Here is a 144179-nt window from a genome sequence, read left to right on the forward strand (position 1 = left end):
GTACTTTTGATGTGAGATGAAAATGCACAATTGTTATATCAGTCCATATTGTTAGATGTCAAGATATAGAGCAGATTACAATACCTTTTGGAGTTGATTAAAGAGAGCTGCATATGAAAAGCAAATAATCCCTTTGAAAACGACATCAATATGAGTTAAAAACATTTATTCTGGTGACAAAATTGACTACAAAGTGTAGATAGGATCGTTTTGGTGATAAAATCAGCGTTGTCTAAAGCAGAGTTTGGAAGGTAATTGACGGTTGTGTTTCGATTACAATTATGTCAACAAATCATGCCCCCTTTTGCCAAGCTCCACATGCAAATGACCATACTTCTACAGCCAGAGGTTCTATAGTTTGCATGCCGTGCCAAAGGACTCTAGTTAGTATGCGGAATAGGTGCTTGGAGTTCATCTGACCCCAAGTCTGCACCAGTAACGATAGCTTGGAGTGCAACGACCGGTGGGGGCGAGTGTAACCAGGGATACTGGAATATAATGACCTCTCTGGTATAACGTGGCTAACAACGTTAGATCATGTAATTGCTGGATCTAGGTAGCTATCTTTTGATAAAGCGAGGCAGGCTAGCTAACATTAGCTATCGAGGCAGGCTAGCTAATGCTTTAGCTAACGCTAGCGTACCTAGCTAAACAGCTTTCTCATTACAACTTAGATAGGTCATAGGTCATACACATGTATTGTGTATTGTCTAGATACTGCTGGTTTTGTAATATGTAACAGTATCATTTTATAATGCTAGCAAGGCAGGTTAGCTAGCTACAGGCTATCTAACGTTAGATCGCTAGATACGTTAACATACAAGTTGGATTTGCAAGTTAGTTCCTAGCTCATACAAGTGTATTCTGTATTGTCTATGGCAAAACTAAATAATGGATGCAGCTATGGTGGTAGCTAATTAATACGGTAATCTGATTACTGATTACAGATTAATACATTAAACTGATTACTGATTACAGATTAATACATTAAACTGATTACTGATTACAGATTAATACATTAAACTGATTACTGATTACAGATTAATACAATAAACTAGAAGCAACAAACTGAAACAACGTCATCGTCCTGAATCTAATCCAATCAGGAGCTTCCTTTTTTTCTTCTCTGAGGTTTATTGGCAGACTATACTCACAAGGTGTATTGCGACCAACTACTGTACAGGGTAGTAAAAAATGGCCCAAATAAAAAAAAACACTATCCAAATTCACACTACTACCCTGAATTTCAAACAATAACAAAAACTGTACTATTCAGATCCCTACACAAGCTCAGGAACCTGGGAGGGGGGAACGTCATTCACTACCATTTAGCACTTTCAGGTATTTTCACTGCCTCCACATAGAAGACCTGCTGGATGGCCCTGATCCTAGCTACTGCAACCTCCTTCATCTGTACAGGGCACTCTGGGAACTCGGGAACGTGATTCCCATCACAATTACAAAATTATTAATCTGACTCTTCAATTACTATTTATTCCTTCGACAAACACTTGCCACGTGTCCCAACTTTTTACAATTGTAACACTGCAGTGGCTTCTGCACATACAGTCTCACCGCATATCTCGCATATCCAAGTTTTACATAAGTTGGGAGAATCACTTCATCAAACGACCGTCAAATTGATAGGCTTTGCTCCTTCCTTCTGTCTATCATTCGATTCAATTGACGTGCGTCTACTACTCATTCAATGTTTTCCCTAAACCACACAGCCTCTATGTCCAACGAAACACCAGCGATGATACCTTTCAATCTGAAGCTACAGTCAGTATACATCTGTAAAGCATAGAATTAGATTTTCCACCAGTTACCGCAGGTACAAAGTAAAAATGACTATTTCGTAAATATTCATGATAATTTTTACTTGTTGCGTTTTGGTCTTAAATTAAGGCTAGGTTTGGGAATAAGACTATTAGTGTAGTTACGGTTAAAGTTAGGTTTAAAATCAAATTTTAAGAAGAGAAATTGTAGAAATAGGCGGGCTTTATGACTTTGTGGCTGTAGGAACTAGTGATGACCTAGAATTGGCTTGACCCGTGTTACTGCCCTGGTGACACAGATGGCTTCATCAACAAAGACATGGGTTAATAAACTAGTAGGTTAATTACCTAGACAAGCAGATAAACGTAGTAGAGTCATTTTTTGTCAATAATCAAAAAACGTTGTCCTTTCTTTCGCTGTCTATTGTATTATCCTGTCACAGGCCCTCCCAGTTAACACCACCTCATAAGATGAAGAAGTCACAGGAGGTTGGTGGCACCTTAATTAGGGAGAACGGGCTTGTGGTAATGACTGGAGTGGAATCGGTGGAATGGTATCAAATACATCGAACACATGGTTTCCAGGTGTTTGATGCCATTCCATGTGATCCGTTCTGGCCATTGTTATGCGCCGTATGAGGATTGCCTGCTGCAGCTGTTCAAGAGGTTTTTTTTGACATATGACCTGGTCAAAGGTATAAACAGTCTAGAGTTTTGTCCCAATTTACCTTCATAACCTAGCCTGGTGGAACCAGCCTGATCGCTGTGTTTACATTTCTATTTCACTTTATGATATCTGAAGTGAAATGCAAAGGTGAATGCAGCAATCAGGTTGCTTCCACCAATGCTAATCATAACCACCACTGATAATGTAATCAGTGTTCTGTGTTTGTATGAGACCGACCAATATCTTTGATGAGGGGTCAGGAGCTGATCTACACTGTTATGCTCATCAATGGGGTGATGGCAATACCTTACCTCCAGCCTAATTTCTTTCCAGCTCACCCACGGTCGTCCATGAGGAAACCAGAATTAGGTAGGTTTCATCTGACCTGCTCAAACTACAACATAGTATATGTTTGTTTGTCAGATATCCCGTATCCTAACTGCCATTAGTAATAGAACAGTGACTGGGTGTATGTGTTCACAGATGCATCTATGGAGTCAGCACTTGGAGACTTGCAAGATGTTGATTTGGAGTCCAGACTGACCGATGGACTTGATACCGATGTCTCTAAATGGAGAGAGACCTGGCACTCTGCATAAAACATTTAGTAGACGCAACATTTACTTGTATTGTCTTTATCTTTCTTTATTATTGAATTGAATGGTATCAGTCAATAGGGGGATGGAGAAACCCTGTGTATTCTGCACCAGGATCAGGGTACTCCTGTTGCATACGGGACTCCATACAAGAAGATATGACCACTCTGACATGCTTGCCAAGGTAGCCCCATTACTACCAGACAAAATGCCAACAACCACAGTATCTGTATTGGCTGGGAATGACAATGAAAGGTGAAACGTGCACATTGTTATATCAGAACACTGATCCTATGGTATTATGTAAAGACTTTACCTGTTACTACATTTGAAAGTTGTCAAAACACTTACATAAATTCAGCAATTATATTCCTCTCATATTACTTTGTAGGCTACTGACTTATTCAAAGCTTCCTCCGGCATCTCACCATACAGTACATCTGCCTGTAGTTATTGAACTCAACATGCAGGGGGTTTGTTTGTTGTGATTGAGTGGCGGGAAACACATCAGACCACACCTCCAAGTCAACTCACATTTGACTTCTGTCTGCATTTCTTGAGGAGCAGGACAAATCAGAGGGTGCTGTTACCCTTAAGAAAAGCAAGACCATTTGATCTTTAGAGGGAACTTCAAGTATAGGGAGATTAACACTGGATTACTAGAAAACGACACTTTGCATCATGATCAAGTAATTTCCCCAGAATAGCTTCCCGATTCCTTTTAAGTGACAAAAGCACCAATATTTCAGTGAAGGTGAAAGTGCTTTAAGTAGCTTTTTCTTGAAGGATTTTTAAAAGTGATTTTAAATTATGTCTGAAATATTTCAACGTATGAAGAGGGAAAAAGATTGATGTTGGCAGTTAAAAAGGTACATTTCAATGCCATGCTGTATTGATGTCCATGACAGTATATATAAATGTTAAGCCTTAGCTAAGTGCCAAAGACTTCAGCCACCCAAGCCAAAGACTGTTCACCTCCAAGTCATAAGACTGCTAAATAGTTAATTAAATGGTTGCCTGGACTATCTGCACTGACCCTATCTTGCACTGACTCAATGCACACTCACAAGACTATACACACACACACACACACTCACTCACTCACACACACTACTTTGACACGCTCACACAAACCCACACACATAAACACATATGTTCGCACTCATCATATACTCATCCTATGCTGCTGTTACTCTGTTCTTTATTATATTATTCTTATTATATATCCTGATGCCTAGTCACTTTACCCTGCCTTTATTTACATACTCATATCTAATTTGTACCCCTGCACACAGCGATATGGTTCTGGTATTCCCTGTATATACTTTCATTTTATTCTTCTTGTGTATTTTTGTATTTTTCTTATTTTTAACTCTGCATCATCGGGAAGGGCTCGTAAAAGCAAGCATTTCACAGTAAAGTCTACACCCGTTGTATTTGGCTCTTGTAACAAATACAATTTAATTTGTGAGAGTCTGAAACTGAAATAAACATCCTTTCAGCCACTAGCTCTCAGCCTGAGCACACAGCCTCACACTATTTCCCCTTCTCACATCCCCTCCATTAACTTCCTTGTTTCTTACCCCTGTGGGATGATTGGTTATCAAGGAGAAAAAAATTATAAAAGAAAAGCAGCAGCTTTTCAAGGTCTTTAGACAGTCCACTCATACACCACAAGGGAAGAACCAGCACACCGCACAAGCTGCTGTTGGAGCCCATTCCAGTTCTGTCTGCATATCCGTTACTGCAATGTAAAAGTGGTTTCCTTTTTACATTAACTATCTATAGCTAAAATAATTACAAAAATAGGTGGCTGAGATTTGAGCAGTGGGAAAACAAATATCCTTCCCAAGACATGGTGTGAGAATGTATGTTTGGATTAATTATGTTAATAAAACTCAACTTCATAAAGTCAACATAAACAAATAGCCCATGAGCTACAGTGTATTTTCCTCTTGACTTAACCTGGAGACCTAGCATCTGGGTTTGACTCAAGAGGTCCATAAGCGCTATACTCTTTAAACACATTTAAAACAAATTCATCATGTAAGGGGTCAAACACACCAGCCAGATTGTCGGCATGCACAGTAGGGGGCTGCTCTCCTTACATGGCACAACAATAGGTACCACCAAGGATGTGATCATTACGTCTTGCAATGGAAACCGTTTACTGTTTAAGAACCAAATGTAAGGAATACACCCCTGCTGTGTGCCCGATGAACTGTGGCTTCTGGCGTTTCAACATGCATAATCAGCCTGGCTGTCAATGCCCAACAACTTGACTTTGAGCCAATCAGACAGTATGAACTTCCGCAAGAGGCAAGCAGAGAGGAGAAACAACAAGGAGAAAAGCGGGCACTTTTCCTGGACATATTAGGTAGCGAGCTTGCTAGCTGAGCCAGTCACACTTCATATGAAACAAATGGGAAAGCTTTCTCCTTAAGCTAGCTATCTAGTCAGGTAGTAATATTATGAAATCAAAATGAATTTGTTTTCACGAAGTAACTGCCTATTCGTCTGCCGAAAGTCAGTTCAGTACCGAGTCACAGATGAAAAGCTATCATCTTTGACCAAGTCTTTAGCTTGCTAGATAGCGAATGACAATGCTAGACGTTTAGCTAGCTACATTTTCGCTATCTAGTACTGGCAGTGTGAATGTCAATATTTTTTTAATCGTCTTGCTAGCTAGTTATCTAATTGTGACCATCTAGCTATCAGCAAGAGCTTTCTACAAATTCTAGCTAGGGATCAACATTAGCACAGTTAGCTAGCCTTGGCAGAACATGTACACATTTGCCAATGGAAACAAAGAAAGCAACACTACTGCCAGGAGTGTTTTTACCAGGCTGACGGCCGATGTCCTGTGCTGTTTGAAAACAAAAAAATATTGACTGCCGACACGCTTGGCAGAGGTGCTATGTACCGCAACCAACAGCCTTTCTGGTCTGTTCGAGCCCTAAAATACACATGGGCAGTCCTTGCAATAACACAATAGCTGTCATGCCCATAGATGTCTGAGTAAGCTTACAAATCTCTAGTCTCTACTGCATATCAAGCTAGTCAGTACTATAATTGGATAGGCAGTACAACTGATCCAAGCATTTCAGACTAAAGTCTGGAGAGACATGAGAGTGCTTTATGTTATTAAGACAGAATCAGCTCTATATTGCTGCAGGGAGTCAGGTGTAGTATGAGGCATCTGAGGATACATGTCTTATTAATGAACACAGACCGGCATGTCTTGAGAGTCAATCGAAGTGGACCACACTGAGCTGGAGCTGGTAGGACTTTCTTAAAATGTTATTCATATTTTAGTGAGGGAGAGTGCTATTACCACAAGGTTATAGATCTTGATTGATGCCAGCCTATATAGCCCATGGCTTGGCAAGTGGTGCGAGTGAACAGTTTTCCACCTTCATTTTCCACTAGAGGTGCTTCTAAGATGCTCCTTTTTTCAGATTTGCAGCATGGCTGTCATGAAGCTGACAGTTAGAGGCTATTTGACATGCACTCTCCCTCTGGGTTGCATGCCTCTGCTCTTACTCTGCCCTCAAAGGTTAAGTGTTTACATGACTGTCACACGAACATATTCATACCACACAGGCACAACACAGGAAGCTCAGCCAACACACCATCGCAGAGGAAAGAGAGAGGCGTAGGAAAATGATTGCTTTTTGGATGGATGTCCATGTTATCTGTGGTAGTATAAGAACAACAAAAAAGGAGATTGACATTTTGATGAAGCAAACCCATTCAGAAAAAGAGTAGCCAGAATATTGTCTAAGGGCGGGGAAAACATTTTAACAATTGAGGGTGTGCCAATCTGCTTGCCAATCAGTACATCACTTTAGATCTACTCTCCCCACAATGACTCTTCTAATGTCCTCTGCCTGGAAACCACATCACCGTAGTTTTTAGAACTAAAAGGTTGTTTAGAAACCAATTGATCTGTGCAATTTTAAAACACATAATCATTTACTATACTTTATGGCTTCCGATGTACTGTATCTGTGTACTGTAACTTAATCTGTTCATTCCAAATTGGACCAGTTCATTTCTTAGGAATGTGTTGAAAAAGTAGGGATCTGGCTATCATCAATGTATTTATGTTACACCCATCTGTGGTTTCATATGTGCTTGTTTCCTTCCCTTTGTATAGCCAGTAATTTCTAAGCACAGAATACTTCTGTTCCACTTCCAAGAGAACCCGGCGTCCCACTCCCAACCAATTTCACCACACACACATACAAAATGGAGGAAGCTTGGGTATCACATACTGTATACCTTCAGAGAAAATATATGAAAGCAGAGAACCACAAGGGACAAGGACAAATGGAGTCACAGAGTTTGGACTCTAAGTAGTGGTGACTAAGAACTGGCCACAAAAGCAAAATAGGTAAAAAAATATATATATATCTACCTTCAAAGTGATAATAGACATTTCTTGGTTTATAACGATTCAATTTGTTTTTATAGATATTCCACAATGATTGCTACGTCTGAAAGTCCAGTGTTCGTTCTGGTAGGGTACAGCCATATCTCAGAGGAGTGTGTTGTTTACGTGGACAAAGTCTCTCTATTCCTTTAGTGATGTTGTTCTGGATATTGTTCAAAGAGATCTATTGCCATCAGGGTTTGCATGTCTGATCACATGAGGACATCAAAGGGAGATGACTGGTTACTTTACATTTACATTTGCTTGTTTATTTGTGTATACTCTAGTAAACCAGCAGGCTCTCTGGAGTTTGAATGACTCCAAGCCCATATGAGACTATTTTTGTGTTGCCTGTGGGATTGGGTTCTTTGATGTCTTCCAAGCCATGTCAAAATCTGTAGAAGGGAATGCAAGTCAAAGTAACAAGCTGCAAGGTGGCCATGCCTATACGGAAAACGCTTGTATTATAATACATGCGGGGAATGCAAAATATACTAACATACAGTACCAGGCAAAAGTTTGGACACCTATTCATTCCAGGATTTTTCTTTATTTTTATTGTACTATTTTCTACATTTTAGAATAATAGTGAAAACATCAAAACTATGACATAACACAAATGTAATCATATTTATATTTGAGATTTTTCAAAGTAGCCACCCTTTGCCTTGATGACAGCTTTGCACACTCTTGGCATTTGCTCAACCAGATTAATGAGGTAGTCACCTGGAATGCATTTCAATTAACAGGTGTGCCTTGTTAAAAGTTAATTTGTGTAATTTCTTTAATGGTTAATGCATTTGAGCGAATCAGTTGTGTTGTGACAAGGTAGGGGTGGTAAATGAAGATAGCCCTATTTTGTAAAAGACTAAGTCCATATTACAGGCAAGAACAGCTCAAATAAGCAAAGAGAAATGATAGTCCATCATTTCAAGAACTTTGAAAGTTTCTTTAAGTGCAGTCGAAAAAATCATGAAGCGCTATGATGAAACTGGCTCTCATGAGGACCACCACAGGAAAGGAAGAGTTACCTCTGCTGTAGAGGGTAAGTTCATTAGAGTTAACTGTCATGACGTTGGCCTGGGGATAGGTTTATGACAGTCATAAATACCTCTCCCCCTCTTTTTCCTCTCTCTACCCTACTGATGTGACATTTGAAAATCCTTTGGTTAACATAGAGATTCTGGGAACATCAGAAGGTGGGGGAAATGAACTATATTCTGGTAATCCGACCAATTGAACATATGTGGTGGTACTTAATGAATATGATGGCAGTTCGGTTGTCATCTGATACATTCTCATCAATGATAGGATGACAAACTCTACAGTGGAAAGTCTGCATATTGTAGTTATCAGATTCACATGGAATTGTTGTTGAATTTAAATGTTTGAATATAAAATTATTGGTGAATTGATCTGAGACTCAAAGGGCTATGGTGAAGCTCATATAATTAAAGATGAAGTTTAAGTATAACTCTGACTGGTGTGTGGTTTGTAAACTCTCCTCATTTAGTAATACAGGAAATTACCACTACACCTTTAATCAGCATTCCACACCATGGAGAAAAGAAAAGGCTCACAGTGAACACAAAATTGTATGGCATTCCATGTTTCCCAGTGTGAAACCCCCCACATATTTAGCCTGGGATATTAAGCACAGTCTAGGACAGGTGTTGGTTTTGCCAAAGGGTGTCATGCTTAATGCATGGTACCAGACCTGTGAAAATGGGGGTTGTTTCTGCCTCAGGTTATTACATATGTCAGGGTCAGCTAGTCTCAGACCATGGACTGTGTTGTAGCACTCACCTTCACACTTCTGGGCTGGAGACAATGGCCACTTTACCTGTGTGACCTTGCATTTAATGTAGAATAGGAAAGGGGTATGATGTTGTACCTCAGAGAATATGTCACATAAAATAGATTGTTTTCTGTAGCAGAGGCAATGTTAGAGTATGTTAGAGGTATCAAAGTGTTATATGTTTAGGGGGTACACTTATTTAAAGTGAATTAATGTACATGAATAATGTTGCTTTATTTTCAGTTCAATGTTGTTAATCTCTGATCATACAGCAACTATTTTGAACAAACCTACGGTGTGGATTATGTGAAAATACTAGCCACCTCTCTCTCCCACACAATTAAAATTGTATTTCATTTTTATTTAATTAGGCAAGTCAGTTAAGAACAAATTCTTATTTAATATACCAGGTGGCACACTGTATCCTCAGGGTATACTGCTTTTGTGTATATTGTTCCCTGAATTCATATATGGAAAACAAGACTGGCCTGTTAGCAGTTAGCACTAAACTCAATGCCACTCATAGAGGGCACGAATATCACGTAAAGAATAATATTCACAAACAAATCAGCTGGCATTCCGAATAAAACCAAAATCAACTCAAACGTTTTTAAGCTCAGTCTCTGAATCATAAGTGGAAATGCAAAAGCAAGTCTCTGTTTTAGTTAAACAACGGTCTCTATTTAAACAAACCTAACGCAATGGTAAATATTAGCGCTGGCAAGTATAGGTTTGGGGATTTGTCAGAAATATTTTCACAACCGGAATTATGCGCACAGCAGTTGATCAATAAATAAGTTGTGGTTGTGTTGAGTCTTGACCTTTCGACACAGGGTACCATTTTTTCTAAGAGTGCAGTTCGTAAAATAGCCTGCCCCATTCAGTATTTTCTAAATATGTTGAACATGTTTGCAGTCCATATTGTTCTAATTGCATTCCTTCAATATGGAAATACTATGTTATACATAGGCTTTAGCAATCGCGGTAATATAGGGGCTAGACCTACCTAAAATTGCAGTGTGGACATGCCAAACGAAGTCATTAAGCAAGATTGCACCCTCTACAACCACTGTGATTATTATTATTTGACCCTGCTGGTCATATATGAACATCTTGGCCATGTTCTGTTATAAACTCCACCCGGCACAGCCAGAAGAGGACTGGCCACCCATCATAGCCTGGTTCCTCTCTAGGTTTCTTCCTAGGTTCTGGCCTTTCTAGGGAGTTTTTCTAGCCACCGTGCTTATACACCAGCATTGCTTGCTGTTTGGGGTTTTAGGCTGGGTTTCTATACAGCACTTTGTGACATAAACTGATGTAAGAAGGGCTTTATAAATACATTTGATTGTTTGATTACATTCATTAGGCTATTGACAGTGTATAATTATAATTAAATTCAAATAAAAGTAACAACAACTTATTTTAAATAGGCTATGTCTAAATTCAGTTACAGGCAACATAATTGCTCCCCATAGGCATATACAAACAAGGCAACTGAGACTATGGAGGGATTTACTCACATCCAAAATATTTCCAAACACTCTGATTAGACCATTTAAGACCTTTATTTATCGGCTACTTTTGGCCAATGGCCAGGACAAGAAGACAAATCTATGTGATGCTGCTTAACCAACGTTGATTAATAAATGGAAGCTAGGCATTAGTTGTTTATTGTTTTTAAATACGAGATTTACCGGCACAAAAGGCACATCTCTCCATCCATGGGCACTGTACAGTGCATTCGGAAAGTATTCAGACCCATTGACTTTTTCCACATTTTGTTACGTTACAGCCTTCTTCTAAAATGGATTAAATCCATGTTTTTCCTCATAAATCTACATTCAATACCCCATAATTACAAAGCGAAAACAGGTTTTTAGACATTTTAGCAAATGTATTAATCACCTTGAAAATACCTTATTTACGTAAGTATTCAGACCCTTCGCTATGAGACTCGAAATTGAGCTCCAGTGCATCCTTTTTCCAATGATCATCCTTGAGATGTTTCTATAACTTCATTGGAGTCCACCTGTGGTAAATTACATTTATTGGACATGATTTGGAAAGGCACACACCTTTCTATATAAGTTCCCACAGTTGACAGTGCATGTCAGTGCAAAAACCAAGCCATGAGGTCGAAGGAATTGTCCGTAGGACACAGGATTGTGTCGAGTCAGAGATCTGGGGAAGGGTACCAAAGAATTTCTGCACCATTGAAGGTCCCAAAGAACACATTCATTCTTAAATGAGGAAACCGTCTGGAGGAACCTGGCACCATCCCTACGGTGAAGGATGGTGGTGGCAGCATCATGCTGTGGGGATGTTTTTCAGCGGCAGGGACTGGGAGACTAGTCAGGATCGAGGGAAAGATTATTGGAGAAAAGTACAGAGAGATCCTCAATGAAAACCTGCTCCAGAGCTCTCAGGCCGTCAGACTGGTGAGAAAGTTCACCTTCCAACAGGACAAAGACACTAAGGACACAGCTATTCCAACAGAGGAGTGGTTTCGGAACAAGTCTCTGAATGTCCTTGAGTGGCCCAGCCAGAGCCGGACTTGAACCTGATCGGACATCTATGGAAAGACCTGAAAATAGCTGTACAGCAATGCTCCCCATACAACCTAATGGAGCTTGAGATGAACTGCAGAGAAGAATGGGAGAAACTCCCCAAATACAGGTGTGACAAGCTTGTAGTGTCATACCTGTCATGACTGTACTGTGAGGATGCGAATGGGTCAGATCAGAAATTAGTGAAAATTCGAATAATCCAGACAAAATAAATTAAGTATTTATTTTACCAGTTTAGTTGTTAGTCGGTGTCATAATCCAATAATTATCCAGTTTAAGAATAAGTTCAGGTTTCCCACAACCGGCAATAATGTCAATAAGCACAGGCACAATAATTATGTCTAGTTGGTATTTAATAACTGATTTTAACATCTGTTACTGCTTCTTCTATTTTGTTTCTTGATGTTGAATATTGTTTGTAGGGTCAGGCTTCACTGTTGTGACCTTTCCATTGACCTGTACAAGGTTATCTGTCTATGTCCACCATTGCTGGGAAATGACTAAATGGGGAATAATAATGTCGGAAGGAACAAATTCATTAATACATTTCTCAGTAGAAGTACCAGGAATGTGTAGTTACAGAAGCAAAAGGCCACACACTACTTCAACAATTTATTTTTTGTCACACTTAATTACAGTTCGATTGAGTCTAATTATAAGACATTAATCTTGATAATTTGTTCCATTATTGTGGTTCATTAGGCTTTGTTAAATAAATGTAACCAGTCTTGTTAGGCAGTTATTTTGTTCATTTCATAAATTATGCTGCTTGACAGTGTCTTACAGCACCAATTATTAGCCCACACAATTAACCCAATAAAATGTTTTTTCAAGGAAATAGAAATTGTGATTATCTTGTCTTTCACAAATTGCATTTTTACAGATACAGGTTATAGTTAATGTTCACATGTCTCAGAAAAGACTGGAATATGACCATAGCTAGCATTAGGGAACTGACTATCCATGTCCAAAAGGGGCTCGACCAGGGTTCACAGAACAGCTTGCCAGAAAAGAGAGCCTCAGTCCTCATTAAAACACTTCTCAACCACCTGGTCTGTTGGACAGGAAGTGAAATTGATAATAATAGCATTACTTAATGTGCACAGGTGGGAAGGGTCCACTTATATTTGACATTTCGCCCCAGTATCATACTGTTGCTTCTGAGTTGATGTATAGGGCCAGTTGGCCTTGATCCTACAACTAGAAGAGTCACATTCTATCATCTGCTTTGGTTTTTTTAGTAGTGTAATATTGTTTTCACACCATAGCTAATCTTTTAACCCAGATTGATTCAAACAGTATAACATTATTGTTTCATTTAGTTTAGTTTCTCTTCTCAAACTTTCTGTTTGAGAAGAGAATAAAGAGTAGGTTGTGAGTGCACTCTGCCGATGCCTTGGCTATAAAAAGTCCCAATGCAGAAAGAGGGTAACTCACAATGAGGTCCAGGGCCATCAAAGTGTTCTGTTGTGAGTACAATTGAGAGGTAGCTAAGCTCCCCCCTGGGATTTTTAAACGGAAACCAGCTGACACTGCCAATTTAGATGTTCCCTCTTCATAATTGAAACTCACTTTTTGCTGAGACAAAATGAAAGGAGTTTACAGTATGCTTAAATTATGGCCCCTTATGACAACTGACAGTAATTTGTTGTGTGATGTCTCGGTAAAGTGATATACCGTGGGTGTCCAAGGTGCGCTATGCACATTAGTGGAAATGTTTTCAACAGAAGTTACAACATATTTCTTGGTCTGAGAGGAAGGCTTAAAGGACATGGATGGACAATTTTTTTATGGACTGTACAAAGACTACATTAGCTCATTGCTGGCAGTATTGCATCTCCTGAGTGAAATTAAGAAGCATTACTTCCTAGGCTATGACACCAAATCATAGTTCTGTGCTGGTTCATAGTCATCAAGATCCTTCTCAGAACCAAGTTATTTTCCAATATGTTATGTGAAAGAACTGCATATATTCTTAGAAATTGTAAGACACGTTGGCAAAATGAACAATGATCATAATTACCTGAAATGTATCAGATGCAGTGTTCATCACAAGATATACTGCAACCATGGCCACCATCCTCAATCTAAGATGGCGTAGCAGTCGGGCGTGTGTTTGTCTTGTCCCGTGTTAATTAGTCTGTAAATAGTCTGAACCTAACAACCTAACAACCCGCCTCACCCAACGTTGTACGGATCTGCTATTTTTTATACCTATAACTGGAACCTCCAACAGGAGCTAGCCAGCAAACTAGCTAGTAGCTACTCCTATTCCCCAGACTCTCTCATTTGTTGTTTTATTCACTGCTTTAGCACACTCTGCCAGTCCTGATGTCCTAGCCTTGTCTGAATTCTGGCTTAGGAAGGCCACCAAAAATTTTGAAATCTCCATCCCCAACTACAACATTTTCCGTCAAGATAGAACTGCCAAAGGGGGCAGAGTTGCAATCTACTGCAGAGATAGCCTGCAGAGTTCTGTCTTACTATCCTGGCCTGTTCCCATACAGTTCGAGCTTCCACTTTTAAAAATCCACCTTTCCAGAAATAAGTCTCTCACTGTTGCCGCTTTTTATAGACCCCCCTCAGCCCCCAGCTGTGCCCTGGACACCATATTTGAATTAATTGCCCCCATCTATCTTCAGAGTTCGTACTGTTAGGTGACCTAAACTGGGATATGCATCCCGGCCGTCCAACAATCTAGGCTAGATGCCCTCATTCTCACACAAATTATCAAGGAACCTACCAGGTACAACCCTAAATCCGTAAACATGGGCACCCTCATAGATATCATCCTGACCAACTTACCCTCGAAATACACCTCTGCTATCTTCAACCAGGATCTCAGCGATCACTGCCTCATTGCCTGCATCCGTAATGGGTACGCAGTCAAACGACCACCCCTCATCACTGTCAAACGCTCCCTAAAACACATCAGCGAGCAGGCCTTTCAAATCGTCCTGGCCCAGGTTTCCTGGAAGGATATTGATCTCACCCCAACGGCCGGCCATGCTTTCCACCTGGCTACCCTTACCCCGGGCCAACAGCTCTGCACCCCCCGCAGCAACCTGCCCAAGCCCCCTGCAATTGTTGCAACCCCTATTACTAGGCTGTTCAACCACTATTTCCTATCATCTGAGATCCCTGAAGATTAGAAAGCTGCCGCGGTCATCCCTCTCTTCAAAGGGGGAGACAGTCTAGATCCAAACTGTTACAGACCTAAATCCATCCTGCCCTGCCATTCTAAAGTCTTCGAAAGCCAAGTTAACAAACAGATCACCTACCATTTTGAATCCCACAGTACCTTCTCCGCTGTGCAATCCGGTTTCCCGAGCTGGTCATTGGTGCACCTCAGCCACACTCAAGGTCCTAAATGATATCATAACCGCCATCGATAAAAGACCGTACTGTGTAGCCGTTTTCATAAACCTGGCCAAGGCTTTCGACTCTGTCAATCACTGCATTATTATCGGCAGATTCTATAGCCTTGGTTTCTCAAATGACTGCCTCGCCTGATTCATCAACTACTTCTCAGATAGAGTTCAGTGTGTCAAATTGGAGGGCCTGTTGTCCGGACCTCTGGCAGTCTCTATGGGGGTGCCTCAGCCAGGCAGAGACAGCAAGGGCAGTTCGTTGCTCCAGTGCCTTTCCGTTCACCTTCACATTCCTGGGCCAGACTACACTCAATCATAGGACCTACTGAAGAGATGAGTCTTCAATAAAGACTTAAACGTTGAGACCGAGTCTGCGTCTCTCACATGGGTAGGCAGACCATTCTATAAAAATGCAGTTCAATCGGAGAAAGTCCTGCCTCCAGCTGTTTGCTTAGAAATTCTAGGGACAATTAGGAGGCCTGCGTCTGTGACCGTAGCGTACATATGTACGGCAGGACCAAATCGGAAAGATTGGTAGGAGCAAGCCCATGTAATGCTTTGTAGGTTAGCAGTAAAACCTTGAAATCAGCCCTTGCCTTGACAGGAAGCCAGTGTAGGGAGGGTAGCACTAATATGATCAAATTATTTGGTTCTAGTCAGGATTCTAGCAGCTGTATTTAGCACTAACTGAAGTTTATTTAGTGCTTCATCTGGGTAGCCGGAAAGTAGAGCATTGCAGTAGTCTAACCTAGAAGTAACAAAAGCATGGATACATTTTTCTGCATAATTTCTGGACAGAAAATCACAGATTTTTGAAATGTTACGTAAATGGAAAAAAGCTGTCCTTGAAACATTCTTGATATGTTCGTCAAAAGAGAGATCAGGATCCAGAGTAACGCCGAGGTCCTTCACAGTTTTATTTGAGACGACTGTACAACCATCAAGATTAATTGTCGGATTCAACAGAAGATCTATTTGTTTCTTGGGACCTAGAACAAGCATCTATGTTTTGTCTGAGTTTAACAATAGAAAGTTTGCAGCCATCCACTTCCTTATGTCAGAAACACAGGCTTCCAGCGAGGTCAATTTTGGGGCTTCACCATGTTTCATTGAAATGTACAGCTGTGTATCATCCGCATAGCAGTGAAAGTTAACATTATGTTTTCGCATGACATACCCAAGAGGTAAAATATATAGTGAAAACAATAGTGGTCCAGAACTTGTCCGTGTAGACCAATTTGGGTTTCCAATTTCAAACAAAGCCTCATTTACTCATGCTGCTAAACATAGACTCGTAAAACTGACTATCCTACTGATTCTTGACTTCGACGATGCCATTTACAAAATAGCCTCCAACACTCTACTCAGCAAATTGGATGTAGTCTATCACAGTGCCATCCGTTTTGTCACTAAAGCCCCATATACTACCCACTACTGCGACCTGTATGCTCTCGTTGGCTGGCCCTTGCTACATATCCGTCGCCAAACCCACTGGCTACCAGGTCATCTATAAGTCTCTGCTAGGTAAAGCCCCGCCTTATCTCAGCTCTCTGGTCACCATAGCAACACCCACCTGTAGCACTTGCTAGACAACACCTGCTTTGGCCACCTTTCCTTCCAGTTCTCTGCTTCCAATGACTGGAACGAATTGCAAAAGTCACTGAAGCTGGAGACTCATATGTCCCTCTCTAACTTTTAGCATCAGCTGTCAAAGAGCTTACAGATCATGTGCCTATACACAGCCCTGTAAATAACCCACCCAACTACCTCATCCCCATATTGTTATTTTTTTTATCTTTTGCACACCAGTATCTCTACTTGCACATCATCATCTGCACATCTATCACTCCAGTGTTAATGCTAAATTGTAATAATTTCACAACTATGGCCTATTTATTGCCTTACCTCCCTAATCTTACTACATTTGCACACACTGTATATAGATGTTTCTATTGTGTTATATACTGTACGTTTGTCTATCCCATATGTAACTCTGTATTGTTGTTTTTGTCGCACCATGTCACAGTTGTAAATGAGAACTTGTTCCCAACTGGCCTATCTGGTTAAATAAAGGTGAAATTTTAAAAAAATAAAAAAGGAAGGAGCTTGTTCAGACCGTGGATTTTAGCCAAGGACTGTTCTATCCATTTGGCTAGCTGTGACAAAGAGTACATTTCTTTATATTTGACAGGTGAAGCCATTGAGCAGGTAAGTCTTTGACAATAGTGGAATGCATTTGGTTGATTCACGTATTATTAAAAATCTCCTTCAAAATGAGAGCGGGTTCTGCAATATATCAGAATGCCGGATAGGAGGAGTACCATGTCCCTGAGTGATTCCAGCCACCAGCAATGCAACTCTTCACTCTTTTTCTCATTTCTGTGGTAAAGATGTGGTAAAGATCTGTGGTAAAGACAAAAATCCCATTTCACCTAAACAGAGTGACTCCCACATAAATTATCTATTCACGAGAGAGAAAATAATTCTGATATAAAAATAATTTACCCATGTTTATGCGACAGTATATTCAGAAACATACTGTAAATGATAGAAGAGCATAATGAATTTAGCATCATATTCAATAAATATTCAAATAAAAAATACAATTTTAGGGTGTGTAGACTTGACTGTAAAATGCTTGTTACGAGCCCTTCCCAACAATGCATAGTTAAAAAGTAATAATACAAAAATAATATTTAACACAAGAGGAATAAAATGCACAATAATTAAGTTTCATACAGGGAGTACCAGTACCAGATCAATGTGCAGGGGTGCAAGGTATTTGAGGTAGATACAGTGCCTTCATAAAGTTCACACCCCTTGACTTTTTCCACATTTTGTTGAGTTACAAAGTGGGATTAAAATGGATTTAATTGTCATTTTTTGTCAACCATCTACACAAAATACTAAAAGTGTCAAAGTGAACAAAAAAAATCAAAAATGTGTAAAAGTTAATTAAAAATATCTTGACTAGATAAATTTTCAACCCACTGAGTCAATACATGTTAGAATCAGCTTTGGCAGCAATTACAGCTGTGAGTGTTTCTGGGAACGTCTCTAAGAGCTTTGCACACCTAGATTGTACAATATTTGCAGATTATTATTTTTTAAATTCTTCAAGCTCTTTCAAGTTGGATGTTGATCATTTTCGTTCCAATTCAAGTCAAAACTGTAACTAGGCCCACACAGGAACATTCATTGTTGTCTTGGTAAACAACTCCAGTGTATATTTGACCTTGTATTTGAAGGTTATTGTCCTGCTGAGAGGTGAATTTGTCTCCCAGTGTCTATTGGAAAGCAGACTGAACCAGGTTTTCCTCTAGGATTTTGCCTGTGCTTAGCTCTTTTCTGTTTCTTTTCATTCTAAAAAAAACGATCTAGTCCTTGCCGATGACAAGCATACCCATAACATGATGCAGCCACCACCATGTTTGAAAATATGAAGAATGGTACTCAGTGATGGGTTGTGTTGGACTGGCCCCAAACATAATTGTATTCAGGACATAATGCTCTGTTCTAATTTAGTGCCATATTGCAAACAGGATGTATGTTTTGGAATATTTGTATTCTATACAGGCTTCCTTCTTTCCATTCTGTCATTTAGGTTAGTATTGTGGAGTAACTACAATGTTGTTGATCCATCCTCAGTTTTCTCCTATCACAGCCATTAAACTCTGTTTTAATGTCACCATTGGCCTCATGGTGAATCCCTAAGCTGTTTTCTACCTCTCTGGCAACTATCTTTGTAGTGACTGGGTGTATTGATACACCATTCAAAGTATAATTAATAACTTTACCATGCTCAAAGGGATATTCAATGTCTGGTTTTTATTTTTTAACAATCTACTGAACCAATATGTGCCCTTCTTTATGAGGTATTGGTAAACTTCCTTTGTCTTTGTGGTTGAATCTGTGTTTGAAATTCACTGCCCGACTGAGGGACCTTACAGGTATGTGTGGGGTGCAGAGATTAGATAGTCATTCAAAAATCATGTTAAATAGTATTATTGCACATAGAGTGAGTCCATGTCACTTATGTGTCTTTTTAAAGACATTTTTACTCCTCAACTTATTTAGGCTTGCCATAACAAAGGGATTGAATACTTATTGACTCAAGACATTTCAGCTTTTAATTAATTATTGATTTATAAGAATGTCTAAAAACATGATTCCACTTTGACATTATGGGGTATTGCGTGTAGCAGAGTGATATACCGGCTCTCGTGGGTTGAAGAAGGAGACCAAGGTGCTACGTTGTAGGCGTTCATTATTTATAATAAACTGAACACCGCAACAAAATAACAAAGTAGAAAAAACGAAAGCACACAGTTCTGTCAGGCAACACAACAGCTAAACAGAAAATAACTCCCCAACAAAACCCAAATGGAAAATCACAACTTATATATGATCAGAGACAATGCTAGACAGCTGCCTCTGATTGGGAACCACACGAGGCAAAAACAACAAAGAAATAGAAAACAGAGATTCTCCCATCCGAGTCACACCCTGACCAAACCAAACATAGAGAATAAATAAGGATATCTAAGGTCAGGGCGTGACAAGTGAACAGTCTTTGGCCCTGTTCCTGGAGTGCCGCAGGTACCGCAAGATTTTGTTCCAACTAGGCATCATACCTGACCAACTAACTTAATTGATCAGTTCAGTGATTGCCTAAATTCAACAAACCTACGGCACTCCAGGACCAGGGTTGCCTTCCCTTGGTCTATGGCTTGTGTGACTGGAGTCTTTTGCACTTTTACGGGCTTTCCTCTGACACTGCCTGATATAGAGGTCCTGGATGGCAGGGAACTCTGCCCTAGTGATGTACTGGGCTGTCCGCACCACCCTCTGTCGCGATTTGTGTACGAGGGCGGTACATTTTTGATACCAAACCGTGATGCATCCCATCAAGATGCTCTCAATGGTGCAGCTGTAGAAATTTGAGGATCCGAGGGCAAGTGCCCTCTTCATGACTGTGCGGATGTGTGTGGACCATGTTAAGTCCTTAGTGATGTGGACGCCAAGGAACTTGAAACTCTCTACCCACTGTGCTACAACCCAGTCGATGTGGATGGGGGCGTGCTCTCACCTCTTTCTCCTGTTATCCACGATCAGCTCCATGGTTTTACTGATGTGAGGGAGAGGGTGTTGTCCTGGAGCCACACTGCTAAGTCTCTGACCTCCTTCATGTTCTGTATGCTGCCTAATTGCCATTGGTGATCAGGCCTACCACTGTTGTGTTGCCAGCAAACTTTATGATGGTGTTGGAGTTGTATGTGGCCTCACAGTTGTGGGTGAACAGGGAGTACAGGAGGGGACTAAGCACACACCCTGAGGGGCCTCCGTGTTGAGGGTAAGTGTGGCAGCGGTGTTGTTGCCTACCCTCACCACCTGAGGCAGGCCCGTCAGAAGTCCAGGTTCAAGGTAGGTGTTCCCTCCCAGGTTTCCTAGCTTGGTGATGAACTTAGATGGGACTATGGTGTTGAACACTGAGCTGTAGTTTATGAACAGCATTCTCACATAATTATTTCCCCTCTTGTCCAAGTGGGAGAGGGCAGTTTGAAGAGCAATTGAGATTGTGTCATATGTAGATCTGTTGGGGTGGTATGTGAATTGGAGTGGGTCCAGGGTGCCTGGGATGATGGTGTTGATGTGTGTCACTTCATAATTACAGATGTGAGTACTACAGGGCGATGGTCATTTAGGCAGGTTACCTTGGAGTTCTTGTGAACATGGACAATGGTGGTCAGTTTGAAACACGTTTGAATTACAGACTGGGCCAAGGAGAGATTGAAAATGTCTGTGGAGTCACTTGCCAGCTGGTCTGCACATGCTTTGAGAACACGCCCTGGTATTCCGTCTGGCCTTGCGAGTGTTAACCTGTTTAAAAGTTTTACTCACATCGGCCACTGAGAGTGAGACCGGGCTTTCACACAAGACTGGGCTTTCACACAACAGGGCTTTCACACAAGACTGTGTTGTATTCTTCGAAGCGGGCATAAAATGTATTTTGTGGTTTGGGAGTTCTGCATCACTGAGCATCTCACAGCTAGGTTTTCCTTTGTAACCTGCTGTTGTCTGCAAGCCCTTCCACATACAATGAGCATTGGAGTCGGTGTAATGGGATTCCACCTACCACCTTCCTCCTTCAGTATATTGCACATTTGATGTCTCATCAGAAGTAGGCTTTCTTGTATGCATCTGTGTCCGTGTCCCGTTTCTTGTAAGCGGTAGCTCTAGCCTTCAGCCCAGCGTGAATATTGCCTGTACTCCATGGTTTTTGTATCATCTATGCACTTGTTGATGAAGCCCTTGATTGATGTGGTAAACTCTTCAAAGCTATCGGATGAATTCCAGAACATATCCCAGGCTGTACTAGCAAGACAGTCTTGTAGCCTCGAGTCTGCTTCATCGGACCACTTCCGCGTTGTTTGCGTCACTGGTACTTCCTGTTTGAGCTTTTGTTTCTGAACAGGAAGCAGGAGAATAGAGTCGTGGTCAGCTTTGCCAAAAGAAGGACAAAGGAGGACCTTGTATGTGTTTCTGTGGGTAGAATAAAAGTGGTCTAGAGTTTTAACACCCATACTAGTGTATGAGACGTGTTGGTAGAAGTGTCATAGAATGGTTTTAAGTCTCTGTGGGTTAAGTCTCCGCCCACCAGAAACGATGCATCTTGTTTGTTTATGGCTCCATACAGTTCATTGAGTGCCAAAGTGGTGTTGGCTTGCGGAGGGATCTAGACAGCCATGGAGGGGAGTGCCAGTGGATATTCTCTTCGTCTCAGTCTCACCAAGATACCTGCTCGTCTGCCATGTATATGACTGCAGTGTTTTGGTAGCCCATGAAACAAAGGAATGGGGTCCTGTATGAACAAGGGAACAGCTGAACTTTCGATCTGATGTCCAAAAGTGCTTGCCAGTCATATATAATAATAATATGAACTTTCTGTATAGAAAGAAAAAGAGAAACATGCAATCTTCCCAAATATTAAGATCTACAATAATGTTTTTTTTATTTTTTATTACTAGGCAAGTCAGTTTAGAACAAATTATTATTTACAATGTCGGCCTAGGAACAGTGGGTTAACTGCCTTGTTCAGGAGCAGAACGATAGATTTTTACCTTGTCAGCTTGTGGATTCGATCTAGACACGTTTTGGTTACTGGCCCAACGCTCTAACCAGTAGGCTACCTGCCGCCCCACCATTTATAAATAAGAGTTCACCAAAAAAGAATCAGCTCCAGCAATTCAGCCCCGGAACAATCTCCTGTTTAAAAATGATAAATTGCTCTTGACAGGATAATTCACTAATTTATATTTTTAATCAAATCTTAAGTCCCCCTTGAGTTCATTTCAGGAAGTTTTTTACTCCATTATTCTGCCTCTAACCATTTTCAATAACAAGCCAATCAGCCTCTGGTTATCTGTTCTGGATTCCCTTCATTCCTAACACGCTCCAGCTCAGACTTAGCTGTTCTGCCTGAAATGAACACAGTTTGAGTGAGTGTGTGTCTGTGTGTGCATGTGTGTGTGCGTGCGTGTGTGTGTGTGTGTATGTGTGTGGTTTTGTCAGATAAACTGCAAATATATCACATCTGAGACATATTCATAATGTCTAATTGTCCGTTTTATCACTCTAAATGCTGCCAGCTATTTAGATTTTTTAATTCACTTTTCAGCAAACACTTGCAAATTGCAAATGAGCTGTCAGGTTGTGTTAATTCCATTTTCATAGAGATAGGCCTGTGGTCCAGCCATCTATACAGGGGTAGTCTCTCAGACAAAAGGACTTTACTTCCTATTGATTTTATACCTTCTCATATAGCCTTATGTTTGGGACTATATACAGTGTATCTATGTAAATAATGGCCAATAGTCAGACTAGTAGTGTGTGGACTACTTACCTCAAGGGATATGCATATAAGAGCATACACATTTTGAATTTCTTATGCCTTTAACTTTGGAAACACTTTGATTTGACTTTGGTTGGATGAACTTATACTTACATTTTTTACATATGAGGTTTAAAATTCTTAATGTCAAAATGCTGCCATTTCCCCATCAAATACATTTAGACTGAAAGACTCGGTCAAATGCAATATTAAAATGCCACAATCCCCATCTGTTCAAAGGCACTTTGAGGTAGACATTTGCCTTTCAGAAAATCACCATCTCCACGTCATTCATCTTCTTTCATTGGAGGCGCTGAGGTTTTCTCCTGTTTGCTGGATCATTGGACTGGTTTTCCGGGCGATTTAACTAAGGCGACACATCAGCAGCGTGATGCACATAAAGCAGGCATTCATTCCTTGGTGATCACATTTAATTCAGTTTTTAAATAGCAAAAATTACTGATCTTATCACAGACAGATGAGGGAGTCGCTCTCTGCTACCTCTCAGCTGTGTTACATTATATGGTGGTACAACATCAATATGTAAATTCTCCCTGGCAACCTGTTTGAAGAAGGGGGACTGAATAACTGGGATAGGAAGATCATTTTTATTAGACTGTGCTGGATAGAGGACACATTCAAATGTCAGGAACTAACATTGATACCATACATTTCAGTTGGAACAGTTTGTGGGGGCTACATTATCCTCAGTACTGCCAATCATTTGATCATTGATTACATTAGAATTGGCTGTCAATGCAAGCTTGGTAAACTTTTCAAACTTTAAAATCAAACATTGGCTTGTTATCTTGAAGGGATGGTAGTTATGAAATCATAGTATCATGGTAGACATTATAATCTATTTTCATAAAAATAGTGTACCGTTCACCACTCTAAATTGTAATTAGCAAGCTTTCATAATCTGAGAACATTGTGTAGAGATTGTCTGAGAAAGCTTCCTGGTATATCTACAACCTACTCTGAGTACCCAGACTGAAAGAAAAATCATATTTTTGGACAAATAATTCAATTCTACAAAGATATAATTGGTTTCACAACTATAAATGGTCTTCACCCAGGCTTCCCTAAACCAAGAACATTGTGTAGATATTGTTTTGGAGTCTGTGAAAGCTTGTGTGGTATATACAGTGCCTTTAGAAAGTATTCACACACCTTGACTTTTTAAACATTTTGTTAATGTTACAGCCTGAATTTGAAATGGACGAGATTGAGATTTTGTGCCACTGATCTACACACAATACCACTCAATCTCAATGGTACACTTGTTTTTTGTTTTTTTTACATTTTTACTAATCAATTTAAAAAATGGAAGCTGATATGTCTTGAGTCAATAAGTATTCAATCCCTTTTTTAATGCAAGCCTAAATACATTCAGGAATAAAAATGTTCTTAAAATGTCACATAGTAAGTGGCATGGACTCACTCTGTGTGCAGTAATAGTGGTTAACATTATTAGCTCATCTCTGTACCCCACATGTACAATTATCTGTAAGGTCCCTCAGTCGAGTAGTGAATTTCAAGCACAGATTCAACCACAAAGACCAACTAGGTTTTCAATACCTCACAAACAAGGGCACCTAAAAAAAGAAGACACTGAATATCCCTTTGAGCATGGTGAAGGATGGTTAATCATTTTGGGTGCCACTACTGTTCATATTTAGGGGCAGGAGCTACACAATACTTTTGCGCTAACATTCTATAAGGGAAACAGGAGCTCAAGCAGTTGAACATTTGAGGTGATGTGCTAAGCTCCGGTGAGCTTCTGCCCAAGTCAAGCACTGGTGAAGTTATTAATTGTGCTTTGCATTGTGTATCAATACACTCAGTCACTACAAAGATATAGTTGCCAGAGAGAAAGGAAACCGCTCAGGAATTTCACCATGAGGCCAATGGTGATTTTAAAACAGTTACAGAGTTGAATGGCTTTGATAGGAGAACACAGAGGATGGATCCACAACATTGTAGTCACTCTACAATACTATCCCAAATGACAGAGTGAAAAGAAGGAAGTCTGTACATTACAAAAAAGTATTCCCTGTTTGCAATAAGGCACTAAAGTAATACTGCAAAAAAGTGGCTAAGAAATTTGCTATTTGTCCTGAATACAAAGAATTATGCTTAGTGCAAATGCAGTACAACACATCACTGAATACCACTCTTCATATTTTCAAGCATTGTGGTGGCTGCATCATGTTACGGATATGCTTGTCATTGGCTGGGACTTGAGAGTTATTTTTTTTGGGGGGGGGGGTTAAAATAAATGGAATAGAGCTAAGTTACAGTTTTTATTTAAATTGGCTTGGAAATCTATGGCAAAACCTGAACATGGCTGTCCAGAAATGACTGGAAGTCTATGGGTATCTACTAGCATGCTTGCAGATACCCTTAGACTTCCATTGGCTAGCGAAACTACCTCTAACTTCATACTGGACACAGAGCCATAAGAATGTTATGCACAAGTTCATCTAACTCTAGGGAAGTAGAAGAGGGCACGACAAAACCTATTCCCCCTCAGGAGACTGAAAAGATTTGGCATGGGTCCTCAGATCCTCAGAAGGTTCTACAGCTACACCATCCAGAGCATCCTGCCTGACTGGTTGAATCATGCCTGGTATGGGAACTGCTCGGCCTCCGACTGCCAGGCACTACAGAGGGTAGTGCGTATGGCCCAGTACATCACTGGGACCAAGCTTCCTGCCATCCAGGACCTTTTTACCAGGCGGTGTAAGAGGAAGGCCCTAAAAAATGTCAAAGACTCCAGCCATCCAGTGCCAAGTCTAGGTCCAAGAGGCTTCTAAACAGCTTCTACCCCCAAGTCATAACACTCCAGAACATCTAATCAAATGGCTATCCAGACTATTTGCATTGCCCCCCCATCTTTTACGCCGTTGCTACTCTCTGTTGTTATCATCTAGGCATAGTCACTTTAATAACTCTACATGTACATATTACCATATTACTAACCGGTGCCGCACACTGACTCTGTACCGGTACCCCCTGTGTATAGTCTTGCTATTTTTGTTTTACTGCTGCTCTTCAATTACTTGTTACTTTTATTTCTTATTCTTACTCATATTTTTATTTAAATGTAACTGCATTGTTGGTTAGGGGCTCGTAAGAAAGCATTTTGCTGGTGCATTCGGCGCATGTGACTAATAAAATTTGATTTTGATTAGATAAAGAACTCCATTTCAAACATCTCGAAGTATCCATTTAAGGGAGTATTTAATGTTTTAAGATGGTGTAAAGAAAGATCAGCAAATTATTATCTATATTTTTTTTTACCTTTCTGTGTCTCACCTTTCCATAGAGGGTCACATTAGTGTGTATCCCAAACTGTTCACATGCTACAGACAGAATTTGGCAGATCGGAAGGACTCAACTTCAGAACAAAATGTAGAGGACCAGGGTGTTCATGAGAGTCTCATCCTTCCATCGAGTGGTCATATTAGTTTGTAGGTCAAACCGTTCAGACGTTACAGACGTTTTTGTGAGAATACCGATTTTAGGGATGTCTCCGAGTCTGACAAACACAGCTGTAGCTCGGCCACCTTCCACTGCACTCAAGTCTCTTTGGTGCCTTCTAGGACACCTGAGAGGAGCTGCTTCCTCCCAGGCAGATGGTTAAGCAACTCCGCCCATTCATCCCCATCAGCCAATCAAATTAAAAAAGCAAGCGTGCCATCGTGCGTTTGAGCAAGATTAACTATTTTCCACAGTAGTGACCTTCACAACTAGCTAACGTTAGCACATTGCAAAAAAATACAAATAAATAAATGACAAGATCATTTTCATATTATACTGGCTAACCTTCTGAAACGGCAAGACTGTTTACAAACGTTACAGGCAGACATGTAGACTAGCTTAACTGCTTTGCAGGTTAGTTGTCTTTTCAAAGGAGCTAACTAGCTAGTTACATATTGGCTAGCTATATAGCTAGCTAATATTTTTCATCTAGCTAACTACATAATACTGCAAGTAGAGCTACTAATTTTACTAACTGCTTAGCTAGCTATTTTATCTGGAGCAATGGCCTAATATAGCAAGCTACATCTTAGATGGCTGATAGATACAGTACCAGTCAAAAGTTTGGACACACCTACTCATTCAAAGGTTTTTCCTTGTTTTACTATCTTCTACATTGTAGAATAATAGTGAAGACGTGAAGACATATGGAATCATGTAGCAATCAAAAAACTGTTAAACATATCAAAATACATTTTATATTTGAGATTCTTCAAAGTACCCCTTTGCCTTGATGACTTTGCACACTCTTGGCATTCTTTCAACCAGTTTCACCTGGAATGCTTTTCCAACAGTCTTGAAGGAGTTCCCACATATGCTGAGCACTTGTTTCCACCAGTCTAATGTCCATTGCTCATGTTTCTTGGCCCAAGCAAGTCTCTTCATATTATTGGTATCCTTTAATAGTGGTTTCTTTGCAGCAATTCGACCACGAAGGCCTGATTCTTCTGAACAGGCAGTTAACCCACTGTTTCTAGGCTATCATTGAGAATTTGTTCTTAACTGACATTTTTTTATTAATGCAGTCTCCTCTGAACAGTTGATGTTGAAATGTGTCTGTTACTTGAACTCTGTGAAGCATTTATTTGGGCTGCAATATCTGAGGCTGGTAACTCTAATGAACTTATCCTCTGCAGCAGAGATGCTGTAACTCTGGGTCTTCCTTCCCTGTGGCGGTCCTCATGAGAGCCAATTTCATCATAGCACTTGATGGTTATTGCGACAGCACTTGAAGAAATGTTCAAAGTTCTTGACATTTTCCGGATTGACTGACCTTCATGTCTTAATCCTTTGACGCATATGATCATGTATTTGTGATCATTGTTGAGTGGTCCCTGCAGCGTACCGTCTCAAATATGTGATTGGAACAGTAGCAACAGAACGTATGAAGCAACAAACACGTCTAAACAGCATTGTTGTCTGAACAGTATCTAAATATTTTTTTTGTACTGACAGAAAATAAAGGTCTTAAACTTTATTCCTCAATTTGACCTTTTATTGTAAAAGATAAATGCAATCTTCATCATCCACGGAACACATTCAAAGCCAAACTCAATCCATAAACCAGTCTAAATAACAGGTTGCGCTGACAAAAAAATAAATAAGTTAGTGACCTAACAGCTAGACTAGTTTACAATGTACCACATCTCTGGTGGGCACAAGAGACTAATATAATTTTGTGTATAAAATAAATGTGTGTCAGCTAAGCTAACAGCAGCTAAATTCTTTATGATGGCAGCCATGTTTGTTTATGTTTGACTTTGCGAAAAGTCCCTAATCCCAGAATGCCATTCACTTTAAGATGCAAATAAACAAAGTAAAAATTGGCTGTGCTCATTGCCTGAAAAATTTGAACTTAGTTTAGCCACTTTCAGCATATTACAATTCATCCATGTACTTGTTACATTGTATACAAGAACCGGAGCACATGACTTGACAAGTCGTTTGCCATTTTTTACAAATCACAAAGTAAATAACAAAGAAAATAACACACCCAATACAAGTCTACTGTCTAGCCTTTTTTTCACCTTTATTTAACCAGGTAGGCAAGTTGAGAACAAGTTCTCATTTACAATTGCGACCTGGCCAAGATAAAACAAAGCAGTTCGACACGTACAACAACACAGAGTTACACATGGAGTAAAACAAACATACAGTAGAAAAATAAGTCTATATACAATGTGAGCAAATGAGGTGAGATAAGGCAGGTAAAGGCAAAAAAAGGCCATGGTGGTGGAGTAAATACAATATAGCAAGTAAAACACTGGAATGGTAGATTTGCAGTGGAAGAATGTGCAAAGTAGAAATATAAATAATAGGGTGCAAAGGAGCAAAATAAATAAAAAAATACAGTATGAGAAGAGGTAGTTGTTTGGGCTAAATTATAGATGGGCTATGTACAGATGCAGTAATCTGTGATTTGCTCTGACAGCTGGTGCTTAAAGCTAGTGAGGGAGATATGTGTTTCCAGTTTCAGAGATTTTTGTAGTTCGTTCCAGTCATTGGCAACAGAGAACTGGAAGGAGAGGCGGCCAAATGAGGAATTGTTTTTGGGGGTGACCAGAGAGATATACCTGCTGGAGCACGTGCTGCAGGTGGGTGCTGCTATGGTGACCAGCAAGCTGAAATAAGGGGGGACTTTACCTAGCAGGGTCTTGTAAATTACCTGGAGCCAGTGAGTTTGGCGACGAGTATGAAGCGAGGGCCAGCCAACGAGAGCATACAGGTCGCAGTGGTGGGTAGTATATGGGGCTTTGGTGACAAAACGGATGGCACTGTAACAGACTGCATCCAATTTATTGAGTAGGGTATTGGAGGCTATTTTGTAGATGACATCACTGAAGTCGAGGATCGGTAGGATGGTCAGTTTTACAAGGAGATGTTTGGCAGCATGAGTGAAGGATGCTTTGTTGCGAAATAGGAAGCCATATTCTAGATTTAACTTTGGATTGGAGATGTTTGATGTGAGTCTGGAAGGAGAGTTTACAGTCTAACTCTCTAAGGAGAGTTTACAGACACCTAGGTATTTGTAGTTGTCCACATTCTAAGTCAGAACCGTCCAGAGTAGTTTTACTTGCATGTAAGAGCAGTTGGAGGCCACAGAAGCAGAGTTGTATGGCATTGAAGCTCTTTTGGAGGGTTGTTTAACACAGTGTCCAAAGAAGGGCCAGAAGTATCCAGAATGGTGTCATCTGCGTAGAGGTGGATCAGAGACTCACCAGCAACAAGAGCGACATCATTGATGTATACAGAGAAGAGAGTCGGCCCAAGAATTGAACCATGTGGCACCCCCATAGAGACTGCCAGAGGCCCGGACAAACAGGCCTAACCATAGCGTGAAAGCTAAACAGGGATGAAACTATTTTAGGGGGGTTTGTGGGGGGTTTTCAAGTGCATGGGGGGTATAAATGGGGGAAGGTATGGGGTGATATGATGCAGGAAATATTACTATGATGCGGGATTTATCAATAAATGGGGGGCAAACACAAGTGAAGTTTATACGCTAAATAAAAATACAAATCCCTGGAAAGGGGGGTTGCCAACTCTGAGTTTCAATCTGATGCCACGTTCAAAACAATTAGGAACAGGGAAATTGCTGACTTCCAACTTTAGTGTGTTCAATACAACTGGGAACTCGGGAAAAACAAGCTCCGACTGGGAAAAATTGTTTTGAACAGTCATCCAACTCCGAATTCCAACTCGAGAACTCGGGCCTCTTTACAGAGCTCCGACCTTCCGACCTGAAGATCATTGATATCATAATTTTACCTATTATTTTTTCAGAGTTCACAGTTGTCTTGAAAGCACCAGCTTTGGTGTGAAAGCAACATCTTTGGTGTGACAGACACTTACGTGACAAGCAGAATGCATTGTATGATGTCAACAAACATGGTGCCACACAAAGCCACAAATAGCATAACATTAGCTCATCATAATCAGTACAACATTCCAAAAAGTATTTTACACACATCACATGTGCTATTACAATCTATGCAAGAATTGGAATGCATGATTTGTCACCAGAACTTGAAAACATGTGAATAAAACGGTAGATACATTATGATCCATACAAACATATGGTGTGCTACAGCAGAAATGACACCAAGATATACAGAAAATAAGCATCTTACTTTGATAGGAACGCACACATGTCCAAAGTCCAATTTGTAATGAAAACAACCATGAAGGCATGAAGGGAGCCAACCAGAAAATGTGCTGGGGGGAAATGTTTGAGCAAGGCCTGTTCTGACTAGAGATGCACAATGTCTTCATACTTGATCTGGGGAAACACTGGGGAAGTGCTTGGGCTCTAGTTGAAGAGAGAAGTTGTCCGCTCATAAAAGCCTCAAACATAAGTTGTCTGCAACAGTGAAATGGGCTACTTCTTATGTGAATTAACGAGGAGGCGGAACACACCTCAATTCAAACTGTTGTTTATAAAACCTGTTAGAAAATTATTTGAAATTGACAAGTTGAAACATAACCTATAGATAATGAGCAGGCGGCGTGTCATGATTTGAGGGCAGTGCAGGTAACTGTCCTGTTGCATAACAATTGGGCTCCCGAGTGGTGCAGCGGTCAAAGGCACTGCATCTCAGTGCTAGAGGTGTTACTACAGACCCTGGTTCGATCCCGGGCTGTATCACCGCTGTCCGTGTTCCCATAGGGTGGCACACAATTGGCCCAGCGTCGTCTGGATTTGGGAAGGGTTTGGCCGGGTAGGCCGTCATTGTAAAATAAGAAATGACTTGCCTAGTTAAATAAAGGTTACATTTAAAAAAATACAAATCACATTTTGGAACAGTGAAAGCATTCTGACCTCATGCGCATAAAAAAACTAATGCAGGGGTGACGGTTAGAGATATTTGGAACTCACACGTGAAAAGGGTAAAGTAATGATGGACTGTATTTTCTCTTTGCTTATTTGAGCTGTTCTTGCCATAGAATCAAAACTTTTGACTGGTACTGAATACAAATATATTTTCTTCTTACTAACACTCACAGGCTGGTAAGGATAACTAACTAGTTGCCTTGCATGCTGGTGTATAATAATAGGTTCCTCACATTCTGTTTTATAAAGGCTCCTCGCAAGCTAGTAAGGATAAATAGCTTCCCCGCAGGCTGGTGTATATTAAAAGGCTCCTCGAAGACTTTTAGGCCTAAGGATAAATAGCTGCCTCACAGGCTGGTGTATAATAAAAGTCTCCTCGCAGGCTGGTGTATAATAAAAGGCTCCTCGCAGGCTGGTGTATAATAAAAGGCTCTTCGCAGGCTGGTGTATAATAAAAGGCTCCTTGCAGGCTGGTAAGGAGAAATAGCAGTCTCGCAGGCTGGTGTATAATAAAAGGCTCCTCGCAAGCTGGTAAGGATAAGTAGCTGCCTCATAGATGGGGAAGACCGACATTGGCGGATCCGTGAATTGAGACACAGCCCTTGCAAAAAATATATAGATTTTTTTATTTATTATGCTAATACATTTTTCTGCAGGGGTGCGGACATTGACTCTATGGGGGTTAACAAGGTCCCCAGGACCAGCGGAAGCAAAATAGGCATGAAGGTGGGGTCTAATTGTAGATTTGGAGACTTGGTGACCTGAAGATGCGACAAAGTTCTGTAACTTGGGCACTTGGATTTGTCTTTGCCTCTCAAACCATCTTCCTCGCTGTGTCCCTGTTGTAGTGGTTTTAAACTTCTTAATTGTTGCCATGATGTTGGTAAGTGGTATGTTAAATTTAGTTTAATTTTATTTATTTACACCCATTGACTGATTTAAGGTACAAGTTTAACTGAATGAACAACAAAGACGGAATGCAATTTGACATTTTACTAAATACACTGCTCAAAAAAATAAAGGGAACACTAAAATAACACATCCTAGATCTGAATGAATGAAACATTCTTATTAAATACTTTTTTCTTTACATAATTGAATGTGCTGACAACAAAATCACACAAAAATTATCAATGGAAATCAAATTTATCAACCCATGGAGGTCTGGATTTGGAGTCACACTCAAAATTAATGTGGAAAACCACACTACAGGCTGATCCAACTTTGATGTAATGTCCTTAAAACAAGTCAAAATGAGGCTCAGTAGTGTGTGTGGCCTCCACATGCCTGTATGACCTCCCAACAACGCCTGGGCATGCTCCTGATGAGGTGGCGGATGGTCTCCTGAGGGATCTCCTCCCAGACCTGGACTAAAGCATCCGCCAACTCCTGGACAGTCTGTGGTGCAACGTGGCATTGGTGGATGGAGCGAGACATGATGTCCCAGATATGCTCAATTGGATTCAGGTCTGGGGAACGGGCGGGCCAGTCCATAGCATCAATGCCTTCCTCTTGCAGGAACTGCTGACACACTCCAGCCACATGAGGTCTAGCATTGTCTTGCATTAGGAGGAACCCAGGGCCAACTGCACCAGCATATGGTCTCACAAGGGGTCTGAGGATCTCATCTCGGTACCTAATGGCAGTCAGGCTACCTCTGGCGAGCACATGGAGGGCTGTGCGGCCCCCCAAAGAAATGCCACCCCACACCATGACTGACCCACCGCCAAACCGGTCAATGCTGGAGGATGTTGCAGGCAGCAGAACGTTCTCCACGGCGTCTCCAGACTTTCACGTCTGTCACATGTGCTCAGTGTGAACCTGCTTTCATCTGTGAAGAGCACAGGGCGCCAGTGGCGAATTTGCCAATCTTGGTGTTCTCTGGCAAATGCCAAACGTCCTGCACGATGTTGGGCTGTAAGCACAACACCCACCTGTGGACGTCGGGCCCTCATACCACCCTCATGGAGTCTGTTTCTGACCCTTTGAGCAGACAAATGCACGTTTGTGGCCTCTTGGAGGTCATTTTGCAGGGCTCTGGCAATTCTCCTCCTGCTCCTCCTTGTACAAAGGAGGTGGTAGCGGTCCTGCTGCTGGGTTGTTGCCCTCCTACGGCCTCCTCCACGTCTCCTGGTGTAGTGGCCTGTCTCCTGGTAGCGCCTCCATGCTCTGGACACTACGCTGACAAACACAGCAAACCTTCTTGCCACAGCTCGCCATCCTGGATGAGCTGCACTACCTGAGCCACTTGTGTGGGTTATAGACTCCGCCTCATGCTACCACTAGAGTGAAAGCACCGCCAGCATTCAAAAGTGACCAAAACATCAGCCAGGAAGCATAGGAACTGAGAAGTGGTCTGTGGTCACCACCTGCAGAACCACTCCTTTATTGGGGGTGTCTTGCTAATTACCTATAATTTCCACCTGTTGTCTATTCCATTTGCACAACAGCATGTGAAATGTATTGTCAATCAGTGTTGCTTCCTAAGTGGACAGTTTGATTTCACAGAAGTGTGATTGACTTGGAGTTACAGTGTGTTGTTTAAGTGTTCACTTTATTTTTTTGAGCAGTGTAGTTTGGGGAATGGGCTCATCTCAGAGGGAAGATCCTCAGAGCCAGATGATGTCATGGCAGGTAGCCCTATGCGGGACTGCTGGCATCAAAACCACCCGCTGGGTGAAAGGAGTTCCAATGACAGGCCTTAAGGTTATTATAGTTGCTGGTGGTGTGGAGGTGGATGGTTGTCGGAAACTGTTGCTGAAAAACAGAAAGTAAGAGAACGAAGGTAAATTGACATAAATACTTCCCAAGATGTACGTCCGTTGGTTGAGAGAGAGGAACGTGATCATTGCAAAAGTGACCCCAAAGGTTAAACAGCAAGTTTGAGGAATGTGCAATAGTGTTCCGGGCTTATAGGCTATAAGGTGAATATGTGAATGACATTCCACACATGGCTAATAGGAAAGAGGAGAAAAAACAAGATGCTATGCTGATGATGATACGTTTGTCATTCCCACTATGCCAGTAGATTAGGAAACAAAAGTGAATTATGTTACGCTTACTGCATGAAGTTAAATGAGCATTCAGACCAGCCTTCCTGATTGAACCTTTGTAAACTACATTTTTCTCTTTTTTCTCTTTGCCTTTTCCCATGGTGACAGATGACAAAGTGATTTTACATGTGTGTTACGTCATTTTCATACCCCAGTGAAAGAGGAAGCCATGGAAGGACACAATACAGTTCCTTAAAATGAGAGGTTTCATTTTTCATTTTGTTTGATTTTGCTTGTAAGAATCGTTAGGGGTGGCAAACAATTTGAACCTTATCTTTTTGAGAAAAAAAGTACATCTTGTTCAACAAAATCTCTTTCTCTTAGCAATTTTATTAGTATTAGCATAATATAATTTCCCAATTTTTGGGAGCAAACAATATAGCTCAATATTTGTATTATTTATTTTATGCAGTCTTTTTTGCTCATCTTTCTCAAGGGTGCCAATAATATTGGACTTGACTGTATGTACGGGCCGCCCCCAGGTGGTGAAGGTAGGAAACAACATCTCCACTTCACTGACCCTCAACACTGGGGCCCCACAAGGGTGTGTGCTCAGCCCTCTCCTGTACTCCCTGTTCACCCACGACTATGTGGCCATGCATTCCTCCAACTCAATCATCAAGTTTTCAGACAACACAACCGTAGTGGGCTTGTTCACCAACAATGATGAGACAGCCTACAGGAAGGGGGTGAGGGCACTCGGAGTGTGGTGTCGTCGACTTCAGGAAACAGCAGAGGGAGCATCCCCCTATCCACATCGTAGGGACAGCAGTGGAGAAGGTGGAAAGTTTTAAGTTCCTCTGCGTACACATCACTGACAAACTGAAATGGTCCACCCACACAGACAGTGTGGTGAAGAAGGCACAACAGCATCTCTTCAACCTCAGGAGGCTGAAGAAATGTGGCTTGTCACCCAAAACCCTGACAACTTTTACAGATGCACAATCGAGAGCATCCTGTCGGGCTGTATCACAGCCGGGTACGGCAATTGCACCGCCCTCAACTGCAAGGCTACACAATGCATCACCGGGTGCAAACTACCTGCCCTCCATGACACCTACACCACCCAATGTCACAGGAAGGCCAAAAAGATCATCAAGGACAACAACCACCCGAGCCACTGCCTGTTCACACCGCTATCATCCACAAGGCGAGGTCAGTACAGGTGCATCAAAGCTGGGACCGGAAGATTGAGAAACAGCTTCTATCTCAAGGCCATCAGACTGCTAAACAGCAATCCCTAACTCAGAGAGGCTGCTGCCTACATTGAGACCCAATCACTGGACACTTGAATAAATCGATCACTATTCACTTTAAACAATGCCACTTTAAATAATGCCACTTTAATAATGTTTACATATCTTACATTACTAATATCACATGTATATACTGTATTTTATTGTATTTTATACCGTCTACTGCACCTTGCCTATTCCGCTCGGCCATCGCTCATCCATATACTTATATGCACATATTCTTATTCACCCCTTTAGATTTGTGTGTATTAGTTAGTTGTTGGGAATTGTTAGATTACCTGTTAGATGTTACTGCACTGTTGGAACTAGAAGCACAAGCATTTCACTACACTCGCATTAACATCTGCTAACCATGTGTATGTGACAAATAAAATGTGTGTCTTTCAGAGGGGTTGGAATAAAACACAAGTAAAATTACAGTTAGACATTTTGTCAAATTGACAAATAAAGTGATCTTAATCGTAATCTTAATACCACCCTCAATATCATATTAAATGATATGTTGATTTTAAATGATATGTCCATGTTGATTCAAAGTCTGGTAAGACCTCAACACACAGCCACACAAGGATGTTTGGAGCTTATAAACATGTCATGCTGTCTTTTCAATGAAGACTTTTATGCAGTGTCTCAATGGCTCTTGGAATTACACCCCTACAGGAAAGGCCTATCGTCTGTGTAACCTGTAATTAGAATTTTCTCCTCGATCACCAAGAGTGAGCTTGAGATTTTACATAAAACATACTGTAGAAATATATTTGACCTCCTCTCAATTATGCTGTATGGCTAACTCTAATTATAAAGCAAGCAGATATACAATCCTGAAGATAACAATCCAGTCATTGATATCCTTAATGCTCAATATATATACCTGCCCACTGCAGCCAAAAACTTGATTTTTCTTGTGTTTTATATATATATTTCCAAACTATGATGTTGGAATAATACTGTGAAATTGTGAAAATTATGGTAATGCCCTTTTAATGTAAGAGCTGTTTGAAAGGATGGAGTTTGACCTGCCTGGTAACATCACCAGTTGGTAAATTACTCACTGGGCAAACACTGTTTCAATCAATGTTGTTTCCACGTCATTTTAACCCAAAACTGAAATGTGATCACAATGACTCAACATGGAAAACTGATTGGATTTGAAAAAAGTTATCAATATGAGGGAATTTAGTATTTTTGTTCCCCCAACTTTGATCACAACTCAGGATATGACCCAGATGCAGACACAGGAGGCGGATAGTACAGTTCTCAGATCATTTATTATAAACACGGTGCAGGGAAAGGGTAGGTTGAGGACAGGCAGAGGTTTGTGATCAGGTCAGAGTCAGGCAGGTACAGGACGGCAGGCAGGCCTGGGGTCAGGGCAGGCAGAATGGTCAGAACCGGGAAAAACAAGGAAACAGAACTTGAGAAACAGGAAGGCATGAAAGCACGCTGGTAAGACCTGACAAGACAAGAAGAACTAGAAACAGAGAAACAGAGAACAGAGGTATAAATAGACAGGGTCATAATTGGGGCAGGTGGGCGACACCTGTAGGGGTGTGGAGACAAGCACAAAGACAGGTGAAACAGATCAGGGTGTGATAACTTTTAACATAAATCCAATGGCATGGTGAAATATTTAGTTGATTTCCCATTGAATTCATGTTAGTTGACAATTTAACCAAATGTTAATCTAAACTAGATGGTGAACTGATGTCTGTGTCCAGTAGGTAGTTAATATACCAATTAAAAAGAGAGTTCACAACCTCTCTGAAAATAACAGCTCATTCTTAGATTTTCCTTCCCCAATCAGACCACTCTGAGACAAAATTCTTGCTTGAGAAATCACACTAACCAGTTTTCCATCCAACCTTTTCATGTGAGTAAAGTATACAATTATTTACCGGCCTGATGGAAACAGCTCATTTCTCTGTAAACTTTCAAATTTTGACAAAATAAATATGCTAGACAAGGTGGTATCTTTTTGTGTTGGTAAAATAAATTATGCGAGATATGCTAATGGGAATGCCTTTTACCCACAAATATTTATATAATAACCATTATATTGAAGTAAACTTGGAGTCACGTCATATGTTGTGTGGTCCTCCCACTACGACTTGGGAAAGAATGTGGTTTATTAGACTGTAATGATGAATTTCACAAGTTGGTGAAAGTGCGGTGATTGATGCTCCTTTCCAATAAATATCGAGAGTCTTATTCTGGAGACATGATGATCGATGCTTGGCTGCCATTTGACAAATGAAAATAATCTTGCACATTTGTCCATAATAATCTCATCATGTAGGTCAGCGGTCCCCAACCACCAGGCCTTGGACCGGTACAGACACATTCGCTACCGGGCCACACGGAAAGGATAAAATATATATATATATATATTTTCATCTGTAAAATAAAATAATAATTATATAATTTTCTCACCACTCTAATTTCTCTGTCACACCCACAACAGTTTCAGATTTTGAACTTCAGTCAAGCTCGTGCCGCGAGTTCATCACGTTCTGCGTGAGCTGTGTTGCCTGGCAACTTTGTACTTGCTAGCTACGTTAGCTGACATGAATAAAAACAAACAAACGTCGCTGGAGAGCTTCTTCGGGAAGGGTAAGGGAGATAAAAGGCCCAACGACGATGTCGATAATGCAAAGACAGCAGAGCCCGAGACTGCAAAAAAACAAAACATCCTCATTCAATGGAAAATACGATGTCCTTCCTAAAATATGGCTTTATTGAGACAGGTTACTCTCATGCTCCAAGCCCCTGGTGCATTGTATGTGGAGATAGGCTATCTAACAAGGCTGTCCAGGGGGAGATCACTTGCCAGAGTGTTTGAGTGACGAGAGCTGCTACAGAGATTTCTTTCAGAAAAAAAGTCACCACTGGCAGCACATTTCAATGATGGGAATGGGTCGCATAACCCGATTACTTGTGCGACACATTCAACCTACTCAACAAACTCAATCTGTCACTTCAGGGGAGAATGACAACTGTCTTTAATTAAGTTGGCAGATAAAGTGGCTGCATTCGAAGCCAAACAGGAAGTGTGGGGACGGCAAGTGGACAGCGGCGTATTTGACATGTTCCAAACATTAGCGGGGATGTTGGGAGAGACTGAGACTGGGCCGTCTTTCTCCCAGCTGCAGCGCAATCACCTAGCTCCGCTGTCAATGGAGTTCTAGATTTACTTTCCATCCGCCAAAGACCCTTGAAGTGCGAAGGAATGGATCCGCGACCCATTTGTGAATGTCCCAGGTGAAGCGTCCATGTCCGTGCAGGAAGAAGATCAACTCCTTGAGGATACAAATGACGGTGGCCTTAAAAGTATGTTTGAGATAACTTCATCTCTGCCGACCTTCTGGATTAAAATCAAGGCTGAATATCCTGAGATAGCCACAAATGCACTGAAAACATTGCTTCCATTTCCAACATCCTATCTCTGCGAAGTAGGGTTTTCCGCAATGACGGCCACAAAAACGAAATTACGGAGTAGACTGGACATAAGGAACATGGCACTGTCTTCCATCACCCCTAGATGGGACCGTCTTGTTGCTGGGAAACATGCTCAGGGCTCCTCTGTTGTCTAGAACGCATGTGCCAAGACCAGCTTGGGCATGTTAATTACTATTTTTTTTTTTTACAAAACCGTCAGTAGAGTTGAAAATGCGATGGAAACCCATTTAACTTGTGTTCTTTATTCAGTACATGGGAATTGAACCGCTAAATATATTTTGCTGCACTCCATTATCATGCACAGCCTTTTATCCGCAACAGGTCAATTGGATGGAAACACATCTCTGGTGGTAAAATGCACAAATTGTTTTTATGCAGATTTTTTAATATTCACATGAAAATCTGTCGCCAATTGGATGGAAATCCTAGCTAGTAGAGTACTTAATTGTTACCCATAAATAAAAATGACTGTATTGGACCTTTAATGAAAATACACTTGTCATTGACTTCTCCCAGTTTTCCCATAACATATTCTACTCAGTGATGATAAGCACTTCCGGATTTCCCATTTGGGCATTTGCCTGGGATTAAATGATTCAGATGAAAGTGAGGATGAAATGAATAGGCTTTTCACTGGGAAGAAAAGCTGTGAGAGAGCAATAAAGCAGGGTGGGACTTATAAAGTCAATGAAACAAGAAACATTATCTTTAGAAACGAGCTCCATAATCCGTGCAATTAAAATGAAATGGCTGACAATGACAGTTAGCTTTTTCCGTTGTGCTACTGCAGCACTTCTCTTGGAAGAATCCTCCAGCAACTGTTTCCTTTGATATCGGAGTGGCTGCTGTGTTGCATGGTCCAGAAAAACACTGCAATGTAATCTAGTATGGTAAGTGGGATAGAGTGTAGACAATTACAATCACATTGGAGATAGTGCTCTGCTTGCACTGTGGCACAAAAACCTAGTGCTAGATGGAAAATATGCATGAAATCATGCCCAACATATGGATCTTGGGATTGTGTGAGGTTTGTGTGAGGTTGTCACGTGTGAAATATTTTCGCTACCTGAGAAGAACAGTAGGCAAGATGGCCTCTGGGTACAGGTCTCACAGATCACCTAGATCTCAGACACCTCACTGATTGCTGCATTCTCAGGTTCTCCTCTCCATCACATTAGTCTTCTGTGAACATCCTCATATGCAGCTACTGTGGAGAATTTAATTTGGGAAACAGAAAGGATGCCCATAGTTTCACTCATATGGATGATAGATGAGGCTGAGATCTCAGATTCAAAAAACTCTCATATTTAAGTTATTCTGATGACGAATCCCTTGAAAGATTGTTCTCTCACACAATCACAAGACCCAAGCAAGCAGAAAACATAATTTTAGGTCTCTGGATGTGGGTACCATTTTAGAAGTTTACATAGTCGAAATAAGTATTTCTATGATTTTCTGGCATATGTGCTATATTTTTTAGGATTATAATTTGTTAGTGTGAAAGGGTAATTATACAAACAGCTCACATTATTGTATTCTTTCTTGATTACACAATTTTTGTCATGTAATTAACCTAAACCTCAGCTTAATCCATCAAGCAGATACACTGCTGTCTGTCTTTTACATCCTGCTAAACTGATTAGACTCTCTTTGTTTTTTTTCAGTGAGCTAATAAATGTATTTTGATCATAAAGTTATATTGTTTACTTGGTAGCAATTTGAAAATAAAGCCTTGTTTTCTTTTTGTCTGGTGTATTGCGGGGATCTTGAAGCAATATTGGCATTTCCATATAAAAAGCCAAATAAGTGCTAACATGTGAAGTTCATAAGAGCATCTTTGGTGTCAGAAGAGTCTACATGTTTTGAATTAAGGCATTCAGTATATACACTTTTTCAAGCATTTTCACTCCTGAAAAGTAGGAATTAGCGAAGGCTTTGATATCTGGTCAAACAGATGAAAAAGGGGTGTTAGAAAACATCTAGCAGACAAAGTCTTAAAAGGTATTAGAAATAAATCAAACTGATGTTTAAGTTAAGACCCCTGCTGACTAATATCAACATTTATATTTAGTTTTGCAGAAACAATTTGCCTTCTGTAAGTTGAAGAAATATTTCCTAGTGTCTTGTCATTCTGTTACCAAAAACCTGAATATCTTTAAGATATTTTATAATTTCCCTCCCTCATGAGGAGGGGAGATAATGAAAGTTTACAGAAGTAACAAGTAAAGGTAGACTTACTGATAACAATTTCATATATGATTCATTAAGTGATTAAAATGTGTCATTCTGTTACCAAATCGGTAACATAATTATCCAAACATCTCTAACAGAATGAATGAAATGGAATTGTCTTGTATGGGAATTCATGGTTGCCACAAACCACAGTTGGGTCACCTGCTACTCTTTCTCCCTTCCACTGGCATACTGTGATGTTCAGCTATAACTGTTTTCTTTCTCCTTCTGTCATGTGATAGTCATAGCAAGATTGTGAAAACAGTCAACCCAGGACAACCCCTCCCTCTCTTTCTCCCTGTCTCTCTTCTCACTCTCTCCAGTTAATGTCACCTATCCCAGCTCTTACTGACCGATGAGGCCCCTCTCTTTCCATCTTCTGTAACCAGCCCTCTCAACCACTGAGCACCGACTGACACTAGACATCCTTGGACATTGAAAAGTACCAGTCATAGACATCTGTTTTAACATTTTTGACAGCACAGTACAGTACAGTGGAGTACAGTACAACAAAGAAAAGAGTAGAGTAAGTACAATACAGTACAGTTGCACACAGTAGAGTACCGTATAATTTACTATACTGTACTATACTCTACTATGCTGTACTGTACCGTGCTGTACTGTAGTGTACTGAACTCTACTATACTGTACTCTGCTGTGCTGTGCTGACTGTGCTGTGCTCAGTGCTTAGTTTGTCAATAGGGAGGTGCCATGTGAGCATGAGAGGGGGAGCATGAGAGGGGGTGACCTACCGTAGGGAGCTCTGAGGTACCTGAAAAAAAATCACCTTTATAATAAAGCATTGCATGCTTATCATCGCATTTACGTATTAGCATAGAGCAGTAGAGTAAAGGGCACTTACAAAAATTGCTTACATAGGGAAACATTCTAGTAGCCTAGTGTTCGGAAAAAATTGGGTCTTCAATAAACGCATTTCATGCATTTCTGTGTAATTTTACGACTGGAGACTTCGCAGAATCTTTTTAATACAGCACAAATGATCGAAATGACAGGCTACTTTGACACTGACAAACTGAGAATCTGAGATCAATGAAAAATACTTTGTCTTGAAACCATCAATAGCCTAGGCCTAGGTGTGTGGAGAGACACATGTAGGCTACAATATAAGGTGGAAATTATAGTTCTAAAAATGCTTTCCAGTTTCACTGACTCACTTAATGATGCGCAGCTCAATCGCCGGTGACGGCTGATGCGTTCCTGCCAAAAAGCCTATCTCTCTCTTGTTGTACTTTGTAAAACAATATTTGGAAGTTGATCAAATATTTTGGTAGCCTTCAGCAGACAGATTAGAGTCTTCTCTTTTCAGCAGGAGCCATTTGCTTTCCAACTAGTGTTTTCCCGGGATTGTATTTGAAATATTGTGAAATGCCTGTTTTTCCTGCATGCTGTTCACTGACAGATTTGCAGAGTGTTCTCGACTATAGGCTTTGCTACATACGACCTGGCTACATACAATCCACAGCTAGGCAATTAAAAAAAAAAGCTATTCATCCTCTGTGGCAAAATGATCGACCTTCTCATGGTGTAGTAGGCTTTTCTGAATTATTTCATTTCTTTCTGAACAGACAGAAGAAATTCTATAGCTTTGGCAAATTGATTTAAATTCATCAGGGGTATTGCAGCTCCTCCAGAACCCTTCGCGTGTCTATGATTCTATAAGGAAATAAAAGATTAAGTGCAACGCTGGAGAGCTCAGAGTTACAGGATCATGTCTATCAGAGCAGAGAGAGGGAGAGATATCAGTATGAGTCACAATGCACATAAAACCTAGAGGCCAAACAGGGAAATAGTTCCAACTGTTTTTCCACCATTGATTTTCCCCATAGGGGACTTTAGAAACCCTTAAAATAAGGTCTGTGTTTCAAGTAGCATGTCATTTTGGTAACCGTGTACATCAATATATTTGCCTGTATTTACCACCCCCCCCCCCCCCCCTCACACACACACAAAAAAAATGAAATGCTAATTAGCTGCTAATGTGGCTATCATGAAGAACTACAAATGTCATGATGATCTGGACGAGACTGCAAAACCGAGGCAAAGGTAAGAATATCTGGATTAACTATCTAATGTTAGCTAAATGTAATAATTAATAAATTGGCTACATTTATTTAAATGTACAATTTTGTGAACTGTTTTGTGCAAGTTTTAAATTGACAAAATACTGTACCTGTTAGCAAAGGTCTCAGCTAGAGATGACATGCACGAGCTTGCAGGGATTTGTCATTTTGCATGATTTCTACTTTGATGCTTAGCATTTTTGAACCTGAGAGTAAATGGAGCTGAATATATTGATAAAAGTAACCTTGTCTGAGAGAGATTTACATGGTTATCAAAACTTCACGCCAGGGTAAACCTACACGAAACACAGCCCTTGTTTTAAGTTTTTCTAAAATCCCCTATTGAAAAAATGTATGATGGATAAACGATTGGAACCATTTCCCTGTTTGACCACTAGGTTTTATGGGTATTATGATACCTCCACAGTGGGGCTGTATTCTAGTTCTGTGAGAGATACAGGCGTGCTTCTCACACAGCCAAGGCTACACGTTGGTCTCAAGTCAGTGATCAAACTAAGCACTAACTGACTCTACTGTGCTGTTTTTTGATATCCAAAGTTGTGAAAAATAGACGTCTATGATTGGTACAGATTTGGTCCGGTCCGGATCAACAAAATTCAGTCTTGTTTGGGGGCAGAACTCATTATACTTTTAGAAAAAAGGGTTCCAAAAGGGTTCTTTGGCTGTTCCCATAGGATAACCCTTTTTGGTTCCAGGTAAAATCCTTTTTGGTTCAAAAGTATAATCCTTTTGGGTTCCATGTAGAACCCTCTTTGGAAAGTGTTGTACGTGGAACCCAAAATAGTTTTACCTGGAACCAAAAAGGGCTATACAGAAGGTTCTCCTATGGGGACACCCGAAGAACCCTTTAAGGTTGTAGATAGCACCTTTTTTGCAAAACAACCTCTCATTCAGCATCAACAAAACAAAGGAGATGATCGTGGACTTCAGGAAACAGCAGAAGGAGCACCCCCTTATCCACATCGGGACAGCAGTGGAGAAGGTGGAAAGTTTTAAGTTTCTCGGCGTACACATCACGGACAAACTGAAATGGTCCACTCGCACAGACTGTGTGGTGAAGAAGGCACAACAGCACCTCTTCAACTTCAGGAGGCTGAAAAAATTTGGCTTGTCACCTAAAACCCTCACAAACCTTTACAGATGCACAATTGAGAGCATCCTGTTGGGGTGTATCACCGCCTGGGATGGCAACTGCACTGCCCACAACCCCAAGGCTCTCGAGAGTGTGGTGTGGTCTGCACAATGCATCACCGACAGCACTCAATGTCACAGGAAGGTCAAAAAGATCATTAAGGACAACAACCACCCGAGCCAGTGCTGTTCACCCCGTTACCATCCAGAAAGCGAGGTCAATACAGGTGCATCAAACCTGGGACCGAGAGACTGAAAAACAACTTATATCTCAAGGCCATCAGACTGTTAAACAGCCAACACTAACACAGAGAGGCTGCTGCCTACATACATACTTGAAATCATTGGCCACTTTAATAAGTGGATCACAAGTCACTTTAATAATGCCACTTTAATAATGTTTACATGTCTTGCATTACTCATCTCACATGGTATTTTACACAATCTATTGCATCTTGCCTATGCCGATCTTTCATTGCTCATACATATATTTATATATATTCTTATTCCATTCCTTTACTTAGATTTGTGTGTATCAGGTAGTTATTGTGGAATTGTTAGATTACATGTTAGATATTGCTGCATTGTCGGAACTACAAGCACAAGCATTCCGCTACACTCGCAATAACATCTGCTAACCATGTGTATATGACCAATACAATTTTATTTCATTTGATTTGAATTGAATAACAGCCAGTGTGTAAAATAATACCCATTACCAAACATGCAAAGGAGGATATTACATGTTCTACCTTAACGTACCTATTCAGAATTATGTATTTTGGTATAGTACATAATGATACAAAAAAATATACAGTATGGCACATGGAAATCAAAAGAGGGTGGTCTACGGAGATAAAGTATGTGGGATGGGCTGAGAGTAGCTAAGGGGTGGGATTAAAAGCTCATGATCTGTAGTGGCTGTGGCCAAGAGAACATTGTATCATGTATGCCACATATGTCTGAAGGCCATTTTGTGTGGTGTGTATATAGAATTGTGCTATGTACAGTATGTGAAATGTACGTAGCAAAATATCTGTAAAAACAAGAGGTTGTAGGAAAAGAAATAATACATGTTTTATTGTTTTATATGTGTTGAAATTATATATATACTCTGTATACTATATATATATATATATATATATATATATATATATATATATATATATATATATATATATAGCATACACAGTATATATATAATTTACATCTGCACTGTGTTTGTGTAACATTTTCTGTGGAAATTGTTTAAAGAATTTTTACTTTGCAATCAATGGTTTTTGTTTGGCATACTTTTAAAGAGAAAAATCTGACTCTCACTGTCATTCTGTTACAGTGGAATTGCCTATATCCGTGCTCCTCTTTTGTATTACCTAGAGAAGGAGGGCATCCAATCATGGCTGCATTAGCCTTTTCAAATTAGCTCTAGTCTTCTTCCTCTGTTGAAGTACAGCATGAATGTTACAATGGGAGGGAGCTTCAATAACATTTACATTAGCCAAACTTTTGTAAAGCACGTTCAATCTCAAGAACGAATGGAGTACAATATATATTTCACAAGAGATAGGGTACAACCATTTTACACACTAAGACTCAACACAGTGAAACACAATCACAGATGCAATTGTCAGAGCCATGTTTGCCTACTTATAAGTGGTTGTTGCATTGAGTAGTGTATAGTTTGTCTGTCTAAGTATATTCATTCCATTTGGGTCATGGGTCACTGGTCACATGTACACTATATAGGCACACTACCATTCAGAAGCATCTTCAAACTTTATTACATTGTAATCTGTTGGAGGAAAACGATTCCATCCGATGTCCATGAACTAATCCAATCTCCTCGAGAGGTAAATTCTTACTTTAGTAGTGGCTAACCTGGTCATTAGTTACTGAGAGCCAGCACAGGGGGATTGCAAATGTCCATAAACGCATGCCAAACATAAGTTTCTGCTTTTCAGACATTGATCATTGTTTGGGTGTTTTGCCCATTTATCAGAAGAATAAATGGGAAACTGACAATCTCGTACAACACTGTGTACAACTCCCTTTACAGAACAGCGCAAACTGGCTCTAACCAGAATAGAAAGAGAAGTGGGAGGCCCCGATGCACAAATGAGCAAGAGAAAAAGTACATTAGAGAGTCTAGTTTGAGAAATAGACACCTCCCATGTCCTCAACTGACATCTTCATTTAATACCGTAATTGCTGGACTATAAGCCGCTACTTTATTCCCACACTTTGAACCTCGCGGTTTATACAATGACGCGGCTAATTTATGGATTTTTCCCGCTTTCGCAAGATTCATGCCGCCGCCAAAAAACTGAGCACCGTCACATAATGTGACGTAAATCGAGCGCGCTCAAACTTCCCATCATTCTGATTACGGTAGTAACTTTGTCACCCTCATCATGGCAAAGACACGGAGAAATGCATATGATGCAGCTTTCAAGTTGAAGGCGATCGATCTGGCTGTTGGAAAAATAAATAGAGCTGCTGCATGGTAGCTTGGCCTTAATGAGTCGATTATAAGACTTTGTAAACAGCAGCGTGAGGAACTGACTCAGTGCAAAAAGACAACAAACCTTTCAGAGGGAAGAAAAGCAGATGGCCCAAAGTATTTGCAGCCACTCGACATCAGCGTAAATCGTGCATTTAAGGTGGCGCTCCGTGTTCAGTGGGAGGCTTGGATGACAAGTGGGGAGAAATCCTTCACTAAAACTGGCAGACTTAACCATAAGTTGCTCTTTGCATGCGAAGAGCAACTTATGGTCAAGTCTGCCAGTGGGTCCTGACAGCGTGGAGCATTGTCAAAAAATCCACTATCATCAACGGGTTTCGAAAGGCTGGACTGCTGCGTGTTGAAGTGGCAACATGAGCTCAGCGGGGTATTTGTCTCCGGATGAAAGTGACGAGAGCGACAATGAAAACGATCCAACATCGGATGAAGCAATTCTGAGGCTATTCAACTGCGACACCGAAGGAGATGACTTCAGTGGTTTCAGTGCACAGGAGGAGGCTTGGTAGGCTACTGTTTTAATTTTTGTTACAAGCCGTGTTTCGTTAAAGCCTATTTATTTTTGTTACAAGCCGTGTTTCGTTTAAAGGCTGTGTAAAGTTAATTTGTTTCAATGTACCGGTAGGCAACTGCGGCTTATAGACATGTGCGGCGTATTTATGTACAAAATACATATTTTTTAATAATTCAGTGGGTGCGGTTTATATTCAGGTGCACTTAATAGTCCAGCAATTACGGTAGTACCCGCAAAACACAAGTCTCAACGTCAACAGTGAAGAGGCAACTCCGGGATGCTGGCCTTCTAGGCAGAGTTCCTCTATCCAGTGTCTGTGTTCTTTTGCCCATCTTAATCTATTATTTTTATTGACCAGTCTGAGATATGGATTTTTCTTTGCAACTCTGCCTACAAGGCCAGCATCCCGGAGTCCTGATGAAGATCATCAAAGGTTAATGATTAATTGAATCGCTATTTCCGACTTTTGTGAGCTCTCTCCTTGCTGGAAAATGACTGTATGGTTTTTTGTGGCTAGGCGCTGTCCTAACATAATCGCATTCCGTGCTGTCGCCGTAAAGCCTTTTTGAAATCGGACACTGTGGTTGGATTGACAAGAAGGTTTTCTTTAAAATTGTGTGTAATACTTGTATGTTTGAGGAATTTAAATTTTGAGATTTCTGTTGTTTGAATTTGGCGCCCTGCAATTTCACTGGCTGTTGTCGAGAAGGGAGACATACGTCGCACTGATGACAGTCCCCTCCCTGACAGAGCTAAGCTCTTGCTTCTGGACTGGGTCGAGGTCCTCATTGCTCAGGACCACCACTGGTACCATTGCCGTCCTGGGTCTCTACCATAACATGGCCAAGGCTGTCCTCTCGTGCCACTTCTTCAACAGGTGCACGTGGTAGAGTTTCCGTCTCCCTGGCTGCCATACTCGGTAATTGACAAGTCACAGCTTCTTGATCACCTTGTATGGCCGTGCCTTGTTGCCAGGAACTTACTTTCGGCCATGGGGATTAAGACCAACGCCCTGTCCCCCACCTGGAATTCTCTGGGCTGGGCTCCTCGATTGCAGACCTGGGCTTGGGCACGTCAGGCATTCTCCATATGTTCCCTCATGACTGGCCATATGGCTGTCATCCGCTCCCTCATCGTCTCCACGTGCTCTACCACATTGCGTAAGGGGATCAGTTGGGCTTCCCACACCTCCTTGGCGAGGTCCAGTAGGCCTTGTGACCTCCTCTCGCAGAGGAGTTTGAAAGGGGACAACCCAGTGGAGGACTGGGGTACTTCTCGGATTGAAAACGTTAGATGGGGAAATAGCTGGTCCCAGTTATTCCCGTCCTGCTCGATGACGTTCCGCAGCATTTGTTTGAGTGTTTTATTGAACCGCTCGATGAGCCCATCCGTCTGTGGGTGGAAGACAGAAGTCCAGATCTGCTTGATCTGCAGGAGAGCACACAAATCTTTCATTAGACGGGACATAAACTCAGTACCTTGGTCTGTCAGGATCTCGTTTGGGATGTCCATCCGGCTAAAGAGGTGGAACAGCTCCCGAGCGATTCCCTTGGATATCGCCGCCCGTAGGGGAACGGCCTCGGGATACCGGGTGGCATAGTCTACTTTACCAGGATGTACCAGTGTCCTCGTGCTGTTTTTACCAGTGGGTTTTGTAAGTGTGCCTTTGGGGCAGTCATTTGACACTCCGGGCAGCTGCGACAGTAATCTTCAACGGCCTTCCCCATCCCGGGCCAGTGGAACCGGGCGGCAATCCGTTCCCGAGTCTTCTCCATTCCCAGGTGCACCCCCAACAGGTGGGTGTGGGCCAGCTGAAGAACGGTTCCCACGTACCGTCGGGGCAACAGCAATACCTCTCGAAGTTCCCCCTTTTGGCGGGAAACCTGATACAAAAGTTTATTCTTGATTTGGAAATGGGGGTATCGCCAGTCACTAACCCCCGGAAGTAGCTGTCCATCCACCGCTATCACTTGGGCTGCGGCGGCTTTCAAGTTAGGATCCCCCCACTGGGCCGTCCCGAATTGTCCCTTCAGTTGGCCCCCAGGGTCTGTCTCGACTGGCCCCTCGAAATCGAGGAGGGGGAGGCTGGGCTCTTCCTCTCGTGGTTCCCCAGGGTGGTCGGGTTCCGACACCCCCTCTGACTCCGACTCCGGACCCGTAGATACAGGTTGTTCAACCGTTTGCTTCCGGGCCGCACAGGCGATGGGTCGTCCTTGTTTTCGTCTTCTGCCGGCTCTTACCTTCTTCCCCCACAAGGCCGCGAACAGCGGACAATCTTGTCCCATTAGGAGAGGTACCGGCAACTCTGGTACTGCACCCACCATCATCTGGCAGTTCCCTTGTGGTGTCACAATGTTGACCCATACGGTTGGATACCAATTTGTGTCCCCGTGAACACAGGAAATGGACACATCTCGCTACCATGTTTGGTATCCTGGTTCAGCAGGCTCATGGTTAAGAGGGTAACCATACTTCCAGAGTCTAATAGAGCTTCCGTGTCGTGTCCATCAACCTTCACCGGAACCATTGGTGCAGTTGATTCGTGGTGTGCCCAACAGGAGGGGACGTAGTTCACTGCATGATCCACCTCGCCTCCCGGCTTGCTGATGGCATCGACTCCTCTCGAGCCAGGCAATTCCAGGCAATGTGCCCCCGGGCGCCACACTCAAAACACCTCCTTTGGTCTCCATCTACCTGGGGTCGTCGGTAACGGGTCGGCCCTACCCCAGCCATCTCTCACAGTTTTGTGGTCCTTTGGCCCTGCCGACGGTCGGTTCGGGGTACACAGCAGTGGGACTATCCTTCCAACTCCTCGAACGGGTCGCCGACTCGGCCCGGCTCCTACTCAGCAGGGCCTGAGTGTTCTGATTTGTCTCCACTGCTTCCAGGAGGCCCTCCAAGGTCTGGGGCATGCAATGACTCGCTGCCCTGTTCATGTCGTGGAGTAGTGCCTGTAGAAAGCGATCCAGGACCACTTTGTCTAAGATGGATAGGGTGGATACATCGGTTAGGAGCCATCCCCTGGTGACGTGCAGTAGGTCGCTCATCTGGGCTCGTGGGGATGCGTCAGCTATGAACCTCCAGTTGTGGAATAATTGAGCCCGATGGGGCAGGCTGTACCTGTAGCGGCTGAGTATCTCCCATTTGAGTCCGTTGTAGTTAGCTGCCTGTTCATCATTCAAGTCCCAATATGCCTTTTGGGCATTCCCAGAGAGGAACGGGGCCAGCAGACTGCCCCACTTCTGCCTTGGCCATCATTCCCGTAGTGCTGTCCAGTCAAACGTACAGAGGTAGGTTTCGGTGTCGTCATTTTCTGTTAGTTTGATTAAAAACTTGTTTGGATGTGCTTCAGTAGACGCTCCTCCTTGTAGCTTCCTGATTTCCTCAATGAAGAGGACATTTTGTAGCCGCTGTTGCTCCAGCGTTCGTTCCTGAACCACCTGTTGGGCTTGTTGGCCCGGATGAACTGAGCTATCAACTCGTCCATGTTGATGCTGCGTAAACGTCAACCCTGATCTGACCATGTTATCAGAATGCCCGCATTCTCCACCACTTGTGGCAGACCAGGAGGTTGGGTCAAAACGTTTACACAGATCAGACACGGACAGAGTAGGATTAGCTCAGTTTCAAAGGTGTTTATTAAAATAATAGTCCAAAAGAAAATAATCTCTGGGATACCGTCTTCTGGGCTCTGGGTCTTGCTGTATCCTGTGGGGATCAAAAACTGAACTCCCGCCTGTTACCTCTGGTACCGTCCCCAACTATACGGGAGTCCTTTCCTCCCCCAGTCTCTCTGCTGTGCGCTGCCTTTCTGGCAGCTTTATGGGACTTGTACAGCTGGTGAGCAATCAGCCCTTGATTACTCACCAATCCCCAATCAGCCCCAATTAGTCCTGGCCGGAGAGCCCGTTGAGACCTTGCACGTCCAGCAGATGGAGCCATCGCCTCGTGATGTATACTCCGTCTGTCACCAGGCCTCGACGAGTCTCCCCCTGGTGGCTAACCTGCTGTACGCCACTATATGTAAATTAATATATATATATATATATATATATATATATATTGGATTTTATGCATGTTTTTTTCTTCACATTTTCAAACAGTCCATTTTCCGACAGGGCTATACATTTGATTTTTTCCTCCTGAGTAGCCTTGTTTCACTGCCAAAAATAAAATTAAACATCTAGTGTACAGCGAAATAACAACACAATGTCAAATACATGTAGTCTCGTCAAATAATTAACATCCAATCACATTAACTCTCTTGCGGGAATTCCACTAACTATGTAGCCAAATGTAGCTGCTGCTCATGTTGGTATCTGTACTGATGGCGCAAAAACCATGACAGGGAGACATAGTGGATTGTTAAAGCGCGTGCAAGCACTGCTGATGCTATTTGGGTACACTGCAGCATCCACCGAGAGGCTCTTGCTGCCAAGGAAATGCCTGACAGCTTGAAAGATGTTTTGGACACTACCGTGAAAGTGATTCACTTTCATAAGCAAGGTCCCCGAACTCTTGTGTATTTTCTGCACTATGCAATGATATGGGCAGCGACCATGTAACGCTTTTACAACATAGGTGTGCTGGTTATCAAGGGGCAAAGTATTGACACATTTTTTTGAATTGAGAGACGAGTTTAAAGTTTTCTTTACTGACCATCATTTGTACTTGTCTCAGCACTTGCATGATGACGAGTTTCTCTCATGACTGGCCTATCTGGGTGATGTTTTTTCTCACCTGAATGATCTGAATCTAGGATTACAACTATATTCAATGTGGGGGACAGAATTGAGGCTATAATTAAGAAGTCGGAGCTCTTCTCTGTCTGCATTAATAACAAGGACAACACACAAGTCTTTCAATCATTGTATGATTTTTTTGTGTGCAAATTAACTCAAGCTTACGGACAATGTCAGAAGTGATATAGCGAAGCACCTGAGTGAGTTGGGTGCGCAATTCAGCAGGTACTTTCCCCAAAAGGATGACACAATCAACTGGATTCGTTATCCCATTCATGCCCCGCCTCCAGTCCAGGATATTTGAACAAGAGAGCCTCATCGAAATTGCAACAAGCGTTTCTGTGAAAATGTTATTTAATCAAAAGCCACTGCCAGATTTCTGGATTGTGGTGCGTTCAGAGTATCCTGCCTTGGCAAATTGTGATGTTAAGACACTGATGCCCTTTGCAACCACATACCTATGTGAGAGTGGATTCTCGGCCCTTACTAGCATGAAAACTAAATACAGGCACAGAAAAGGATTTGGAAAAGGATTTAAGACTGAGACTCTCTCCAATACAACCCAACATTGCAGAGTTATGTGCATCCTTTCAAGCACACCCTTTCAAGCACACCCTTCTCATTAACCTGTGGTGAGTTATTCACAATTTTCAATTAACAAATAAGGTTTTATATTTAAGTTAAATAAAGAGCAACATTATTGATTATTATTATATTGTTATTTGTGCCCTGGTTCTATAAGAGCTCTTTGTCACTTCCACGAGCTAGGTTGGGACAAAAACTCTCATTCTTATGTTAAATAAATGTATTGTGTGGCAGGCTTTCAATGATGACAAAAAAACAACATTAACATACTGCTGCCGGGAGGAGAGAGAATTATCCATAAAACTTAACTTCCTCCTAAATTCCTTAATGTAATTTCCTCATCTTATTTTACCATACACAGATATATTTTAAACGGATTGCATCTAAAACAATATGTTTCTCCAGTCATAGCCTCTTACATACATTTTAATGTTGGCATACTCTTATCGAAATGAACAGTCACTCATTTTGACTCGAGCCTCCTCTTGCTTGTAGCTGTCCAGCTACTTTGTTGCTGAAACGGTCTAGAGCGCAGCAAGAGGAGCAGCAAAACTAGTTACACTACTTTACAAAATCACACACACACACACGCGCACATACTTCAAGAAAAATACTAGAACTGCCATGACTTGAAACCAACTCATGAAATACCAGAGAGATATACGTTGAGAGAGGAGAGAAAGAGAAGGAGAGAGCACGAGAGAGAGATTCTACGGGCTGAGCATCTGTGAAGGACTGCTGATGGGGGAGTGGTTTACTTTTCCACTGGGCTTCAAACACACTGCATGATTCCATCCGCGCTAGGGACATTTGAAGGCATCGCTTTCATGAGATTTACTCTCTTCCTACAACATAAGGATATATCACAGTAGGGAGAATGGAATTGCGAAAGCTGTCTCGGTTATACATCTTCATTGTCTGTCTTTTGAGTGCCTCCAGCTCTGCGTCCGCCGCCAGTCACTGTGAGTATCAGAAGTTGCTTACCAGTACCACTGGTTTTGGAAATGAAACCGCGCGCGTTTTGTGACATGCTTTTTTGCTGTAGTCTTATGACTCATATGGGTCAAAACATAGATGTATGCTGAAAAGCCCGAAGAAGCAAAAGCCTAGATAATAACGTTATAGCTATGTTTCTTTTTACCAGTAAATGTATAGGTGTAGGGCCATGTGTTGCAACTATAACGTGAAACATTGGATTCCTTGTCTTTCTAGTGTAGCTTAAGATGACACTTTTTTGATTTGGCTAATGAAATATCAGTAAATTATATTCTATAACCTATAATTGCAGCATAATTCGCAGTAACATAATTTGGTGGAAATTATATTCACCCCAGCATCGTTGGCATTAAATTATCATTCAATTGTCTTTGATTTGTTGTGCCAGCATCTGTTTAGTCCAGTTGTTTTGATGTTGTTGTCGCTAGTGGTCGTCCTTCCTCACCTGAGTTTTTAGGTGGAGGATAAGTGGTGTATTGTGCTAAATCGGTAACGATTTGTTATAACTCCATATCAAACATGTTAAACAACTATATCATTGATTCGTGCATGATTCATTAAGTTATTGAAGGAAATTAACTTAAAATACTAATTGTTATCCAAAACATAGAGTTGATGGGTGGCTTTGAGACCTGGTACCTGTGAGATAGGCTTAAAAGCAGTTTATTCTAGTGATGTAACCCAGTGAACTGAGCTAAACTGACAGCTAGATTATTCATTTATGACCTTCTTGTGGTCACTCAAATGTATCCAGTGATCAGAATTGACATGCTGCTCAGAGATGAAATGGCTAGATTCTCCTAGAGGACAAGCAAATGGCCGTTCTCATATTTACCTTTGAGAAACAAAAGGAGAAGCCCAATATCCATCATGGGTGGTTTCTGTAGCCCCTGTGTCAGGTGACAGAGATAATGGCAGCCACATCCTCCCAGAGGAGCATGTCCTCATGCTCCTAGGTCTGGTGTCCTATGAAGGCTACCGGATCCGTTGCTTGCAAATATTCATAATTGATACTGAACATCTACTAAATAACCTATTTCATCCAATGATTTCCAGCATATGCTGCTGGGCCCGTGGGCCTGTAATCTTAGTGCTATTCAAATGGTTCACAGTGAAGTTCAGCAGGTGGTTGGACTTGCTTTATCATTTGCCTTATCTTATTTTTATAAAGGCCAAAGTGTGGTGCTTGAAAGGGAAAGTTTCCAGCTGGGAGTGAAATTATGATTTTGAAAGTTGCCTTTGGATGAAAACAGCGGGGGCTTTCATTGCCAGAGCTGTCTCTTGACATCACTCACTTCACCATGCCTCTGTGGGTGGAATATTGCTCCAGGTTTACAGTAATACTATCACAGCTACTATAGCCCACAATATTATGCACATACTTATATTGCTAACACTATAAACAGTCACAAGGACAACACCATACTATGTTTTATTTGCTTGGATTTTCCGTTTGGTTTCTGATTGTATCTTTTTGAGCAGACCTTTCAGAGTAAATTACATATATCCCATAGCAGAGGCACTTACTGAAGTACATTTGGTAAAGTAATGTACCATCCCACATTGCAGCAAAGATGACAGCATCATATTGATGCATGCATGTGTAAAAGCAGTCCTGAGTCCTCACCATATTCTACTAGCTGATTAATGCAAAGCAGGCACTCACTCGCAGGCACTCACTCTCAAGTCTCAAGAATGGAAGGAACTCCTACTGTTGTAGAGATTCATAAAAGGGTGATGTATTTATCAAGAGATAAATGAGGCAGAACACCGCAGTAGGGAGCTCACACTTCCTCCAATGTGTAGACGGAAGTCTCCAGTATTTGTATAAAAAAAATTGAATAAATTGTGAACCTTTATTTAACTAGGCAAGTCAGTATGGAGAAAGAGCTCAGCTAGCTAGAGCCTGGGAGATCCAAACCAGCAGAGGCAATGAGTGTTCAAAAGTACATCACATGAATGGGTCAATGTACAGTGCATACTGTATGTAATAACATGAATGGGTCGATGTACAGTGCATACTGTATGTAATATCATGGAAAGGCCATGGCACACAGTAGAAGTAAAATTAGATGTTAGTCACTACACATAATTATCCAATTAAATGTTTTCCCTTCTCGATAATGGTTCTGGATTTCCTTAACATATCTGACTTTGCGTAATGGTCCAATTATGGTCATTTATTAGACAGTATAGTGCTGTCATTACTGTTGCTGGTAGTGGATCAGAGATGGACAGCACACGTGCAGTTAAATATGGAAAGATAATATTAGTCTATCTCCCCAGTGGTATGGTGGATGGCATACAGCAAAACAGATTGACATTCAACAAAATATCCAAATGAAAGGGCACCCACTGATAAAGACAGCAGCATCTTATGAGCTACTCTGATGATAGGGTTATTGAATGTGTGACTTGGGGCTGGTACAGTCCTAAAGGCAAAGGTGCTCTCATCCATGTTCTGCTTTGTTCATTGTGTGGATCTACACACACAGCCAAGAATCACATAGACAATATGACGTCTATGAATCAGGTTGATTATAATAGATTTTCTTTTCAGGACGCCTTATTCATAGAGATTCCTACATGTTTCCCAGAAGTTAGAGTTCAATTACTACATGGTTAATTAAGTGAAACATGTTTCTCTGTCTTTTGTTCTATGTAGTGTGGATGGCTGGATGTGGATGGATGAGGCTGTTTTGCACTTCCTTTCATGTGTGACTTCGAGGAGCTTGTTGTTCATTTGAAATGCCAAGAAAAAAAGACTGTGGTTCTGTGTTTCTTTTAAGGTGTTGACGATCATCACATTAGAATGCAGTTCTTGGCAACCTCCGGCTTGTGCTATAGACTGGGGTTACGTTTGGTACAGGAGTCAACATCCTTGAATGTAGCCTAATGTATTTAGAGATAGTATGGTCGGGGAGCATGCCTTGTTAAGCTAATGAATGAAGAAAGGGGTATGGCAGTATTAAACCAATGATATACTTACTGTATGTTGGAATATCTCCCTAGCTGTTGCTATGGTACACCCCATTATGTAAAAGTATCTTTGTAAGGTGTTGTTTTTTGCTCCCCTACCATACACTTGTGCTTGTTCATGTTATCGCCCCACGGCCACACATAATATACTGTATGTGCTGAATACTGTAGGGAGAATAAAGCCTATTTTATCACTGTAAATGTATTTAACCTTCATTTTGACAAGGAGTCAGTGCTGAGACCAAGGTCTCTTTTCCAGATGAGCCCTGTATAGCACCACAATACACTTCAAAATGCACATTCATATACACAATAAAATACATGTTACTATACACAACAATATACCAAGAAACAGAAGCATTTCTCAGTAAAAAGGTCCCCTAACAACTGTCGTAATTACGCTAGAGGCACCAATTCCTCCAAATGTAAAGTGCATTGTAGATCATTCCACACGTAAGGTCCAAGGAAATTATAGGCTATTTTACCTAACTCGCGAGACACCAAGGAGTCTCCAGAGTTAACCAACCCTGTGAACGGGTTTGATAACATGTCATTTTAAGTCTTAACAGTGATGTTAAGTAAGTTGGAAGTTTGAGGAGCAGGGCTTTGTAAACAAAAAAGGCCGTCATGATGTGATCTACGTGACTTCAAAGAAGTCCAGTCAACCTTTTGGTAAAGAATACAGAAATGACTAATAAAACTGTCTCCTGTAATAAAACGAAGGGCACTATAAAAAACGTGATCCAAGGTTTTAAGAGTAGAGGCAGCTGCACTTTGATAAATAGTATCACCATAATAAAGAACAACCTGCTTCCTGTTGACAACCTGCTTCCTGTTGACTGGAGAGAGACAAGATCTATTTAAATAAAAAATTTAATTCTTAACAAGCTCAGTCATGTTTTTTTTTAAACGATAAATCATTATCAGTCAAAACACCAAGGTATTTGCATCTTGAATGCATCTCCAAAGTTTTTCTGCAGCCTGTGTGTTCACCTAAAATCATGTGACCAGGATGTGCAATAATTGTATTATCTTAGGGTTGTTTATGATACATATATTTGGTCTGGACAGAGGAGAGCTAACTGGTATTGTGCAATGCTAAAACCAAACCCCCCAAAAAACGAACAATATATGATATAAGGCTATTTAGAGCAATAATATATTGGCTCCCCTGGGAGAGGAAAAATCTATTTGATGAATGTGGCGCCGGTGGAGGCCTTTGCATTTCCAATCGTATCGCTCTCACACTGATGGTACACCATTCCCGATCTATAGAGTGCAATGAATATGCTACAAATAGCTGTATAGTCCGTAAGTTCCATCTTCTATTTATTTCTGGTGTTACTGGCAAAGGATTGCTAAGGATTACAAGTGACCACTTACTATTGACCGTGCCGATAAGAGAATACTGGTGCTATGCAGGGCTTTGACTGCGTGATAAGAATAACCAGGTAATGTTTCCGTACTTTCCATCTCCAAAGTAGACTGAGCAGACAGGAAGCACAGTTTAAACTTGGGAATACCGCCAGACATTTTCTGTCAGTAGCTATTACTCTGTAACTCCTCATTTCTGTGAGAAGGAATCTCATACACACAGTTTTCAATTGATGATCCAGGGCTTGATGATACAGGTGGATCCTGCAAACGTTTTGAGCAGGACTCATGATTGAGCCAGACAGGTAGCTATTGCAGCATAGCTTCTGTAACAATATGACCAAATTAGTACATCTGGGTTTGGGAATTGATGTTCTGAAAGCGAACAGTCAAACATTTATCTAATCTGAAACCTGCTGTCTTTATTTTGACCATCTTTGGACAGCTTTTAAATGTATTTCTCCAGAAAGTATTGTTTGAGTTATTTCCCAGTTCTAATGAAGGTGAGCCTTCAACACTTAATCTGCATGTATTTAAATGTAAGCGGGCTTGGTGACATTTCCACAGGCAGGCGAGAGGATGGCCGTATCAGGACCACCATCTGGGGCTGCTTGGATATGGAAGCCAAGCTGTCATTTTTGTCCAATGGGAGTCTCTCTTTTCCAATCTAGTATTCACCAGGGGCTAATCAGCCAGTAACCTATGGTTTCTTTGCATAGTGACACATAGTGTTGGCTAATGGTGAGTTCAGTGTGGGGTAGTGTATCACACAGAGGTGACACAACCAGGAAGACTAATCAGAAAGGGATATGTATCAAAAGAGCAGCTGCACCGCCATCTATGCCAACTTGATAATGATTTGAAAAATGAACAGAGTTGTTGACAATGTTTCACAGTATGTGTTACTTCTCCTTTGTGCCTTGATTGAGAATTCTCACCAGCAGTGTAAAATCTCTTGAATTTATGAAGTGAGTGATAGTCACGTGATCGCTCGGTCTGTAAGTAAACCTAAACATATCAGCCTTCAGATCAGTTATCAACACTTTCTCTCTAAACTATGTTTTGCTGCTCACTCTATCAGACACATTATTGGAAATTAAGTGCTACAGTACAGTGCTGTGTTTCTCAATCACACGTATCGACCAGCACTTCCTCAAATTCAGCCTGCGTCTGTAGCTAATTGTCAAACGATACCTCAGCCATACTCAATGTTTCTGCCTGAACAGAGATGAGATGGGACCAGTCTATAAATACATGTGAGGTATTGTATTCTGCTTTATCGATACTACCCGGAGGTATACATCCATTCTTTACTGGATCATGTCATTGTTCCTCTGGATCCTTTTGGAGTGATGCATCGTGGGTAGACAGGGCGGTAGACGCTGCCTGCTGTGCCTAGCACACAGGAAGCTCATTTGAGCATCTTTGTCTTCTTCAAGTCTCTCCATATAGTTCCATAGAGATAATAATGGATTTAGGATTTAAGGATCTTATTTGGATAGCCATTAGCTTTTGCAAAAGCAGTTTTTTCTTCCGTTTAGTCTCAGAATTTAAACAGCTCCACAACTTCTGCTCTGACCATGCTGCTAGTCATCGGCAGGTGCGCTGGGGCCTGAAACGGAGCTAAAAATATTCCAGCCGCATACGCTACAAAAGGCAGTTTGTTGGCGTAATTGAGCTTGATTTCTTTGTGGAGCGCTGTTTGTTTAGCACAAAGACTAGGAGGGGATGCTGGCTAATGAGCAGTGTGAGGGATGGAAGTCAACTCAGGGGCCTTTGTGTTGTAAAAAGTTGTTGCACATTTTGAAGAGAGCAAGTTAGGTGAAGTAGATTGGGTTTGAAAGTCACGTTTGAGATCTAGCAAAAAGCTTGAATAAATATAGTGTGAAAAGCAGAATCAAGGGCAGTATTTTGTGGATTTGAATGAGCTAAATCTGGCCATCAAGTTTGACTGGATAATGTGGTTGTTATTCCAAAACTGACAATAAAACTCACAAATTACGTTTGGTTTTGTACTCTAATGTGCAGTCATATTGATGTTTTCAACCTCAAAATAGCCTAACTTCCTTCCACTTGAATAGTCTTCCCACTAAATTAAGTATGGGTCATTGTGTTACATGACAAAAATATGTTCTTTATGGGCCTTGAGGAAGTGTATAGGCCAAGGAGAAAAAAGAGAGCTCACAGTGTGCATCTAAATGTGTTCACAGCCATCTATCTTCCCATGCATCACTGGATGATGGCACACCTTGGGGAACAGAGGGAAGTGGAAGGGAGTGCAGCTTCTTTTCTTTTTTTAAATCCCAAACACAATCACTGATAACCTCAGCTATGTTCTACTAGCCTGGAGGTGTCAAGATGTCTCTCACTGGTGTGGATACTAAAATCACAGTGTCGCTATACCCTGTCAGGATCTACTGTACAAGCTATGAGTTTATAGAAAGGGCTGGCTCCTAGTTCAGCTTTCTTTTCCAACTTTGTTTGTGTTTGTTTCTGTTCATCTCTCTCTGTGTGTGAGTGTGTGTGCGTGTGCGTGTGTGTGTGTGTGTCTGCTTATGGGAGTGAGTGTTTAAGATTTAAGCCCAAGCACTTTGCATAGCGAGTGTGCTGTGGCACGATCACATTCATAGCTAGGATAGATTTTCAATTATCCCAAGGCAAGGAGGCACTGAGCAGAGCAGTACAGCTTTGCAGGCAAATCATCCTCTACCCATAATTCTTCCTGATTGACAGCCCAGCTATTGGCTCGGTGCCAAATAACTAGATGGAGGCTATAAACAAAAACACTGTTCATAAAACACACATTTTATAAGTGAGCTACCGTAATTGTCTTTGTATTCAGGGGCCTCTTAGAGTTATGTCCTTGCCGATTGCTTTACGTTATATGCTGCTGTGACATAAACATATTATTGGTGTACCCTTTCCAGTGTACAAAGGTCTCATAGGTGTGTTAAGATTTGGTGTAACCATCAGATGAAATGGAGCAGGTACTTTTACAGAAGTGGAAAGACTAACCTGACATTGATGAAGATGTTTGTGAGAAGGCCGTCAGGATCAAAGGTGTTTGCTTTGTTTCAAAGTGGTTGCATGATCCCCAGAGTCTGATGGATTGTGTGAGAGATGGAGAGATGGAGAGATATAAATAGAAAGAGATAGACAGAGTCATGCTTAGAGTGCTTAAGTAGTGGGTAGGGATGATTAAAACATTTTACTACACTGGGCTAAATCAAAGATGTAATGTATTACATGTTGAGGTTGCATCCCAATATTACACTTTATATACATCACAAAATAATGAAATATAACAAAACCATCTGACCAAGTTTTTTTGAAATTATGTTTATTCTTTATGAATTTAGGAAAATAGGAATTACATCCCACCCATGAGGCCATTAGAGGCGATTTGGTCAATTGACTGCAGGAAATGGCTACAATGTAATGTAAGGATTTTCACTAGAAACAGAAAACATATTTGCCACACAATGTTTAATAACATTAGGTTAAAAACGTATAATTCCTTGTGAAATGATGGGATTTTCCTCAAAAGTTGGGCATCTGTGGCTATATTGCTGCATGTATAATATATAAGCTGTTTTTTTTATTATATCTATATCCTTTAAAAAAAACAGCTTGATCCACTTGAGTCAATCTGTAAATCAAAATTTAGAGACATCTGCTGGCAAGTGATATAAGTGCAGTCAATTCAGGTCAGCTGAAATGTGGTGGGCTGTCTGTCCTCAAAGATACTTCCAAAGTGTCGCAAACAGGCTCCTGCTGTCATTTTCAAAATGAAGTTGTTGTCTACCAGATGAATGTTCATTAGTTACTGCAGATGTTTCCAGGATAAATTCAACATGGAGTGGATGGAATCCAAAACAAAATGATGTAAAGAGAGAAATCGATGAATGAGTCACTGATGGAGAGAGTACAGTGATCATTGTAATCAAGCTGTTGCCAGTTCTTTTTATGTCCTGGGATCCTCTTTAGCAGCCACACAGTGATGCACCAGAAGCCACACTGCTCAGTGGAAACAACAAAGGAGAGTTGTGGTGCAGTAGCTAGCTAAGTGAATGAGCTCCACCCCACTCACTGCTCTTATTGGGGCCTGGCAGGCAGGGCTGGATCAGTGGAAGATGAGGCCGACAAGTTCAGATCACTGACCTCTTAATCTCCTTCTGCCTGGTGGAAGTGATCTAATCTGATGGATTAGGAGGAACACTACTGACACTCGCACGTGCACACACATGCACACACACACACACACACACACACGCACACACACACGCACACACGCACACACGCACACACGCACACACGCACACAAACACATAGGGCTGCCTAGGGTACTGTGGATTCTACTGTCCTCTTTTTAGGGGTCACTGCTTGAGTTAATGGACTGCTGGGGAGAGATGGGGAGAGATTTGTGGAGTGGTTAAGTGAGGCAGCCCCGCTATTTTAGCAGTACTTGCATTTAGACCCCATACCGTGCTGCGCTTGCAGACACAAACATAATTTTCCATAGAATTGCGAACAATTAAGTGATCATATATTTCACCTGGTTTCACCTGGTCAGTCTGTCATCCTAATGTTTTGTACACTCAGTGTATACTGTATATTATTTATATATATATATACATATATACACAGTGGGGGAAACAAGTATTTGATGCACTGCCGATTTTGCAGGTTTTCCTACTTACAAAGCATGTAGAGGTCTGTAATTTTTATCATAGGTACATTTCAACTGTGAGAGACAAAAAGAGAGACACAAATCCAGAAAATCACATGTATGATTTTTAAGTAATTAATTAGCATTTTATTGAATGACATAAGTATTTGATCACCTACCAACCAGTAAGAATTCCGGCTCTCACAGACCTGTTAGTTTTTCTTTAAGAAGTCCTCCTGTTCTCCACTCATTACCTGTATTAACTGCACCTGTTTGAACTCGTTACCTGTATAAAAGACACCTGTCCACACACTCAATCAAACAGACTCCAACCTCTCCACAATGGCCAAGACCAGAGAGCTGTGTAAGGACATCAGGGATAAAATTGTAGACCTGCACAAGGCTGGGATTGGCTGCAGGACAATAGGCAAGCAGCTTGGTGAGAAGGCAACTTCTGTTGGCGCAATTATTAGAAAATGGGAGAAGTTTAAGATGACGGTCAATCAACCTTGGTCAGGTGCTCCATGCAAGGTCTCACCTCGTGGGGCATCAATGATCATGAGGAAGGTGAGGGATCAGCCCAGAACTACACGGCAGGACCTGGTTAATGACCTGAAGAGAGCTGGGACCACAGTTTCAAAGAAAACCATTAGTAACACACTACGCCATCATGGATTAAAATCCTGCAGCGCACGCAAGGTCCCCCTGCTCAAGCCAGGGCATGTCCAGGCCCATCTGAAGTTTGCCAATGACCATCTGGAGGATCCAGAGGAGGAATGGGAGAAGGTCATGTGGTCTGATGAGACAAAAATAGAGCTTTTTGATCTAAACTCCACTCGTCGTGTTAGGAAGAAGAAGAAGGATGAGTACAACCCCAAGAATGCCATCCCAACCGTGAAGCATGGAGGTGGATACATCATTCTTTGGGGATGCTTTTCTGCAAAGGGGACAGGATGACTGCACCGTATTGACGGGAGGATGGATGGGGCCATGTATCGCGAGATGGCTGGGTCTTCCAGCATGACAACGACCCGAAACACACAGCCAGGGCAACTAAGGAGTGGCTCCGTAAGAAGCATCTCAAGGTCCTGGAGTGGCCTAGCCAGTCTCCAGACCTGAACCCAATAGAAAATCTTTGGAGGGAGCTGTAAGTCCGTATTGCCCAGCGACAGCCCCGAAACCTGAAGGATCTGGAGAAGGTCTGTATGGAGGAGTGGGCCAAAATCCCCGATGCAGTGTGTGCAAACCTGGTCAAGAACTACAGGAAACGTATGATCTCTGTAATTGCAAACAAAGGTTTCTGTACCAAATATTAAGTTCTGCTTTTCTGATGTATCAAATACTTATGTCATGCAATAAAATGCAAATGAATTACTTAAAATTCATACAATGTGATATTCTGGATTTTTGTTTTAGATTCCGTTTCTCACAGTTGAAGTGTACCTATGATAAAAAATACAGACCTCTACATGCTTTGTAAGTAGGAAAACCTGCAAAATCGGCAGTGTATTAAATACTTGTTCTCCCCACTGTGTGTGTGTATATATATATATATATATATATGTACATCAGGAGACGTGGAGGAGGCCGTAGGAGGGCAACAACCCAGCAGCAGGACCGCTACCTCCGACTTTGTGCAAGGAGGAGCAGGAGGAGCACTGCCAGAGCCCTGCAAAATGACCTCCAGCAGGCCAAAAATCTGCATGTGTCTGCTCAAACGGTCAGAAACAGATTCCATGAGGGTGGTATGACGGCCCGACGTCCACAGGTGGGGGTTGTGCTTACAGCCCAACACCGTGCAGGACGTTTGGCATTTGCCAGAGAACACCAAGATTGGCAAATTCGCCACTGGCACCCTGTGCCCTTCACAGATGAAAGCAGGTTCACACTGAGCACATGTGACAGACGGGACAGAGTCTGGAGACGCCGTGGAGAACGTTCTGCTCCCTGCAACATCCTCCAGCATGACCGGTTTTGGCGGTGGGTCAGTCATGGTGTGGGGTGGCATTTCTTTGGGGGGCCGCACAGCCCTCCATGTGCTCGCCAGAGGTAGCCTGACTGCCATTAGGTACCGAGATGAGATCCTCAGACACCTTGTGAGACCATATGCTGGTGCGGTTGGCCCTGGGTTCCTCCTAATGCAAGACAATGCTAGACCTCATGTGGCTGGAGTGTGTCAGCAGTTCCTGCTAGAGGAAAGCATTGATGCTATGGACTGGCCCGCCCGTTCCCCAGACCTGAATCCAATTGAGCACATCTGGGACATCATGTCTCGCTCCATCCACCAATGCCACGTTGCACCACAGACTGTCCAGGAGTTGGCGGATGCTTTAGTCCAGGTCTGAGAGGAGATCCCACAGGAGACTATCTGCCACCTCATCAAGAGCATGCCCAGGCATTGTAGATAGGTCATACAGGCACGTGGAGGCCACACACACTACTGAGCCTCATTTTGACTTGTTTTAAGGACATTACATCAAAGTTGGATCAGCCTGTAGTGTGGTTTTCCACTTTAATTTTGAGTGTGACTCCAAATCCAGACCTCCATGGTTTGATAAATTTGATTTCCATTGATAGTTTTTGTGTGATTTTGTTGTCAGCACATTCAATTATGTAAAGAAAAAAGTATTTAATAAAAATATTTCATTCATTCAGATCTAGGATGTGTTATTTTAGTGTTCCCTTTATTTTTTTGAGCAGTGTATGTTTTTATTATTTTATTATGTATGTGTGACACCCCTGCTCTAGTAGATAATGATGGCGCTAAAGCTCTATATATTGTACCCAACCATGAACTTCATACAGCATACTCTCTTTTTTACTCTTACAGATATTTGTAATGGCCCATTGGTATCCATGCTGCCCCCAGCTTCTTTAGAGAGCTCCTCACAGTCCTCTGTCAGTAACGCTCCACACTTTGCCAAGATCAACAGAAGAGATGGTGAGTTACAATGGAAAGTTATATTTTTTTATTTAAAGGTTCTGAACAATACCTAGAGACAATCAATAATACTTTATCTAAGGTAAAAGGACGGTGTTTTAGTTTGCTAAACAGCTCTTATGGACCGTAATATTAGGATATCATGAAAAATAAAAAAATCTTATCCAGGATTAGTTTGAAATAGCATTATGCTTATTATTGCATTAAGATTCACCTCATGAGCCTCTTAAATATATATCCCTGATACAGTACTCATTGTACACGTCAGCACTGTTTAGCCAATTTAAAATGTTGCTCTTAGCCATAACAACAAGGGTCACAGATCAATAAATTGATATATAAATGAGTCTACTGTCTGAAACTAGATAATGATTCTCAATGACTTGGGATATTAGGGTGAACACTTACCATATCCCGACTGACCCCATGTCATGTTTTACCTCTGTAACAGTATGTGAGTCTGTAACAACCAAAATTATCCTGGGGGGGGGGGGGGGGGGGGGGGCTCTGTAAATGATGCTTCCTCTGTGACTGAGACTCTGGTTTAATATTCAGAGCTCATCTGCTCCCATGGTGTTGTGTCCCAGCCCACAGCAGCTGAGTAATGAACATGATCTGACCTGTTTCTTCTGCCTGATAGCTGGGCGGCTGAATCTACTAATTGTACACTGCACCGCCATATCACACTTTCACATGAATGTTTGGATGTAGATACTGAGGTTATTATTCACCAGTGTATTTATCATATTAGTCCAAGGGCCATCCACCAAAAAAATGTTGTTCCGTGACCCAGGAAACAAAACGGCAAAATTTCAACAACATTATATAGATAATGTTATGAATATGAGCACATTGTGGTTCAAAACTTGTAAAAGTTGCATATCCATTTGTTATTGTTAGCAAAAGTTATGATTTTTTGGGGGTAATCTTGGGTAATTTGCTGCTATGTTTCACCTTCTTTCCTTTTGTTGCATACTGGTGCAGAGAACACAGATCTATTTGAGCGTTCGGTGTTTGCCCTTGCATAAGCTCAAGCAACAGGTTATCGGTCTTTGACTTATCCAGATGAACCCCGAAATTAGGAAATAGGTTTTAAACATGTACCTGTACGGTGGTTTTCGTAGTTAATATAAGACATTTTAACAGTAGAATTTAGCCGACAAGGGCCCTCATTTCTTTTGCCTGCTAGCCAAACTAAAGACAGCACAACGTTTGTTAGATAACACAGCTCTCAAAACATTCAAGCTACTGACAGCTACATCGGCGATGTTCTGGCATCTGTGACAAATTTATTTAGCACCTTTCAACAACTTCTTATCTCGTATTATTTCCTCTGGTCCGGTACATACAGTATGTTGCTATCTGCAAGTATGGACAACAGAACGTGTGTAACAATTGTAACCAAGGTGTGACACCGCAACCTCATAGTGTTGCTAGGGGAATTTACCCAAAATGTGCTATGATTTCAAAATCGTACCTTACATTTATAATATTTCATTAATGTGCAACTTTTAAAACTTTTTAACCACACAGTGTTCATATACATAAAATGATCTACGTAAGGATGTTGAAACTTTGGAGTGTTGTTTCCCGGGTCACAGAATGCCTTTTCTGAAGCCTTTTTTGCCATTTTACCAACCAAGATAATTCTTGTCAGTTATATTCACAGCTGTGTACATTCCCCCTCAAGAGAACACCAAGACGGCCCTCAAGGAACTTCACTGGACTCTATGTAAACTGGAAACTATATATCCAGAGGCTACATTTATTGCAGCTGGGGATTTTAACCTCTCTGGGATATGTGGGACGGTAGCGTCCCACCTGGCCAACATCCAGTGAAAATGCAGCGCCAAATTCAAATAAATTACTATAAAAATGTAACTTTGATGAAATCACAAATTCAATATACCAAATTAAAGCTACACTTGTTGTGAATCCAGCCAACGTGTCAGATTTCAAAAATGATTTACGGTGAAAGCAAACAATGCTATTATCTGAGGAAAGCACCCCAGTAAACAAAGAGAGAAGAGCATATTTCAACCCTGCAGGCGCGACACAAAACACAGAAATATAAATATAATTCATGCCTTACCTTTGACGAGCTTCTTCTGTTGGCACTCCAGTATGTCCCATAAACATCACAAATGGTCCTTTTGTTTGATTAATTATGTCGATATATATCCAAAATGTCAATTTATTTGGTGCGCTTGATCCAGAAAAACACTGGTTCCAACTTGCGCAACGTGACTACAAAATATCTCAAAAGTTACCTGTAAGCATTGTCCAAACATTTCCAACTACTTTTGTAATACAACTTTAGGTATTTTTTGACGTAAATAATCAATAAAATTGAAGACGGAATGATCTGTGTTCAATACCGGAGGAAAACAAAGTGGAGCGTGCTTTCAGGTCACGCGCCTCTAACAAAGAGTACACTTCCCTCGAGCCTCATTCTGAACAGTTTTAGGAAAAACCTCAACCAATTTCTAAAGACAGTTGACATCCAGTGGAAGTGGTAGGAACTGAAAGAAGGTCCCTTAGAAATCTGAATTCCCAATGAAAAATTTGACCTCCAAATAAAATCTGAATGGTTTGTCCTCGGGCCTTCCAAACAAGTTCTGTCATACTCACAGACATGATTCAAACAGTTAGAAACTTCAGAGTGTTTTCTATCCAAATCTATTAACCATATGCATATTGGTCAGCAAATCCGACCATGACGCCATCTTGCTCGAACCGTCTTATAGGCAGGAACTCAAACAGGATGTACCAGTGACGAGAACCAGTCAACGCTGGTCTGACCAATCGGAAGCCACACAACAAGATTGTTTTGATCACGTGGACAGGAATATACGCTGACTCGGTAAGTGCATTTATAAAGAAGTGCATTGTAGATGTTGTACCCACTGTGACTATTAAAACCTACCCTATCCAGAAACCGTGGATGGATGGCGGCATTTGCGCAAAAGTGAACGCACAATCCCCTGTATTTAACAATGGAAAGAAGTCTCGAAATATGGCTGAATATAAACAGTGTGGTTATTCCCTCCACAAGGCAATCAAACAAGCGAATTGTCGGCACAGGGACAAGGTGGAGTCGCAAATCAATCGTGGACTTCAGGAAAAAGAAGAGGGAGCACCCCCCTATCCACATCGAAGGGACAGCATTGGAGAGGGTGGGAAATTTTAAGTTCCTGGGCGTACACATCACAGACAAACTGAAATGGTCAACCCACACAGACAGTGTGGTGAAGAAGGCGCAACATCACCTCTTCAACCTCAGGAGGCTGAAGAAATTTGGCATATCCCCCAAAACCCTGGCAAACATTTACAGATCCACAACTGTAAGGCTAACTGCAAGGGTGGTGCGGTCTGCACAACACATCACCGGGGGCAAACTACCTGCCCTCCAAGACATCTACAGCACTCAATGTCACAGGAAGGCCAAAAGATCATCAAGGACCAAAACCACCTGAGCCACTGCTTGTTAACACCGCTATCATCCACAAGGCGAGGTCAGTATAGGTGCATCAAAGCTGGGACCGAGAGATTGAAAAACAGCTTCTATCTCAAGGTCATCAGACTGCTAAACAGCAATCACTAACTCAGAGAGGCTGCAGCCTACATTGAGACCCAATCACTGGACACTTTAATAAATGGATCACTAGTCACTTTAAACAATGCCACTTTAAATAATGCCACTTTAATAATGTTTACATGTCTTACATTACTAATATCACATGTATTTACTGTATTTTATACCATCTACTGCACCTTGCCTATGCCGCTCGGCCATTGTGCATCCATATACTTATATGGACATATTCTCATTCACCCCTTTAGATTTGTGTGTATTAGGTAGTTGTTGGGGAATTGTTAGATTACTTGTTAGATATTACTGCACTGTCGGAACTAGAAGCACAAACATTTCACTACACTCGGATTAACATCTGCTAACCATGTGTATGTGACCAATACAATTTGATTTGATAATAAACCGTAGCAGCAGCGTGTCAAAAGAGCTAAAAACAAAAAAGGGTAAATGCCGATAGTCCGGGTAGCTATTGGTTAACTATTTAACTAACTATTTAGCAGTCTTATGGCTTGGGGGTAAAAGCTGTTCAGGGTCTTGTTGGTTCCATTCTTGGTGCGTCGGTACCGCTTGCTGTGCAGTGTCAACGAGCACAGTCTATGACTAGGGTGGCTGGAGTGTTATTTAAACAAAATAGTGTTTTCACACTCCATTTCATACAGCATGACAGAAGGGGGTTATTAGACAGCATGATAGAGGGGGTTAGTTAATATTACAGAGGAATCTAGCTTTCACGGGATACTCCCCATGCAGGCAGAAATGCAAGAATTCAGCATCAGTTCCATGCAGGCAAGGCCCACAGGTTAAGCGTTACTGGACAAAACACCGACCACAATTCGATCCAAACTGTGCAGCGACAGAATGCAAAAAAATGATATTTTCCCTCTCTGGTCTCCCAGGAGCTGGAGGCTGGTCTCCCCAGGTGACAGACAGCCAGCCATGGCTGCAGCTGGACCTCAGGGACAGGATGGAGGTGACGGCCGTCGCCACACAGGGGCGCTACGGCAGCTCAGACTGGGTCAGCGGCTACCTGCTGCTGTTCAGTGACACAGGCCAAGCCTGGAAGCAGTACCGACAGGAGGACGGAGTGGGGGTGAGTTGTATCATACTGCAGATTTACTGTTGCCATTGTGAAGACTTCACTGATGTGCTATTCACTGAGGTATTGCCTTGGCTTTAGCTCAATGGGCTAATACGGGTTTCAACCCAGTCAGTCACATTGATTTGAAAATAATAATCTAAGTTTTGACTTTTCTTTTCACTTGGCACACTAGGATGAGTGAGTAGCTGTGTATTGAGCTGTAACTCAGAGTAGGTCAGAGCTCCAAGGGTACACCTCATAAAATAAGACATCACGTCCCTCTCTTGTACTTGAGTTAGTGTCCTCCACCTCTGGTGTGTGAGAGAGAGTAGATAGCTAAACATCTCTGTCTTTGTTTTGCTCTCCCCAGAGGTACCATGCTTTGTGGGAAAACGATTAGGAGAATTCAGACTCTGTAACTCAATTTTATCTCATTGTTTCACATCCTTGTGAAGGAAACATTTTGTTAAGTCTGACAATAGTCTGGGATGAACTGTGTGGATGTACACTACACACGTCTGGCTCACTCTACATATATCCTACTCCTCCTCTACTATGATTTTATAGCTAGTACTTGGCTAGCATGTGTGCATAATTGAGTTAACATCTAAAAAAAAATGCCTGTTTTTACCTCATGATGTTGGTGTGCACATACATTCTTTATAAGCCATTGTGCTCGCCCCAGTTATGTCAAATTGCGTGACGGAAATCTTAAATTGGAAGCACTGAAAAAGAATGAGGAGAGAAGATGGAGACAACTCAACATTCCTACCATTTTTTTCTGAACAAGTTTCTCTCTCATGGTGGATAATGAATAGTAGTTGGGGTTACAAGTACAAACAGCGTGTCCAGTACGCTACAGCAGCCTGTCTTCTATTATTTATTCTCTTCTTCGACTTAAAAAAAATCATTGTTTACACTCCAGTATGGGAATGTGGCATGGTGTAGAGATGCTGGTGTAGTGGATAAACCCTGGGAGACGTGCTTTGAAATTGTTTTCAATGATTGCTAGGGACTTAACAATAATTGGGATCTACAGTGCATTCAGAAAGTATTTAGGCCCCTTGACTTTTCCACATTTTGTTACGTTACAGCCTTATTCTAAAATGGATGAAATAAAACATATTCTACATCAATCTACACACAATACCCCATAATGACATAGCGATAACAGGTTTTTAGACATTTCTACAACTGTATTAAAAAATTCCAACAGAAATACCTTATTTACATACCTTTTCCGACCCTTTGCTATTAAACTCGAAATTGAGCTCAGGTGCATCCTGTTTCCATTAACCATCCCTGAGATGTTTCTACTACTTGATTGGGGTTCACCTGTGGTAAATTCAATTGATTGGACATGATTTGGAAAGGCTCACACCTGTATACTGTATATAAGGTCCCACAGTTAACAATGTATGTCAGAGCAAAAACTAAGCCATGAGGTTGAAGGAATTGTCCATAGAGCTTCGGAACAGGATTGCGTCAAGGCACAGATCTGGGGAAGGGTACCAAAAAAGGTTTGCAGAATTGAAGTGGCCTCCATCAATCTTAAATGGAAGAAGTTAAGAACCACAAAGACTTCCTAGAGCTGTCCGTCCGGCCAAACTGAGCAATCAGGGGAGAAGGGCCTCTGTGGAGATTGGAAAACCTTCCAGAAGGACAACCATCTCTGCAGCACTCCACCAATCAGCCCTTTATGGTAGAGTGCCCAGACGGTAGCCACTACTCATTAAAAGGCACATGACAGCCTGCTTGGAGTTTGCCAAAAGGCACCTAAAGGACTCTCAGAACATGAGAAACAAGATTATCTGGTCTGCTGAAACCAAGATTGAACTATTTGGCCAGAATGTCAAGCGTCATATCTGGATGAAACCTGTCCCTATCCCTACGGTGGAGTATAGTGGTGTCAGCATCATGCTGTGGGGATGATTTTCAGCTACAGGGACTGGGAGACTAGTTAGGATTGAGGGAAATATGAACAGAGCAAAGTACAGAGAGATCCTTGATGAAAACCTGCTCTACAGAGTTTAGAACCTCAGACTGGGGCAGAGGTTCTCCTTCCAACAGGACAATGACCCTACGCACACAGCCAAGATATTGCAGGAGTGGCTTCGAGACACGTCTTTGACTGGCCCAGCCAGAGCCCGGACTTGAACCCGATCTAATATCTCTGGATAGACCTGAAAATAGCTGTGCAGCTATGCTCCCCATCCAACCTGACTGAGCTTGAGAGGATCTGCGGAGAAGAATGGGAGAAACTCGCCAAATACAGGTGTGTCATACCCAAGAAGACTCTAGGTTGTAATCGCTGCCAAATGTACTTGAACAAAGTATAGAGTAAAGGGTCTGAATACTTATGTAAATGTAATGTGTCCGTTTTATATATTTTTTATAAATGGATCTTAGAATAGTCCCATGGCTTTGCTGTAGTCAGACCAAGAGTATTTGTTTTCCAGAATATGATTATATTTATTTGGACAGCATTTTACACCAGGGATTTCTTTGAGTTACCAAGTCAGATTGAGGAAACATATTTACGTAAATATTAAAATTGCTGGTATAGTTGAATGTGAGGTCATCCTTATGAACTGTCTATATATCCAATAATTATTTCATGAGCTTATATGATACACAGGAAAGTGACCCCATTACTTTATATATTCTGTCGTAGATACCTGACACGTCTTCACTATTAACTCAAAGAAAATGTAATGTATGCTTTTTGATTGGAAATGTACTTAATAAATAAGCTGTACCAGACAGTTGTAAATGCATCTCACTCCATCTTTGATTTCCAAGCAAATAAACCCTCTCTGTGGCTCTGGTTCAACCTCTGGTCTGTCAATACCTTTCACTAACCACAAGCTTCTAACTGTAAATCACATAGTGTTCTCAGCAGCTTGTTTTCTCAACAGTCTCCTATTACGAAGACACTATGGCAGCCCACAGTTTAGTGGCTGGCTACACTCTAGTCTATGTAATTAATATGGGTTTTATTAAGAATTAAAGCAAGGAATGAGCGTGTGGTGTTAATTTGATTCGTTCTTCAGTGAGTTAAAGTAAGCGGATGTAGAGCCCATAGAATTAGAATGAGAGATGAGAATAAGCAGCCTATGGCTTTTAAGCTATCACCCCCCCCCCCCCCTCCCCCTGAAATCAGTCAAGTAGTTTAGATGATACAGTTGTGGCCAAATATATTGGCACCCCTACACTTTTCTTAAATAATTCCCTATTTCTTAAAAAAAGAGGTTCAAATTGAAGAAAAAAAGTGTTTGGTCCCCACACCTAGTTATTATATTTTTAACATTGCAGAACCAATTGCACAACCAACTTAAGTTTACCATTTTAATTGAAAAAAATAAAGACAAATTCAATGGACAAAAATATTGTTCTGGAGTGGCCAGAGAAGAGTGTAGATTTGAATCACATCCCTAACCAATGTCGAGAGCTGAAAGCAGCAGTTGGTGGTGGGTACCCCTCAAACATTGAAGAATTAGAGCAGTTTGCTACTGAAAAGTGGGCACATTGCCAGCAGAAATGTGCAGCAAGCTCATTGGTGGCTCCAAGAAGCATTTGTTGGAAGTTATCTTGGCCAAAGGCTGTGCTAATTCCTAAGTGCCAATAATTGTGTCCATGCCATTTGTCTTTATTTTCTCAATACAAATTGTAAACTTAAGTTGACAAAAAATAAAATGGGTTCTCCAATGTTGACAATCCAATAACAACATGTGGAGAATAAACTCATGTTTTATTTATTTAAAGAAAAATTGGGAATTAATTAAGGAAGGTGCAAGAGTGCCAAGCGTGTGACTCTTGGATGCATTTGCTCAACTTGTTTTGGTTTTGTTTCAGATTATTTTGTGCCCTATACAAATTAATGGTACAGAATGTATTGTGTCATTTTGGAGTCAACATTATTGTAAATAACAATAGAATATGTTTTTAAACACTTCTACATTAATGTGGATGCTACCATGGTTATGGATAATCCGGAATTAATCTTCAATAATGATGAGTGACAAAATTACAGAGCCATAAATATCCTACCCACCCATAAAATGCTAAACTCCTCTGTAGGTTATGATGTCTTTGGGGTGTGATATTTGTGCGTCTGGAACTTTCTCACTCACCAATATTTACGATTCATTCAGGACTATCTGTAATCATGGTAGCATAGACATTAATGTAGAAGTGTTTAGAAACATATTCTTGTTTACAATAAAAGGGACAAAATGACACAAGACATTATTGACCATTCATTTCCATTGGGCACAAAATAATCTGAAACACAACCAAAACAAACAGCGAATGCATCCAACAAGTTTGTGGAGTCACAAGCTTGATGTAATCAAAATACTAAACATTGGACTACTTTAATAATCATACATATAAGTGAATTTGTCCCAATAGTTTTGGTCCCCTAAAATGGGGGGACTATCTACAAAAGGTACTGTAATTTCTAAACGATTCACATGATATTGACTAAAACACCCTCAAATTAAAGCTGACAGTGCACTTTAACCGCATAGTCATTGTATCATTTCAAAGTGCTGGAGTACAGAGCCAAAACAACAACAAAATAATCACTGTCCCAATAAAATCACTATCACAAAGCTTCCTGCCACCCAGAACCTCTATACCAGGCGGTGACAGAGGAAGGCCCTAAAAATGGTCAAAGACTCCAGCCACCCTACTTATAATAGTGTTCTCTCTGCTACCGCACGGCAAGTGGTACCAGAGCGCCAAGTCTAGGTCCAATGGGCTTCTAAACAACTTCCACCCTCAAGCTATAAGACTCCTGAACACCTAATCAAATGGCTACCCAGACTATTTGCATTGCCCCCCACCCCTCTTTTACACGGCTGCTACTCTCTGTTGTTATCATCTATGCATAGTCACTTTAATAACTCTACCTACATGTACATACTACCTCAACTAACCGGTGCCCCCGCACATTGACTCGGTACCTGCACCCCCCTGTAAATATTGTTATTTTTTTCCTGCTTCTCTTAAATAACTTGTTACTTTAATCTCTCATTCTTGTCCATATTTTTTGAAACTGCATTGTTGGTTGGGGGCTTCTAAGTAAGCACTTCACTGTAATGTCTACACCCTGTTGTATTCGGCGCATGTGACTAATACAATTTGATTTGATTTGACTTTGAGCTCACTGTATTAGGCCGCAACTATATTTCAAGTCATATTACCGAAGTTGAGACTCATCAATCCTCAGTTAATTAGTTAAAAAAACGAAGAACATTCCAGTTGTTTTTTTGTCAATCAATCAATGACACACAGAATACTCCATCTAACTAACCGGTTAAATAGTCCTAACATTTCTTCTGTCAATGTGATAAGATAGCAGGTGTCATTTGGTTTTGATCCATGCCTGAAGAAACAGAAACGGTGGGATCAATTGGATGAGTGGCAGCTAGTTAGTGAGACTCCCCTAATGAAGGCACTCCAAAGGTGGGCGACCAATTTGAACCTGCACGCCACACGGAGATATGAATTGACGTCAGTCTGGCATTTTAACAAGGGAAGTTCAAAGGTAATGGCCTGCTGACGGCGGTGCAGGCTGAGAAGGCTAATGAGAGAACACCAGCTGCCTGCGTCTGCCAGGTTGCAGCAACTCTGCACCTGTAAGGTTAGCCATTATTATGTGCTGTGTATGAAAAGAGTGGTTTTATAGCACTTCAGATACACACATGGGCAAAGGCACGTTCTCTAACACACCCACTCTCCCTCTCCTGCTTTCTCTCGCTTTCAATGACACACTTACACTTACACACACACACGCACACACAGAGACACACACACACAGAGAGACACACACACCGACACCCGCAGACACAAGACACAGCCAGAGCTGCAGTCCTTTTATCTCTGCTCTGTGCCAGACCAGGTCACAATGGCAACATGATTATCTATTCTTGGAATTCTCTTCAGTCTTTGTCTCTTAGGAGTCACATAGCAAGGCCAGCACTGCAACGACACAACAGGGAGGATAAAGCCATGTTGGGAACAACAGGGAGTATAGGCCATGTTGGGAACAACAGGGAGTATAGGCCATGATGGAAACAACAGGATGGCACTCATGAAACAGTTGTTAATCATCCAATTAGACAAAGCCAGAGAGAAAGAAAGGAAAGGAATGACTCATGTTTGTGAGTGACCAGCTAGCTATTAAGTTATGAAATGTTGTATCATTTAGTGCATATAGTCTAACAATGTTGTTCTTTTTTTGTACCATTGTTTGTTGGAACTTTGTTTACTTTGGTATTTGTGTTTCCGTCAGTTCATTTGAGAAGATTGATGCTCTCTGGTCCAAATACACATCATAAAGAAATTTCAAATTTCAGTTCCAATGTTTAGGTATTTTCATGTAAACCCCTCTGTGCTTATTAAGGAAGTTGTATTGTCCGTCAATTAGCAAAAGCCTCTACCCCCGGAGTGAAACAGTGTGCAAAACACAATTTAAGGTTTGTTGAAAAAAACTGTAGACTACAGTAATGACAGAATAGAAACATATTCAGATAACACCCTCATCCTGACGGATTGAAGAGGAGCTAAGGGTGTTTAATCAAGGATTGATATGCCTGTTAGCTGTGTATGCAGAAGTGTTTGTGGTGTTTAGGTTTGTGTCGAACATTAGGTTGGTGTTGATGAACAAAAGTGAAGTAAACTTTTGGGCAACTCTTTAAGATTAAGTTGCTCTTGTGCTATATCTCCTTTATAACTACTTTGGTAAACAGAATGCAAATCATATAGATCTGATTAGGCTCGTTTTGCACTGGGTGAAAGTTGATCGCATTCCAGTTTTAGAACCGGTGCTGCCTCCCGTCCGTGAGCCAGGTGCCCCGTTCAAAGCCCAAGGCGAAGTCAATATTTACATTTGAGTCATTTAGCAGGCACTCTTATATAGAACAACTTACATGAGCAATTAGGGTTAAGTGCCTTGCTCATGGGCACTGACAGATTTTTCACCTAGTTGGCTCAGGGATTCAAACCAGTGACCTTTCAGTTACTGGCCCAATGCTCTTAGCCTAGATGTTGCCTAGTAAGTTCACGTTAACAAGCAAGATAACTTAGCTGGTTAATTTTTGCTCATGTGAGGAAGTTAGTCTACCTAACTAAAATGCTTGATAGCCTAAGGTAGACTAATAACATGTGGACAGCCACATGTTATTTAGCAACATTGATTGGGCTAAATCGTTTTTGGTGTCTTTTTCACTGTATTAGACAAAGTGTATATAGCCTAGTTGATTTAATGATGTTGAAATGTTTAAGTTGAAATGGTGCTGGAATAGCGGAGGCAGTGCTCCTGTTTTCTTTGTGCTGACTTGCGTTAACTCTCCATTGGTCCAAATCAGTAGTTGTTTAGTAAACTGTCAGAAACATTAACGTGCTTGAACATGCTGTACACCAGGGATTGGCAAATCCAGTCCTTGGGGGCCTGATTGGTGTCACACTTTTAACCCAGCCCCAGCTGTCTCCAATAATCAACTAATCATGATCTTCAGTTTAGAATGCAATTAGTTGAATCAGCTGTGTTTGCTAGGGATGGGGAGAAAAGTGTGACACCACTGGAGTTGCCCATCCCTGCTCTACACTATTTAACTGTTTGTTACATGAAATATTTGCTTTGTGGATTTCACATGGACAGATGTTGCTCTCCGGCTTTGGGATGTAACAAATGTATATGTGATTGAATTTATTCCACCACTGTGTGACGGATGTCATTTTGTTGTGTCTGCCTTAGTGTATATCATGGTGGTGTATGAACAAATAGGTTATAGAACAAACAATGCAATTATCACAACATAGGTTCCAATATGGATATTTTCCTGACTTGGCTTGGCTTCCCCAGGGATTTTACCCACACAATGCTACTGGTGGATATTGACAAATAGCTTTTTCTCAGTAATGAATATGTATGCCACATTTTGGTGTAGCAAACGTTTATCAAATTGTATTTGCTAAATAAGTTACTTTACATTGTGGAGGATATGCATTGCAATAGCCTGCATGGTCTGAGTGGATGAGTAAACCCCAGTGAGTTTGCAAATGCTTATCTTGCACAGACATGAGTTACATTTGTAATTGCTTAGCTTGCACCTCTTCTAAAATACAGTCACCAGGCTCCACTTAAATGGACTCACAATAAAAAAGCATGGGTATAAATCAAAATAATAGCCTAAATAGTTACCTTGTAAGACTGCCTCTTCTTCATTATCTACAGAGACCAATCTCTGTAGAGTCTATCCCTCAGAGAGGTAACACCATACTCCATGTGTGTGTGTAATTTGTGCTTCTTCTACTACCTCCCCCATCTGCTATTGTGTTTTCAGCTGCAGGGAGAAGTTAATTAATGGCATTTCTTGACTCTGTTGAGCCTGGAGCTCCGGTGTCAACAATCCATCTTTCCTTTACTCTGTGATACACATCATTATCGATTTAGCTCGTCACCTGCCTCGAATTCGTTATGACGGCTGCTTGTGATCAGTCATCTGAGTTTCCTCTCTCTCTCTCTCTCGCTTTCTCTCTCTCTCGCTCTCTCTCTCTCTGTTCATCCCCCTAAGCCTCCATGGTGCAGATTATTAATGCAGTGGAGGGTAGGGGGACAGGGGGATGGAAATTACGAAGAATGATGACATCTCGCAGTTTCAGTGAGAGATATTCATTGTTATCTGCCTGGGAGCAGACAATATGATACCAATTGTTTTTTCCCATCTACTTGCCACAGAAGTGTGTGTTAGTGCAGTGGTGGATATCCTCCCAGGATCCACCCAGGATCCCCAAAACAGGCAACACATTTGATATGTTTTATCTAAAAGTAGGGTCAGGTGAAGAGAAACATATGGCCCAGGTTTTGTTTTGTTGCAGAATACTAATACATTATCTTTAACAGTTCTTGGAAACTAACCCTCTTTAATGTTATGATCCTAAACATTAAGTCCTAGACGACACAAAACCCTTTTTAATTATTTAATTCCTCTGGAAGATACAAGGTCAGTTCAGAGAGCCATGCTTGGTTAACAGTGACTCCCTTGATAACGGAGGTGTAATTTCTGGTTTTGTTTGATGAATACAGTTCCCTCAAGAATACCCCGCCCCTGTATATTAACACTTGGCATTGCATCTAACTCTTCTGCCTTTTCTCCCTTCCTCTCTCTCTGCTGTGTGTCTCCAGAGGTTTGTGGGGAACGTGAATGCTGACAGTGTCATTCACCACAAGTTGTCCCACTCTATCAGAAGCCGCTTCCTGCGCTTCGTCCCGCTGGACTGGAACCCCAGTGGCTGGGTGGGACTCAGAGTGGAGGTGTACGGCTGTGCCTACAGTGAGTGACCAGACCACCCCTACCTCTAACATACAGACCATACACATTAGGGTGTGCCTGCAATAAATGGACCACCAGGCCTTACACACAGACCATACACATTCAGCTAATATCATAATTCCACAGTGAGTGACCAGAAGACCCCTTACATCCAGAACACCCTACTTTTGTGTATAGCCTTTGATGAAAGCAGGACGTTTGAGGACAACTGCAGAAATAGAGATAGCGAGTATTTTGATATTGATGCTCTTCTCTCATTTATCACAAATGTTCCCACCAGCTAACAGAGACAAACAGTGACTGCCAGGCAGGCATGACAGTTGAGAGCCAGTCTCTGCCTGGGTAATGCTAAATGCACTGAACAAAACTATGAATGCAACATGTAAAGTGTCGGCCCCATGTTTCATGAGCTGAAATAAAAGATCCCAGGCATTTGACTGATTTCCGTATATGAACTGTAACTCAGTAAAATCTTTGAAATTGTTGCATGTTGCATTTATATTTTTGTTCTGTATAAATAAAAGGGACACTGGGACGCCTCTCACACACATTCTGAAGCAGCATTAACTGGATCAGCCAGTGAATTACTGCTCTGTGAAAGACAGTTGTATTTAACTCTGAGTGAGCACTTTCATAATGCCGAACTGTTCCACAGCATGATCCCTGTATTAATGTTGGATGAATGTGTGCTCTGCTAATAAATGCTGTGTGACATGCACCTCAATGCATCTCGATGAGGAGAGACCATACACATCTCAATTCAAACTATAAAACAGGTTGATCAATTCACGATACAGAGAGCAGAGATAGAAAGAGAAGAGAAGAGAGAGGAGAAGAGAGAGACTTGCTATGCAATGTCATTACAATACCGGCGTTACAGATTCATGTATCTATGCATGATTCCTCTAGGTCTTCCAATGACTAAATTACGTTGGAAAATCTGAAAATGCCCCCATGACAAATTCATAACTTGCATTCTTGAGGACTTACAGGAATCCATTTTGTAGTATGACCGAAAGGGGTGAGCACTAGAGCATGTGCAGTAATTATTAAAATAACAGGTGTATGTCAGAGATTGTTCCTATCCAGTTACACATGGAAATGGCTTCCAGCATAATTCATTTCAATGCCATCATTGATATAGCCACATTACCATAACAGGTATGAAGCTCACAGTGACAGGGGACAAGTATCCCAATGACAACCCATTTCACTGTCTGTTGATTGCCTTCAGAGTCAGACGTGGCAGACTTTGATGGCAGAAGCTCCCTGCTCTACCGGTTTAACCAGAAGTCCATGAGCACGGTGAAGGATGTGATCTCGCTGCGCTTCAAGAGCCACCAGGCTGAGGGGGTGCTGCTCCACGGAGAGGGTCAGAGGGGCGACTACATCACTCTGGAGCTGCACCGGGGCAGGCTGGCCCTCTATCTCAACCTGGGTGAGTTTGTCACACCGGGGCAGGCTGGCCCTCTTCCTCAACATGGGTGAGTTTGTCACATCGGGGCAGGCTGCAAGGCACGTGCACAGATAAGGCTCTAGTGGTGCTGGACCACCTGCCTGTTTGCTCGCCTAGGAATAATGTGCCCTTTTTGATTGGTGGCATTTAAAAATATATATTTGTACTTATTTTAAGTCTATTTTCTCTTTTGTATTGTACATCTAAATGTTGTGAATTGTGCATCAAACAAGCAAATTTCTCATAAACTTTGACTGGAAAATAATGTGCACAGACCTGGCAGGCTGGCTCTCTACCTCAACCTGGGAGAGGTCATCAGAAAGGTCAAGGGGCAGAGGTAATGGGTAACAGGACACAAGGGACTCTGGGTACAGATGAAGGAGGCTTTTGAACCATTTAAAATGAGCCTGGGGAGCAGTCTGGGAGGGTAACTGAATGTTTGTGTTCTGCTGCCCTTCCAATTACCACTGCACCTGAGCTCCATTTACTAGCTGGACTCAGACTGTTAAGGATCCACATTGTGTAGAGCTGAGTCTGGGGAAGACCATTCTCAAGTAGTTTGTTTTCAGAATGTCTATAAGAACTCCCTCTTCCTCGATAAACCATCCTGTTTTATGATCAATATCTATATCAATATTAAAGTAACCATGTGATCTGTTCTCTGTTTCTTTGTCTTCAGATGACACCCGGCTGCGGTTCAGCAGTGGTCGTGTTGCTGTCACTTTGGGCAGTCTTCTGGATGACCAGCACTGGCACTCTGTCCTCATCGAGCGCTTCAACAAGCAGGTCAACCTCACCATGGACACCCACACACAGCACTTCAGGACCAAGGGGGAAGGAGACTCTCTGGAGGTGGACTATGAGGTGTGTTTATGCTAACATATACTGTAGAATAGTCAGATACTTATTCAGACCAAGTAAATAGTTCAACCAAGTTATCTTACTCTAAGAGGATGTTGTCATTTCACCCTTGTTTCTCATCAAAGCTCAGCTTCGGAGGCATCCCACTGCCAGGTAAACCTGGTACCTTCCTGAGGAAGAACTTCCATGGCTGCATCGAGAACCTCTACTACAACGGGATCAACATCATCGACCTAGCCAAGCGACGCAAACCTCAGATCTACAGTGTGGTAAGACAACTATTCTCATCTACCGTACCATAGATTATTAGTACATCCTTAAAATAGTATGGGGACAAAGTAGTTAGTCAACCAATGCCTATTAAAGGTCACAGACCGTCTGTTTTAATTGCACTGTTGCTGTGAGATTTCACATTTTGCTACAATGTGATTCTGTTTAATCACATTTGTATTTGAGTTAGTCACATAGCCTTCTCCATGGTCCCTCAAACTGTATGAGATCCAGGCTAGAGGCACTGTCCGTAGAGAAAAAAAATGTAGTTCTATCTGATCCTCACTACTGTGTCATTAAGTCTAAATTCATGAATAGATTCAGCCGTAGGCACACCCTATAATTTGGACACCCTCCCCCCAATCAAATCAGACAGAAGCCAAAGCGTTACATTGCATCACAGACACCCTATTCCCCTCGGAAATCTGATTGCTATGTTAAAAGGCCTTTACTTACAAGTGAGAGAGTGACTGCGATGATGGAATCCGTAATGGAATTTCAATGTGGAATACTATCTGGTAAGGGATCACAATGAGAGTCAAAGTGCTGCCGATTGCTCTTCTCTGCCTCTGAGGCACTGGGATTGATGGGCCGCTGACCTCAATTGACATGGCTGCTCTTTTGGTCCGTGTAGCTCACAAGGCCTCTGGATCACTTGGAATTAAGGTGTGTTCTTTCTCTGCCCACCTGACGGCTAACCTAGATTGGAGGGGAGAAACTCAGAATGTTATAGTTTGATATTATATGACACTTCTGCCTGTAGTCCTTTTGTACTGCACCTTTTGAATTCCAGATAGTCATTCAGCTTTATATGGCGTTATCAAGGAAATGTGTGATTCTTGCAGGCGAGTTAGTTTTCTAAATATCATTTTCAGTAAATCTCTTTATCAGCTCACTGTATTTTATTCTGCTCAGATGAATGGTACAGTAAAAGTACAGTAAATCCAACATGTTGATGGTATGAGTGAATAATTCCATGATCTGTGTTTTCCATGTGTCACCAGGGCAACGTGACCTTCTCGTGCTCGGAGCCCCAGCTGGTGTCCACCACTTTCCTGAGCTCCAGCAGCAGCTTCCTGTCGCTCCCGGCCACGCCGTCTGCTTCAGCGGGCTTCGCGGTGCGTTTCCAGTTCAGGACATGGAACCCAGACGGGCTACTGCTCTCCACCCAGCTGGCCCTGGAGCCCCAGCGACTGGACCTGCAGATAAGCAACAGCCGGCTGCGCTTGACCCATCACACGTCAGCCCAGCAGAAAGAAGAGGTCTCCACCGGTGAGGGCCAGACCAACAGCCTCTAGCCTAGCTGTCCTACACTATGGGTTGGAATCAGTGTACACCCAGGGAGACAGAAAATATAAAACAGTCTTTATTCCAGTGAAGTAGACTGACAGTGAAAAGCTAATCCATCATCCAGGGGGAGACTATCTGTGTTTGGTTTTGCACATCATTACATCAACATCATTCATATGACCTTTTGCCCCCGAGAAACTCAAAGCACATTTAATCTTCTTGGAATGGCTTGAGGAAAAATGTCATCCTTGTATTTTGGACGTGAGCGCTACAGGATTGCAGTCAGAGAGAAATAACATGTATAATTACGTTGGATTGCAGAGCCCAGACTTTCAGCAGATGGAAGGCACAGAGGGAATTATAGACACACAGAAAGACCATTACAGCTTGGAAGCCCTTCACTATAAAGGACAATCAAAATGGATATACCACAATCTGCAATGTCTGTTTGAAGCTTGAACCTACGGTCAAATGAATGTTTCATCCAATAATAACCATTACGTTCTGTCCTCTGGCAACGATTAAGCTTCAATCTGACCAGCCACACTTGTCGTTCATTTTCATTTCCATGTCATCTTCCATTCTTGTTTAGAAATGTAGGACAGTTATTAAGACACACCATGTGACCATACTGTAGCTTACACAGCGATTTATAGGCTATGATTTATAATGTAATATGTAGCCTAGTACCTACAGTATGTTGGAGATCCCAATCCCAGTAATCCCTGAATGAACATGTAGTTTATGTTTGATGAGCCTGTAAAAGTATCACACAGAAAACACACCCTGCTGTCTCCACAGGTCACAGAGTGAACGATGGACTGTGGCACTCTGTGAGTCTCAGCTCTCAAGGTCTTCAAGTCACCACGACCCTGGACAATGAGCCGTCCTCAACCATCGAGCTGGGGGACCACATGGAGGCAGGAAACAGCCTCTACTTCGGAGGTAAGATCACACACAATGAGTCTTGTTGTCTGCATCACTATCTCATTTTCACGACTTCCACCGAAGGTAGTTCCTCTCCCTGTTCGGGCGGCGGTCGGCGTCACGGGCCTACTAGCCATCACCGATCCCTTTTTCCTTTTCTGTTTGTTTTGTCTTTGGTTCTTTCACACCTGGTTTCAGTTGCCTTAATTTCTGTGTGTATAATTTACCCTGTTGCCTGCCTAGGTTTGTGCGGGATTATTTTATTGTGAGATTGCTCGGTTAGGTTGTGCCCATTTTTGTTTCACGCATTCATACTGAGTGTGTAGAAATTGAGGAGCTTTGTTTGTTCCTCCTTTCGTGATTAACGGGTTTCTCTGTTGTCGAGGGCGTCTGATTTTTGTATTGTGCCTCACCTGTATTTGGTGGACTTGCCCATTATAAGTACGCATCTCGGACATCTCTGCTCTCCTGCACCTGACTCCTTCACCTACCTCCAAACGCAATATTGTCACAGAATCCAGCACCAGCTTCGATGGAGTCAGCAGGAGCTGACGCGCTCCCAACATCTATGGGGAGCACATTCAACACCACACGGCAGTGTTACACCGGCTGGGGACCACGATGGATCAGGTGATGGCGACGATGGAAATATGAGAGAGAGGTGGCCTTCCTACACCTCCACCAGCCACACTCCAACCAGTACCACAACCCTCTCCTTCGTTGCCTGGTCCCAGTGTTATTCGACTCCCGAGGGAGTACGATGGGACGGCGGCCGGGTGCCAGGGGTTCTTACTCCAGATGGAGCTATACCTGGCAACCGTTCATCCGGCTCCTTCGGGAGGTGAGAGCGTGAACGCCTTCGTCTCCTGCCTCTCAGGCAAAGCCCTGGAGTGGGCCAACGCCGTATGGAACGATCCAGACTCGGCGAGGGACCACTACCCAGACGGGTGAACGTCTGTTCCATCTAAGGCAGGAGAAGAGGAGCGCACAGGACTTCGCCCTAGAGTTCCGGACCTTGGCTGCTAGCGCGGGATGGAACGACAGGGCCCTGATCGATTACTATAGGTGCAGTTTGCGCGAGGACGTCCGTAGGGAGCTAGCCTGTTGAGACACCACCCTCTCCTTGGACCAGCTGATAGACATGTCCATTCGGTTGGACAACTTGCTGGAGACCCGCGGACATCCGGATCGGGCCCTGACAGTTTTATCCCCCAGCCCCTCCACTCCAACGCCCATGGAGCTAGGAGGTGCTGCGGCGAGGGCAACCGGAGGAGCCCTTTCCTGTACCAGCTGTGGTCGTAGAGGGCACACTGCTGACCGGTGCTAGAGGGGTCCTTCTGGGAGTCGAGACGCCAGGTCGAGCACTGCCCGTACACCCCAGGTGAGTCGGTGTTAACTTATTTTCCTGAATTTTCCCCTCATTCCCGGCACAAGGCGCTAGTAGATTCAGGCTCAGCAGGCAATTTTATTGACCGCGGTTTTGCGCATTGTTTAGGGATCCCCCTTGTTTAGATTGATAAACCCTTCCCAGTGCACACCTTAGATAGCCAACCATTAGGGTCAGGGCTAGTCAGGGAGGCCACGGCTCCACTGGGCATGGTTACACAGGATGGTCATGAGGAGAGAATTAGTCTCTTCCTCATTGATTCTCCTGCATTTCCGGTGGTGCTGGGGATCCCCTGGTTGGCCCGTCACAACCCCAAGATTTCGTGGCAACAGAGGGCTCTAAAGGGGTGGTCAGAGGAGTGCTCAGGCAGGTGTGTAGGGGTTTCCATCGGTGCAACGACGGTGGAAAGTCCAGACCAAATCTCCACCGTGTGCAATCCCTCAGAATATGCCGATTTGGCTATCACCTTCTGTAAAAAGAAAGCTACCCAATTACCACCTCATCAACGAGGGGTTTGTGAGATAAATCTCCTGGTAGACGCTGCACTTCCCAGGAGTCACGTGTATATCCTGTCACACGAGGAGACGGTGGCTATGGAGACAAATGTCTCTGAATCTCTGGGGCAGGGGTACATTCGGCCCTCCACATCACCTGCCTCCTTGAGTTTAGTTTTTGTGAAGAAGGAGGGAGGTCTGTGTCCGTGCATTGACTATAGAGGTCTAAATTCCATCACGGTGGGGTACAGTTACCCGCTACCTCTCATTGCCATGGCGATTTAGTCATTTCACGGGGCATGCTTTTTCACAAAACTGGATCTCAGGAGCGCGTATAACTTGGTGCGTATCCGGGAGGGAGATGAGTGGAAGATAGCGTTTAGTACCACATCCGGCCATTATGAGTACCTCGTCATGCCGTACGGGTTGAAGAATGCTCCAGCAGTCTTCCAATCTTTTGTAGACGAGATTCTCAGGGACCTGCACGGGCAGGATGTGGTGGTTTATATCTATGACATTCTGGTCTATACCGCTACACACGCCGCACATGTGTCTCTGGTGCGCAAGGTACTTGGGCGACTGATGGAGCATGACCTGTACGTACGTCAAGGCTGAGAAATGCTTGTTCTTCAAATGGGCCGTCTCCTTCCTAGGGTATCGCATTTCCACATCAGGGTTGGTGATGGAGTGTGACCGCATTGCAGCCGTGTGTAATTGGCCGCCGCCAACCACGGTAAAGGAGGTGCAGCGGTTTTTAGGGTTTGCCAACTACTACCAGAGGTTTATCCAGGGTTTTGGGCTGGTGGCTGCTCCCATTGCGTAACTGCTGAAGGGGAGGCCGGTGCATCTTGGGTGGTCGGCTGAGGCGGACAGAGCTTTTGGTCGCCTGAAGGCTCTGTTTACCTCGGCTCCCGTGCTGGCGCATCCGGATCCCTCTTTGGTATTCATTGTGGAGGTGGACGCATCCGAGGCTGGGATTGGAGCCGTGCTCTCACAGCGCTCGGGTACGCCATCGAAGCTATGCCCTTGTGCTTTCTTTTCGAGGAAGCTCAGCCCGGCAGAGCAAAACTATGACGTGGGGGATTGGGAGTTGTTGGCTGTCGTCAGAGCTCTGAAGGTGTGGAGACATTGGCTTGAGGGGGCTCAGCACCCTTTTCTCATCTGGACTGACCACCGTAATCTGGATTACTTCCGGGCAGCGAGGAGACTGAACCCTCATCAGGCAAGGTGGGCTATGTGTTTCACCCTATTTCGGTTTACTATCTCATATAGACCAGGTTCCCAGAACACTAAGGCAGACGCACTATCCCGACTGTATCTTATGGAGGAGCGGTCCATCGATCCTACTCCCCGATGGGAGAGATGGTAGAGCCTACTCCACCGCAGTGTCCAGCTGAATGGGTGTACGTTCCGCTGGAGGATTGTGACGGGCTGATTGGTGGGCTCACACGTCCTCCTCTGGTCATCCTGGCATCGGTAGGATGGTGCTATGTCTTAGTGGGAAGTACTGGTGGTCCACTTTGTTCAAGGACCTGAGGGTTTATGTGTCCTCCTGCTCGGTGTGCGCTCAGTGCAAGGCTCCTAGGCACCTGCCCAGAGGGAAGTTACAACCCCTTCCTGTTCCACAGCGGCCTTGGTCACACCTGTCGGTTGACTTCCTGACCGATCTGCCTCCGTCACAGAGCAACACCACGATCCTGGTCGTTGTGGATAGGTTTTCTAAGTCCTGTCGTCTCCTCCCTTTGCGCGGTCTCCCTACGGATCTACAGACTGTGGAGGCCTTGTTTACTCACATCTTCCGGCACTACGGGGTACCTGAGGAAATTTTTTTGATAAGTGTCCCCAGTTCACATCTAGGGTGTGGAAGGCGGTAATGGAACGTTTGGGGGTCTCGGTCAGCCTTACCTCGGGTTTTCACCCCGAGAGTAATGGGCATGTGGAGAGAGTGAACCAGGATGTGGGTAGGTTTCTGCAGTTGTATTGCCAGGACCAGCCAGGGGAGTAGGCAAAGTTCATCCCATGGGCAGAGATGGCCCAGAACTCAATCCGCCACTCCTCAATGAACCTGTCCCCTTCCAGTGCGTGTTGGGATATCAGCCGGTCCTGGTACCATGGCATCAGAGCCAGACCGAGGCTCCTGTGGTGGACTATTGGGTGAGGCACTAGAGGGAGACCTGAGAGGCCGCCGGAGACCGCAGCGAGGCCCCGGTGTTCGCACCGGGGGACCGGGTCTGGATCTCGACCCGAAACCTGCCCCTCCGACTGCCCTGCCGGAAGCTGCGTCCGCGGTTTGTGGGGCCGTTTAAAGTCCTGAGGAGAATAAACGAGGTGTGTTATAGGTTACAGCTTCCCCCTTACTACCATATTAACCCCTCGTTTTATGTGTCTCTCCTCAGGCCGGTGGTGGCTGGTCCGCTTCAAGAAGCTGAGGTGTGGGAGGTCCCTTCGCCCCCCCTGGACTTTGTGGGGGCGCCTGCGTATGCAGTTCGGGCATCGGGTGAGGGGCCTTCAGTACCTCCTGGATTGGGAGGGGTACGGTCCGGAGGAGAGATACTGGGTGCCGGTGGAGGACGTATTAGACCCATCTATGCTGAGCGAGTTTCACCGCCTCCATCCAGATCGCCCTGCGCCTCGTCCTCCGGGTTGTCCTCGAGGCCGGCGTCGGTGCGCTGCGGGAGCCACGCGTCAGGGGAGGGGGTACTGTCATGACTTCCACCGAAGGTAGTTCCTCTCCCTGTTCGGGCGGCGGTCGGCGTCACCGGCCTACTAGTCATCACCGATCCCTTTTTCCTTTTCTGTTTGTTTTGTCTTTGGTTCTTTCACACCTGGCTTCAGTTGCCTTAATTTCTGTGTGTATAATTTACCCTGTTGCCTGCCTAGGTTTGTGCGGGATTATTTTATTGTGAGGTTGCTCGGTTAGGTTGAGCCCATTTTTGTTTCACGCATTCATACTGAGTGTGTATAAATTGAGGAGCTTTGTTTGTTCCTCCTTTCGTGATTAACGGGTTTCTCTGTTGTCGAGGGCGTCTGATTTTTGTATTGTGCCTTACCTGTATTTGGTGGACTTGCCCATTATAAGTACGCATCTCGGATATCTCTGCTCTCCTGCACCTGACTCCTTCACCTATCTCCAAACGCAATATTGTCACACTCATGAAACCAGGACTTGATGGTCAGGTCTTGTTGCAGCATCTGAAGACATGATCTGAAGATGTATACAGGACATGTTGAATGATGAAAATGCAACTATTTAGCAACATTTCTTCAATCTGTGTCACAGGTTGTCCATCTCTGAACATCTTAGGCTGTAAGAACCCCACGTTGGCGTTCCAGGGGTGCATGCGTCTCATCTCCATCAACAGCCAGCCCATGGACCTGAACCGGGTGCAACAAGGACGGCTGGGAAACTACAAGGAGCTGCAGTTTGACACATGTGGCATCCATGACAGGTAAGCCTTTAGGTGGGGCTCCAATCCCAAAATGTGTTTGGATGACGAACTAAACAGATTTAAACGGTTCTGTCTTTATTTGTTGATGAGGTTATTCTGTCCAACACAGCCCATGCTTTAGTATCGCTGACAAGTCAGCTAATAGAGATAGGCTTACAGACTGGATCTGCCAATTAGATCATGCAATGGAGTCTGGTACTGTTGCACTATCATCCTGGCTCAGGGCCCCGCTAACAATTTGCTACCTGTGTGGCGTGTGGCGTCCTCTCTGTCCCTCACTACCCCGCTCTGATTGTGGAACCGATGGGTGAGATTAGTACACGCTAAATATATCTCATGGCAAAGTTGAGGAAACCTGAAACACATACAGGGAGGAGACAAACAAAGGACTTGGTGAGTTGGTGCTTCTTCTTGTATTCACCCTGAGGGGAATCCTACTACTCTGATGTCAGATCGCAGCTACACCTGATTCTTCGGTTTAGAATGCTAACCGGCAGATGTAAAGGCTGTTGGAGTGTGTGGAACACAACAGATGAATAAGCCCTACAGGGCTGTTAGTAAAAGACATGAAATATGGGAAATGTGTAAAAAGACTGAATGTGACGGTTCCCATGAAAACAAAACAGGTGACAGCTGTCTGTGTGCCCTATATTGGCTGCCTCTCGATGAGCCTTCCACAAAGAGATGTACGCCGAGAGAATGTTTTGTATATTTCACTACCATGCAATATTACCCCTTATCCCTCATTTTATAGGGGAGGTTTATGCTCAGTATTGTTCACCGTTCTATAAATCTCTTCATTGGACTGTAATTCATTGTCCATCGCAGAGCCATGTCTTTGTGTAACGACCAGAACTATGCTTCATTAAAGGATTGGAAGATTAACCTTTACGAGTGTTAATCTACTTTTCTTTGTGTCCAATCAAACTCCATGACTACATTTTTTGCAAGTGTGCACTTCTGTGCCACGGCTTCTGTAATTTCATGACCTGTGAGGGCAGCCGTGAACACATCAATAGAAATAGCTCTACGGTAATTAAACCATGGCCTGCAACCTTATCCACGCCACAGTCACTCTGCTCCATGGCAATTAATGGGAGAGAGATGAAAATGTATGAAATTATAGATGCACGCTTGAAACCCGGGCAATTATGTGAAACTGAAGGAGGCTTGAGGAAGGTACTATTAATCAGGAAAGCGTGGTTAGGAGAGGGATTTCCATGAAGCGCTGGGTGTTCAAAACCTGTAAATACGTGCTCTGGGTTTGACTTGATGCTGCTGCTTCTTCTTTTTTTAAACACACAACAACACAGTACTGGCAAGTGTTTGTTTACCATTTGCCTCAACAATTTGAGTTGGAATGGTACTCAATTCATTTGGGATTTACTGAGCGGCCTTGTAAATCGTAAATAAACAACGGCAAAGGAAATGCACAAACTGTGTTTGCCTCGCCTCTTGAGTACTCGGGTGCCAGACCGTGCCTTGATAATGGCAAGGAAATGAAAAGGGGAGTCTGCTTAACAGATAATGAAAGGCTGAGGATAGTAGGCTTTGACACGAAGACAAACCTTGTTTTTTCCCTTTTTACCCTACAAAAAGGCTTGGCAAATCTGACAGATATGTTTTTATGCTTTTTAAAAACTTTAATTATTTTACCAACAAATCTCATTTTATCCTTCTTTGATATTTCCACAATCGTGTTGTGAGATTGTTTCTGTTTATCACTGCACAAGTCTTTAATTTAAAAAACAAATAACTAGTATATATCAATGTTTCTACCTTATCAATGTTCATCTTTTCAAATGTATTTGTTTGCTTTTGTCACTATAAATACCCTGACATGTGTTAATGCATAGTAATGTACAGGGCCTTCAGAAATTAATACCCCTTGACTTATTCCACATGTTGTTGTTAGTCTGAATTCAAAATGGATTAAATCATGTTTTTCTCTCTCACCCATCTACACACAATACCCCTTAATGACAAAGTGAAAACATGTTTAGAATTTTTTGCAAATGTATTGAAAAAGAAATGTATAATTGACATAAGTATTCACACCCGAGTCAATACATAGAAGCACCTTTGACGGAGATTACAGCTTTGAGTCATCTTAGGTATGTCCGTATTAGCTTTGCACATCTGGATTGAGATTCTCCCATTCTTCCTTGCGGATTCTATCAAACTCTGTTAACCTTTTACTGATGTGGGCTAAATCAGGGTCAGTGTTTATAGTGCACCTCACACACATTGTTATAGCCTTAAAGAAAACACCTGTACCGTATTAAATTGAGTTTGCATCCCAATTTTACACTTTGTATACACTGAAAAGTGGTGGAACAAGTGCCCAATTGTCATACATAATATTAAAAAAAGACTCCCAGTAAAATACTACTTGACTAAAAGTCTAAAATTATTTGGTTTTCAAATGTACTCAAGTATGTATCAAAAGTAAATGTAATTGCCAAACTATATTAAGCTATATCAAAAGTGAAAGTATAAATCATTTCAAATTTCTTATATTAAGCAAACCAGACATCACCATTTTTTTTTAAGGATAGCCAGGGGTACACACCAACACTATGTGTTTAGTGAGTCCACCAAATCAGAGGCAATAGGGATGTTCTCTTGATAAGTCCCACTGGGCACACATTGGTTGAATCAACATTGTTTCCATGTCATTTCAATATAATTACGTTGAACCAACGTGGAATAGACGTTGAGTTGACGTCTGTTCCCAGTGCGGTGTGTGAATTGGACCATTTTCCTGTCCTTCCAAGCAGGGAAAATGGGAAAACGTATGGAGTGAACAGTACAGATACCCATAAAAACTACTTTAGTATTTTAAATTATTTTTACTTAAGAATTTTACACCAGACACTGAGTATACAAAACATTAAGGACACGTGCTCTTTCCATGACATAGACCGACCAGGTGAATCCAGGTGAAAGCTATGATCCCTTAATGATGCCACTTGTTATATCCACTTCAATCAGTGTAGATGAAGGGGAGGAGACAGGATTTTTAAGCCTTGAGACAGATTGTGTATGTGTGCCATTCAGAGGGTGAATGGGGAAGTAAAAAGATTTAAATGCCTTTGAACGGGGTATAGAAGTAGGTGCCAAGAACTGCAACGCTGCTGGATTTTTCGCACTCAACCGTTTCCCGTGTTTATCAATGATGGTCCATCACCCAAAGGACATCCAGCCAACTTGACACAACTGTGGGAAGCATTGGAGTCAACATGGGCCAGCATCTCTGTGGAACACTTCCGACACCTTGTAGAGTCCATGCCCTGACGAATTGAGTCTGTTCAGAGGGCAAAAAGGGTTAGGGCAACTCAATATTAGAAAATTGTTCTTAATGTTTTTTTTTTACACTCAGTGTACATCACAGAAGACTGAAATATAACAAAACCGTTTGACATAAACACCGGATTTTGAGCTGTTTCATATTCTTGTTCTGAAGACATTCCAGCATTGCTTTGGCTATATGCGTGTGGTCATTGTCATTTGCACTCTGAAGCATGTTCTCATCAATGATTTGCCTGTATTCATTGTTCCCTCTATCCTTGCCAGATTCCCAGTCCCTGCTGCTGAAAACATCCCCATAGCCAAATACCATGCTTCACAGTAGAGATGGTGTTAGACAGGTGATGAGCTGTGCCTGGTTCTCAAGACATATCACGTTGTATTCAGACCAAAGAGTAAAATGTTTGTCTCATCAGACCACATAATCTTTTGACTTACGATCTCTGTGTAACGGGGTTCTTCCATCGAAGGAGAGGCGGACCAATACGCAGCGTAGTTGAAGTTCATGATTTTTTTAATAAGAAAAACTATGAACAAACTACAAAACAATAAATGTGAAAACCCAAAACCAGTCCCGTGTGGTACTGACACAGGAGACAATCACCCTCAAAACCCAACACCAAACAGGCTACCTAAATATGGTTCCCAATCAGAGACAATGACTAACACCTGCCTCTGATTGAGAACCATATCAGGCCAAACACAGAAACAGACAAACTAGACACACAACATAGAATGCCCACTCAGATCACACCCTGACCAAACAAAACATAGAAACATACAAAGCAAACTATGGTCAGGGTGTGACACTCTGAATGTTTGTGTTTTTCTTTTGCGTTTTTTGTTATTTTCCATATTATGTTTATCTCTGAGAAGCTACCCAGGAAATGGCTGAACATGGCCATGTTAATATATTTAGCCATAGAAAGAAGGTTAATGAAATCAATACCTTTCTAACATCAAATAACATAATATATTAGCCAATATTAGCCATTTCTGAGAATCACTTAGATAATTCCTATGATGATACAGCAGTAGCAATACATCTATAGAAGAGACAATAATGCTTATGGGGGAGGTGTTGCTATACATATACAGTTGAAGTCGGAAGTTTACACACACTTAGGTTGGAGTCACTCATTTTTCAACTCGTTCAACTCATTTTTCAACTCGTTCAACTCATTTTTCAACCACTCCACAAATGTCTTGTTAACAATCTATAGTATTGGCAAGTTGGTTAGGACATCCACTTTGAGCATGACACAATCAATTTTACCAACAATTATTTACAGACAGATTATTTCACTTACAATTCACTGCATCACAATTCCAGTGGGTCAGAAGTTTACATACACAAAGTTGACTGTGCCTTAAACAGCTTGGACAATTCCAGAAAATTATGTCATGGCTTTAGAAGCTTCTGTTAGGATAATTGACATCATTTGAGTCAATTGGAGGTGTACATGTGGATGTATTTGAAGGCATACCTTCAAACTCAGTGCCTCTTTGCTTGACATCATGGGAAAATCAAAATAAATCAGCCATGACCTCAGAAAGATCTCCACAAGTCTGGTTCATCCTTGGGAGCAATTTCCAAACGCCTGAAGGTACCACGTTCATCTGTACAAACAATAGTACGCAAGTATAAACACCACGGGAACCACGCAGCCGTCATTCCGCTCAGGAAGGAGACGCCTTCTGTCTCCTAAAGATGAACGTACTTTGGTGTGAAAAGTGCAAATCAATCCCAGAACAACAGCAAAGGACCTTGTGAAGATGCTGGAGGAAACATGTACAAAAGTATCTATATCCACAGTAAAACGAGTCCTATATCGACATAACCTGAAAGGCCGCTCAGCAAGGAAGAAGATTGTGGGAGCTGTACTGAAATATAAGTCGATATTATTGACCATAACCTGCTGTTGAGAACTTATTTTTTTCATGGCTTTTTAACCTCTGCCATTGTGGATTCATAACTTCAATATCTATCTAATAGAACTCAGAGGGTTGTAGGGTGTGATGTACCACAGGGCAGCTATCTAGGCCCTCTACTCTTTTATATTTTTACCAATGACCTGCCACTGGCATTTAACAAAGCCTGTGTGACCATGTATGCTGATGATTCAACCATATACATGTCAGCAACCGCAGCTAATGAAGTCACTGAAATCCTTAACGAGGAGGTACAGTCAGTTTTGGAATTGGTGGCCAGTAATAAACTGGTCCAGAACATCTCTAAAACTAAGAGCATTGTATTTAGTACAATACATTCCCTAAGCTCTAGACCTTAGATGAATCTGGTAATGAATGGTGTGGCTGTTGAACAAGTTGAGGAGGCTAAATTAAATTACCTTAGATTCTAAACTGTCATGGTCAAAACATATTGATTCAATTGTTGTAAAGATGGGGAGAGGTCTGACAACAATGAAGAGATTCTCTGCTTTTTTGACACCACATTCCAAAAGAAAGTCCTGCAGGCTCTAGTTTTGTCTTATTTTGATTATTGTCCAGTCATGTGGTCAGGTGCTGCAAAGAAAAACCTAATTAAGCTGCTGCTGGCCCAGATCAGGATGGCACGTCTTTCTCTTCATTGTAACCAGAGGGCTAATAAAAATACTATACATTACAAATTGTTTGCATAGTTAACTTACGCACAGCTCTGACACAGTAACTTGCCCCATCAGACATGCCACCAGGTGTGTTTTCACAGTCCCCAAATCCAGAACAAATTCAAGAAAGCGTGCAGAATTATATAGAGCCATTATTGCATGGAACTCCCTTCCATATCATATTGCTAAAATGAACAGCAAACCGGTTTCAAAAAACAGATAAAGCAACACCTCACGGCACAACGCCTCTCACCTATTTGACCTAGATAGCTTGAGTGTATGTAATAATATATAGGCTGTGTGCCATTTTTATTTATTTATGTAGTTCTTTCATTGCGCTGTTCTTGTCTGTTAATGTTCTGTAATACAGTATGTCATGTTTAATGTTTTGTGTGGATCCCAGGAAGAGTAGCTGCTGCTTTTGCAACAGCTATTGGGACTCCTAATAAAATACAAAAAAATTATTTCACGCGCCTTTTTGCAATCTCCAGGCATGCTGTCATGTGCCTTTTTCTCAGGAGTGGCTTCCCGCCTGGCCACTTTCCTATAAAGCCCAGATTGGTGAAATGCTGTAGAGACGGTTGTTCTTTTATCAGGTTCTCCCATCTCAGCCAAGAAACTCTGTAGTTCTGTCAGAGTGGTCATTGGGTTCTTGGGCATCTCCCTGACCAATGTCCTACTTACCCGGTTGCTCAGTTTGGTCAGATGGCCAGCTTTAGGCAGAGTCTGGGTAGTTCCATATTTTTTTTTATTTCCCAATGATGAAGACAACTGTGCTCTTGAAAAGTTTCAACACTCTAGAAATTGTTTTATACCCGTACCCAGATATATACCTCATCACGATTATATCTTGGAGATCTGCGGGCAGTTCCTTGAACTTTATGGTATAGTTTCTACTCTGACATGCACTGTCAACTGTGGAACCATATATAGACAGGTGTGTTTCTTTTTAAATCATATCCAAACTATTGAATTGGGCCACAGGTAGACTCCAATCAAGTTGTAGCGACGTTTTAAGGATGATCAAAGGAAATTAGATGCACCTGAGCTCAATTTGGAATGTAAGGGCAAAGGGGTGTGAATATTTATGTAAATTAGATATTTCTGTATTTCACTTTGAAATGGGGTATCGTGAGTAATATAGTCAAGCAAAAAATATATTTGATACATTTTGAATTCAGGCTGTAACACAACAAATTGTTAAATATGTCAAGGGGTATGAATACTTTCTGAATGCACTGTACATACCTGATCAAAAGTATGTGCACACCTGCTCGTCGAACATCTAATTTCAAAGTCATGGGCATTAATATGGAGTTATTCCCCCCTTTGCTACTATAACATCCTCCACTGATATGGGAAGGCTTTCCACTAGATGTTGGAACATTGCTGCAGGGACTTGCTTCCATTCAGCCACAAGAGCATTAGTGAAGTCGGCACTGATGGTGGGTGATTAGGCCTGGCTTGCAGACAGCGTTCCAATTCATCCCAAAGGTGTTCGATGGAGTTGAGGTCAGGGCTCTATGCAGGCCAGTCAAGTTCTTCCACACCGATCTTGACAAACCCTTTCTGTATAAACCTCGCTTAGTGCATGGTGCCATTGTAATGCTAAAGCAGGAAAGGGCCTTCCCCATACTGTTTCAACAAAGTTTGAAGCACAGAATGTCGTTGTATGTGGAAGTATTAAGATGTGCCTTCACTGGAACTAAGGGGCATATTGCTAAAATGATCAGCAAACCGGTTTCAAAAAACAGATAAAACAACACCTCACGGCACAACGCCTCTCACCTATTTGACCTAGATAGTTTGAGTGTATGTAATAATATATAGGCTGTGTGCCATTTTTATTTATTTATGTAGTTCTTTCATTGCGCTGTTCTTGTCTGTTAATGTTCTGTAATACAGTATGTCATGTTTAATGTTTTGTGTGGATCCCAGGAAGAACAGCCCCACATCATTATTCCTCCTCCACCATACTTTACAGTTGGCGCTATGCATTGGGGCAGGTAGCACTTTCCTTGCATCCGCCAAACCCAGATTCATCCATCAGACTGCCAGATGGACACGTTTCCACTGTCCAATGGCAGCGAGCTTTACACAACTCCAGACGACACTTGGCATTGCGCATGGTGATTTTAGGCTTGTGTACGGTTGCTAGGCCATGGAAACCCATTTCAAGAAGCTCCTGACAAACAGTTATTGTGCTGAAGTTGCTTCCATAGGTAGTTTGGAACTCGATAGTGAATGTTGCAACCAAGGACAGACAATTTTTCCCATTTTGTGAGCTTGTGTGGCCTACCACTTCACAACTGAGCCGTTGTTTCTCCTAGACGTTTCCACTTCACAATAACAGCACTTACAGTTGACCGGGGCAACTCTAGCAGTGCCGAAATTTGATGAACTGACTTGTTGGGATGGTGGCATCCTATGACTGTTCCACGTTGAAAGTCACTGAGCGCTTCAGTAAGGCCATTCTACTGCCAATGTTTGTCTTTGGAGATTGCATGGCGGTGTGCTCAATTTTATACACCTGTCAGCAACGGGTGTGGCTGAAATAGCCGAATCCACTAATTTGAATGGGTGTCCACATACTTTTGTATATATAGTGGATATTACTGCTGTCTCTCCAGATGTCTGCCCAACTTCTGTGAACATGGAGGGCAGTGTTCCCAGTCCTGGAACACCTTCTACTGTGACTGCTCTGGAACAGGATACACTGGAGCCACATGCCACAACTGTGAGTTATCTAGACTTCCAACTTAAATATACCTACAGTATACTATACACTTCCCACACTTTTCTCAAACTTGATCTCAATGATACTGCACAATCCAACACAAGCCAGGATATATAATGTATTTAAATGCAGCACACAATCTCACAATCACATAGAACAGTTATCCCTGTGGTTCATTCATTGTAAAGTGTAATTCAAAAGGGTTGGTAACAACATCAATGGTTCAATACCAGAGTGACCTTATAGTAATCAATCCCCTGGTATTCTACCTGGCATAGCTACCTGGGAATCTGGTAAACCCTGTTCGCTATATGTCAAGAGCCTCAGTTTAAAATATGGAAGTTTCACCTCTCATCTGTCGTCTCCAGACATGCACAGACTCCCCTTTGATATTCACCACTGAGCGCGCTCAGAATCCTTGTGCGAGAACCCTCTGCTCCTGAATACTGATTTCTTGTTTACTTGCCAGCGGATGCAGTTGTCCTTGCATGTTGGAGTGTACCTTGACATGAATATGCACCACATGAATGAAAATGTGGCCACTTACTTTGAACATCGTCTTTATATGCGTAATGGTGTCTAGCTTGCTACCTTTTCTACAGTAAGTTATGCATATGTGTCCAATTTAAAATATGCAATATGGGGAAAAGTATGGGGAGGCTACAACATTAGTATTAAAAGGTCAAATTGTATGAAGTATGTCACTTATGTATATTAATATGCCATATATTATATTAATATTTTGTGAAGGTGCGTGTCTTTGTGTTTTAGAGCTTGATCACTCAGTGCTATTGCTAAATGTTTACCAGCCACTGTGCAATAATGTACATGCTACCCATTAAATTAGTTAACTTCCTCACTGAGATTTCTGTCAGCCATTTTAGAGCATTATGTACAGTATATCTGTGTTTGTCTGTAGCCATCTATGAGGCATCATGTGAGGCCTACAGGCTGACTGGCGGCTCCTCAGGCTTCTTCTCTGTTGATCCAGACGGCAGTGGACCTCTGGGGCCGACACAGGTCTACTGCAACATGACAGGTAAACTGCCACTGGGGGCACACCGCCCAGTCATCGCCTCTCTGCACTCCCCTGAAACGCGCAAGACCTCTGAGGTCGTGGCAGAGGAGAGGCAGAGTAAACAAGATCTGATTCAGTCACTTACAGACACATTGCATTGGCCCACAGCACAACTGATGACTGACAGCCAAGCTATCAAGTGGAAAATCATTAGGGTTACTTGATATGGATCCAGCCCCTGGTTACAATGATGGCTCCAAATACAGATTTGTCAAAATGTCTGCTGTAAATAATACATTATTGGTGCAAAAGTGTACAAAATGACACAATCTCAAAGTGAACGCACATTAAAAAAAAACAGAGCTCTGATTCAAGTCTGTGTCATGTCTTCACCTTCAGGGCTCAGACTTTTCACAGACAAGAGTAAAGGAATGAGAGCTCGATGCCTGGATGCTGCCACACAAGACAATATCCATCACCTTGCTGTCATGAGCTTACAGCTCTGACCTTTCCGGAGGTTAATGCAACATTTAAGTCATTACGGAGGTGGCTGGCTGCTGCTGACTGTTGATAGTCTGGCTCAGGATCACAATATATTTTCCTTTTTTTATGCCACAAATCCTAATCATTTTACATGGAGCTGCCTCAGGTTGACCTCAATTAAAGAATCCATTAGAGATGTAAATAACTCTCAGCTTGACAAACTGGGATGTGAATAATCACAAAGTGGAATAGGATTTCCTCTCAGGCAAGGTAAACACCGAATTCCCCATAATACATCAAATGGGGGGATGGAAATGAATTGGAGTCCTCACCTCAATTAATCTCACAAGCTATTAACCCTTGGTTTGAGAGCCTACAGGAAATATGTGGATTACTGCAGTAGCGTGTCCATAAAATGTTGAATGGGGTGACCAAGGTGGAGCACAGATCTAGTTTAGGGGGGCCATAACATTTTGAGCCTTAATCAATGCAAGGTGGATTTTTGTCAATATAATTATGATGTTTCAACACATTAAATGCGTCAGCTTTGATTGATACATTTCCCTTTTCAAATAAATCATAAATCAATTACAAAAGCGTTTGCATTGAAGGTCGGATTTTATATAAGGGTGTTAGCATACAGCAGAAAATTCACTTAAAAGTGCCATCCAGAGTGCGATATACAGTGCATTCGGAGAGTATTCAGGCCCGTACAGCATGTTACACGTCAAAATGTCTTAAGGTTTGACATGTGTTTTGTTCCATGTTGTTTGTAGAAGACAAGGTGTGGACAGTGGTGACCCACAACAGCACAGATCCAGTCAGGGTCCAGGGTTCTACTCTCCAAAAGCCCTACGTTATGAAGTTCAACTACAGCGCCTCACCTGAACAACTGATGGCCCTTGTGGCGGGGTCAGAGCAGTGTCGACAGGAAGTGATGTACGGCTGCAGGAAGTCCCGCCTCTTCAACACTAGAGGTGAGTTGGGATAGCACCCTGTTCATCCTATGACGTCAAACTTAGACATGGTCCCAGACAGACCTGTTTCCTAATATAAATGGTTAGTATTCTGAGAATGAACCTGACTCTGACCTGAGCGTGTGAATATACAGTACATCTTCAACCATTTCTCCCGTTATCTTGCAATAACTTCAAAGGCTACCGCCGAGCATGTCTCTGAGCATTCATCTTCAATTGCTTTGGGAGCAAACGGTCTCCCAGACGTCCCACATTTGCTTCTAAATCATGAAACATTCATGAAGTGCTGAATTCCCTGATTCCCCCGGCTGTCATGTGCGTGCAAACAAACAAGTTCATTATCACAGTGGATCCAAAAGAGAAAATAAAAAAGTTATTGTATGGGCTATATATGAACAGTGTCAGATGGAACATCAATAGGTTGTTTCTGCTGGCTGTCGTGCTTGAACACAGATATTCTCTACAGAAGATGAATGATATTCAGCCCCTCTGTCATACACACCATGTCTCTCAGCTGTTCAATGAATAGCAATTCACTAATTGTTTATTATTAGACCAAGTTGGCCCATGGATTATGCAAATGTACATGATTAAAAAGTGGCTTTTTGTGAACTCAGACACCACAACGTCATGCATGCGTAACCTACACTCATTCATGGAATATGGTTCCCTTTAGTTTAATATGTTTGATTATTGTTATTAATTTGTTTAATTGTCATTTTCATTTGTTTAATTATGTGGCTGTAGTGTTCGGCACAGACAACAGCTGCAGCTTGTAATATGACAAGAAAATACCAATTACCATCCACGATGACAATGTCATTTTAACTCGTCTTCTCTTTTCATATTAGCTGTTTCATTATCTGTCAACGTGCAGTTTGAATACTAAGGATTCACATTTGCACATTCTTTGTCATGACCACAAGAACAAAACAATAAACAACAACTCATTTGTCTAGTATTGATATGCTTTCAAATGCTTGACCAACACTGGGACCTATTCTGACTAAATAAGCAAGCAACACTTGTGCCATAAGAGACACTGTTACTGTCAATATTGTACTGCAGTTTATTTCAAGACCTCTTGCAGATTAAGTTCAATGAGAGGGCGTATATAATGTATGCAGGTTTAGCATGCAACATCACGAATCTGCAATGCACAATGCAGATGTGTTGATAGTAGCCTATAACTGTGCTGAGAGCTGAGGGGCTGCTCTCTACAGGCCTGCAGTGTCTCTAATGCAGAGTCATATTGTCTGACGGATGGCTGTAGCAGGGCCACTTACAGATGCTCCAGGAAATGAGCCTTGCCTTTCTGACTGGCATCACTGAGGGTTCATTGACACAATGCCATGGGATGCCAACAGATGCCAATGGCTCTAATCACAGTCACTGTGCAGATAGCCATACTGCAGAGATAACCCCTGGATTATTAGCTGGTCTCTAATAGGATTTGTCCGAGTCTCACTGACCAGCAGGGTATTGGAATATTTGAATACGGATGAGATTGTGTATTCCAAGGATTTCATTGCTAAAATGTTGCCAATTTTTCTAAGCATCTGGCTAGTCTATCTGATGCAGTAGTTATGCTTTTGAACTAACTGTATAACTAGCTACTGTAAAGCTTTTTCTCTTAGTTGCATATTTCCTATATTTATATGTATTTTTAATTTACTGCATTGCTATAATTGCTTATTTTTGTATGAATTATGTTGTGCTCTGCTGTAGATGGTACCCCATTGTCCTGGTGGGTGGACCAGGGTGGAGAGAGACGGACTTACTGGGGAGGCTTCCTGCCGGGGGTTCAGCAGTGCTCCTGCAGCCTGGAGGAAAACTGCATGGAAATGAACTACTTCTGCAACTGTGATGCCGACACAGACTCATGGTAACAATGCAAATATGTCTCGTGTATCTCTGGGCTGTTCATTAATGAATATGCTCGACAGGCCTTTGGGTTTGTCTAGTGACCATTATTATCTAAAAAAAGATATATTTATATAGAACTTTGAATACAGGGATATTTATATCACAATTCAACAGCTGAAATGCAAAAATGACTCTATGAAGGTGTAAATTACTATCAAAAACATATTAGGCTTCAACTGCAGATCTTATTATTATTATTATTATATTCTTTATTACATACTTTATCTTTAACTTGAATTACATTGTCTACATTTATTCTCATCCAATGTGTCCCTGTGCAATTTTGCATTTGGGGAACCTCATTTGCATATCTCCTGAGGCACCCGTCCACACCTTGATAGATCACCCCATCTTTATAGTGTTTACTCTAAAGTTCCAGGCAATGCTGACTGAGGAATGGATTAGTTTATCTGTTGTGAAATGAAGAGGCTTCTCTCTCTCTCTGTATTGCAGGGCTAATGACACAGGAGTCCTCTCCTACAAAGAGCACTTACCAGTGAGTGAGATCGTGATTGGAGACACCAACAGAACAGGCTCTGAGGCACTCTACAGAATCGGCCCACTGCGTTGTTATGGTGACAGTAGGTGAACTCTCCTGTTTTGTAAGGGCATCCTTTTGGGCATCCTTTTCCAGGCCAAATGCTGATTAAATATTGAGTATATTCAAACGCTCCACTTAGTTCCAAGACATAAACCCTTTTTAACTAATCTCTGGATCCTTATTATGTGAGTCAAGACTTTCCTCTAAGAAGAAATTACTGTTTCCTGTTTTCTAGAGTCTGTGTGGAATGCGGCGTCCTTCTACCAGGAGTCATCCTACCTGCACTTCCCGACCCTCCAGGCAGAGCTCAGTGCTGACATCTCCTTCTACTTCAAGACCAGCGTCCCATCAGGAGTCTTTCTAGAGAACCTGGGCCTCAAGCACTTCATCAGGCTAGAGCTCAGCTGTGAGTCTGTAGGCCCCACACACACACACACACCAAAATCCATTTGGAGGAGACCAGCAGTGTGAAATCATCAAGATTCTATTTTCTGATGAAAGCACTTCCCAGCTACAGTAGCCTACATTTGACATGCAGTTGAAACATGTCACTCCTGACCTGACCTGCACTACATAATGTAATCCTAATGACACACACAGTGCTCTAATATCAAGCTGTCAAATTAACCTCTAATAGCACTTGTTGCGGTAACCATATAATCAAAATATCCTCACTGAATATAGAAATAACTGCTGAAGAAAATAATGGTCAAACTGCATTGTGAATGTACTAAAATGAATAAAGAGGAGGAGAACTTAGTTGTTGGGCTCAAAATGCATCTGAAAAAAGCTTCTCTTTAGGTCTTTTGTAAGAGTCCATTCTCTCACAGGACATTTGCAGCACTGAAAAAACTGCAGCGTCTGAAATGTGAGGCGCATTTACAAATATTGACAAGCTGTCAACACTGCCCTACATAACCATACAGGTCATCAAAGCCTTCTAAGTCTCAATGCATCACATTGCATGCCATCGACATAAAACGAAATTGTGTATCATATAAAAGAGGAGTCTCAGATTCAATGCTAACCTGACTGACTGTTAGCTTGTGTCCCAATTTGTTTTCTCAGCTCCCTCTGTGGTGACGTTCTCCTTTGATGTGGGAAACGGGCCAGTGGTCTTGGCTGTTAAGTCCCACGTGCCCCTGAATGACAGGCAGTGGCACTATCTGAGAGCGGAGCGCAGTGTGAAGGAGGCTTCTCTGCACGTGGACCAGCTGCCCCTGCGCTTCCTGGAAGCCCCGTCTGACAGACACCTCCGCCTCCGGCTCAACAGCCAGCTGTTTGTGGGTAGGGATAGGGTGAACAGCCCTTCTGTGGATTAATATGTACATAGAGCAGTTATAAATCAAATCAAATCAAATCAATTGTATTGGTCACATACACATGGTTAGCAGATGTTACTGCGAGTGTAGCGAAATGCTTGTGCATCTAGTTCCGACCATGCAGTAATATCTAACAAGTAATCTAACAATTTCACAACAACTACCTTATACACACAATAGTAAAGGAAGGAATAAGAATATGTACATATAAATATATGGATGAGCGATGGCCTGAACGGCATAGGCAAGATGCAGTAGATGGTATAGAGTAGAGTATATACATATGAGATGAGTAATGTAGGGTATGTAAACATTATATAAAGTGGCATTGTTTAAAGTGACTAGTGATACATTTATTACATCCAATTTTTTATTATTAAAGTGGCTAGAGATTTGAGTCAGTATGTTGGCAGCAGCCACTCAATGTTAGTGATGGCTGTTTAACAGTCTGATGGCCTTGAGATAGAAGCTGTTTTTCAGTCTCTTGCCTTTCTGTGACATCGGGTGGTGTAGGTGTCTTGGAGGGCAGGTAGTTTGCCCCCGGTGATGCTGAGCAGTGAGGCTGAGCAGTTGCTATACCAGGCGGTGATACAGCCCGACAGGATGCTCTTGATTGTGCATCTGTAAAAATTTGTGAGTGTTTTTTCGGTGACAAGCCACATTTCTTCAGCCTCCTGAGGTTGAAGAGGCGCTGTTGCGCCTTCTTCACCACGCTGTCTGTGTGAGTGGACCATTTCAGTTTGTCCGTGATGTGTATGCCGAGGAACTTAAAACTTTCCACCTTCTCCACTACTGTCCCGTTGATGTGGATGGGGGGTGCTCCCTCTGCTGTTTCTTGAAGTCCACGATCATCTCCTTTGTTTTGTTGACGTTGAGTGTGAGGTTGTTTTCCTGACACCACACTCCGAGGGCCCTCACCTCCTCCCTGTAGGCTATCTTGTTGTTGTTGGTAATCAAGCCTACCACTGTAGTTTCATCTCAAACTGCAAACTGAGTTGGAGGCGTGCATGGCCACGCGGTCGTGGGTGAAAAGGGAGTACAGGGGAGGGCTGAGAACGCACCCTTGTGGGGCCCCAGAGTTGAGGATCAGCGGGGTGGAGATGTTGTTTCCTACCCTCACCAACTGGTGGCGGCCCGTCAGAAAGTCCAGGACCCAGTTAAACAGGGCGAGGTTGAGACCCAGGGTCTCGAGCTTTATGACGAGTTTGGAGGGTACTATGGTGTTAAATGCTGAGCTGTAGTCGATGACCAGCATTCTTACATAGGTATTCCTCTTGTCCAGATGGGTTAGGGCAGTGTGCAGTGTGATTGCGATTGCATCGTCTGTGGACCTATTGGGGCGGTAAGCAAATTGTAGTGGGTCTAGGGTGTCAGGTAGGGTGGAGGTGATATGATTCTTGACCAGTCTCTCAAAGCACTTCATGATGACGGAAGTGAGTGCTATGGGGCGATAGTCGTTTAACTCAGTTACCTTAGCTTTCTTAGGAACAGAAACAATGGTGGCCCTCGTGAAGCATGTGGGAACAGTAGACTGGGATAGGGATTGATTGAATATGTCCGTAAACACACCAGCCAGCTGGTTGTACATATTAGAACACAGAAATGCCATATTAATTCGTTATAACCTGTGGTCCCTCCTCCAGGGGGAACAGCGGCCAGGCAGAGTGGCTTCCTGGGATGCATCAGAACTCTGACTATAAACAGTGTGACCTTTAACCTGGAGGAGCGGGCTAAGATGACCCCGGGGGTAAGCGTTGGCTGCCCCGGCCACTGCAGCGGCTCCAGCAGTCTCTGCCACAACAGAGGGAGGTGCATTGAGAAGAACAGTGGCTACGTCTGTGACTGCTCCCAGTCTGCTTACGGAGGACCCTCCTGCAAGGAAGGTGTGAATCTTATAGTAACTTCATCATAGAGATTAAGCCTTGGGTTAATTTAGCTGTAACGTACTTTCATCTAATCATTCTGATGCTGTTTTGACACCCCAAATCTATGATTCTAACATGCAACATGTAACTTCAAGTATACACACAAAACATGCACTGTTTGTGAAGTATAATTTTTAACACGTGGGTGTAAAAGTTCCCTAGTGAAGTGCAATCGGCTGCAATCAGGGGAAGTTGATTAGCATAGAGCTGTAAGATGTCACAACAGCCATCTGTTGCAAAATATTGTGTTACATTAACAGAAATCTAACATCGCTCAGAGTAGGGTGTCCACCTTATGTTATAAAATACATTTTACCAAGACAAATATGATTCTTCATGTTATGAATCGTAAGCTAATACTTCCAATAATAAGCACCGAGCTCTGTTGACAGAGTAGTGCCACTTTTCCCAGCGACTTTTGAAGATTTTACATGTTGTGGTGGTCTTCTGCAAAGTTGTTATCGCGGGTCACAAAAAGCAACATTAACATGACAGGAGAGATATGCTTGTTTTTCTGAGAAATATATTTTTTTTAAACAGGAATTTCGCATTAATATGAAAAGTGTACACTAAAATAGGAAATGTCATGTCTCAAATTCGATATCTGTCTTATCTCTATATTGTTTTATGTCCTCCGGTTTCGAGAAGAAAGATGACGAGTTCAATGGTGAGCCTGTAAGTTTGCCTTAATTCTCGCACAGCATCCAGTCTAGCTGACTCCATGGTATTTTCCAGATGTTTTACCACATTGTTTTCTCTGGGCTCCATTGATTTAGTCATTCTAATCTTGGCCGTCCTACAACGGTAAAAACTCCAAAAACGCTTTAACGGGTTATGATAGAAACATAAGGTTTGGACCATTGGTTTCCGTAGAGGAGTATCCATACAGTTAAACATACTGTATTATTTTACCCATTGGTCAAAATATGCGTTTTTGATTGGACATAGGTGAAAACATTACATTTTTTTGTGTTTTCTAGTGAAATATTCAACTACAGAAAAGATCTTAGGCTGCTTCAGTCCTGATGATGTTCACTTGCTCTTGAAGTTTTGGAGTAGAGGTGCTGAGATCAGTGGCATTCAGAGTGCAGATTGGAAAATAGATCAAAGAGGGAGAGGATGAGATGACTGCTCTGCTGTCTCTGGTCTGTCTGAGAGGATCCGGCTCTCACATTCACACTAATCTATGCCTCCATTATCATGGAGCAGACCCGCCTGAAATATTCCACTGGTCTGAATTACAGTAGTCCCACTTTGATTCATTCCCACTTCCATGGAGTGGGGGGGAACTTATTTCATATTAACCGAATGGCAGATATTATAAATGCTGCTGGCCCTGGGGCTGAGGCTATCCTCAAGTAAAAGGTGACCACACTGTGCTGGACTATCACCATGATATAATGCAGTACCTAACCCATCTTCTCTCTCTGTGTCCATGCAGAGGTGTCTGTTTCATTTGACAGAGAGTCGTCGGTGACCTACACCTTCCAGGAGCCTTTCTCTGTGATGCAGAACAGGAGCTCCAAGACCTCCAGTGACTACAGAGACAGCAGCAGGGCCAGAGAGAACATAGCTTTCAGCTTCATGACCACACAAAGCCCTGCCATGCTGCTCACTGTCAACACCTTCAGCCAGCAGTACATAGCAGTCATCCTGGCACGCAACGGTATGGACCCCTCTACTCATTTTTCACTACAATAAATAAGGTAGGATTATCAAGGTAGGATTCTTACCACTGAATTGACAGTTTAACCCAGTTTGTGTTGTGATCAACAGGGAGTCTCCAGATCTGGTACAGTATCCATGTGGACAGGAAGCCAGATGTGTTCAGCCCCAGCCCCAGCAGCCTGGCAGATAGACGCCTGCACCGTATCAGAATCCACCGTCAGGGGAAAGATGTCTACCTACAGGTGAAAGAAGGGGATGTATAAACATATGGGATGTTAATATTTGCATGAGTCAAAGGGAAATGTAGATGCAGGGGAGTGAAGAGAGTGAGGAGCAGGGGAGTGAAGAGAGTGGGGAGCAGGGGAGTGAAGAGAGTGAGGAGCAGGGGAGTGAAGAGAGTGAGGAGCAGGGGAGTGAACAGAGTGAGGAGCAGGGGAGTGAAAATAGTGGGGAGCAGGGGGGTGAACAGAGTGAGGAGCAGGGGGGTGAACAGAGTGAGGAGCAGGGGAGTGAACAGAGTGAGGAGCAGGGTAGTGAAGAGAGTGAGGAGCAGGGGAGTGAAGAGAGTGGGGAGCAGGGGAGTGAAGAGAGTGAGGAGCAGGGGAGCGAAGAGAGTGTGGAGCAGGGGAGTGAAGAGAGTGAGGAGCATGGGAGTGAACAGAGTGAGGAGCAGGGGAGTGAACAGAGTGAGGAGCAGGGGAGTGAACAGAGTGAGGAGCAGGGGAGTGAAGAGAGTGAGGAGCATGGGAATGAACAGAGTGAGGAGCAGGGGAGTGAACAGAGTGAGGAGCAGGGGAGTGAAGAGAGTGAGGCACAGGGGAGTGAGGAGCAGGGGAGTGAACAGAGTGAGGAGCAGGGGAGTGAAGAGAGTGAGGAGCAGGGGAGTGAACAGAGTGAGGAGCAGGGGAGTGAACAGAGTGAGGAGCAGGGGAGTGAACAGAGTGAGGAGCAGGGGAGTGAACAGAGTGAGGCACAGGGGAGTGAGGAGCAGGGGAGTGAACAGAGTGAGGAGCAGGGGAGTGAAGAGAGTGAGGAGCATGGGAATGAACAGAGTGAGGAGCAGGGGAGTGAACAGAGTGAGGAGCAGGGGAGTGAAGAGAGTGAGGCACAGGGGAGTGAGGAGCAGGGGAGTGAACAGAGTGAGGAGCAGGGGAGTGAAGAGAGTGAGGAGCAGGGGAGTGAACAGAGTGAGGAGCAGGGGAGTGAACAGAGTGAGGAGCAGGGGAGTGAACAGAGTGAGGAGCAGGGGAGTGAACAGAGTGAGGAGCAGGGGAGTGAAGAGAGTGAGGAGCAGGGGAGTGAACAGAGTGAGGAGCAGGGGAGTGAACAGAGTGAGGAGCAGGGGAGTGAACAGAGTGAGGCACAGGGGAGTGAGGAGCAGGGGAGTGAACAGAGTGAGGAGCAGGGGAGTGAAGAGAGTGAGGAGCATGGGAATGAACAGAGTGAGGAGCAGGGGAGTGAACAGAGTGAGGAGCAGGGGAGTGAAGAGAGTGAGGCACAGGGGAGTGAGGAGCAGGGGAGTGAACAGAGTGAGGAGCAGGGGAGTGAAGAGAGTGAGGAGCAGGGGAGTGAACAGAGTGAGGAGCAGGGGAGTGAACAGAGTGAGGAGCAGGGGAGTGAACAGAGTGAGGAGCAGGGGAGTGAACAGAGTGAGGAGCAGGGGAGTGAACAGAGTGAGGAGCAGGGGAGTGAACAGAGTGAGGAGCAGGGGAGTGAACAGAGTGAGGAGCAGGGGAGTAGAGAGGATGTGTACAAGTTGTATTCAAACAGTTGGGGCTATATAAAAAGATGACGTGAGCAGAGAGGAACTACACTGTACTTGGTCACCATGAGCAAATACCTTGTTGGGAAAAATGTTTTTACGGTAGCTAACACTAGCCAACGTGTTGGATTATCCAAGTATACTGTATGTGGTTGAATGTGTTCTTCACACCTCCTTGTCCTTTTTCCCTCGCCCACTCCACTAGATTGACAAGGACATGAACCTAAAGTACAGCCTGTCATCAGACGCAGAGTTAATCTCCATCAAATCGCTGACTTTGGGGAAAGTCACAGGTGAGCCCACCATAGAAATGAGGACCTGTTGGTCAATGTGGTTTGAAATGACAACATGACTGGGGGCTACTGTCAATGTTTTTTTTGTTCTACATGGAGGAAATTAACAGCCTAGGACATGATGGCAGGGATTAGAAGAATCCGTCTGCAATAAAAGCAAAGCTTGTAAGCTGGAAGAGATAGAAGAGACATGTCAGTGATATCACATGTGATATAGGCATTCTACAAATGAGATTTGGCCAAATATCTTAATCACTTCTCGCATCTGCTGTAGAACTGACAAACAGATGGGGAGGGGTGTGAGCCACTCTCATCACCACCCTACCAAGACATTGTATCTGTCTAATAATCCGTCTCACATGTTGCACGCACAGCAAATCTTGGGAGTATTGCACTCAAGCTTATCACTTTGAGCATTAGTCAGAAGCTAAATGGAACTCTTATGTAAATCAAGCCTAATTTGTCTAACAAAGATTCTCAATAGCTTGGGGAACTAGCAAATCTATGCTAATTGACAACACAATTTGCATTTCAAAACAAATGTATTCATCTTATCATTAAGGTACCACAGATCCCCCCACGGATGAATGCATTTTATATAGAGATTTTGAGAGCAACATTCTTTTTTGGACATTGGTCATTGGCAATGTATAAGATATTTAGAGCCGGTCAACAAAAAACTATGAATCATTCTAATGGTAATTTGCTGTATTTCCAACTTTTTCATCAATCTCAAAAATCATGAGAGTAGAGTTAAACAGACTAAATCAAATCTCCTTTATGTATGCCAAATCAGGGCTTTTACTATATAGGACATAACATTCCCTCTAAGGTATGCTGTTTCTCACTCTCAGCCACATTGTATTCATATGACTTCAGCACAGCACAACAGCATCCACTTGTTCTCTAAAGGACCAAAGGAAAGACATGTACCTTCTTGGCTGGGTTATGTCTCCCAGGGATCTATTAAGTCAAAATGAATGCTGCAGCGCCACAAACAAAAATCAATGATAGACCATTGTGGCGATGATCATTGTACAACTTTTTTGGGCCAACTACTTCCTCTACAATAAATGTGTCCCCCATGAGAAGTATGCTGGTAATTATAGATTAGAATATTATTTTAAAGGGAAGATGCTGTTGAATGTTCACCCAGTCTGATTAGCTCCATTATTTAACTATAGAAAGTACTATATAGGAAGAAGACAATAGTACATCTTTAATGGAATGACAGGCACACTCCCATCTCTGTTCTATCTTAAATTACCATCTACTCTTGTCCACAAATCAAAACCGTAAATTGCATCTCAGCTCTCCTATTGCTGATGAGTGATATTCAAGTGCTTTAAGCAGCCATGATGCTAGCTGCATATGTGGCAGTCGTTATTGATTACTTTCCTGCAAATGACGAGAAATCTTTAAATAAACGTATGGTGGAGCTCTAATTGCATTTGCATACATTTCCTATGCAATTACAGACTCTCCCGTTGAATACGACAAGCAGGGACAATTTTCATACAGTCTCAAGAGAGCCTGCTCAATGGGTCATATCTCACATTGACAAAGAGAGATTGTTATAAGGGATACTATACAACATGCCCATTAGTCAAATGTATGCATGCATGACTGTATGTCACTTTTGATAGAAGTGTCTGTTAAATGGCATATATTATGTTACTATTATTCAAAGTTGGATGCTGTTGTAATGGTGACAGTCGTGGATGTTTGAATGTTTTGTGAACATCCAGATGAATCGACAAATAAGTGAGTACCTTACTTATTGTTTACAGGAGTGGATGCTGTGGATGAGGAAGTGATGCGGGCAGGATCTAAGGGCTTCATTGGGTGTCTGTCATCAGTCCAGTTTAATCACATGGCTCCACTGAAGGCAGTGCTACTAAATCGTGGCAGCTCATTGGTCACTGTCCGGGGTCACTTGGTGGAGTCTAACTGTGGGACGTTGGCTGACTTGACAATATTGCACTCTCAATCAGGTATTGTGTGATGTATTCAAAATGTTATGTAATTAACTTGTAGAGTTTTAACTATGGAAAATTTCATTTAAAGTAGCTGTCCAGTGTTTCCAGATTTTTATGAAATATGAGCTATAATTAATTACAATATGAGTGAAATGGTTTTTCCTTCCAAATGTTTTCTTCACAAAAATTGTAATTAAGTACAGTATGTTAAAAAGCTGCTTTTCTGTGTTTGAATGGTGTGGGCCTACCCCAATAACAGAATGGTGTGGGCCTACCCCAATAACAGAATGGTGTGGGCCTACCCCAATAACAGAATGGTGTGGGCCTACCCCAATAACAGAATGGTGTGGGCCTACCCCAATAACAGAATGTTGTGGGCCTAGCCCAAAAACAGAATGGTGTGGGCCTACCCCAATAACAGAATGGTGTGGGTGTTAGTGATGCATGGGTTCACTAGTAACCCGCAGTCCCCTTGATTATATCCGCGGGGCAGGCGGGTTTAGGGTCATGAATTATTGTGTGGATGAAAGGCTGGTGGGGCGGGCGGTCGGGCTGAATGAAGAGAAAGCAATACCTTCAAAAAATCCATAAATGTATAATTATTGTGCAATTTATGTCTATAGGCTACATTGAGGGTTTCTTTCATTATTTTAGGCTATCTGGCATTAGTGCGTAAGCCTAAGGTTCAGAGCCTGACTGTATGTGTGCCAAATAGCCTATACGCCAATCGCCAAATACATTTAGGAACAGGCAGAAAAAGTTAACTTTGATCCACGGAAGCAAAAAGCTGTGAAATGGAGAGTTTGAAATAAAGAGAAGGGAGGGCCTGAAAGCTCATGTTTGGGAAAGAGTTGGTGAAGTGGTACAGAAGGATGATAGCAGTGTTATGTGTGATGATTGTGAGGCCCTATGCAAATTTGACAGTAACAAGACAGGGACCTCAAATAGGCCTATTGTAGCCTACTGTTCAGATGGGTTAAATGGAAACTGAAATATAGACACTGACTGTAGGTCTGTAACCTCTCACATAGCCTTAATATTTTGACAATGGAACAGAAGTGGAGAAATATGATTTCTTTCTTTCAGCATCTTCAGAGAATGTGAATGTGCAGTTAGATACAATCTGTAGAGGTATTGTCTTTATCAGTATCATAAAAGCTGATAGTATTACTTTCTAGTTCCTTACAACCGGTCAAACCGATGTCATTGGGACATTTTGCACAGAAAATCGTTGCCGTGGAATTATTATTATTTTTTTTGTATTTTCTCACGGTGCCTAAACATCTCCACCAAAGAAGCTGAGATGACAGAGAAAACGGTACTAATGTCAATTAGATAGAAGTATTAATTCTATCGATTTATTACATTATTCTCGTGAGCAAGGTTAATTTTTCTTCTAGGGCAACATATAATGACAGGATAGCCAGCGTTTTGTGATGATAAATGTGGAAATAGCAAGCATTTTTTTATCAGTCTGTTAAGATAAGTTTGAGGTGGGATTTATTTCAATAATTTTTGGTCTTATTTATGCTTTGGCCACAAGTGTGAGTATAGGAAGAGTCAACATTAGTTGTGTATAAGTTATCAGCCTTCAAAAGTGTGATTTTCACCGGACACAGTTACTTTAACATTTCAATCTTGTCAACACTGAAGCCAGGATAGAGTTTTCAGTCTGTCAGATTCTTACGTTGTCACAATGATGGTACCCAAGTGAATGTTGCTTTTCCTTATATGTTTGTTTTTCATCTATATCCTTCGGTCACCCAGTTCTCATATAAATGACAGATCAATGATCTAATCCATTCCTCATTGCTCTCTCTTCCCTCCTCCGGTAGATCATTCAGAGACAGTCAGCAGAGGCAAGGGGCCATTAAGGAAGGCTTCAAAAAACAACTCAGTGGTAATTGGAGGTGAGTTTTCCAATTCAGAGTTGTTAAAGTGCTCAATTGCCAAAGTCAGTGTGATGTGAAATGAGCCCCAGCGATCTCTGCCTCTCTCATCAGACGTTTTCTCTGAATAATGTGTGTCTGTCAAGATAGGATAACATGCCACAGTTTAAGGCATTTCCAGCACTGGAGAGACTTCCAAAGTAATTACCCAGAAGCGATGTTATTTGAACTGTAAAGTAAAAGGTCTTGTAAATTGACTTTCAGTCAGATATGATTGTATGCCATGGAGTTAATGGATTGACTGATCTAAATATATATATATATATATATATATATATATAAGCCCAATATATATATATATATATATATATATATATATATATATATATATATATATATATATATTCCTCAGTAAATTCCCAGTGAGAGACATTTTTGTCAAGGGATTTTAAGTTCAAACAATTATCTGTGCCACTGAAGTTAAAAGATATGGAAGGTCATTTTGCTTAGCCTAAACAGCCAAATTGCCATCAAATCAAATGTTTTTTGTCACATGCTTCGTAATCAACAGGTGTAGAACAACAGTGAAATGCTTACGGGCCCTTCCCAACAATGCAGAAAGAGAGAAATGACTTAATAGATATAATATAGACATAGAAAAACATTTATCCTAATAGAGGATCCACTAAAGATGACTGCTATTTCTCCCCCACAGGAGTAGTGTCAGCGGTGGTCTTCATCACTCTGTGTGTGGTGGCGGTGATGATCCGTTTCCTGTACCAACACCGGGAAGCCCAGAGAGATGCCAGCATCAAGGAGAAGGAGCACCGACACGACCTGGAAACAGCCTACCCGAGAGAAACTGCGTACCAGGCAGAATCAGCCTACCGAACAGAGCTCCACCTCCACCACAGCTCCACCCTCAGGGACAACAGGGAGTACTACATCTGAACACCAGTGTTCCAGTACCCTTGGTCATCAGGGGAAGACCTGTTCTCTGTTAGTGGATTTGGAAGTGGAGATGTTGCTGCAGAATCATGGACAACATTCCGGACAAACAAAAGAACCCAGAGCCCAAGCCCAATACCCTTTCACAGGGATTCTGCCAGGGCCAATGTCTGATTGTTACAAAACATGTAGGTAGTGGACAGCGAGTTTAGCCAATTTTTAGGGCTGTAAGTGTATTATGTGGTTGGTGGAACTGTTAAACAATATGGAGTGAATATGCAGGTGTGATTGTGAACCATTTCTCAACCAGCAGAAGTAAGAACTGAGATAAAGAAGGAAGGGAAACATAAGTGAATGTCACCTGCCACACCTACTGAATGTGTACAAATTTCCGAAGACATCATTATTCTTGTAACCCCCAATATTCTTCAAGATTTCCCACAGAGTTCTGTGGAGCGTCCTAAATTACATGTGAAAGATACGAACGTACTGTAGGTCTGTAAGTGACGCCAACTGTGAACTTTCCAGTGTGGCAAGGGGCCTATACTGCCTTCTGTAAGAGTGCCTCTTCATATTGTTTTAACCTATTTTTTTAACAACCCTTTACAACTTGGTTTCAACTCATTAGTGTTAACTTGTGTTTTGAATGTTGTACAAGGGAATCAATCACACATCTGAACATGACCCACCTGTACTGTAAAAACATCCTCTGTTCGAACCTATAACAAATGAAAGGTGTATTTTGTTGTAATTACACAATGCTGTAATTTATGTTTAAATGATGCATTATGCTCAAAGGGGAGTATTTTGCTATCAGATGGATTGATAACTACAGTATATGTTCCACTTCAAAAGTTGTGCTGGCCCAGATCATTTAGAGACATCCCTGTGACTGGAATTTGCCTACAAGTTTGCCATTCAAATCAATGCATGGTTGTGCGAAGATTCAAGTCACGAAGTTGTCTCAAGACAAGAAATGATCAGATGTCTCTATAGAAAAACTTTACTAACCACTAACAATGAGATTTTACTCATTGTTTTATTACAACATTTGTCATTTATTTACCTTTCCTTCTTTATGATTTGTATAGTTGCAGTTGTACAGGTATATTGTATAGATGTATATTTATTAATAAACAGAAGACATTCTTAATGATATATTGTAATGTACCTTATTCCCTTCTTACATCCCTTGGAATAGTTCAGTTGACTGTGATGTCAATTAAAATTATTTGGATTTGCAAGTCAATCCAATCTTCAGAAATGTAGTAACCAACATTAAAATATGTTGATTGAAATATAATATGAAATGCATGATTATAGGATCATGTAATATTCCCCAAATCCTCATCTAACCTCTTGTGATCTTCCAGACAAATAGATACAAACACTCCCCACTTTACATGCTCAATGGAGGGTTGATACAGTCAGTTTGAAATAAAACAACTAGGGCATGAGCCGCTTAAAAAATATATCTCTGACAGTGTATATGTAAAACAAGTTCAATCAAATCAAAATGTATCAAGACAAAGGTTGATGTAAGGCGTTTGTACTGGCGGTAGAGAAGTCAGGCGCAGGGGAGCAAAGACTGTGTTACAACGGCGCAGTTAATGATAAAAATCACAGTTAACAAAAACAATGTATTCAATGGGACAAAAACCCCAGACATAACGTTCACAAGCACTTACAATAAACAATACCGGACAAGGACATTTGCGGAACAGAGGGTTAAATACACAACATGTAATTGATGGAATTGAAACCAGGTCTGTGGGAAGACAATACAAAACAAATGGAAAATGAAAGGTGGATCGGCGATGGCTAGAAGACCGGTGACGTCGACCGCCGAACGTCGCCCAAACAAGGAGAGGGACCGACTTCGGAGGAAGTATATATATATATATATATATCCGCCACACTGAACCTCAACACGGGGGCCCCTCGGGGGTGGGTGCTTACTCAACTCCTGTACTCTCGGTTCACCCACGACTGCGTGACCGTGCATGACTCCAACACCATCATTACGTTTGCTGACAACATGGCGATGGTAGGCCTGATCACTGAATACGATGAAAACGCATACTGGGAGTAGGTTAATTACCTGGAAGTGTGGTGCCAGGACATCAACCTCTCCCTCAATGTCAGCTGATTGTGAACTACAGGAAACAGAGGGCCGAGCATGGGCCGATCCACATCCTGTAGTGGAGCGGATCGATAGCTTCAAGTTCTATGGTGTCAACATCACTAAGGAATTAACACAGCAACACTGTTGAAGGCATGACAACGCCTCTTTCCCCTCAGGAGGTTGAAAATATTTTTTACAATTATTTATTTTCTTTTTTATTCTTTACACAGAAGCATCCAGGGTCAATGCCCTGATCAAGGGCATGTTGACCGATCTTCCACCAGGCCAAAAAACGTGAACCCGAACCCTCCAAGATCCCCTCACAGTTCCCCAATAGCTGTCCTTCAACCATGCGAGACCCCTCCCACAGTCCCCCCAGGAAGAAAAATAAAAAATGAAATGTATTCCATTCCCCACCCCCAAGAACCCCCCAATGCTATACAACCAAGAGAATGAACTAAAGAGAAAAAAGTAAAAGACAGAGGAAAACCGAAAACAACAATGCAAAAAAAATAATTTAAAACAAATGACATCAAGGACAACTAAAATCATAACAGCAATACCAACTGTATATGTTTGTGTGCATGCCTAGCACGATTACATACAGTGCCTTGCGAAAGTATTCGGCCCCCTTGAACTTTGCGACCTTTTGCCACATTTCAGGCTTCAAACATAAAGATATAAAACTGTATTTTTTTGTGAAGAATCAACAACAAGTGGGACACAATCATGAAGCGGAACGACATTTATTGGATATTTCAAACTTTTTTAACAAATCAAAAACTGATAAATTGGGCGTGCAAAATTATTCAGCCCCCTTAAGTTAATACTTTGTAGCGCCACCTTTTGCTGTGATTACAGCTGTAAGTCGCTTGGGGTATGTCTCTATCAGTTTTGCACATCGAGAGACTGACATTTTTTCCCATTCCTCCTTGCAAAACAGCTCGAGCTCAGTGAGGTTGGATGGAGAGCATTTGTGAACAGCAGTTTTCAGTTCTTTCCACAGATTCTCGATTGGATTCAGGTCTGGACTTTGACTTGGCCATTCTAACACCTGGATATGTTTATTTTTGAATCATTCCATTGTAGATTTTGCTTTATGTTTTGGATCATTGTCTTGTTGGAAGACAAATCTCCGTCCCAGTCTCGGGTCTTTTGCAGACTCCATCAGGTTTTCTTCCAGAATGGTCCTGTATTTGGCTCCATCCATCTTCCCATCAATTTTAACCATCTTCCCTGTCCCTGCTGAAGAAAAGCAGGCCCAAACCATGATGCTGCCACCACCATGTTTGACAGTGGGGATGGTGTGTTCAGCTGTGTTGCCTTTACGCCAAACATAACGTTTTGCATTGTTGCCAAAAAGTTCAATTTTGGGTTCATCTGACCAGAGCACCTTCTTCCACATGTTTGGTGTGTCTCCCAGGTGGCTTGTGGCAAAATTTAAACAACACTTTTTATGGATATCTTTAAGAAATGGCTTTCTTCTTGCCACTCTTCCATAAAGGCCAGATTTGTGCAATATACTTGATTGTTGTCCTATGGACAGAGTCTCCCACCTCAGCTGTAGATCTCTGCAGTTCATCCAGAGTGATCATGGGCCTCTTGGCTGCATCTCTGATCAGTCTTCTCCTTGTATGAGCTGAAAGTTTAGAGGGATGGCCAGGTCTTGGTAGATTTGCAGTGGTCTGATACTCCTTCCACTTCAATATTATCGCTTGCACAGTGCTCCTTGGGATGTTTAAAGCTTGGGAAATCTTTTTGTATCCAAATCCGGCTTTAAACTTCTTCACAACAGTATCTCGGACCTGCCTGGTGTGTTCCTTGTTCTTCATGATGCTCTCTGTGCTTTTAACGGACCTCTGAGACTATCACAGTGCAGGTGCATTTATACGGAGACTTGATTACACACAGGTGGATTGTATTTATCATCATTAGTCATTTAAATCAACATTGGATCATTCAGAGATCCTCACTGAACTTCTGGAGAGAGTTTGCTGCACTGAAAGTAAAGGGGCTGAATAATTTTGCACGCCCAATTTTTCAGTTTTTGATTTGTTAAAGAAGTTTGAAATATCCAATAAATGTCGTTCCACTTCATGATTGTGTCCCACTTGTTGTTGATTCTTCACAAAAAAATACAGTTTTATATATTTATGTTTGAAGCCTGAAATGTGGCAAAAGGTCGCAAAGTTCAAGGGGGCCGAATACTTTCGCAAGGCACTGTATATGTGTGTGTTCTTGTATGTGTTTATTTGAATGAGAGTGTGTGTATATGCATTTATTTTGACTTTTTTAATTAATAAATGTTTTACTTTTATCTTTGACCATCATTGTATCTCTCACACAGCAACTCCACTCCCACTTGTCTCCAATTCCACATACCAACCCTCAGCTTCCCTCAGCCCATCCCATCTATCTCTGCTGGCCACCCACTTCGGGGTTCTACGCAACACATATCTTTCAACTATGCTGTGATGTTTAACGTACAATTTCAATCTATCTAATCAAATAGATTCCACAGATTGCGAGTTGACGATAAATACTTTAACTAAGAGTATTAGTATATTAGTAATTGACAGACCCCGTCTCTCCAGATCTCCTAACAGTACTATTTCTTGGGTAAATTTTAGATCAATGCTATGCATTTTTAGCCATTCCTGAACCTGTGACCAGAAACAGGCTACCTGTGGGCAATACCAAAATAAATGGTCTATTGATTCTGTATCCTCACAACAAAATCTGCGGAGCTTTGATGATTTTATGCCCCAAATATTCTACATTTTGTTGGTTGCAAGAATTCTATGTAATACTTTTAGCTGAAAAGCATGAAGTCTTGAATCTTGCATTGTTTTACATATCATACGAAGTCCATGGAATCGGTACATCAAAAATCTCTTCCCAACTAGTTTGCAATCTGTATGGCACAGTTGTCAACATCCTGGTCCTCAAATGAAACTAGTATGCTATTTTTATTCCTCTGCCAGTTTTGATCCTTTATATTGATACGCTGTAATCAATTGGGTGTACTCTTGGATTGAACAGACCTTTCCGTACAATTCTGATAACTACATAAGGGACATAACTCTACCATTCCAATGTACAATCTAATTTAAGAACAAAATACCCCTTTCAAACATCTTTCCAATAAATACAGGCATTTTATCAACCAACACATTTGAGTTCAGCCATAATATTAGTTGCAATATTTGTTCTATCTTTTCAGGGGGGTGAAATTGAAATTGTAGCCAGCTCTTCAATGCTTGTTTGAAAAAGAGAGATACTATTTTCAATGAATCAAAAATGAGACGTGGCAATCTGCACAAAGGCAAAAAGGCAAATTTTAAACAATGGATGAGCTTTTCTTAGTAATCTACTTGAGAACCATTTAGGGTTCAAATAAAACTTTTGAATGAGTGAAGCTCTTAGAGAGAGGTTAAGTGCTTTTATATTTAAAATCTCAACCCACCCAATTCATATTCATTATATAGATAGGCACGTTTTATTTTGTCTGGTTTAGCATCCCAGATAAAGCGAAATATTTTTCCTCATATGATTTGAAAAATGAATCATCATGAGTAGGCAGTGCCATAAGTAAGTGAGTAAACTGAGATATGACTAAGGAGTTATCAGGGCATGTTTTCCAAAAATAGACATGTATTTACCTCTCCATGGTTGCAGGATCTTGTCTATTTAGTTTTCGATTGAAATTCATTGCGGAGAGCTTATTTATATATTTTGTGATATGAATACCGAGTATGTCTACTTCACCATCAGCCCATTTTATAGGTAAACTGCAGGGTAATGTAAAAGTTGTATTTTTTAAGGATCCAAAATGTAATATTGTACACTTATCGTAAATAGATTTTATTACAGAGGGTACAGAAAAGTTATCTAGATCTTCAATGAGACATTGCAGGGATCTAGCGTGCGGACTTAATATAAAACTTGAGTCATCGGCATACATGGACACCTTTGTTTTTAAGTCTTGGATTTCTAATCCTCTAATGTTGTCATTGGATCTGATTTTAATAGCTAGCATTTCGATGGCCATAACGAATAGATATGGTGACAGCGAACACCCTTGTTTAAGTCCTTTTGACAATTCAAATCTCTCTGAGAAGTAGCCGTTATTTACTATTTTACACCTAGGGTTGCTATACATTATTTTATTATTATTATTATTATCATTATTATTTTACCCATTTTATAAGAGAATTACTGAAATTGAAAAAATCCAGGCATTTATAAATAAAATCAGTCTTACTTTATCAAATGCATTTTCAAAATACGCTATAAATACCATTCCTGGCTTCTTATATGTTTTATTATGTTACTATTATTTCTAGTAGTTGTCATATATTATCTCCAATGTATCGTCCATATAAAAAACCTGTCTGATGAGGATGAACATGTCACGATCGTCGTAGTGAGGAGACCAAAGCGCAGCGTGATGTGAATACATATTTTTAATGAAAGATGGAAAACACAAAGTACACTAAACAAACAAACAAAACGAACGTGACCGCTATCAAAACTGAGTTCGAACATGCAACATCACATAGACAATAACCCACGAAATACCCAAAGAAGTATGGAAGCCTAAATATGGTTCCCAATCAGAGACAACGATAAACAGCTGCCTCTAATTGAGAACCAATCTAGGCAACCATAGACATACATAAACACCTAGATGGTAAACAACCCAATAAACCTACAAAACCCCTAGACAGTACAAAAACACATACATCACCCATGTCACACCCTGACATAACCAAAATATATAAAGAAAACAAAGAATACTCAGGTCAGGGCGTGACAGAACAATTGTTATGCAAAGTGCTATGCATTTTGCTAGTATTTTTGCATCACAACATTGAAGTGTAAGGGGCCTCCAGTTTTTTAGATAGACTGGGTCTTTATTTTTTCCATCTGGGTCTTGTTTTAAAAATAGACAAAACAGACATTCCTGCTGAGTACCTGACAGACTACCATTTCTATATCAATCAATCAATCAAATGTATTTATAAAGCCCTTCTTACATCAGCTGATGTCACAATGTGCTGTACAGAAACCCAGCCTAAAACCCCAAACAGCAAGCAATGTAGGTGTAGAAGCACGGTGGCTTGGAAAAACTCCCTAGAAAGGCCAGAAGCTTGGAATAAACTTAGAGAGGAACCAGGCTATGAGGGGTGGCCAATCGTCTCTGGCTGTGCCGGGTGGAGATTATAACAGAACATGGCCAAGATGTTCAAATGTTCATAGATGACCAGCAGGGTCAAATAATAATAATCACAGTGCTTGCTGAGTGTGCAACGGGTCAGCACCTCAGGAGTAAATGTCAGTTGGCTTTTCATAGCCAATCATTCAGAGTATCTCTACTGCTCCTGCTGTTTCTAGAGAGTTGAAAACAGCAGGTCTGGGACAGGTAGCACGTCCGGTGAACAGGTCAGGGTTCCATAGCGGCAGGCAGAACAGTTGAAACTGGAGAAGCAGCACGGCCAGGTGGACTGGGGACAGCAAGGAGTCATCAGGCCAGGTAGTCCTGAGGCATGGTCCTAGGGCTCAGGTCCTCCGAGAGAGAGAGAGAAAGAAAGAAAGAAAGAAAGAAAGAAAGAAAGAAAGAAAGAAAGAAAGAAAGAAAGAAAGAACGAGAGAACGAGAGAAAGAAAGAAAAAGAGAAAAAGAGAGAAAGAGAGAGATAATTAGAGAGAGCATACTTAAATTCACACAGGACACTGGATAAGACAGGAGAAATACTCCAGACTATAACAGCCCCCCGACTTATAAACTACTGCAGCATAAATACTGGAGGCTGAGACAGGAGGGGACACACTGTGGCCCCATCTGATGATATCCCTGGACAGGGCCAAACAAGCAGGATATAACCCCACCCACTTTGCCAAAGCACAGCCCCCACACCACTAGAGGGATATCTTCAACCACCAACTTACCATCCTGAGACAAGGCAGAGTATAGCCCACAAAGATCTCCGCCACGGCACAACCCAAGGGGGGGCGCCAACCCGGACAGGAAGATCACATCCCCCTCCTAGGGATGGCATGGAAGAGCACCAGTAACTCAGCCCCTGTAATAGGGTTAGAGGCAGAGAATCCCAGTGGAGAGAGGGGAAACAAGTTAAAACAATCTAACAATGGAGCTTTTAGTATATCAAAAAATACTTGATATACCTCTACCGGTATGCCGTTAAGCCCTGGGGTTTTTCCAGACTGAAAGGATTTAATAGCCTCAAAAAGTTATTCCTCCGTAATTTTGCCTTCGCACTGATCTTTCTGTAGATTTGTTAATTTTCCATTTTTTTTAAATATTATTTGGAAAGAATTCCTTACCATAATCTTCATTCAGTGGGAAAGGATGAGACGGAAAAGAGAACATCTGCCTAAAATAATTAGAACATCTGCCTAAAATAATTAGCTTTTAAAATATCATTCGGAGAATCATAGATGACTCCGTCTTCAGTAACGAGTTTCTGTAAATTCATTTCGTTAGCGTTCCTGTATTGGATATTCAGGAAGAATTTTGTGCATTTTTCTCCCTATTCCATCCAGTTTGCTTTATTTTTGTAATAGATTACATTAGATCGTTCTTGAATAAGTTCCTCAAGATCTTTTTGTTTTTCCTCTAACTTATTTTGTATCTCTGTAGTATCACTTTTATTGCTATCTACCTGTACTATTAGTTCATGGATTTCCCTTGTTAGTCTTGTCTCTTTAGCCAGAAACTGCTTTGTTATTATTGATGAAAATTGAATTGAATGACCCCTGAAGGTACGTTTAAAGGTATCCCGAACAATAAGGGGATTTACTGAACCTATATTATACCCGGAAGAATTCAGTTATTAATTATTTTGTATTAGTTAAAATAAGTTGTCCTCCAGTAAACTTTGATTAAATTTACAATATCCCTGTCCACGTGGAAAATCTATAAGAGTTATGTGAATGCCAATTAGATGATGATCCGATCGCATTCTGTCTCCTATTAAAACTTTTTAAACCTTTGATGCAAGAGAGAAAGAGACAAGAAAGTAGTCAAGACGACTAGCTTGATTAAGTCCTCCATGTATATCTCACTAGGTCGGGGTTTTTTAGTCTCCAAATATCCACTATTTCTAATGTGTCCATAATATTTCCTTAAGGGCATGGTTATGATAGTTTGTAGAGTGATTACCTTCAAGGTCCATTGAGGTACTTAACACTGTGTTATAGTCTCCTACCATAATGATTAGATAATTTGTTGCCTGTAAGTTCAATAAATTGGTATAAATGTTTTCAAAGAGGTGTGGATCATCCTGATTTGGACCATATAGATTAATAAGCCAAAGCTCTTTTTCGTCCACTTTCATATTCAGAAGGATCCACCTTCCTTGCGAATCATTCCCGCCTATTTGACAATTCAGATTGACATTTTTGTTAATTAATATCATCACATCCTTTGAGTTCCTTTGTCCATGACAGAAAATTATTTCACCGCCCCATTCCTTTTTCCATGCAACTTCATCTAAGGATGTAGAGTGAGTTTCCTGTAAACAGTATATGTTAAATTCCTTTTCTTTTAGCCATGTAAAGGCTGATCTTCTTTTTTTTATCTGCTAAACCATTACAATTATAACTGGCTATGCTTATTTCACCCCTTACAATAACTAGATACTATTCTCAGTCTAAATTTACCATAATTCGTGCTTGTAAAGTTACTGCCATCAGAGGTATTATGAAGGTCAAAGCTTTCAAATCTTTCAAGTCTGATATTTAGAATTCAAGAAATAGGTTCTAGCAATATTTGTTTAATCCCTTGCCTGTTTGACTGTGAGCTGTGTACATCTGATGTGTGACTGATGTGTGACTGTGTACTCGGTGGAAAGCCACTTTGTTTACAGTCTCTATGGGAAGTTTCAAGGCGGATTGTATGAATTCTCTGATCGCGCCCTCTGGATTATTGGATGCGTCTTCAGGAATCCCAGAAAAAAAAATATTTTCATGCATGCTACGACTTTGTATGTCTGGTAGCGACTCCTTCACCCTATTTTCCCTGAGTAGGCAATCCATGTTGGAATCGTAGATTTTTACCTTGGCTGTGAGTGCCTTGTTTTCTCTTTGGAGCGTGAGAATTTCACTCTGTCTGAACTCCAAACACCCCCTTAGCCCTGCTACCTCCTCAAACAACTTTTCCAGTGTTGCATGGATTCCAGCTAGAGCACTAGCCTCTACCTCAATGGTAAGTAAATTGTCCATGTCTGTAGAATCATCTGTTTTTCTTTTTTTGTCAGGCTAAAGTTATTTTGTGAGGTGGTCGGAACTTTCCATGATGGAGTATGTTGTTCCTCCATAGCGTAAAGCTGTTGGTACTCGTCGATTTCCCTCAGGATGTCCTTAGTATCCAGAATGGCTCTTTACTGCAACCAGTTGTTTTATGAAAGATAATGAGTCTTTCCCACGACGACGACAGTTATCTGTAGTACAGCCAGCTAGCACTCATGGAGTCCATGCAAAAAAAAAGTAACACAAACTTGCAGTCCCAGCCGTAAAGGCTAACCACGTCGTGGAATCCTTAGCAACAAAAGTTTAGTTCGGAATAAAATCGATTTAATGAAAATGTTTTAATATAAACAAACTGAGTGTAGACAGTACTGTGTTCTGTTGCGCGCTCTGATGACGTATCTGATGGTTGAAAAGATTTGGTTTGGGCCCTCAGAACTGCACCATTGAGAGCATCTTGACTGGTTGCATCACCGCCTGGTATGGCAACTGCTAGGCCTCCGACTGCACTAGCCTCTGTAGCAAGACGCTACAGAGGGTATTGCATATGGCCCAGTACATCACTGGGGCCAAGCTGCCTGCCATCCAGGACCTCTATAGCAGGGGGTTTCAGACGAAGGTGCTAAACATTTTCTGAGACTCCAGCCACCCAAGTCATAGACTGTTCTCTCTGCTACCACATGGCAAGCGGTACCGATGCAAGTCTGGAACCAACAGGACCCTGAACAGCTTCTACCCCCAAGCCATAAGACTAGTAGATACTTAACCCCGCCCCAAAATACAAACGATTTGCATTGACCCCCCTTTTGCTGTTATTCTGGCTGCAGAGGCTGACATGACTGTGTTAGCCTTAGTTGGCTAGCTAGCAAGCAAGGAATAAGAATGTTGCCAAACAGCATGACAACCGAATAAAAAGAATGAACAATCCAATGCCTGTTACATCCAATAGCTGTTTGCCTGAGGCTGATGCAGCGCAGGTGCTTGTTCGCATATACACACAAACGCATTCAAACGCACACATATGCATTTTTGTTTTTAGTTGTTGGTGCATTGGGGGACGGTAGCCTGTGGGGGGGGGGGGGGGGGGGGGGGGCAGCTCTCGGGGAACTGTTGGGGGATCTTGGACGATTGGTGACCTGGCAGTTGGGACCTTGGGCCGGTGGACAATAGGTCGCTGGTTCGGGTCCCCGTTTTGACTTGATGGGAAATCTGTCGATGTGCCCTTGGGCGGGGTGCTAGACCCTAGCTACTCCTGTCGGTCACTCTGGATGGGAATCTGTGAGATGACTGAATGTAATGTAAATGTTCTGCGGCTTCACTGCAGGTAGATTGAATGTTTTCATATTCTATAATAGAAAAACTATAATAAAATAAATGAAGCATGTAGTTTCTATGGGTAAATGTGTGCTTTAGTATTGTTTTGTTTGTCCGTTATGTACTTTACCTTGGATAAATTCCACCGCACTCATCTTCATGCTCATCCATTATTTCCAAGGTAATGTACAGAACATCAGTGTTTATCCCTTACATAAATGATGGATTATGCTCAAATGGGAGCATTTTGCTGTAAATGGAAAGATGAGTATAACCCACTTCAAAAGTTTAAAAAAAAACTGCAGACAAAATGTGAATACCTGATAGGGTCAATTCCCAGTGGGGAGGATTTGCAAGTCAATCCGAAACTTTCCGAAATGTAGTAATTTACAATGAAATATTGTTTGTAAAATCAATGGCAAATGCAAGATCATAGGATCATCTGCTTCAAATTCCCCCAATCCTCATCTAACCTCTTGTGATCTTCCAGGCAAATAAATACAAACACTCCCCACTTTACATGCTCAATGGAGGGTTGATACAGTAAGTTTGACAAAGAACAACAAGGCTGCCTACAAAAAGATGTCTCTGTTGACACTGCAGATGTAAAATAAGTTAAATCAAATCAAATCTTATCTAGACAAGGGTTGGGCTGTTGAGATGATAAACTGACAGATATGTCATTCATTCACTGATTGAGTTGTTGAAGAGACATCTGTTCTGAAGATGCTATAGTGCTGAACATGGTCTTTACCTTTGTCTGCTATGTCTCCAGACTGGGCACGGGGCGAAACCTCAGTCTCTGAACATCCTCCTGATTTCTATGGTGTTTAAAAAAAACTATATCCACCAAATCACAATAATGCTCTTTGTTTGTGAGGTTATCATCCCTTCAATGGCTGAACTGGATGAGACCCTTCTTCAGATCTGTAACTTCACCAGTGTGGTGAATCTATCTTCAGTGACCGTCTACTACATCAACATCGGCCCAACAACGGACAGCTTTTTGTCTGGCTGAAGAGACACATCAAGAATGGGTTATACATTGGTCTCATTTTGGACAAGAATTGTGCTTCTTGGCAGTCAGCTGGCTATACTCATCATCAATTCATCATCCTACTTCAACATCACTGCAGAATTAGGCACCAATGTTTTCTTAATCATCTACTTTAGGACTATGAATCTGTCTTGGAGCAGCACCTGCGAAGACACATGAAGAAGATGGAGGAGAGCAGTGGCCCTTTCTCCAAGCCACAGCTACAGAGCCAGATGAGTGTGACTGTTACAGGTTTACTCCAGGCTGTTCTGTATTTGCCCTGCTGTTTATGGACAATGAGTGTGATGTTTCTTGTCAGTCTGGCAATATATGAGGACTTCGATCCCCATGGTCTTATCCAGGTCACAGTTTCCTCTCTGTTTGGCTTATGCAGCTCTTTGTGTCTGGGGCTCTCCCAAACTGTCTTCAGACAGAAGGTGGTGTCTTTAAGGGAGTTTTCAATCAATGTAATGAGAGAGTTTGTAATGTAATGGCAAATGTACAGTGTTCACTGTGTTCAACATATTTTATTTTAGTCTGAAATCCTTTGTGGGCCGTGCTGTATGTTTGACACTTGTGATCAAGAGTGTAGTAGTTGTCCAGTAAATACTAATATTAGGCCAACTGTTTTTAACTTAGAGGGTAATTATATTGCAGTAGTTACATGCTCTCTTTAGCTAGCTACATAGATCTGCTGTGTTCTAGTGATGAATAGGATTTTGGTGAAATTCAAGCAGGCTCAAAGTAAAACAAAGTAAAACCAAAATTCATTGAGTTGGTCTGCTGAAGCAAAATATATTGTTGAACTTTAATCACATTAAATATAGATATTGTCTTTGCATTTTGTCTCCTGTGTCCTCCAAATGTGCAGAGGGTAAATGTTCAGCAGCCTCTTAAAGTCCTGCTGATTTCTATGGTGGTGTTTAGTTTTTATCCACCATTTTGCCCTCAGTCCTTTTGTTAAAGGACTTTATTTGACCCTGAAGCCATTTACTTCATCAGTGTGGTCAACCTTTCTTCAGTGACCTGGATCACCATCAACATTGTGCCCAACAATCGACAGCTTTTCATGTGGATAAAGAGACATCAAGAACGTGGTGTACTTTGTTCTTGTTGCGGACAGTGCTATTGTTCTAATTGCAGGGGTATTTGGACTACGTGTCTATACTTGACCCAGAAGAACAACCCTTGAATTCATATCTCTTTCAAGCCACTACAGAATTAAGCAGCAATAGGGATATATTTTTCTATCAGGGGAAAATATGCACCACAATATATATCTTCCATCTACTAATATCTTATTTTACTATGGTTCTGTCTTGGAGCAGAACCTACGTCTACTTCTGAAAGAACATGAAAAGGATGGAGGAGAGCAGTGGCCCTTTTCTCCCAGCTACAGAGCCAGTTGAGGGTCATTTTACAGGATTAGTTCAGGCAGTGCTGTTTTTCCACCATGGTCTGTTAATAATTACTCTTGTATTTACAGTATGCCTGGTTATGCTAACATTGATCCCAATGATAACATCCAGACCACAGCATCTCTGTTTGGCCTATGCAGTTCCGTGTACCTGGGGTTCTCTCAATCAGTCTTCAGACAGTGTCGCATCCTGACCTTAGTTCCTTTTTTATGTCTCTATTTTGGTTTGGTCAGGGCATGAGTTGGGGTGGGCATTCTATGTTTTTCATTCTGTTTTGTTCTGTGTGTTGTATTTCTATGTGTTTGGCCTGGTATGGTTCCCAATCAGAGGCAGCTGTCAATTGTTGTCTCTGATTGAGAACCATACTTAGGTAGCCTGTTCCCACCTGTGTTAGTGGGTAGGTGTTTTCTGTATTGCACCTTACAGAACTGTTCGTTTGTTGATTTTTGTTCAAGTGTTCGAATTTATAAAACGCATTATGAATACTTACCACGCTGCACCTTGGTCCTCTTCTCTTTCTCCCGACGACAATCGTTACAGACAGAGGGTGGTGTGAAATCAAATAAAATTACATTGTATTCATCACATGCTTTAGAAACAACACTTAAAGATAAAAAATATTAAATACAAATAGAAATAGTGACATGAAAAATATATACACATTGAATAACAATAACTGAGTAAAAAATAACCTTTCCTTATACAGGGAGTACTAGTAACGAGTCAATGTACAGGGGTATGAGGTTATTGAGGTAGCTATGTAGATATAAGTAGAGGTAAAGTGACTAGGCAACAGGATAGATAATAGACTGAGCTGTAGCAGCATCGTATGTGGAGCAGTAGCAGAAGCGTATTTGGTCCGTGTGTGTTTGTGCGTGTGGCATCAATATGCATGTGTGCATATGTTGTGTGTGTGTGAGCGTATGTAGTGTGAGTGTGTGTACTGTATGCGCATGTGTTGGGGTGTCAGTGTAAGTACATTACCAGTCAAACGTTTGGACACACCTACTCATTCCAGGGTTTTTCTTTATTTTTACTATTTTCTACATTGTAGAATAGTAGTGAAGACATGTCGTTTCTCTTTGCCTATTTGAGCTGTTCTTGCCGTAATATGGACTTGGTCTTTTACCAAATAGGGCCATCTTCTGTATATCAACTACAGCTGCAAGTCCCTTGGGAGTATGTCTCTTTAAGCTTGGCACATCTAGCCACTGTGATTTTTGCCCAACCTTCAAGGCATAACTGAACTGCATTGTTGGTTAAGAACTGCATTGCTTGTAAGTAAGCATTTCACTGTAAGGTCGGCGCATGTGACAGATACAATTTGATTACATTTCTGTATGAGGACAATATTTGTTATGTATAACTTGTCTGTCTTAATAACAATATGATATTGATTGCAATGGTAAGATTTGTTATCTTGTGTAGGCCACAAAGCACATAACATGCCTGTCTAAATAACAATATGTTATGGATTGCATTGGAAATATTTGTTATATGGTGTAGGCCATAAATCACACTAAGAAAATAATTTTAGAAGTACACTAGAAGCTTTCAGTTGACACATTCCCTGTACATTCCCCGTACGCAGTATATATACATACTGTATACGGTGCCTTCAGAAAATATTCATACCCCTTGAATTACTCCATATTTTGGTGTGTTATAGATTGAATTCAAGAATGCATTACATTTAGGTTTTAATCAGCCATCTACACACAATACTCCATAATGACAAAGTAAAAACATGTTTTTAGAAATTGCAGGAAATTTATTTAAAATGAAATACAGAAATATCTAATTTACATAAGCATTTACACCCCTGAGTCAATACTTTCTAGAAGCACCATTGGCAGAGATTACAGTTGTGAGTATTTCTGGGTAAGTCTCTGAGAGCTTTCCTCAAGCAACATTTCCCCATTATTCTTTTCAAAATTCTTCAAGCAATGTCAAATTGGTTGTTGATCATTGCTAAACTAGCATTTGCAGGTCTTGCAATAGCTTTTCAAATAGATTTCAGTCAAAACGGTAACACAGCCACAATGTCTTCTTGGTAAACATCTCTGGTGTAGATTTGGCCTTGTGTTTATTGTCCCGCTGAAAGGTGAATTCATCTCCCAGTGTCTGGTGGAAAGCAGACTGAACCAGGTTTTCCTCTAGGATTTTGCCTGTGCTTAGCTCCATTCCATTTATTTTGTATCCTGAGACTCCCCAGTCCTTAACAATTACAAGCATACTCATAACATGGTGCAGCCACCACTATGCTTGAAAATTAGAGAGAGCGGTATTCAGTAATGTGTTGTATTGGATTTGCCCCAAATATAACACTTTGTATTCAGGAGAAGAAATGAATTGCTGTGCCACATGTTTTGCAGTATTAATTCAGTGCCTTGTTGCAAACAGGATGCATGTTTTGCAATATTTTTTTTCTTTATAGGTTTCTTTTTTTCACTCTGTCAATTAGGTTAGTATTGTGGAGTAACTAAAATGTTGTTGATCCAATTTCAATGTTCTCCTATCACATCCATTAAACTCTGTAACTGTTTTAAAGTCACCATTGGCCTCTCATGGTGAAATCCCTGAGTGGTTTGTATTTGTATTTATTATGGATCCCCATAGCAGCAGCCACTATTCCTGCGGTCCAGCAAAATTAAGGCAATTTATACCATTTTAAAACATTACAGTACATTCACAGATTTCACAACACACTATGTGCCCTCAGGCCCCCACTCCACCACTACCACATATATATATTACTAAATCCATGTGTATGTATAGTGCGTGTGTATATGTGTGTGTGTGTGTGTGTGTGTGTGTGTGAGGGGAGGTGTATGCATGTGTCTGTGCCAATGTTTGTGTTGCTTCATAGTCCATAAGGTGTATTTTCTGTTTTTTAAATCTAATTTTACTGTTTGCGTCAGTTACTTGATGTGGAATAGAGTTCCATGTAGTCATGGCTCCATGTAGTACTGTGTGCCTCCCATAGTCTGGGCTTGGGGACTGTGAAGAGACCTCTTGTGGCATGCCTTGTGGGGTATGCATGGGTGTCCTAGCTGTGTGCCAGTAGTTTAGACAGACAGCATTCAACATGTCAATACCTCTCATAAATAAAAGTAGTGATGAAGTCAATCTCTCCTCCACTTTCAGCCAGGAGAGATTGACATGCATATTATTAATATTAGCTCTCTGTGTACATCCAAGGGTCAGCCGTGCTGCCCTGTTCTGAGCCAATTGCAACAAAAAAAGTCATTTTTTGTGGCACCGGACCACACGACTGAACAAGGTGCGACAAAACTAGGGCCTGTAGGACCTGCCTTGTTGATAGTGTTGTTAAGAAGGCAGAACTTCGCTATATTATAGACGGACTTCTCCCCATCTTAGCTACTACTGCATCAATATGTTTTGACCATGACAGTTTACAGTCTAGTGTTACTCCAAGCAGTTTAGTCATCTCAATTACCACATTATTTATTACAAGATTTATGGTTTAGTGAGTGTTTTGTTCCCAATACAGTTTTAGAGATATTTAGGGCTAACTTATTCCTTGCCATCCACTCTGAAACTAATAGCTGCTCTTTGTTGAGTGTTGTAGCTGACGTGTATAGTGTTGTCATTCGCATACATATAAACTCTGGCTTGACTCAAAGTCAGTGAGTGGCATGTCATTAGTAAAAAATGAAAAAAGCAACGGGCCTAAACAGCTACCCTGAGGAATTCCTGATTCTAACTGGATTATATTTGATAGGCTTCCATTAAAAAACACCCTCTGTGTTCTGTTAGACAAGTAACTCTTTATCCACATTAGCAGGGGGTGTAAAGCCATAACACATACGTTTTTCCAGCAGCAGACTATGATCAATAATGTCAAAAGCTGCACTGAAGTCTAACACGGAACCCAAACCGGCTGCGCTATCGTGCACCATCGCCATCGTGCTCTATCGTGCATAAATGTATTTTGTCCCCCTACACCAAACGCGACACGTAGGTTAAAATATCAAAACAAACTCTGAACCAATTACATTAATTTGCACTTGCTAGCTAATTTGTCCTATTTTGCTAGCTTTCTGTTGCTAGCAAATTTTCCTGGGATATAAACATTGAGTTGTTATTTTACATGAAATGCACAAGGTCTTCTACTCTGACAATTAATCCACACATAAAACGGCCAACCGAATCGTTTCTAGTCATCTCTCCTCCTTCCAGTCTTTTTCATCTTTGAACTTATATGGTGATTGGCATCTACACTTTTACCACGGCAACCGGCAAAACATTTCATCTTTCAATCACGGGTACCTGCTTCTATAAACCAATAAGGAGATGGGAGAGGCAAGACTTTCAGCACGATCTGCATCAGAAATAGAAAGGACTTCTATTTTAGCCCTTGGCAACGCAGACGCTCGTTGGCGCGCGCAAGCATTGTGGGTGCAATAATTGAATAACATGGATTTCTACATTTATTTTGCAACACTCACGCACGCGACGTGTCTGGTCTGGTCAGCATGTAACATGACAGCCCCCACAATCACTTAATCATCATCATCATTTATATTGTTCTCTCAGCCAATCATCAGTAATTTGTGTAAGTGCTGTGCTTGTTGAGTGTCCTTCCCTGTAAGCATGCTGAAATTCTCTTGTCAATTTGTTTACTGTAAAATAGCATTGTATCTGGTCAAACACAGTTTTTTTCCCAGAAGTTTACTAAGGTTTGGTAACAGGCTGATTGGTCAACTATTTGAGCCAGTAAATGGGGCTTTACTATTTTTGGGTAGCGGAATATCAGTGGGCTTTGTGATGAATGAGCCATCTGATTCAATAAATGAAGGAGCCGAGTTGGCTTTTTTTCCACAATTTCTTTTAAGGTGCCCCAAAGCTTTTTACTATCATTCTTTATATAATTTATCTTTGTTTAATAGTGGAGTTTATTTTTTATTTAGTTTAGTCATATGATTTCTTAATTTGCAGTATGTTTGCCAATCAGTTGGGCTGCCAGACTTAATTGCCATACCTTTTGCCTCATCCCTCTCAACCATACAATGTTTTAATTCCCAATCATGGATTGATGAGGGGATTTAACAGTTTTTACAGTAATGTTCTTAATGGGTGTGTGCTTATTAGTAACTGGAATAAGTAGTTTCATAAATGCGTCATGTGCAGCGTCTGGTTGCTCCTCATTACACACCACAGACCAGCAAATATTCTTTATATCATCAACATATCAATCACTACAAAACATATTGTATGACCTCTTATACACTATATTAGGCCCAGCCTTTGGAACTTTGGTTTTCATAGATATGGCTATTATATTGTGATCACTACATCCTATGGATTTGGATACTTCTTTAAAGCAAATATCTGTAGCATTAGTACAAAGGTGGCTTTCTTAGGCTACATACGTTAATATGGGATATTTTTAGTACTTTTCTGGGTTGCTTGATTGTTTTTAATGCATTACTGGGAAGCTTATCAGAGGTAGACTGACTCTTGTTATTTACATTGGAGCTGATAGTGCAGGGTGAGCTGCATAAAGTGGTCTTCCTACTATTGTACACTCTGGTGTATAGGCTCATGATTACTGCTTACAAGAGCTGTAGTAGTATAAACAGATGTATTCTGTGAAATTAGGGGTAAATAAATTAAATTACTGACATTGTGTTTGCCAATGCCCCTAAGATCATGTACATTTGATACAGCATTATGACGACTCGTTGTCACTATGGTAGGGATTAACTGAGCTGGTCTTGGATCATTTACCAGTCATTGTTTCAACGCAGCAGTGTGGACAGAGTCCAGGAGCCAAGATGATTTGGATGGATCATTCCTGTAGATTATCTTCTGTTTCCAGAAGGTGTTAAAGTTATCAATTAAAGTAACTCCAGCAGAGCTACAGTAGGTCTTTTAAAAATCATGTTAAATCACTATTACTGCACACAGATTGAGTCCATGCAATTTATTATGTGACTTGTTAAGCATATTTTTACTCGTGAACTTATTTAGGCTTGCCATAAAAATGGGGTTGAATACTTATTGACTGAAGACATTTCAACTTTGTATTTTTTATTATTTTGTAAAAATGTTGAAAAACAAAATTCCACTTTGGCATTATGGGTTATTGTGTGTAGGCTAGTGACAAAACACTCATGTTGATACAGGCTGTAACACAACAAAATGTGGACAAAGCCAGAGGGTGCGAATACTCTCAGAAGGCACTGTATGTATATTGAACTTTGTTTCACACACACACACACACACACACACACACACACACACACACACACACACACACACACACACACACACACACACACACACACACACACACACACACAGTAAACTTGTATCCTTGAAACCAGAGGGATGAAATGGAGTGATTAAAATCACTTTCTTTGCTTATTTATTAGATTCAGCAATTACTTAATGACTTCAGGGCCATCCATTGTAACTTTGGGGGACACTGCTCATCTCGTTATTTTACTGCCTTATGAACACTTAGAGGCAAAGTTTTTCCAAAACATCACGACTAATGAGCTATGGTTCAAATAGCTCCCTGTGAGGCCAGTTAAAAAAAAATCTGCTTGGAGTTTCTTAGTGTAAGTATATTTCACATAAGGTTGATGTAATCGAATTTCAGGGACTGAAAATGTACTTAATTCTTTGGGGGGGGGGGGGGGTGCTAAACTGAAATACGGAATTGTTTTGAAATGGTCATACTACAGCTCATTTAGCTATTTGATGTGGAATTTTAGGACCCCTTTAGGTATAAAACAAAAAAGCCTTTACTACTAAAGTCCATAGAAATGCATTGAATAAAACATTTATCAATGGCAAAAAGAACAGCCCAAAAATAAATAATAAAAAACAAGGTTTTGAAGTGTTGCCTTCCATTAGTTCTTTTTTAAACGGTGCCGGTTACCTTGAGACGAGTCCTGTGATACAGAGAACACCATTGTGTTTGTGAGAGTCTCCCCGTTCCATAGAGTGGTCATAATAGTTTGTAGGTCAAACCGTTTGGAAGCTACAGACGTTTTCGTGAGAATAATGATTTTCGGGATCTCATGTTCTGACAAACACCGCTCTAGCTACGCCACAGTGAGACACCGGCGGATTTGGATGATTTTGATGGATTTTGATTGGGATTTTTTGTTTTATATCATTTTTTGTTTTATTTACTCTAGGGGTTAAATACATTTCAAAGAATTGAAAATGTCACAATACTATAACATAACTACTTTTTGAGCTCTGACAGAAATGCTGTATGGCTTTAAATTTTATAATGAAATCCTGAAATAACCCTGTACTGCTTATCTTAAAAATAAAAAAGAACAAATAATGTGACATAATATCTATGTAAAACGTGCACCTGTGAAACTTTTGTGGAAGCAGGTCCCCTTATTGAATCTAAAAGCAGTTTATCTAGGGCATGGATTCTAGGCATTTAGAGGGACTGTGTCTTCAAATTGTACTCTATTTTTCTATACCATGTATCGTATGACCGCGGTACAAAACAGAAATTAGCTTAGTTTTCTGCACAATGATTTCAGCTATTTGGTAACTGTAAACATATAATAACTCTAAGCTACGACCATAACCTGCAGTTAATTTAGAATTTGCGTCAATAATATACAGTTGAATTCAGAAGTTTACATACACCTTAGCCAAATACTTTTAAACTCCGTTTTTCACAATTCCTGACATTTAATCATTGTAAAAAGTTGATCACCACTTTATTTTAAGAATGTGAAATGTCAGAATAATAGCAGAAATAATTATTTACTTCAGCTTAAAATTCTTTCATCACATTCCCAGTGGGTCAGAAGTTTACATACACTCGGTTAATATTTGGTAGCATTGCCTCTAAATTGCTTAACTTGGGTCAAATGTTTCGGGTAGCCTTCCACAACTTCCCACAATAAGTTGGGTGAATTTTGGCCCATTCCTCCTGACAGAGCTGGTGTAACTGAGTCAGGTTTATAGGCCTCCTTGCTCGCACACATTTTTTCAGTTCTGCCCACACATTTTCTATAGGATTGAGGTCAGGGCTTTGTGATGGCCACTCTAATACCTTGGCTGTGTTGTCCTTAAGACATTTTTCCACCACTTTGGAAGTATGCTTGGGGTCGTTGTCCATTTAGAAGATCCATTTGCGACCAAGCTTTTACTTCCTGGCTGATGTCTTGAGATGTTGCTTCAATATATCCACATAATTTCACTCATCTATTTTGTGAAGTACACCAGTCCCTCCTGCAGCAAAGAACCCCCACAATATGATGCTGCCACCCCCGTGCGTCACGGTTGGGATGGTGTTTTTCGGCTTGCAAGCCTCCCCCTTTTTCCTCCAAACATAATGATGGTCGTTATGGCCAAACAGTTATATTTTTGTTTTCATCAGACCAGAGGACATTTCTCCAAAAAGTACGATCTTTGTCCCCATGTGCAGTTGCAAACCGTAGTCTGGCTTTTTATGGCTTTTTTGTGGCACTGGCTTCTTCCTTGCTGAGCGGCCTTTTAAGGTTATGTCGATACAGGACTAGTTTTCCTGTGGATATAGATACTTTTGTACCTGTTTCCTCCAGCATCTTCACAAGGTCCTTTGTTGTTCTGGGATTGATTTGCACTTTTCGCACCAAAGTATGTTCATCTCTAGGAGACAGAATGCGTCTCCTTCCTGAGCGGTATGATGGCTGCGTGGTCCCATGGTGTTTATACTTGTGTAACATTGTTTGTACAGATGAACGTGGTACCTTCAGGCGTTTGGAAATTGCTCCCAAGGATGAACCAGACTTGTGGAAGTCTACAATTTGGAGGTCTGGCTGATTTCTTTTGATTTTCCCATGATGTCAAGCAAAGTGGCACTGATTTTGAAGGTAGGCCTTGAAATACATCTACAGGTACACCTCCAATTGACTCAAATTATGTCAATTAGCCTATCAGAAGCATCTAAAGCCATGACATAATTTTCTGGACTTTTCCAAGCTGTTTAAAGGCACAGTTAACTTAGTGTTTATAAACTTCTGACCCACTGGAATTGTGATACAGTGACTTATAAGTGAAATAATCTGTCTGTAAACAATTGTTGGAAAAATTACTTATTTCCTGCACAAAGTAGATTTCCTAACCGACTTGCCAAAACTATAGTTTGTTAACAAGACATTTGTGGAGTGGTTGAAAAACAAGTTTTAATGACTCCAACCTAAGTGTATGTAAACTTCCGACTTCAACTGTATTTAGCGGTGTACATGGGTGACAAACATATAATTAAATATCGCACACATGCACACCGCACCCCCCTTCCCCCGTCCCTCCTACCCCAAAAGCACACACAGTGTATCAACACATTTACTCCATCAACTCCATTGCCATAATGGTAGTAATTACAGCTATAGTTGGATCAGGTTTGCACAACTTACCTCTGATTGATTCCAGTGTGTGTGTGTGTGTGTGTGTGTGTGTGTGTGTGTGTGTGTGTGTGTGTGTGTGTGTGTGTGTGTGTGTGTGTGTGTGTGTGTGTGTGTGTGTGTGTGTCTCTGTGTGTGTGTGTGTAGTCCTCTGAGAAAGTCAATCAGAGGTCTGTCTGGGCCTGCTGGCCTTGGGAATATAGCACTCTTTTTATAATAAACAAGCGTCAGTCTAATTTATAAGGAGACTGCATCAACGCCACAGCTGGTTAAAAATGCTACAGCCCAAAACTTGGATGTTTGATATATGCATGGAAGTCAAGTTAATCCAATGCATTAGTGTTCATCTGTTGGTTGTATTGGTATAAGGACACCAACAGCATCTTACTAGAGTAAGACCTACAGTGCATTCATAAAGTATTCAGAGCCCTTGACTTTTTTCAGAGTTTGTTACGTTACAGCCTAATTTGAAAATGGATGAAATAAAACAATTATTCTCAAATTAATTTAAGTGTTTTTTGCCTCAATCAATCTGCACGCAATACTCCATAATTCCAAAGCAAAAACAGATTTTTAGATAAATGTGCACCAAAAAAATTACTAAAACTGAAATATCACATTTACATACTGTAAGGATTGAGACCCTTTGGCAACGATTACAGCCTCGAGTCTTCTTGGGTGTGACGCTAAAAGCTTGGCACACCTGTATTTGGGGAGTTTCTCCCATTCTTCTCCACAGATCCTCTCTGTCAGGTTGGACTGGGAACGTTGCTGCACAGCTTTTTCAGGACTCTCCAGAGATGTTTGATCAGGTTTAAGTTCGGGCTCTGGCTAGGCCACTTAAGGACATTCGGAGACTTGTCCCGAAACCACTTCTGCGTTGTCTTGGCTGTGTGCTAAGGGTTGTTGTCCTGTTGAAAGGTGAACCTTCACCCTAGTATGAGGTCCTGAGCGCTCTGCAGCTGGTTTTCATCAAGTATTTCTCTGTACTTTGCTCCGTTCATCTTTCTCCCAGTCCCTGAAATCGATCACCACAGCATGATGCTGCCACCGCTATGCTTCACCATAGGGATGGTGTCAGGTTTCCTCCAAATGTGATGCTTGGCAGTTTGTTCTGGCGGCCAGCTCTAGGAAGAGTCTTGGTGGTTCCAAACAACTTCCATTTAAGAATGATGGAAGCCACTGTCTTCTTGGGGATCTTCAATGCTACATAAATATTTTCATACCCTTCTGCAGATCTGTGCCTCGACACAATCCTGTCTCGGAGCTCTACGAACAATTCCTTCGAAAAGGTGTGTGCCTTTTCAAATCATCTCCGATCAATTGAATTTACCACAGGTGGACCTGAATCATGTTGTAGAAACATCTCAAGGATGATCAATGGAAACAGTATTCACCTGAGCTAATTTTCGAGTCCCATAGCAAAGGGTCTGCATACTTATGTAAATAAGGTATTTCTGTTTTTTTTGTAATATATTTTCAAAAAATTCTAAAACCCGGTTTTTGCTCTGTAATTATGCGGTATTGTGTGTAGATTGATGAGGGGGAAAATCATGTAATCAATTTTAGAAATGTGGAAAGAGGGAAGGTGTCTGAATACTTTCCGAATGCACTGTACTTTGGTTTCCGCTATACAAAACATGCTACAACAGGCTATGACAACTAACAAACCGTCAGACAGAAAGGGCCTGTTGTCTATTGAAAGGTTATGTGAAAGTTCATGTAGGTTAAGTCAATCCATAGTCAGAACTGCATCGTAATGATATTGAATAATATAAATGAGTGCCTGCAGCTGAGTATCAAGTGGAAATGAAAAGGGGAACCATGCGAATAGGTGTACTCATTCTAGTGCACTCAGTAAATAGACCTATCTGATGTTTTATGCATATACTACAGGGTAGGCTACAATCTGTAATACACAGGGTAGGCTACAATCTGTAATGCACAGGGTAGGCTACAATCTGTAATACACAGGGTAGGCTACAATCTGTAATTCACAGGGTAGGCTACAATCTGTAATACACAGGGTAGGCTACAATCTGTAATACACAGGGTAAGCTACAATCTGTAATGCACAGGGTAGGCTACAATCTGTAATACACAGGGTAGGCTACAATCTGTAATACACAGGGTAGGCTACAATCTGTAATACACAGGGTAAGCTACAATCTGTAATTCACAGGGTAGGCTACAATCTGTAATACACAGGGTAGGCTACAATCTGTAATGCACAGGGTAGGCTACAATCTGTAATACACAGGGTAGGCTACAATCTGTAATACACAGGGTAAGCTACAATCTGTAATGCACAGGGTAGGCTACAATCTGTAATGCACAGGGTAGGCTACAATCTGTAATGCACAGGGTAGGCTACAATCTGTAATGCACAGGGTAAGCTACAATCTGTAATGCACAGGGTAGGCTACAATCTGTAATGCACAGGGTAAGCTACAATTTGTAATGCACAGGGTAGGCTACAATCTGTAATACACAGAGTAGGCTACAATCTGTAATGCACAGGGTAAGCTACAATCTGTAATGCACAGGGTAGGCTACAATCTGTAATGCACAGGGTGGCTACAATCTGTAATGCACAGGGTAGGCTACAATCTGTAATGCACAGGGTAAACTACAATCTGTAATGCACAGGGTAGGCTACAATCTGTAATACACAGGGTAGGCTACAATCTGTAATGCAAAGGGTAGGCTACAATCTGTAATGCACAGGGTAAGTTACAATCTGTAATGCACAGGGTAGGCTACAATCTGTAATGCACAGGGTGGCTCCAATCTGTAATGCACAGGGTAGGCTCCAATCTGTAATGCACAGGGTAGGCTACAATCTGTAAATCACAGGGTAGGCTCCAATCTGTTAATCACAGGGTAGGCTACAATCTGTAATTCACAGGGTAGGCTGCAATCTGTAATACACAGGGTAGGCTACAATCTGTAATTCACAGGGTAGGTGCAATCTGTAATGCACAGGGTAGGCTACAATCTGTAATGCACAGGGTAAGCTGCAATCTGCAATGCACAGGGTAGGCTACAATCTGTAATTCACAGGGTAGGCTAAAGGGCTTCTAGAAGGCAAGGGGTATCAGTTGTTTTTCTCTTTTTCATTGGGGTCTGGTCCTAATTGTTTTTGCACTTCGGTGTTTTAAAATCGCATCTGATTAAAGCTGGGAGCCATTAAAGCAGGGAAGATTGCAGGGATATTCATCAAGTTGAAGTTCAGCATCATTGCATTGTTTATCATTTTCAACAGGTTCATTTGATTTGAAATAAAAAGGCTTTTACTAAGGATGGAAAGAGGCCGAGCGATATTGAAGATGTAAAGTAATTATACCTTGGGTCATAATTTCATATCCTGTCATTGTCAGGAATATATATAAATGTACTTATAGAGGCCAAGAAGGAGAAGCGGATGGTTCATGTTTATATATGTGTGATTGTGTGCCTGCTGAGATAGCTGGCAGCTAAATGTGTTACCCTTTGCCACAACCAGAGAGATGGGACTGACTTTGCGTTTGTTAGTGTTTTTGTTTTATTTTGTTGTGTTTGTTTTGGTTTTGTGTCCACACCTCATGTATACACTCTAAAAATATGTAATACACACACACACATACACATATACACTCCTGACATCTGCATGCACACCTACATTCCATAGATTATCTCATTGTATGTCATAATACATATTCAATGTTGTTACACTTATACCTGCAGGCGTATACAGTACACGGCATGATCTCATTGTACCGACATATCTCATTAAATATTTTAGAAAAAGGCTGGTATACTTGAAAGGGGAGTGTGCTGGAGTACTGAAAACAGTGCTGAAAATCATTTTGAACAATATCTTTTTTGTATAGTTTTTAATTTCTTGTTAAACAAAATATCTTACTCTGAGCAATTTTATTAGTATAAAATCACAACAATATAGCTCAGTATATGTATTCATTATTTCATACAGTTTTACTTGTTGTTGCTTATGATGATCAAGGGCTAATAATGTTGGATCACAGTGTATCTTCTTTTTGTTTATATTTTGTTTCCTTTTACATTTGTTTTAGTTTATCAAATTATTATTACTATATTTCCTTATATAAAAAAAATATCTCTTGAAATATTTATATGTACAGTGGTGTCCGAAATGATTGACACCCTTGATAAAGATGAGCAATAAAGACTACATAAAATAAATAATTCAAATCTACACTACATGGGCAAAAGTATGTGGACACCTGCTTGTTGAACATCTCATTCAAAAACCATGGGCATTAATATGGAGTTGATCCCCCTCTGCTGCGATAACAGCCTCCACTCTTCTGGGAAGGATTTCCACTAGATGTTGGAACATTGTTGCGGGGACTTGCTTCCATTCACCCACAAGAGCATTAGTGAGGACGGGCAAAGATGTTGGGCGATTAGGCCTGGCTCGCAGTCGACATTCCAATTCATCCCAAAAGTGTTCGATGGGGTTGAGGTTAGGTCAGTCAAGTTCTTCCAGACCGATCTCAACAAACCATTTCTGTATGGACCTCACTTGGGGGCATTGTCATGCTAAAACAGGAAAGGGCCTTCCCCAAAATGTTGCCACAAAGTTGGAAGGACATTAAGATTTCCCATCCTTGCAACCAAAGGGCCTAGTCCAAACAATAAAAAAACAGCCCATTATTCCTCCTCCACCAAACTTTACAGTTTGCACTATGCATTGGGGCAGGTAGCCAAACCCAGATTCGGCCAACGGACTGCCAGATGGTGAAGTGTGATTACTCCAGAGAACGCGTTTCCAGTGAGTCCAATGGCGTCGAGCTTCAAACCACTCCATTCGCCGCTTGGCATTGCGCAATGTGATCTTAGGCTTGTGTGCGGCTGCTCGGCCAAGGAAACCCATTTCGCAAAGCTCCCAACAAACAGTTCTTCTGCTGACGTTGCTTCCAGAGGCAGTTTGGAACTCGCTAGTGAGTGTTGCAATCGAGGACAGATCTTTACATGCTACGCGCTTCAGGACTCGGCGGTCCCATTCTTTAAACTTGCGTGGCCTACCACTTTG

General features: G+C 41.7%; 1 pseudogene; it reads left to right on the plus strand.

Moving 5' to 3' along the window:
• The first annotated feature begins 53854 nt into the window (after positions 1-53854).
• Positions 53855-116718, plus strand: LOC139399594 (contactin-associated protein-like 5; annotated as a pseudogene).
• The last annotated feature ends 27461 nt before the right edge of the window (positions 116719-144179 follow it).

The sequence above is a fragment of the Oncorhynchus clarkii genome, chromosome 3 (assembly GCF_045791955.1).
Source record: "Oncorhynchus clarkii lewisi isolate Uvic-CL-2024 chromosome 3, UVic_Ocla_1.0, whole genome shotgun sequence".
Classification (NCBI taxonomy): domain Eukaryota; kingdom Metazoa; phylum Chordata; class Actinopteri; order Salmoniformes; family Salmonidae; genus Oncorhynchus; species Oncorhynchus clarkii.